At 35.4% G+C, this 144,179-nt stretch overlaps 1 protein-coding gene and 3 non-coding genes across 4 annotated transcripts; 3 read left to right on the top strand and 1 right to left on the bottom strand.

Annotated features, from left to right (window-relative positions):
- Nucleotides 1-963: 963 nt before the first annotated feature.
- GRXCR1 (glutaredoxin and cysteine rich domain containing 1) lies at nt 964-93,944 on the top strand. The gene is made up of 3 exons (XM_049789826.1): nt 964-1,359; nt 65,089-65,331; nt 93,915-93,944. Exons 1-3 carry the CDS (start codon nt 976-978, stop codon nt 93,942-93,944), a joined length of 657 nt encoding a protein of 218 aa, XP_049645783.1. The 5' UTR covers nt 964-975.
- Nucleotides 27,745-27,851, top strand: LOC126033057 (U6 spliceosomal RNA). The gene has a single exon (XR_007504214.1). It is a non-coding gene; the product is annotated as a U6 spliceosomal RNA (small nuclear RNA).
- On the bottom strand, nt 61,152-61,259 carry LOC126033038 (U6 spliceosomal RNA). The gene has a single exon (XR_007504195.1). It is a non-coding gene; the product is annotated as a U6 spliceosomal RNA (small nuclear RNA).
- A 15,197-nt stretch (nt 93,945-109,141) lies between the features above and the next one.
- LOC126032949 (U6 spliceosomal RNA) lies at nt 109,142-109,248 on the top strand. The gene has a single exon (XR_007504108.1). It is a non-coding gene; the product is annotated as a U6 spliceosomal RNA (small nuclear RNA).
- The last annotated feature ends 34,931 nt before the right edge of the window (nt 109,249-144,179 follow it).

Below are 144,179 nucleotides of genomic sequence, written 5' to 3' on the forward strand. Positions count from 1 at the left end.
CTTTTCAAAATCTTGCCCTCTATCAAAGAGAAATGGTTCATCTTGCTGTTTTTTTTTTTACTAGCAAGAAGTTGAAAATAAGCAAAGCTTTCTCTGTTTTAAGTTTGTTAAAAAGTTATTCTTGAGAAATAAGGTGATTTTACTATGAAGATGTAGATGAAAATTTACCTTTGACATTGTAGCTTAGAGATTCTCAAACTCATACAACCCACTACTTCTCTCTTCAAGCAAAGATTCATCAGTACCTCTCTAGAAATCTACCTTCTTTAAGGAAACAGAAAGTGCCCCCCTTAACTTTGCATTTGAGGCTACTATTGCCCCCTACAATAGTCTAGAGCTCTCAGGTGACAGTGTCATTCATTTTGAAAAACATTTAAGATACCTTTTAAGTGATGACTCTATTAAATTAATATTAATAACTATGCTAGCACACTGCATGTTCACTAAACATTTAACGGATTGCCTATTGAGGTGAAGAGAGGCAATAAACATCGTGAAAATATATAACACCTCTTTATTCTCCACAATTGAATCACTTTACTTTCTCTGACCTTCACTCTGGTCATGAAATGTGCAGATAATTGTGTAAGATCCTTTCAACACTCACTACATGCTTCAAAATTCGAGAAGTATTTTTATTCCTTGTCCTATACTCATTATTTTGTTTCATTACATGCCACTTTTTTTTTTTGCACTTGTCCTGTTAAAGATTCCACCATGGCTATTTAATATTTAAAGAATGGGATCATTTTGCAGGTTTTAGTTTAAGGGTAACCATAGCACGCACACACACATTCATTATTAATGTCAAGATGCACTTTAAGTCCTTGGGAATCTTCTTTCCTTTCAATGTTAGTTGCATATGTGTGTGTGTGCTGTCACTAGAATTAAGCTCTGATATTTATATGTGGCAAGTAGACGAAAGCATTAATGAACACAGAACTATGTAAACAGTTAATATAGGTGGATGCGACCATGCTCAAAAGGGAGACGAAACCAGAAAGTGACAGGCCAAGGAAAGTCCGGTTTCGAATTGCTTCATCTCACAGCGGGAGAGTCCTGAAGGAAGTGTATGAAGATGGACAACCTGCAGGCTCTCTGGATTCTGAATGTGCCAGTGTCTGCGGCATAGATGGACTAAGTGAGTCTGATGGACAGCAGAATGGTCACCTTGGCTCAGAAAGTGATGAATATGAGAATGAACAGGATAATTTGCTGGTCTTAGCAAGGGCTGCAAGTGAGAAGGCCTTTGGTACAAGACGCGTCAACATTTTAAGCAAAAACGGAACAGTGAGAGGTGTCAAATATAAAGTGAGTGCCGGCCAAGCTCTTTTTAACAATTTGACCCAAGTGTTACAGGTAAGTCATTGCATTTTGCTTCTCCCGAGTTGCAATGCTAACTCACCATCTCAATCTCTATCTATTCTTCAGTTTAAAGCAAGTCTTCTAATTTATGACTCCTACATAATTCATGAATTACTCACTCTTCCATCTAAGACATTGCCTAAGAACTCATGGATTAAAAATAGGGTACCAAACTAGTCTACCTTCTAAACTAGACTGGATTCTTGAAGACATTACTTCTAATATTTTAGTAGCCTTTAGTGGTTTAGAAAGACCAGTGCAGTAAGTCTATCTGTAGGTTAATAAAAAAGACACATTATAAGTATTAAAAACACTTGAACTGGCTTGCAATGAATTTTTAGTTTAAAATATTTAAGATATTAAATTAGCACTTACAGAGATATAAGTGCTACATTTATATATACATGTGTAAAGATACAACCAGAAAAAAAAATGGAGTGCTGCATTCAATAGGGTTGGGTTAACTGAAAGGTTAGGAAGAAAGAAATGTTACTTTTGATTTCTTCCTATTTCAGAGGAGGTTATGGGTTTCATTTTAGATTTAATACATTAATTTATCCTGAAGCACCCTAGAGAAATACTTGAAAAAGTTATTCCTCAGTGTACAGGCTGAGATCCAAATTTTATGGCAAAAATACCACTTAAAAAGTAATAGATTCCACACAATTATATAAGAATGTATTTTTGTGATCTGCAAGCCCTGAGCAATTTTCTAATGGTAAGATATGTTTTTACAAGGTTGAAGTGATAACACAGCAGTAGGGCATTTGCTTTGCATGTGGCCAACCCAGGTCCAATCCTCAGTATCCTATATGGACCTTTAGCTTACCAGAGCCAGGAATAACCCCTGAGTGCTACTGGGTGTGGCCCAACCCCTCTCAAAAATGTTTTTGCCTGGAAACAGTAAATGATATTTTTTTTTTTTTTTTTTGGTTTAATAATTTTTTTTTATTTTTTTTTTTATTTTTTTTTTATTTAAACACCTTGATTACATACATGATTGTGTTTGGGTTTCAGTCATAAAAGGAACACCACCCATCACCAGTGCAACATTCCCATCACCCAAGTCCCAAATCACCCTCCTCCCCACCCAACCCCCGCCTGTACCCTAAACAGGCTCTACATTTCCCTCATACATTCTCAATATTAGGACAGTTCAAAATGTAGTTATTTCTCTAACTAAACTCATCACTCTTTGTGGTGAGCTTCCTGAGGTGAGCTGGAACTTCCAGCTCTTTTCTCTTTTGTGTCTGAAAATTATTATTACAAGGGTGTCTTTCATTTTTCTTAAAACCCATAGATGAGTGAGACCATTCTGCGTTTTTCTCTCTCTCTCTGACTTATTTCACTCAGCATAATAGATTCCATGTACATCCATGTATAGGAAAATTTCATGACTTCATCTCTCCTGACAGCTGCATAATATTCCATTGTGTATATGTACCACAGTTTCTTTAGCCATTCATCTGTTGAAGGGCATCTTGGTTGTTTCCAGAGTCTTGCTATGGTAAATAGAGCTGCAATGAATATAGGTGTAAGGAAGGGGTTTTTGTATTGTATTTTTGTGTTCCTAGGGTATATTCCTAGGAGTGGTATAGCTGGATCGTATGGGAGCTCGATTTCCAGTTTTTGGAGGAATCTCCATATCGCTTTCCATAAAGGTTGAACTAGACAGCATTCCCACCAGCAGTGGATAAGAGTTCCTTTCTCTCCACATCCCCGCCAACACTGTTTATTCTCATTCTTTGTGATGTGTGCCATTCTCTGGGGTGTGAGGTGGTATCTCATCGTTGTTTTGATTTGCATCTCCCTGATGATTAGTGATGTGGAACATTTTTTCATGTGTCTTTTGGCCATGCGTATTTCTTCTTTGTCAAAGTGTCTGTTCATTTCTTCTCCCCATTTTTTGATGGGGTTAGATGTTTTTTTCTTGTAAAGTTCTGTCAGTGCCTTGTATATTTTGGAGATTAGCCCCTTATCTGATGGGTATTGGGTGAATAGTTTCTCCCACTCAGTGGGTGGCTCTTGTATCCTGGGCACTATTTCCTTTGAGGTGCAGAAGCTTCTCAGCTTAATATATTCCCATCTGTTAATCTCTGCTTTCACTTGCTTGGAGAGTGCAGTTTCCTCCTTGAAGATGCCTGTAATGTCCTGTAGTGTTTTGCCTATGTGCTGTTCTATATATCTTATGGTTTTGGGGCTGATATCGAGGTCTTTAATCCATTTGGATTTTACCTTTGTACATGATGTTAGCTGGGGGTCTAAGTTTAATTTTTTGCAAGTGGCTATCCAATTGTGCCAACACCACTTGTTGAAGAGGCTTTCCCTGCTCCATTTAGGATTTCCTGCTCCTTTATCAAAAATTAGATGGTTGTACGTCTGGGGAACATTTTCTGAGTATTCAAGCCTATTCCACTGATCTGAGGACCTATCCTTATTCCAATACCATGCTGTTTTGATAACTGTTGCTTTGTAGTACAGTTTAAAGTTGGGAAAAGTAATTCCTCCCATATTCTTTTTCCCAATGATTGCTTTAGCTATTCGAGGGTGTTTATTGTTCCAAATGAATTTCAAAAGTGTCTGATCCACTTCTTTGAAGAATGTCATGGGTATCTTTAGAGGGATGGCATTAAATCTGTATAATGCCTTGGGGAGTATTGACATTTTGATGATGTTAATCCTGCCAATCCATGAGCAGGGTATGTGTTTCCATTTCCGTGTGTCCTCTCTTATTTCTTGGAGCAGAGTTTTATAGTTTTCTTTGTATAGGTCCTTCACATATTTAGTCAAGTTGATTCCAAGATATTTGAGTTTGTGTGGTACTATTGTGAATGGGGTTGTTTTCTTAATGTCCATTTCTTCTTTATTACTGTTGGTGTATAGAAAGGCCATTGATTTTTGTGTGTTAATTTTGTAGCCTGCCACCTTGCTATATGAGTCTATTGTTTCTAGAAGCTTTTTGATAGAGTCTTTAGGGTTTTCTAAGTAGAGTATCATGTCATCTGCAAAAAGTGAGAGCTTGACTTCTTCCTTTCCTATCTGGATTCCCTTGATATCCTTTTCTTGCCTAATCGCTATAGCAAGTACTTCCAGTGCTATGTTGAATAGGAGTGGTGAGAGAGGACAGCCTTGTCTTGTGCCAGAATTTAGAGGGAAGGCTTTCAGTTTTTCTCCATTGAGGATAATATTTGCCACTGGCTTGTGGTAGATGGCCTTCACTATATTGAGAAAGGTTCCCTCCATTCCCATCTTGCTGAGAGTTTTGATCAAGAATGGGTGTTGGACCTTATCAAATGCTTTCTCTGCATCTATTGATATGATCATGTGGTTTTTATTTTTCTTGTTATTGATGTTGTGTATTATGTTGATAGATTTACGGATGTTAAACCAGCCTTGCATTCCTGGGATGAAACCTACTTGATCGTAGTGGATGATCTTCTTAATGAGGCATTGAATCCTATTTGCCAGGATTTTGTTGAGGATCTTTGCATCTGCATTCATCAGTGATATTGGTCTGTAATTTTCTTTTTTGGTAGCGTCTCTGTCTGGTTTAGGTATCAAGGTGATGTTGGCTTCATAAAAGCTATTTGGAAGTGTTTCTGTTTGTTCAATTTCATGAAAGAGTCTTGCCAAGATTGGCAGTAGTTCCTCTTGGAAAGTTTGATAGAATTCATTAGTGAATCCATCTGGACCTGGGCTTTTGTTTTTCGGCAGACATTTGATTACTGTTTTAATTTCATCAATGGTGATGGGGGTGTTTAGATATGCTACATCCTCTTCCTTCAACCGTGGAAGATTATAAGAGTCCAAGAATTTATCCATTTCTTCCAGGTTCTCATTTTTAGTGGCGTAGAGTTTTTCAAAGTAGTTTCTGATTACCCTTTGAATCTCTGTCATATCAGTAGTGATCTCTCCTTTTTCATTCCTGATACGAGTTATCAAGTTTCTCTCTCTCTCTTTCTTTGTTAGGTTTGCCAGTGGTCTATCAATCTTGTTTATTTTTTCAAAGAACCAACTTCTGCTTTCGTTGATCTTTCGGATTGTTTTTTGAGTTTCCACTTCGTTGATTTCTGCTCTCAGCTTTGTTATTTCCTTCTGTCTTCCTGTTCTTGGGTCCTTTTGTTGAGCATTTTCTAGTTCTATTAGCTGTGTCATTAAGCTACTCAGGTAAGCTCCTTCTTCCTTCCTGATGTGTGCTTGCAAAGCTATAAATTTTCCTCTCAGTACTGCTTTTGCTGTGTCCCATAAGTTCTGAGAGTTTGTGTCTTTATTGTCATTTGTTTCCAGGAACCTTTTTATTTCCTCCTTGATTTCATCTCGGACCCACTGGTTATTGAGCATGAGGCTGTTTAACTTCCAGGTGTTAAAGTGTTTCTTCTGAGTCCCTTTGGAGTTCACAAATAATTTCAGAGCCTTGTGGTCAGCGAAGGTAGTCTGCAAAATTTCTATCCTCTTGATCTTATGGAGGTATGTTTTATGTGCCAGCATGTAGTCTATCCTGGAGAATGTCCCATGTACATTGGAGAAGAATGTGTATCCAGGTTTCTGGGGATGGAGTGTCCTATATATATCCACTAGGCCTCTTTCTTCCATTTCTCTCCTCAGGTCTAGTATATTCTTGTTGGGTTTCAGTCTGGTTGACCTGTCCAGTGTTGACAAAGCCGTGTTTAGGTCCCCCACAATTATTGTGTTGTTGTTGATATTATTTTTCAGATTTGTCAGCAGTTGTATTAAATATTTTGCTGGCCCCTCATTCGGTGCATATATGTTTAGGAGAGTGAATTCTTCCTGCTCTACGTACCCCTTGATTAATATAAAATGTCCGTCTTTGTCCCTTACAACCTTCCTGAGTATAAAGTTTGCATTATCTGATATTAGTATGGCCACTCCAGCTTTTTTATGGGTGTTGTTTGCTTGGATAACTTTTCTCCAGCCTTTTATTTTGAGTCTATGTTTGTTCTGACTATTCAGGTGCGTTTCTTGTAGGCAGCAGAAGGTTGGATTGAGTTTTTTGATCCATTTAGCCACTCTGTGTCTCTTAACTGGTGCATTTAGTCCATTGACGTTGAGAGAAAGAATTGTCCTGGGATTTAACGCCATCTTTATTTCAAAATTTGGTGTGTCTTTTGGGTAGTCTTGTCTTAGATTAGGTCTTTCAGTTTTTCTCTTAAGACTGGTTTTGTGTCTGTGAAGTTTCTGAGCTGTTTTTTGTCTGTGAAACCATGTATTCTTCCATCAAACCGGAAAGTGAGTTTTGCTGGGTATAGTATTCTGGGTGAAGCATTCATTTCATTCAGTCTTGTCACAATATCCCACCACTGCTTTCTGGCATTGAGCGTTTCTGGTGACAGGTCTGCTGTAAATCTCAGGGAAGCTTGCTTGAACATGATTTCCCCTTTTGATCTTGCTGTTTTCAGAATTCTGTCTCTATCTGTGGGATTTGTCATTGTGACTAGGATGTGTCTTGGGGTGGTTTTTCTGGGGTCTCTTTTGGTTGGTACTCTTCGGGCATGCAGGATTTGATCACATATATTCTTTAGCTCTGGGAGTTTCTCTTTAATGATGTTCTTGACCATTGATTCTTCCTGGAAATTTTCTTCCTGGGTCTCTGGGACTCCAATGATTCTTAAGTTGTTTCTGTTGATCTTATCATAGACTTCTATTTTCGTCTGTTCCCATTCTTTGACTAATTTTTCCATTGTCTGCTCATTTGCTTTAAGTTTTTTGTCCAATCTCTCCTGCTGTATGGAATTGTTATGTATCTCATCTTCCACAGCACCAAGTCTATTCTCAGCTTCTGATACCCTGTCCCAGAGCTTATCCATTTTGTCATTCACTTCGTTTACTGAGTTTTTCAGGCCTGTTAGTTGACATGTTATTTCAGTTTGGAGTTTTGTCATTTCTGCCTTCATATTTTCTTGGTTCTTATTAGTGTTCTGTTCAACTCGATCCATGGTTTCTTGGAGTCTGTTGAGCACCTTCCATATTGCTAGTCTAAAGTCCTTATCTGAGAGGTTGATTAGTTGTTCAGTCATTATCTGGTCCTCAGAATTGTCATCTTCATTCTCTATGTCTGATGCTGGCCTGCGCTGTTTCCCCATTGTCACATTTGTATTGTGGGTTTTTCTACGTGTTGTAGTGGTATTCATTGTCTATATGATGTAGGCAGCACACTCCTCTGGCTCCTCCCTTTCTGGATGGGCTGACTTGCCTCTAAGGGAGGGGAGTCCTCCGTGGATGAAGCCTCACACTGGGTCAAATCTTAGGCCCGAGCATGTAACAGAGAAGACAGTCCAGAGAGAAATGTTTGCTTCTGTGATATAGCGCCGTTCTTAGTGTGATTTTTCCTTCTTGTTGCAATGGAGTTCTTTCCTTAGAAAGAGTGCACGGCCGCGTAGCGAAGCGGAGCGGCCGTGCTCCTCTGAGCCTCTTTTTGCCCCACTCGCAAGAGTTTCACGCAAGAGGACAGTAGACAGACATAGACAGGTCACACTCACAGTCTTTCACAGCTGAGCCCCACTGGGCCGGTGTACTTTCGCGGATTTTCCCCGCCTGGTGTCACACACAGGGAGCCAGCTTTTGCAAAGGATAGCCGGTTTTTATGCTCTGAAGTCCCTCCCTGAAAATGGCGTCTGGGCGAGCGAGGTTTCTGGAGGCTCTTTTTGCCCCACTCGCAAGAGTTTCACGCAAGAGGACAGTAGACAGACATAGACAGGTCACACTCACAGTCTTTCACAGCTGAGCCCCACTGGGCCGGTGTACTTTCGCGGATTTTCCCCGCCTGGTGTCACACACAGGGAGCCAGCTTTTGCAAAGGATAGCCGGTTTTTATGCTCTGAAGTCCCTCCCTGAAAATGGCGTCTGGGCGAGCGAGGTTTCTGGAGGCTCTTTTTGCCCCACTCGCAAGAGTTTCACGCAAGAGGACAGTAGACAGACATAGACAGGTCACACTCACAGTCTTTCACAGCTGAGCCCCACTGGGCCGGTGTACTTTCGCGGATTTTCCCCGCCTGGTGTCACACACAGGGAGCCAGCTTTTGCAAAGGATAGCCGGTTTTTATGCTCTGAAGTCCCCAGTAAATGATATTTTGTTGAAAACAGACACCATTTTGGGATATAGTTCATGATCATATCATTAAGACAGCAAACCATAATATATGGTAATAATGCCCAGAGACAATAGAGATGAGGGACAGAAGGACAGATCCACTATATGAAGCTTACCACAGAGTGGTAAATTCGGTTAGAGAAATAACTAAACTAACAACTATCATGACAATGATAATGAGTGAGAGAAATAGAATGTCTATCTCGAAGACAGGTAGGGGCAAAGGAGAAGGGAGATGGAGGGTATTGGTGATCAGAAAGTTGTTCTGGTGAAGGGGGTGTACTTTTTATGACTAAAAACATGTTTGTAATCATGGTGCTTAACTAAAGATATTAAAAATGAAAAATAAATAAGAAAAAATCCAATATTTTTCATTGCAATACTACTTTATCTTAGTCTCAATATTTTAATAAAATGGTCTTTTGTTTTGAATTATTAAATGATTCTATATTGTATAAAGATGTAAGAATGTACAGAGAACAGATCTTAACTAACGGGGCCAGGATATTGTTTGTTTCGTGGAAAATATGTAAAAAAATCTCATCATGACACTTTTAAAAATTCATTTGAATTAAAGGTAACAACTATTAAGACCAAAGACTCATTTGATATACAGAATTTACCTGTGAAGATGAAAAGAATAATGAACCACACATCAGAAATAGATATCTATGTTATCAAGTATTAGATGAGATTGGAACGGTCTTGTAGAGATATTTAGAAATGTAAATATTAATTAGTTCAAACTTATCTTTGTGGTTACTGATATCTAAGCAGTGCACAACTGTTTTTGCTAAGATGTTTTAGGGGTGAGCTAGCAGGATTATGTGGATTCAGTACAATGTAAAAAGTTCTTTGTAACAACTAAATTGAAAGCTGTTTTATTCAGTTTAAAATATTTAAGTTTGCCACAATTTGGATTGTTTGAAGGGTTTGCGGGTTGCTTCAAAACTCCTATACCAATGCTAACACTTTATTGACTTGAAGTTTTCAGATAATCTGCCAAATAATCACTTATAAATAAATTCCTAACTTGTTAGAGAAAAGTGTACTCCATAATATTATACTAATAGTGATTTAAGTTTTGAAATAGAAAATAGACATTTTAGTAATGCATTAAATTATAATATTTACTTATATATCAAGTGAAAAGATTTTTTCCCATTCTGTTAGCTGTCTTCTTGCATTAAGTAGGGTTTCTTTTGCCATGCAGAAGCTTTTTAGTTTGATATAGTCCCATTTGTTTATAGTTGATGCTAACGTTTTTGCCATTGGTGATCCATTCTCAAAGACCCTTTTAATATAAAGGTCTTCGAGTGTTCTGCCTATTTTATTCTCGATAAACTTTATAGATTCAGGTCTGATTTCCAGATCTTTGATCCATTTTGAGTTGACTTTTGTATAAGGAGTGAGATATTTTATACTTATATATTTTAATGCATAATTCTATTACTCTTTTGAGAAAAATTACAATGAAACCATTGTTTCTAACATCTTAGTCCCATTTTATTTCTCTTTTGTTTTAAGAAGACAATGATGTTTACTAGCAGAAACCTCTAAATGTGAAATGAGGTCAGTATTTAGTAGATACAAATCTGGACCATTTTTAAAAATCAGTTTAGTATTAATTATCATAGGAACATCCTCTCATCTGAATGTTTGAGAATAAAGCATGACTTATAGGAACTTTTAAAAATATTTTTTATTTAAACACCTTGGTTACAAACATGATTGTGGTTGGGTTTCAGTCATATAAGAGGGCACCCCCCATCACCAGTGCACAGTGCAACATTCCCACCACCAATGTCCCAAATATCCCTCCTCCCAGCCCCCACCTGTACTCTTCTAGATAGGCTTTCTATTTCCCTCATGTAGTCTCATTGTTAGGATAGTTTGCAATGTAGTTATTTCTCTAATTAAACTCATCACTCTTATGGTGAGGTTCATGAGGTGGGCTGTAACGTCCAGCCCTTCTCTCTTTTGTCTCTGAAAATTGTTGAGAAATGTCTTTCATATTTCTTAAAACCCATAGATGAGTGAGACCATTCTGTGCTTCTCTCTCTCTCTCTCTCTCTCTCTCTGACTTATTTCACTCAGCATAATAGATTCCATGTACATCCATGTACAGGAAAATTTCATCATTTCATCTCTCCTGATGGCTGCATAATATTCCATTGTGTATATGTACCACAGTTTCTTTAGCCATTCATCTGTTGAAGGGCATCTTGGTTGTTTCCAGAGTCTTGCTATGGTAAATAGTGCTGTAATAAATATAGGTGCAAGGAAGGGGTTTTTGTATTGTATTTTTGTGTTCCTAGGGTATATTCCTAGGAGTGGTATAGCTAGATCATATGGGAGCTCAATTCCCAGTTTTTGGAGGAATCTCACCACCACTAAACAGATACAAGCTATTTAACTACAGAAAAACTTTCTATAGGTAAAAAATAATTGCTCAAAAACATTTTAAAAATTATCTAATAAAATAGTTATGCTGCAATAGACTATTTAATCTGACAAATGTTCTTATTTGGTTTTGGTGAGTTTTATTGTGTTTTGCTTTGAGGTTTTTGACCACTCCTAGCAGTGCTCAGGACTTACTCTTGGCTCATTGCTCAGTGATCACTCCTGCAGGTGCTTGGGGGGACTATATATGGAGCTGGGGTTCTGCTTGCAATTCAAATTAACTTTATTCTCTCCTTCTGGCCACAATATGTTGTTTTATAAAATTTCAAGAGGTATTTAGGGAGCCTTTGCATGAAAATTTTTTTTTTAAACTTACAAAGCCAAGGCAATAATAGTGTTCTTTGAGCCAGAATTTTTTTCTCTAACACTTATTTAAAAATGGGCACTATAATAATTATTTTTGTGTTTATTTTACAAAACTAGAGGAACAGTTTACTAAAATATCAGTAAAAGCCTTTATAGTGCCAGTTGTTCAATAAATGTATTATTGCTATTTCTTTTAATTGAAATATTATAATTCTTATAAATGCCATGACACTAACCATGATATGCACATCCAAATATATTGATATTCAACCTGAATAAAAGAAAGAGACACTGAGAAGCCAGAGCAATGGTGCAACAGTATGGCATTTGCCTTGCACACGGCTGACCTAGGACAGACCGTGGTTCAATCTCCCACGGTCCATATGGCCCCCCTAGCCAGGAGCTATTTCTGAGCACATAGAGCACATAGCCAGGAGTAACCCCTTAGAGTAACCGGGTGTGGCCCCTAAAAAATAGAAAAGAAAAGAAAAGAAAGAAAAAAGAAAGAGGCACTGATCATTTACATATATATATCACAATTATTTTCTTTCTTTGCATTAATTTTCTTCAGTAATTTTTCTTAGTAAAATTAGATTTGTAGAAAAATAAGAAATAAAATAATAGAAATACAGGGATAACAATAGGAGTTAAAGATTACTTAGAAGTTAGAGTATATGGTCAATAAAAATTGCTCAATTTTAATCTAATTAGAGAACATCAGAAAAAAGTTGATATTAATCATCTGTATCATTGATCTATCCTGAGACTTTAAAAACATTGCTGTCAATACAAACTTAATGATGAGAACTTTGACCTATGTGTGGTTTTAGAATCTGTCTTGCATGAGGTAACAGTGAGGTAATTTTAAAATAATTTATTTGACTAAATATAAGCAATTTACCAAGAAACAAATTTTCTTACAGACAACAAATTTTAAGTCAAGTAAAATTGAGCACCTTCAGAGGATGCTGGTATTCTCTGAGAACATTCTTATACCAACCAAGAGATAAATTGGGATAACAATAGTAATTATGTTTATCAGGATTTTTATTTTTCTTTAACTGAGGAGAGACACTACTGGTGATCTAGCAAGATCAGCAAAACAAATCAGGGAACAGTTTGTGGCTTAAGAGGTGTTGCATATGTCTAAATATGTAAAATCCTGGATTTCATTCCCCAGAATCACACATCCAACCTCCATCCAAGTATCACCAAGTATAACCATTATAACACCTTTAGGTCCAAGTACCACCAGAATGTCCCCCTAAAACAATAATTTAAAAAAATTAAATATAATCAATTTATAGATCAATCCATATTTACTTTCACTTTAACTATTAAAAAGCACTAATGTTTTACTTTTATACTTTATATATATATAATAAACTGGATGGCATTCCCTTTTTCTCATCTAGACCAACAATACTCCCAGTTTATTGTATGTAAAAATACTAGTAGAGATTTTCTAACATATTTAGAGCCATGACTAGATTATAATTTTTCATATTCCAAAATTAGTTTCTCTTGAGTCTTTTATATCTCTGGCATAAATGGACAAGTAAACACTGGATTCAAAGAAATACATATGTCCAGTTGAATGATTCACAAATGCACCAATGAATCAGACCCTAAATACACCACCTGGGTGTTCAGATGACCTTTGTCTCCATCATTACCCTTAACAAATGTGCCAAAATAGTTTACCTCCTCAGTTATTCTAATATTCTAAAGTAAATTAACTGGCAAATGAAATTAAAAATGGTTATAATAACCTTTTATATACAACTTTCCAAATAAGCAGTGCTAACCAAATATGTTTTTAAATAGGTCCAAGGACTATTCTCTCCACATTAAAGATTTTGCAAGGGTATGCCAAGTATTTTATGAGACAAGAACTTCAGTGAGAGAGTAATAGAAAGGAAGCAATGATTTAAAGGGTCTTCAAAATATTTTATTTATATTAAAGCCTTTTGCTCCTGTTTCAAATTGAGTGCTTTAAGATTTTGTAATATAGATCAAGAAGAAATGTCAACTTTCAGTAATTGCAGTTCCTTGCAAGTGAATAATATTGTTTGTATATTGGAGACATCCAAGGATATAGATCCAACTCTTCACTTTTTATTGTCTAAGATGAATTTATACAGTTACATCTAATTAAGTGTGCAATTCACTTTCCATAGGATGGCAAGTCTCATTTAGACCCATAGCCATATATGAGAGTAAATTCAACAATAATTGTCTTTGGCCTCTGTAGCTTCACTGTTACTGCATTGCACAAAATCCACACAATCCTGCTAACTTACCACTAAAACATTTGCCATTCCTTCACACACATAAACACACAAATGCACACAAATATACTTATATGTATATCTTGGCAAGTAGCAAGCATCCAATTCAACTCTCTACACAAGGTGATCTAGGTTGTAGTGTAGGTTGTACTGGTTCCAAAAGGGTACTATTAACACACAGTAAAGTCAATGAAGTTTGGAATAGCACAACTGGGAGATCTAATCCAAGGTAAAAGTTCCTATAAGTCCATCACAAAGAATGAGAACAAGCAGTGTTGGCGGGGATGTGGAGAAAAAGGAACTCTTTCCACTGCTGGTGGGAATGCCGACCAGTTTAACCTTTCTGGAGAACGTTATAGAGATTCCTCCAAAAACTGGGAATTGAGCTCCTATATGATCCAGCTATACCACTCCTATAAATATACCCTAGGAACACAAAAATACAATACAAAAACCCCTTCCTTGCACCTATATTTATTACAGCACTATTTACCATAGCAAGACTCTGGAAACAACCAAGATGCCCTTCAACAGCTGAATGGCTAAAGAAACTGTGGTACATAAACACAATGGAATATTATGCAGCCATCAGGAGAGATGAAATGATGAAATTTTCCTGTACATGGATGTACATGGAATCTAATATGCTGAGTGAAATAAGTAAGAGAGAGAGAGATAGAGAGAGAGAAAGAGAGAGAAAGAGAGAGAGAGAAGTGCAGAATGGTCGTACTCATCTATGGGTTTTAAGAAATATAAAAGACATTTCTCAACAATTTTCAGAGACAAAAGAGAGAAGGGCTGGACAATAAACAATAGTAATAAGGAAGAAATGGACATTAAGAAAACAACCCCATTCACAATAGTGCCACACAAACTCAAATATCTTGGAATCAACTTGACTAAAAATGTGAAGGACCTATACAAAGAAAACTATAAAACTCTGCTCCAAGAAATAAGAGAGGACACACGGAAATGGAAGCACATACCCTGCTCATGGATTGGCAGGATTAACATAATTAAAATGGCAATACTCCCCAAAGCATTGTACAGATTTAATGCGATCCCTCTAAAGATACCCATGGCATTTTTAAAGAAGTGGATCAGGCACTTTTGAAATTCATTTGGAAAATAAACACCCTAGAATAGCTAAAGCAATCATTGGGAAAAAGAATATGGGAGGAATTACTTTCCCCAACTTTGAACTTTACTACAAAGCAATAGTTATCAAAACAGCATGGTATTGAAATAAAGACAGGCCCTCAGATCAGTGAATAGGCTTGAGTACTCAGAGAATGTTCCCCAGACATACAATCACCTAATTTTTGATAAAGGAGCAAGAAATCCTAAATGGAGCAAAGAAAGCCTCTTCAACAAGTGGTGTTGGCACAACTGGATAGCCACTTGCAAAAAATTGAACTTAGACCCCCAGCTAACATCATGTACGAAGGTTAAATCCAAATGGATGAAAGACCTCGATATCAGACCTGAAACCATACAATAAATAGAACAACACGAAGGTAAAACACTCCAGGACATTGAGACTACAGGCATATTCAAGGAGGAAACTTCACTCTCCAAGCAAATGAAAGCAGAGATTAACAGATGGGAATATATTAAACTGAGAAGCTTTTGCACCTCAAAAGAAATAGCACCCAGGATACAAGAGCCCCTCACTGAGTTGCAGAAACTATTCACCCAATACCCATCAGACAAGGAGCTAATCTCCAAAATATACAAGGCACTGACAGAAATTTACAAGAAATAAAAACATCCAATCCCATCAAAAATTTGGAAAGAAGAAATGGACAGACACTTTTAGAAAGAAGAAATATAAATGGCCAAAAGACACATGAAAAAATGCTCCACATCACTAATCATCAGGGAGATGCAAATCAAAACAACTATGAGGTACCACCTCACACTCCAGAGAATGGCACACATTACAAAGGATGAGAACAAGCAGCATTGGCAAGGATGTGGAGAGAAAGGAACTCTTATCCACTGCTGGTGGGAATGCCATCTAGTTCAACCTTTATGGAAAGCAATATGGAGATTCCTCGAAAAACTGGAAATCGAGCTCCCACATGACCCAGCTATACCACTCCTAGGAATATACCCTAGGAACACAAAAATACAATACAAAAATTCCTCCCTTACACCTATATTCATTGCAGCACTATTTACCATAGCAAGACTCTGGAAACAGCCAAGATACCCTTCAACAGATGAATGGCTAAAGAAACTGTGGTACATATACACAATGGAATATTTTGCAGCTGTCAGGAGAGATGAAGTCATGAATTTCTCCTATACATGGATGTACATGGAATCTATTATGCTGAGTGAAATAAGTTAGAGGGAGAAAGACGCAGAATGGTCTCACTCATCTATGGGTTTTAAGAAAAATGAAAGACATTCTTGCAATAATAATTTTCAGACACAAAAGAGAAAAGAGCTGGAAGTTCCAGATCACCTCATGAAGCTCACCACAAACAGGGATGAGTTTAGTTAGAGAAATAACTACGTTTTGAACTATCCTAATTATGAGAATGTACGAGGGAAATAGAAAGCCTGTCTAGAGTACAGACGGGGTTGGGTGGGGAGGAGGAAAATTTGAGACATTGGTGATGGGAACATTGCACTGGTGATGGGTGGTGTTCTTTACATGACTGAAACCCAAACACAATCATGTATGTAATAAAGTTGTTTAAATAAAAAAAGAATAAGTAGGCTTGGTTAAAATATTATTCATGATATAAAGGTATTTTATATCTTGACATATTTATATGACATATTCAGTATTATTTTTATTTAAATAGTGGCAAATGATCGACTCTATAGTCCTTTGACTGCCTTGCATGTTACATCCTTTTGGTATTAATGATCAAAGAGTATAATACTAATACTAATTAGGACTTCCATAGAAGCATTATCTTTGAATATGTGAATGAAGTGAAATTATCTTAGTAAATATTTTTATCCTTTTTATCTCTTTTGGCATAAAAATATTCTATATAGTTTTAGAAGAGTTTGCATGTCATGCATAATAATAGTAGTTTGCTCCATTAAATTCTTCTGTTATGTTATTTTTCAGGGGTTATGTTATATAGTATCATAAAGAAAACCTAATTGTTTTCATGAAATTAATATTTAGCATTAGTTCTTTGCATAAACTACTTTTTGAAATAATACGATATAAAATATGACTGCTTCTTATATCTAGAGAATATTCTCTTTTTGTTAGTCAAACATAACTTGTGCTATTATTGTTTCTTCAATGATTATATTTTTCTAATTTTATATGTTCTATCACATTAGACTTTAATTTTATTATAATTTCTATATTCAAATAGTCTTGGCTTTTCTATACATTCTATTTCAAGGTCCAAGGATTGAAGGGCAATACACACATTTTCATGATTCTTTTTTTGATACTAGAAGTCTCTAAGAATCATTAATGGCTACATTAAGCATATTTTACTTTTCCAAGTTTTACAACTCACTGAAAAGCTTTTCTCTTCAGAAAATGAATATCATACTTATTCAGCAACATTCATTAAACTCAATAAATATCTAAACTATGATATTTCTTCTTTATCAGAATCCTTGCATCATTATGACATTTTAATTTGTATAACTAGGTTTTAATTCCTTGAATTTTAACCCTATTTTGACTTACAGCAACATATAGAGAAAAACTGCAGAATATACAAGGTAATTTTAAGATGCTTAAAAAATTTTTACTGTTAGTACATACTAACCACAGAATTAATGAATTAATACTTGATGTTTTTCAAAACTTATAAAATCAATTTAATGGCAACAATAGGCAAACACCTATTTGGTAGGGGCTGCTGAAACTTACAGTTTCTGACATTTTCCTTATAATCTAGTTTTTGTTTTAATAAATCAATATTAATAATATTTTATACATTTACACACTGTACAAATAGATGATTTTTTTTTTTTTTTTGGTTTTTGGGCCACACCTGGTGGTGCTCAGGGGTTACTCCTGGCTGTCTGCTCAGAAATAGCTCCTGGCAGGCACGGGGGACCATATGGGACACCGGGATTTGAACCAACCACTTTAGGTCCTGGATAGGCTGCTTGCAAGGCAAACATCACTGTGCTATCTCTCCGGGCCCAGATAAATTTCTTAATCACAATCACCTGAAATAAAAATTTAGACAAAATCTAAAAATATAAGATTGACATTTTGGATGAAATTTTATTCTTGTTCATAAAACTATACAACTGGCACTTCTGACTTTTCTAAGGAAAAGTTATATTTTATCTAGTTCCTGTCAGATATTTTTGTTAGAATATTCAATTAATAGATGAAAGAAATAGTTGCAGATTGTGCTTGTATAACTCTCCTACACTATTAGTAAAACAAATTGTAAGGGTATCATTATTTATTGACTCAAACAATGAAGTTAGAAAATAAAAAAAATTGAGTTTTTTCTTTTTTAGTCCTTTCCATCACTTTCATGAAACTACCTTAGACCCCTATTCTGACTGGCTCACTTTACCTTCCTTTGACAGCTATTTGCTTTTCATGAGCACGTGGAAGAAATTATGTCATTCCACATCCCAATATTCTACTGTCTCCTTTCAAAATGTCCCTAGTAAAATAATCCCCAGATACGATAACTCATGATTTTTCTCAGAAATAAAGATCAGGCTTTTGGCAACCAGATTAATTATACTGATAATGTGAAAATTAAAGTCAGCCATATCTATATTTAGGAGATACTTAATAATGATAATTAAGTGTATCAGTTTCTTCTTCTTGTTGGAACATTGCTCCAACTTAGTGACTTAAAAAAACACAACCTTATTAAAGTTTTGAAAGCCAGGAATTGTAAATGAGTCATTTGGGGTTAAAATCAAGTTTCAACAACAATATGTTCTTTTGGATACTTCAGAGGCAAGTTTATTCTTGGTCCTACATCACGCTGGCCTCTGCTTCCATGATTAAATCTCTCTTCTGATTAAGTCTCCTGCCTCTCTGTTACCCTATGAAGACCTTTGTGATTATATTCAACCCACTTGGATAGGAATTAGGAGGTATATTGCAAAACAACATTAATAAACTACCAATCATTTGCTATGGATTCACATCTCTTACATACACAGAAAAATAAATAATAAACATTTGAGCCACAGATTCATGATTCTTTTAATCACAACTGCCAAGGCACCTTCTCTAATGCTCTAACTGTCAGATTTCTCTAATATATAATAGTCACATAGATATTTATATGTCTATATCACACATACTGTGTATATGTGTGTATGTTTGTATTTTCTTTGTATTTATCCTCAGTTTAGATTTGCTCCAGCATTCCCCCAGGACCACAGTGCCTGCTTCATATACAAGTTGACTTTCTTAGAGAATAATTTTTGTTTCTAGAAAGAATTTCTGAAGGTCAACTTATGTCCACAAAGGGAATTAATGGTAGGAGTTTTGGGTCCACACATGGCAGCACTCAGGGGTTACTCCTGGTTCTGAGTTCAGAAATTACTCCAGGCATCTCTGAGGACAATATGGGATACCAGGGATTGAACCCTTGACAGCTGCATGCAAGGCAAACACCTTATCCTCTATGCTATCACTCAGTCTGCCCAGTCAAGAGAATTTCTAAGAAGAGAAGCAGACCTAAAGCTCATTTTGGAATTTAGGTGCATGCCCACACAGCCTACACAACTGCCCTGCATCCCTCTCTCCTCGCCTGCTTTCTATTTTTTTTCCAGATAAAAACATGAGCCACAACTAGCCACTACAGAGAAATCGTTGGAAGTGCTTTCTCCTTGTCAAGTGTAAAGTTACTCTTGGCTTTTACTTATAAGAGTGATCAGAAAGTTCTATATATATCATCCTGAGAATGACTTTCCCCAATCTGAGATGAGCAGGAGATACAGATTTAAAGGGGACCAGAAAATATATGAATGATCTTGGTGCATACATCCTGGTGAATCTTCCTTTACTGAAGCTCCTTCACTGCCATAAAATTCTGGTGATTCAGAAAGCTTACAAGACCCTGTGTAAGATTCTTCTAGAGTGCCTAACATTGACTTCTTTCAACTTATGGAGTCCCTAATTTTATCATCTTTCTTCCTCATCTCTACTATTATTCTTCAAACACAGGAGGCTTAAGTTTCTAGGACTCAAAGCCAAACTTCGTGAGAGAAGAGACAAGTACCGGTTTTCTCTCTTAGGTATATCTCAACATATTTTTGTGTTCACTTTCCCTGTACTACTGGGCAAAAGAACTAGATTCTGGAGAGAGATGGCCTAATTTTAGAGGCAGGACCTGACATTTCCAAGCTGGAGAAATTTTACATAACTTCTCTATATTCCCATTTTTGAATTAGTAAGGTGAGAATAATGATAATGATTATTCCTCATGAAATAAATGGGCGGTTTTATATAAAATGTGTGTACCAGGTACTGGCACATAAAAAGTATTTAATAAATACTGATATAATTTTTATTGCCTATTCCTCAAGTTGTGTACTTATGAAGACCAAATACTGTGGCAGTGAAAGTAGAAATTAAAAAAAAAACCAAAAACAAAAGCATGACTACTGTGCCTAGTATTTAATTCCACGTCCTAAGAAAGACTGACACATGTTTGCTGATATAGTACAGCAAGTACTCAGAGTTCTAATCAGGGAAAGAGGCAGGACAGCTTACCTTACTTCTGTTCTCCTTTTTTTAGTCTCTTTTAAAACAAAGACTCCGGGGGCTGGAGCTATAGCACAGCATTAGGGCTTTTGCCTCTGAAGCGGCCCACCCCAGACGGACCGGGGTTCAATCCCTGACTTCTCATATGGTCCCCCGTGCCTGTCAGGAGTGATTTCTGAGGGCAGAGCCGGGCGTAACCCCTGAGCACCGCCAGGTGTGGCCCCAAAACCAAAAATAAAATAAGATAAAACAATGACTCCATTCAGAAGTTCTGAATTAGTCCTTAAAAGACATGTTGGTGTTTTAAGTGCTGTTGGTAGCGATCACTTCCCTTCTAGAAGGCTCTGTGGTCTAATTTAAACTTGGCTTAGCCTTTGCCATACAAGTTTGTTTTCCTAAGGCCAATTACTCTCTTCAAGATCCTGTCTTGGCTCCATTTTTGGAGACATTGTTTCAGATTCTCTATATTTAACTTCCTAGTCATGCTTTGTACATATTTGCCAGCCTGGTTCTGCAAAACTCAGCTCCAGACCTGTAAGTAGAGTCAGTCACCCACACACCTTGTACCTGAGCATTGTCTACAGTACCTGTCATCCACCTGATCCTTCTGGGTTGAAAAAGAGTTGTCTCTTTTTTAATGGTAGTCTGAATGGACTTATAATGCCTTTTAATACAAATACAAAATTCAGTTTTCTATTTATGTAGGATGTTCTTGTTCACAAGCCAAAAACAATAGAATACTTGACATAGCTTAAAATGCATAGAGGCTTATGAGTGTGAAGTGATGGCACAAAGGATAGGTCAATTGCCTTGCAGTCAGCTGGGTTCAATGCCTAGGTTTGATTTCAGGCATACTATTTTGCCAGACCCCAAGCACCACCAAGGGTGATTCCTAAATGTACAGCCAGTAGTAACCCCTAAGTACTACCTATTGTGACCCCAAATCAAAAAATAAACCAAAAATCATAGACATTTATTATATTCATTAAGTTTGGAAGAAGCTATTGTTGAGTTGTTGATAATTTGATACTGAAATAACCCAGTTATTATTTCTGAGCTCTTATTTCATCTTGCCTGGATTTTCCCACCTGGGTCCAAGAGACTAATCATATTTTTACTGGAACAGACTTTAAAACAGAAAGAGAGCAGAGACTAAAGGGAAGATCATTCTTTTAGATGTTTCTATCAGAAAGAAGTCATAAAATTCCAAGAAACATTATTATGTATTTACTTGGTGGTAATAGGGCCTTATAGCAATTTCTTATTATGGAAGAATTCTGGGATTGTGAATAAGAGAATATTAACTCTATGTTATGGAAAATATCGAATATAGAGATGAAAACAATTGTTTGATCAGCAAACAATGTTGCCCGATCCAGAATTTCTTAACAACTTCCGTAGGACATAATTCTTATTTTATATAATTTAAGTCAAATTAGAACTTGGTTCTGGAATCACAAAATATATTAACAGTGATATAATTCTATAACATTCACACTTTGAACTTGTCCATCATTATATTTTTCTATCCAGACTTATTTCTTATTATTTTTCCTTCCACTATATATTATTTGAATTTTAGTAAATTGTTTGCTACTAAATATTAGAATTACAAAGGTAAATAATGCAATTTAATTATAGCTGTATGGAAATTCTGTCTTTTACAAAAGTTGCATGAGATTCTTGACTTAAACTGAGCAATCTAAAAAAAATTTCTTCATTCGAACAGTGCATATTGTCTGGTTTTCTCTATTGCTTGCTGGCATTCATTTAAAGACAGAAATAACACAATGACAAACACAATGACTTTCAGAGCCACAGTAATCATTTCCATAAAGTACCAGTCACAAGGGGCTTCACAATATTCTTACATTTGAAGGGAACAGAAGCTGGTGTGATAGTACAGTGGGTAGGGTGTTGCATAGCCAAATAGGGTTCAATTCCCAGCACTCCATATGGTCCATAAGCATTTCCAGGAATATTCTTGAGTGTAGAGCCAGAAATCACTATAAATTTGAACTTAATCTCTGTCCACCTGGAAAGTAGTATACCAGCACAATAATACTATCAAGAAATTTATGAAAAAATATCAAAACAGGGACCTGAGCAATAATAGTACAGCGGATAGGGCATTTGCCTTACACGCAGCTAACCAGATGGACCCCAGAGCCTGCCAGGAGTAATTTCTAAATGCAGAGCCAGAAGTTACCCCTGAGTACCACCAGATGTGGCTCAAAAGTAGGCAAACAAACAAAGATATATTAGAGCAGGGAAAGATAAAAAATAAGAAAGGTACCACCACCACCAACATCACACCAAGCAAACAAAACACAGCTCCAGCTCTACTAAATAGTTTATTCTGCAAACAGTTCTAGTCCATGTATATTTCCCTTTTACTAAAACACAATTAGCAAAAGCCATCTGGTTAGTCATTTTTAAGGTCATTACTGTTATTTTCTAATTAGAAATTTCCATTTGCTTCTAAGAATTGCTTAGTAAATTTATGTTGCAATAGACATGAAAAACTCTTCCTATTTTGTTTTCCAGCTTTCAGTCTTGCCTTAGGATAATACTTTCTTAATGCAACTAAAAATTGAATCACATCCCTCCCTAAAGAAAACCCATTGTGTCCTGCAGCATTTGCCTAGAAACTCAAGCTTCTTAGTTTGATGTTTGAGTTGGAGTTCTTTCCAAAACAGTGTGACATAAGAACTTATATGCAAGTGGTTTTAGAGCAAAGCATTTATTAACTTTCTCTTTCATCAGAATCTCCATAAGATATTTACCCCTTAGATTTCTCAGCTACCTTTGTCTAAGAGATATGTGGTCTTTCAGTTCCCCATACAGAGTAGCCAAAAATACATGTGCTGATTTTCTTTCAGTGCAAAATGACTCAAAGTTCATATGACAATGCTTCTCACAACACTAGTAATGAAGTGGAACAAGAGAGCTGCTGAGACATGAGATATGAAACTCCCCCTGATTGTCCATTTGTCTTTTCTTGACTCATCTCTGGTTTGTTCTTTCCCTTACAGCCTATACAAATCAAAACATGTATTTTAACCATTAGTTGAACCAAAAAAGACTGTTTATATGACAGTAAAAATATTGCACCCTTTATATGTACATAAGTAAACTTTTTTTCTTGTTTTTTTTTTTTAATTTTATTTTTAATTATGAGAACAAAGATGCCAAGAAAGAGGACAAGGTAAAGTTACAGTGGAAGGACAATCACTCATAAACAGAATTCTCAGAAGAAGTCCCCTTACTTATATCTTAACTTTGAACTTTCAGCCAAAGAACATTAAGATAAATAAAACAGAACCCATGTACAATTACTTTGTCCCTCAAGTCCCCAGATCATAATACAGTATAATATTTCTTAGCAGCACACAAAGCAATCTAAAGCCAAAAAACTTATGTAACTCCTTAAACATTAAAGGCATAGTATTTTTTTACATTTTCATGCACATGCATATTAGTTTAAGTTAACCTCAAAAGTTTAAGTGTTTTTTATTTAATGATTAGAGTCAAAGGAGCACAGTAATAACGGTGTTAGAGTGGCAATTATTGTTTGCATAGGCCCACCAAAATATGAGGGACACAGACAGGAAAAGTCTTGGCCTAAGTACAAGGAGACCTTACCCCTGAAGTTTCCTGGCATAAGACCAACTCTAGGCTCCAGGCAAACTAATTTGTCCAATCCAAGTCATTGTCTGTAGTGCCAACACACTTTTATTTCCACACAGTCTCTGTTTTTGGTATCATTTCTGTATTAAAGATCCTGGAATATGAATATTCTACATTAAAGTCAGGATGTGGAGCATCCTCTAGTTTCACCTCACAATTAAAGGGCAATGCAGAGAGCCCTGTCCTGTAAGCAGGTCGCTGTTGTTGTTAAGTCTTCTCAGTGTTAATGGAAGTCTCTTTTGAGCAGGTCGATGTCAGAGCAGCGGTAAGGTAGAGGATTGCTTCCAGGTGATAGTATAGACAAACTTGAATGTTTCGTAGATGGCTTCCTGGTTCAGGGGTGATGGAGAATGCCCATTCTTCTGAGGTCTGTGCCAGGTCATTATGTCAATATTCAGGGTGTGTCCCATTGCACTACAAGATTTGTGTGTTCCAATATCTATTAGATAAGATCTTAATTGTATGTATAGTATTTTCCCATTTTAATGTGCCTATGCAAACAAGGAACAATGCCACGTAGCGTTACCGTTGTATATGGGGGCCATAAGGACAAATCCAACAATCCCCATGACATGGTTCAATCATAAGCATTAAACTGAGGGACTCTTTCACCAAAATTCCTTATTGAACAGCTCACAAAGACAAGAAAAGATAAAAAGTGGGCAGAATATTTAGTAAGAGTTATAGCTGTCAGAGAAAAAACACATAAAATATTCAAAAGACATCCCTGTCATTTTATGTTTTTTGAAATAGTTGGGGTTGTTAGATCCAATGAACAGCTTTGGTCTGTGATTAGGATTGTGCAGTACTGAAGTTAAAGAGTGTAATGTGGGGTACTGATGGTTGGGGGGGTGAGAGAGTTAAGGAGTAAAAATGAGCTTTGTAGGAGTGTGTGAAAGGGCAGAATACAAAATGGACATTCTGCATACACAAAACATAACTTAAGGATAGGGAATACTCTTAATATATACTGTGTGCACGGGGGTTCTAGCCCCCGTGTGGTCTTGAACATGTAGACTGGTAAGAAACTGCCAGTAACTATCTTAGTGAAACCAAGCAAGTCTCAGCACACCCCAAGTTAGGACCCACCATTTCTGGCTGCCTGGGCTGGCACCCAGGGAAGGCCTGGAGGCCAGGGGCAGAAGAGGGGACGGCTGGGGGCCTATCAAGGCTCCCAGCACCCCTAAGCTAGAGAGAAGGCCTTTAACATGGAATCTCCCCAAACCCCATGCTGGCTAGAGCAAGAAAAGATTCTGTAGAGAACAGGAAGCCAGGATCTGCCCACCCTCCACCCTATGCCCTTCCCAAGTAAACTTCTTATTGCTATATGCTATCTCTTTTCTTGAGATATTGATATTTTCTTCTCTCGGTTAACCAAATGCTTTACTGTATTATTTGAAAAATGTGTTTTTTAGACACCATGATTTATCTAGCTGTGCATAATTGTTTTCAGGCATGTAATGTTCTTATATCCAATTCTATATATCCAATTCTATCACCATAAGTCCCCTTCTCTCTATTATATACCTCAGATTATCACCCACCTCTAACACGACTCCATGACAGTTAACATTTTAAGTTTAATAGTTGAAGTTTTTGTCCCATATTTAAGGCAGTATTGGATATAGTGATTCAGATAAATACAAATAGTTTAACTGTACACTGTAGAGGGGTCCAATGACCATTGTCCATGTGTTACCCCCAGATCTCTTCTTGGTTCTCCTCCATTTCTTTCTTGTCTTCTTTGGCATTACTGTTTCTGTAATCTAGAGCTAGACTTTTACTCAACTAGGGAATATCTACCATTCTCCAGACAAATTATTTTATATATCATGGACTAGTTTCTCAGTAATAATTATTTTAATTTAATAGTGTGTAGGTAGTTATAATCATATTAAAGTTTATGGTCATTAATACTCAAAATTACTATATCCTATCCTCACTAATATGCCCACAATCTTTTTCTCTCTCTTTTTTTGAAATCATAGCAGTGATTCTCAGAAGATTCCATTTGTGCTTTAAATTTGGGTTAAATACCTTGATAGCTCTTGAAACATTCTAATTACAGATCACTAAAGTCATTATTACTATCTCTCTCACATAGAAATCTACCCACTACCTAGCTTTTAACATAGATCTGTGTGGGACTATATTTTCACTTTCACTTTCCATGTTCTGAAAATTATTTTACTAGGTGGCAAATATTTAATGAATACAGGTCAACTATACGAATGAATATCTTTAATTTTGCAATGAAGAAATTTTTCACAAAATTCAAATCAAATTTAAGCCCAAATTTAAGCAAGTGAAACATATATTTTAGATAAAATATACTAGTTATGTAGGTATTCAAACATACCCATCTAATAATTTGAATGCATAGGGCATATATAGCTTTGTTTTTGTTCCTTGTTTATCTTATATCCATGGGAAGGATGTGTGGAATGTTTTGAGTTTAGAAAGTCACTGTGATCTTAAGGTTGACCTGATCCTCAGAGACTTAAGGTATTCTGATGCCTTCCTTATCCAAGCACTCCCAGGTCAATCAACATTTAAGTGAATATTTTCAGTGACTTATTATGTGTACTGATGACAACTCTAAGAACATAAGTCTTTTCACCTGCAATATTTCATCTCAAGAAGAAACTAATCCAAGAATTATTTCCTCAATATGAAAGATAAGATGACACCTGAAATTTGCTTTTATACATTGCCCTTAGGAGCTGTTGATACAGTTGGCATTTTTCTTATATATCACACATATTGTCTATTTTAAGTATGTATATATACACACATAATGTATAAATGAATGTATATTCCTTGGAATTTATAAAAGTCTAATCTGATTTATGACTGAATGAATAAATACACAAAGAATAAAAACAAGTGCCTATTTCCTACAGTACTGATAGTGCAAATGAGAGCTGAGTATTTTATTCCAAGGAGACTGTGGCTTTCATTAGTCTCACATACATCTGATGAATGAAAATTGGTTTGTCGTATGAGGCAGACTGTTCCTGCAGAGTAATTAATCCCAAATGAAGGGTTGGAACAACTGCCAATGAAAATACTGTTTATCTGCAGCTCAGCTGAGACTCAACAGTAAGGCTTTTGCTGGCAGCAACACAGGCCTTTAAGATCGCTCTCACTTATACAGGGAAAGTGACAAATGGAACCTTGAAAATGCATTTTAATTAGTATCTGACACAGGTTACCAGTCAGAGGGTGATATAAGAGCTTAGATAAGAGCTTCTTTAAATAAATTAATTTTGCTACAAAGGAAGCTGCCCTGGGCATAAAGGTTACTTTCTTTCTTTTTTTTGGGGGGGGGGAGGGATAGAACAGATTTTCTGCATGGAAACACAGACCATATTTCTGTAACAGGAAATCAAGATAGGAATTAAACCTAATGATTGGAATCTTTGGAATGAAATACTAAGCTCTCATTTGCACTATCAATACTGGAGAAAACAAGCCATTTGTTTTTCTTTTTTATATATTTATTAATTCAGTAATAAATCAAATTAGACTTTTAAATGTCAAGGATTACACTTTCAGTTGTATGTATGTATGTATGTAAGAAAGTCCATGAAATATTCACCTTACTATTTAGTTCTTCAATATTATTATATCTAATAGAGAACTTATCTGGTAAATAGACATTTTAGTTGTCAGCACATAAATTATAAAGATAAAATCCTCTCATTTGCAACAGTATGTATGTAGCCTTGAACATAAAAAATCAGTGAAGTGGGGAAAGATAAATAACACATGATTTTACTTATATGTCAAAAAAAGCAGTCACAAGACTAATGAAAAATATAAAAAATGTGCTCACTTCGGCAGCACATATACTAAAATTGGAATGATACAGAGAAGATTAGCATGGCCCCTGTGCAAGGATGACCCGCAAATTCGTGAAGCTTTCCAAAAAAGAATAAATTAAAAAAAAAGAAAAATATAAAAAATGCTGAAATTTTAAATATCAGGACCTTAGGGATAAGGCAGTATGTCAGATTAAAAGGATCAATTGTGCAGTGAGGGATGGAAGCTAGATATTTATTTGGTGGTAAACATATATATACACACACACAGATATATACAAACATATATACACAAATGTGCAGCATGTATTGATATTAATTTATAATGTTACTCAATTAAAACCAGTGTTATAAACTAATGTTACATAAACAACAACACAAAACCTTTATTTTAATACATGGTCTGGAGAGTACAGCAGGAAAGGTGTTCGCTTTGCATGTAGCTGATCCTGGCATCCCATATGATCCCTAAAGCCCTTCCAGATGTGATCCCTGAACATAGAGGTAGAAGTAAGCTAAGCACCTCCGGGTGTGGGCTCCAAACAAATATAAATAATAACAAAAGCAATTCTGATAACTCAACCTTCTTATTTGAAGCTTAATATATTCATTTATAGAGACATAACATTTCATAATAATTTTTCTCCATATATATTACTTGGGAATATATCTGCTAACTTTTGTATCTCTTAAGATGTTGCTCTCTACCACCATCAACTTTGCCATTAAAGGTCTGGTGTAGTTATCATGTTTGTTTCCATCTCTAACATGCCTGTGGAGTATCTGCTTTGTGAAAAGTAGGATAGCCTCCATGGCAAACAAATGAACCCCAGACCTCAGAAAGGATGGAATCCTGATTAGTGAGTGAGGACTTGGCTGTCAGTACAGCACTGCTGAGAATCCATTAGCAGATCTTTCCGTAGGATGTCTCTTCTGCATTTCTTGGACGGAGATTATTATGAGCAATGGACACAGTGACAAATGATGAGTATGAATACTGAATAATGTGAATGTCGGCCTTAGCAATCATGTCAATGAAAGAGAATTCTTTAATGTTCCTAATCATATGCTTGCTGATTCAGCCAAGAAGGCTTTTTATTTCATAGCTTAGGATAAATCTGCATCAGAATTAATTTACCACCCTGTCATCTGCACTTAATGTACACATCAGAAAGAATTACTTTCAAAGCTAATTATGAAATTCTGATATATGTTAGGCCTGGGAGTAATGTAGAAATAGCTAATAGCAGAGTGGTGTGCTAAGTATTGCAGCTCATACCTAGTAGAGCAGGAAGCTTAGAGAATGTCTCCATCCAGACAGCCCATTGAGAGGTATCAGACATAATACTTCCCAGGCTTCTACAGTGCCTAAAAAATGAACGAGTCACTCTCTATTAAAATGGTTTAACCATTTTATTTATTTATTGTTAAATTTATTTAGCATTTAACAATATATATACTTTTTCCTTCCTACCTCCCTGTCTCTTTTCTTTTTTAACCTCTTTATATTCTATCTTTGTAAATCAACTGTAGCAGAAGCCTCATGACCCAATCCCAGAGGATTGGGCAGAAGCAGGTCTGGAAGGAAACACCTACACAGACAATAATATACACATGATTAAGGGGATAAAACAGGTCCAGGAACTTGCACTGGAAGTCTTACTGTCCTAGCACAAGACCACCAAGCAGAAAGTTCAATAGGGGAAAATCAAAACTGCAAGTAGTTTCTCCCTGAGACCCTGGGACTTTATTGGGAAGCAAAAGACCATACCCTGGGTTAGCTAACAGGTAAGGTAAGAGATCAGTGCAAAAGATGCTTCAATTCATTGGTGCTTCCATCCAATGAGTGACAGCACCATCAAAAAGAATTATTCTGAATAGGGTGAATACCAGTTATTACAACATATTCTCCTTTATAAAAAATGTAGAAATATAAGGTAAAACAAAGTAATTTGTGTCCTAAGGTTCTAAGAAAAGGCTGATGCCTCCATTTAAAATAAAAGGGGTGGCAGTTTTTTGCATAGTCACAGCAAAAGTTGAGGAAAATAAAAAGAAAAAAAAACATTTGGCCTAAAACAGGGTGTCCTTACCCATGAAGTATCCTGACATAAGACCAACTACAGGCTCCAGGCATACTAACTTGTCTGCCCCCAGAGTCTTTCTTCATGGTCCCAGAAAATGTTTTCCTCAATCACGGTTGTTGCTGTCAGTCTTCAGTAATTAGACATCTTGGTGTCTGCACAAATCCTATGTCAAAGTCAAGGTATCATGAAGCATCTCCTGGTATCATCTCACTGTTAGATGACAAGGCAGGGAAATCCACTTTGAAAGCAAGTTGTTGCTGATGTCCAGGCTGCCATCAGGGTGGCATATGAGCCCACAATTCTAGAAAGTTTGAAGGCCTTTCCTGGTAAAGGTCTGAACAACTGAAGCCTAAGTCAATTTACTATGACAAAAATTCAGGGTAATATTCCCCTTGTAACAAAACTTTTCTGAGTTCCCATCCCTAATGAATAGTAGTAACTCCTCTCTGTATCTAAGATTTCCCCATTTTAATGCACCCTGTAAAAAAGAACACTGCCACAGGATACTATTGGAGTGTATGGGGGAAATAAAAAAAAAACAATCCCTATAACTTAGTTATAATCAAAAGCACAAAACTCAAAGGATGCTTACTATTCAGTATAAGTTCCTACTAACAAATCCAAAGAGGAGAGAGAAACTACATCTAGGTAAGAAAACACTTTTTTTTAAAGGTTTTTGGGCCACACCAGGTGGCACTCAGGGGCTCAGAAGCTTACTTCTGATTCTGCTCAGAAATTGCCCCTGGCAGGTTTGAGGGCCATCTAAGATGACGGGAATCTAACCCTGGTTCTTTCTGAGACTGCTGTGTGCAAGCTAAACACCTTAGCAGTGTGCTATCACTCAGTCTCCTACATAAGGAAATACTTAATAAAGAATTGTACATATTGAGAAAATATACCTAAAGAAATATACAAAGGAGGTATACATATCCCCCTTAAGTCTGTGGAAATAGTCTGAGGAGAGAATAAATTCTGGATCACACCTTCAGCCAGCAATGTGGTCTTGAGAAGTCTGAAAAAATGGCTCTCAGCAGTCAAGAGTCAGGAAATGTCCTTGAGTTGAGGGTCTTTCAAAGGCTGAAATCAATTTCTGGCAACAGTTCATGGTGAAGGGAGGTGGGAGAAAGGGGGCCACAAAGAACAAGTCAGTTACATCTTCTTCTAGGGCATAGTCAGGAGTCAGAACTGAGGGTAAAAAGGTTAATGAAGGAGAAATAAATCAGGGTGAGAGAGTGAAAATATACAATAGAAAAGGATTTTAAAAGTGGTATACAGCATAAACAGACATTATATACAAGCTGGATGGACACTAAGCAGACAGAGAGGTGGCCACACACACACACACACACACACACACACACACACACACACACAGACACACACACACACACACACACGATCGATCTATAGGTTGCAGTTGAAAAACTGACCCAGGTGGAATGGGTCAAAGCGCTTCAAAATATAAAACCACATATCAGATGGAAATATTCGAATTCCTAAGAGATATCATCGTTGATGAAGAAGAACTTCACTGAGAAAGACTTCATGGGTTAGAATGTGCATAGAACATTCTTAAAATAATCATAATATTCAAGTTTAGAATACTAAGTAATATGGCAATGAGTACTATAAAAAGAGTCTATTTTACATCATGGAGCATAGTATTACAGGTCTCAAACATCCAGGTTTATTTTCAGAAAACAAACTGAGAACAAAGGTGTATTATATAGTAGAAATCTACCCTGAATGAAAAATAAATTGCAAAAAAATAATCAATGACAGCATTATAGCAAGAGTCTATGACATGTGGATACCTTAGCCGAGGATATCTGTGAAAAGAAGCATTAGATCATACAAGCAGGTATAATTAAATGTAAAATAAATAATTAAAAATATTTTTAAGACAATATCATAATTAGCACTGCATTAGGAGTCCAATAGAATATATCACTGTAATTCAAAACTAGGGCATCCAACATATTTCTCCAAGAGTCACTGTGAACAAAACATTAAAAGTTTATTATAAACACAATAGAATTGAAATTAAGATATTAAAATCTTTTTTTTTTTGTTTTGTTTTTTGGGCCACACCCAGTAACGCTCAGGGGTTACTCCTGGCTATGCGCTCAGAAGTCGCTCCTGGCTTGGGGGGCCATATGGGACGCCGGGGGATCGAACCGTGGTCCGTCTCCTAGGCTAGCGCAGGTAAGGCAGGCACCTTACCTCCAGCGCCACCGCCCGGCCCCAAGATATTAAAATCTTTTAATAGTGAGCAATATAATGGGAGTCCATGGGTTTAAAATTTATTCTATATCTGTTCTGTGGGTAAAAACATTAGTACATTACTATGGACATCTATAAAGTGAAGTTAGTTGAAAACCTGCTTAATATAAACAGCTGTATCTCTACCTGTTGTTCAAAGGTCTCTTTGAAGTATAAAAAAGAAAACAAGCTGCTTAAGATTTTACAGATGAGTTAGAGATTTCTGAAACTTCTTGATCATCAGTTTTAAATTGACATTGTCTTGCTGCAATTTTACAATATTGCTGTGCAATGACACTTTCCCATTTCACCATAATGGTTTGAAATAGAGAATAATAATAATTCTTCAGGGTTGTCCTTATAATCTATAGTGTACTGTGACAAGTTTTCTAAAGGAGAGTCCACTTAGTTCAGTAGTTTTTTCACCTACTTGCTATGGTAGGAAAAGCATTTCACATAGATTAAAAAGCACAGGTGGTAATTTCCAAATTTCTGCCTTTTTTTTTACTAGAAAATCCTGCTGTGTGTTGCACTGGCTACAATAAAGCATATTATTGTTTCTCAGTTGTTCTTGAAAAATAAGTTAAGGCAATCCTGCAATGTGCATTTATCTGTATATGTCAAAGGCAAGAATAAATTAGTAAAGATCTCAGATGTCCTACATTCTTGGTAGTAGATGAGGCACTGAACTGTAGATTTGAACTGTTAGAGCAGGGGTCTCAAACTCAATTTACCTGGGGGCCACAGGCGGCAAAGTCAGGGTGAGGCAGGGCGCATAAGGGATTTCACAAAAAAAAAAAGTCCTCAAACGTCATTATTAACAGTTTTAATTATTTCTTCTGAACATGAATAGAACATTGAGTGAAGATCATGAACAGTTCTGACATGGCATCTTTTTCCTATTCCTTGCTGCCAGAGACTTGACAGCATTTCTTCTCACAAATCTGAACCACATTTGGCTTTAGAAGGAAGCAGTTGAGACCCTCAGTATGGCTTGAAGATGATCATTATTAAGTCTAGACCTGTACTTTGAGTTATTGAAGTTCAATGTGGAGAATAACTTTTCACACAAATATGTGCTCCCAAAAAGGCACATGGTGCGCTTGAATATTCGGGAAAGCTCAGGGAAGCTGGGGGGCAATTCTCTCAAAATTTGCCCATGCATTGTCTGCTTTTGCACTAATCTCCCTGAACTTGGCTTTGAGATCAGAGTTGCATTGCAGGTCAATAAGCTCCATTTGAAGCACAGGAGGGGCATCTTTCACATCAAAGGAAAAGGGGTCCACAAAAAATTGGAAAGTGGCTCTGTGCTTTTTGAAGTCTGCAAATCTGTGATCAAATTCCTTCTCTAGCTTAAAAATAGCAACAACATATTTCTCACCACTGAATGGTATGCCTACATCCACAAGTTCCTTGCATGCTGGGAAATGGCAAAGGTTTGTCTGAGAGAGCTGGGATTTCCATAACACAAGTTTTGTGGAGAATGCTCTCACCTTGTCATAGGCAGCACTGATAAGCTACCCTGAGCCTTGTAACATCTTGTTTAGTACATTCAGCTTATGTGTGATGTCAACAAGAAAAGTAAGTTCATGAGCCATTTGTGATCACTCAACTCAGAAACAGTATTTCCGTCCTTCTCCATGAAGACTTTCACTTCTTCTCTCAACTCAAAAAATCTTTTTAGGACATTTCCCCTGCTGAGCCAACGTACCTCGGTGAAATAGAGCACATCTTCATATTCTGACTCCATTTCCATTAAAAAAAAAAGCACGGAACCTCCTGTGCTTTAAGCCCCTGGATCTAATTTGGTTGATGCATTTCACAACAATAGACAACACATTGTCACACGGAAGGCAGTTACTGCAAAGGACCTGCTGATGGATATTGCAGTGAAGAGCAATGGCCTTCTTTACACACTCCTCTTCAAGTTTTTTTTTTTTTTTGAACAAGTGCCACTAGACCATTTTTTCTCCCTGCCATCAATGGCGCTCCATTGGTTATTATTCCAACAAACCTCTTCCATGGCTATCCTGCATTCTCAATGGCATCACACAGATGCCGAAATATCTCATTAGCGGTGGTCTGGCCATGCATTAGAATTATTGTGAGCAGCTTCTCTGTCAATTCAAAATTGCAATCAACATCACAAACATAAATTGTGAGCTGCGCAGTGTCTGTTATATCTGTGCCCTCATCAAGAGCAACTGAGTATGCACCAAAACATTTGGCTTTCTCACACAGTTGATGATAAATGTCACTTGACATGTCAGAAATTCGCTCTGCCACAGTGTTGACAGAAAGGCTGGTTTTGCTAAAATGACCTTTCTTTTCCGGACAGATAATACTTGCAGCTTGTAACATGCATTTTTTTTTTTAACAAACTCTCCTGTGAATGGTTTCCCTGCCTTATCAATCCTCTCACTAACCATGTAACTAGCTTCGACTGATGGCAACATTCTCTTTGGTTGCTTTCTTGAAGAAATCTTGTTGCCTCATTAGACACGCTTTAAGATTGGCAACCTGCTTGGATCGCTCATTTCCTTGATATTTTGCACATTCTTCAGCATGTTTAGTTGAATAATGGCGCTTCAAGTTGTATTCCTTGTGCTCTGAGACTTTCTCTGAGCAAATAAGACATGTGGGGATGCCTCTGTGCTCAACAAAGAAATACTGCGTCTCCCACTTTTCCTGAAATTGTCTGTGCTCATCATCAATCTTTCTCTTCACTGCAGGCTTTGATGAAGTCTTGATGAAGGTATTACAAAATCTAATTCTGTAATAAACTTCTCTCCGTTCTCTCCCTTAGGCTTCCGATAATGCAAGGGACAGCGGGCAGGAGCAGCGGAAATGATGTCTGCGCTAGGCGCAAAGTATTCACGATTATTTGCTTACCGAATATTCGCAATAAAAAATCGCATTAGTAAGAAAAAATCACTAAAATTGTATTAAATATTTGCATAGCCCGAACGAAACAGCTCGAGGTATGCGAAGGTTTAATGCGATTTTTTCTTACTAATGCAATTTTTATTGCAATTATTCGGTAAGTGAATAATCGCGAATACTGAAATATTTGAAGGCCAGCTGCGGGCCCCAAAATGTTGTATGGAGGGCTGCAAACGGCCCACAGGCCGCGAGTTTGAGACCCCTGTGTTAGAGTGTACCAATAATAGACTCATCTAACTGCTTTGTCCCTGCTAAGCTTGTTTTACCACTTTGAGTCAACAAGATGATCACTGTCATCTTCTTATATCTTTTCTGACTACCAGCTTTGTTCAAGTCTTGATGAAGACTTTTCATCAGGAATAGTAGTTCATGTGGATCTTGTTGACTGTGCTCTGCAAATTAGCCATTTAGCTTTTCAAGGGTCATTGTAAAGTCTTTTGTGTTGAAATACCTGTGCTGTCCTGCTCACAAGGCTTTTATAATTTAACCCTCAGAAGTGACGACTCTTCTGTCACTTTTCCTTTATGTCCCAATTGATTTGACCAGTTAATGTCTTCCTTGTAATGGTTATAGTAAAAGTAATCAGTCAACCTTAGAATATTAAAGAGGCGTTGTAATATTGAGTTCATGTGACAAGTGTTCCTAAATTATGAAGTTTGTTGAGAGTAGGACCAGTTCCCTCATCTACAAAACCGAGGCTCTGGAACTGTTCATTTCCACTTCTGATAGTCTCTGCCTCATTGTGAAGTGAGGTGTCAGTTTTCCGATCTCCTTTTCTATCTCAATATATTAGGCAGATTCTATAGCATGTCCAAAAATTTGTTCTAAAGTATTCTTGTCTTACTCAAATCTTCTTTTTTGGTTACTCTTGACTTGACTTGTAATGGAAATACTTGAATTGATAAGTAGAAAACATCTTCATGCATTAATTCACATCTTTGACTAGGTCTCCTAGAAATGCTGAAGAATAGAGAAAATCGATCAAAAGTGACAAGTGCTTCTCATTTATCTTTGGTCTGGCACTAATTGGTTGACCTCAGTGTCTTTTAATTTCTGGCCCCAAAGTCTGTGTCTGGACTCAGATGCCATATGTCTAAATATGAATATGAACTTTTTATAAAGCAAACAAAATACTAAATATTTATCTTTCCCTGGCTAAAATTGGAGCACATATACAACGACATTAAAGATCAGGTCTAAACATTTCTTGAGTTCTTAGTAATTTTGTAAGTTGACATAGATGAATCATGAATGGGCTGTCCTTTCCATCTTTCATATATACGACAGAAACAACTACACTCCTTTTCTAGATCTATTTTACACTGGCACTGGTCTTGTACAACCACTATAAATGACAGGACAACGTCCATCTATTACAAATAGTAACTTGTAATCAAGATTTGGGGTAATGTTTGTGATCTTTAAGAGATGAATTTATGGAGGAATAATGAGAAGATTATGGACTTTGGCTTAGGATTGGTTAGAGAAAAATTACAAAACATACAGCAGTGAGTTCAAGCTTTATAACCTTTTGTTCCTAACCTGAAATAGGCATTTCAGTAAAAGAAAAAAATGTTTTTTTCTTTATAGAGAGCATGTTAACAACTTATTATAATAACTCTTTGACCCCTGAACTGATAGAAAATAAAAAGTAGTAGATGTGGCTGGAGAATAGTGGAACTCATTTACTTGTTTCTTAATAAACCCATCTTTTATTTCTTAATAAGCCTAATAACCAAAAAGAGAAAACAACCTAATAATAGATCAACAGTTTATTCCCAATTATTAGTTCTTTTGCTTCCAATTGAGTTTCATAGGCCTAATGTAATCTAGGAGCAATAAGAATATCTTTCAATATTTTTGTATATAGGTAAGCAGGTGATATCCCCATTTGAATAAGTAACTTGTCAACTTCTATGGTATTGCCATACTTTCACTTTTATTCTTGCTTTTTTGTATATAGAGCTTTTAATTTACCTCACAGTTATATGAATAAAAGAATTACAATTTGGCTTAAATATATGTTCTGGCAAACATGCAAACTACCAATTGTTTTTAGCCTTATCCCATATTTCTGTATCTTCATCTGTCACCTGCCTAAATGATGCTATGCCCAGAGTACCCACAAACAAACACTGATTCCTGAAAAAATTCCAACATTTTGTTTTATTTTCAGAGACAAATAGTAAATACTATTTTCCTATCAAGTATCATTTTAAATGGTAATACTGAAGATATAGATAATAACTTTATCTATAGGTTTGCTAAGCTGTATATTGTTAACTGAACATTCTGTTGGTGGTGGTGTGTTTTTTAATTTTTTTAACTTATGTGGTTTCTATGAAAACTCCACTTCTAATTTGGTATATTTCTTTTTTTCTTTTTATTTTTTTATTTTCTAGAGGCAGAGAGATGGAGAGAGAGAAGGAGGGAGGGAGGGAGAGAAAGAGAGAGGGAGAGGAAAAAGTGGAGGGAGGGAGAGTGGGAGAGGGATAAAGAGAGAAGAGAGAGAGATCCCTTTCTCCTGAACTACAGCAACCAAATCTAATTTGGTATATTTCTACTGCGAAGTCAGTATTAAAATTATGAAAGTCTCACATGACTGCTTATGTGGCTGGGCCATTCATTTAAGGATTTGTGGATGATGAGTTCATATGGTGACAGTGGTGGTTCATAGGTGTGACTTATAGGATTTATGGAAGTATAGTGGGGAGAGTTAGGGGAGATGCCTGTCCTGGCTTCAAACCATCCCTGAAGTAGTCAGCCACAAACTGGCATATCTGGAGGTTTTGGCAGCTAGGAGAGATTAGTTTATGAGCATTAAATGGGCCATTGGTGTAGTGGTAGTTATAGGGTAGTCTCTGTGTGCAGCCACCAGTCAGCAGGGTGAGAGACTTGCCCTGCCCTTCAACTTAAGGGCTAAACAGTTATGCATGTGTCCATCACTAAATTAACTTTTAAAGCATATGATGGGTAGGCATGTAAAAACATATAGATTTCTTTTGACTTTAAAAATATATTTTGCCTTTTTTCTGCTCCAAGCTAGTTGTGCTCAAGGCTTAATCCTAGCTCTGTGCTCAGGGATTACTCCTGACACCATATGGAGTGCTAGGGGTTGAAATAGAGACACAATTCCATAGAACATTAGTTATATGTCAAATCCCAAAACCAAATCAAATAAAAGAAGTTTCACATAAACAGAGTTGAATAACAGAGGTAGTAAACATATTAGCTTTCAGATGAAGGTCTGATGTGCTAATTTATAGCATGGTGACTACAGTTGCAAAACATCCAGTGTGTAATTAAAATTTGCTAGGACAATAAAATTTAATTGTCCTCACCTCAAAGAACAAGGTAAAATAGGTGAGGTTAAAGTATATGCTAATTAACTTGAAGAAGTTAATTAACATATACATATGAGATAATACAGAATGTAAGAACTTGCATTTGTTAGACCCTGGTTCTATCCCTAGTAACCCGTATAGTTCCCTGATCAACACTAGGAGTGATCTGAGTACAGAGCCAGGAGTAAGCCCTGAACATTACTGGATGTGGTCCCAACCAAAACTTTAATGTATATATTCATTAGATATAAATGATATAAAACCATCATTTTATACCTTAAAATGTTATAATTAGTCATTTTATTTTTACCATAGCAAACCTTGAGGGAAAGACTACTAAACAATAAAAATTTATTGACTCACACACAATTCAGGACATTTTAATTCTCAAATTAATTGTTTTTATTTGTTTGTTTGGGGGCCATAACCAGCTGTGCACAGGGATTATTTCTGGTTCTCTGCTTAGGTGCCATTCCTGGAAGGGACCTGGGGGGTCATATGTGGTGTTGAGGATCCAGCCCTTGTTGGCTGTGTGCAGGGCAAGGGCCATACGTGCTTTTTCCCTTGAGATCTCCAAACTAATTTTTAAACTACTAAATTTTCTCTTCGTGTTTTGTTGCCTTTTTCTTTAACTTAACAAAAATATGAAGCATCTAGTTTGTGCAAGATATGTTTCTAGGTTCATTGAATACAATTGGAACAATGTAAAAACACCTGCCTTTTACAAGCTCAGCAACTCTTTGAAAGGATGAAACATATGACTAAACAGATACCTAATGTACATGCAGGAGATAAAAATATATGTAGGAAATCTCTGAAATTAAAGGAGATTCAGAATGAGGATTAGTGTTAAAGTCTAGGGTAGAATAAGATGCTTTTTCAAATATGGAAGTCAGAGAACTCTAAAATCTGCTGTTTCACGAAGAATAGACTTCTATGTTAAAGTACTTAAGTTTCACTATGCACATTGTAACAACTGTGCATTTGTTAGCTGAAACTCTTAGGGACTGCAATTTATAACTTATGCTTTTGTTTTGTAGCAATGTATGTTTCTTTCCTGAGTATCCCCAAGGGGAATAAAAGCCTGTGAACTCTTTCTCAATATGGAGAAAATATCTCAGTATCCTTTAGAATCTTTTTCATTCTTACACTAAGTGGGAAATATTTTATATTTAGGTTAGATGTTCATTTTACTAGGACTAAAACTGTTTTCTAAGAAGGAAAATACTTTTTGGAACAGAGAGTCAGTGTAAATTTTGGAGAAGATAAGGTAACATTAATAATGGAAAAAAATATAGAAACTATTGACCCTGAAACAGGCCCTAACTTTGTTTTGCCCAAGGCACGTTGAAATAATTCAATTCCAGAAATAAAATAAAAAGAAGTCATAGTAGATAAATCTTTCCCTTTTCCTCTTTTGTTTTTGGGCCACATCTGGTGGTGCTCAAAGCTCGAACTATTCCTCTAGTTCTTTATTCAGAGAGCATTCCTAGAGGGGCTTGAAGGACCACATGTAGTACTGGGAATCAAATATGGTTGGCTGCATGCAAGGTAAGTAATTTACCTGCAGCACAATATCTCTGGCTCTCATATTCAGAGTTATGAAGTAAAGAGAAATATTAGGTCAAGCATTCTGACGTGATATTTATTCTATTCAACTCCAAGTAATAAATTACTTCAAAATGAGCAATATGCCAAGCCTATGAAAACTGACAAAAAAAAAACACCCTTGAGTACCTCATAAAAGTTAGTTCTGGATAGGCTTTTATTTCTGGAGAGCAAACATATAATCAATAAAACTCATTGATTCAGCTGACATTCTGCATTCTATGATAGAAACAAGACCAACTCGAACAGAAAATTACAGGAAGAAGACTTTATAGACCCAGGGAAATAAGCCATGACCATAACAGAAATATAGATAAAAATAAAAGTATAAATATTATTTAGATTCCAAGTCTGCCTTATTCCTCTTTTCTTTCTTTAATACATGTAGGGGTGATGGGAATACTAATCATACTCAACAATGCCTGTCATCTTCAACATTAAGAATCTCATAGTTTGGGGGCTGGAAAGATAGCACAGTGATAAGGTGTTTGCCTTGCATGCGGCTGACCCAGGATGGCTGGGTTCGATTCCCATATAGTTCCCTGACCCTGCCAGAAGCGATTTCTGAGCACATAGAAACAAACAAACAAAAACAAAAAGAATCTCATAGCTTCAAGAACAAGTAAAAGAAGTCTTTTTTGTGATTGATTTGAAAGTACCATGTTGGAAGAGCTGAAATATTCAAACCTGCAACTTTGGGCCTTGCAGCATATTTTATTAGACATTATTTGATAAAATATAAGTAGAAACTTATTTGGCGGCACAATTTAGCCAACAAAATAATATAGTAAAAACATTACTCTAATTTTTCTTTATTTCTGATTTCCTACCTGTATCTAGGCAAATGGTAATATTAGATAATAGTGGAAAGTGTAGAAACTATAGGTAGGAACAGCCTTTGTTTTCAATTTGGTTTAATTCTCATTATAACAAATGCTTAGAGGCTCTGATAATGCTGAACATTCAATTAAGTGTACAGGAGATAAAATTAAATTACACCAGCTCTTTAATTTCAGGGAGTTCCTAGTCATATAGTAGAGGAGAAAGAACGGGGGCAGAATATGCTCTGAGGTTACATAAGTTCTGGGGTATCGCACTTCCCTTTGTGGGAAGGACCCTTGAGAGGTATTACTTAACCTATATTTTCAGAAAAAAAGTGTGCCTGATCATTAAAAACTACACAAGAGATGCTCAAAGCAATAAAGGACAACATTTTTTGAAATATAATTTGCTATGGTGACAAAATAGGCACATAGTTGGAAATCACACATGTTGCTAATGACTGGCAAGCAGTACTATGGGAAATCCTGGGACACAGACTATGGAACAATATGAATGAGTGTTGTAGAAATGAGAAAAAAAGAAAAGAAAATAGTCTTGGAACTAAAAAAAATGGTAGCAATACTTGATTTTTTTTAAATGGAGATAGTGAAGGAAAATTATAAAGAAGCACAGAGATTACCAGTTTTCAGGCAGTGGAGGTTTGATGGCAAGGATGAGGTTAGATTCACACATTCTGATTTCAAAATAGAAATGATATATCCAACTAAAGATGTTAAATAATAGCTGGATAGCCTATCTGGATTTATGGATTGAAGTCTAACATCAATATATACATTTAAGGATTTACCAATCTTCAATTGCTTATTGAAAAATTTTAACAACAAAGATATAGGCAGCCAATGGACCAAACTATGAGTTTATGTAAATGAAAAGCTTTGGGGGAAGAGGACCCATAGCTGAACTTGTAAATGGAACAATCAGATGTATAAGAGAACTATGAGAAAATGGGAATATTAACTATGAAAAGAGAAAAGACTTAAGATTTTGTGACCTTGATCGAGTTTGCAATATATATCCCTATGACATATTTATATGGTCAGTTATAATAAAATACTAATACCTATTGTATTCTACCCTTCTCACAGCTACATGATATTCAGTGTTAATGAAGATTGATGTATTTATAAAACTTGATTATTTGCAGTGTATCTTCAGTATCATTTACATAAGATTAAAATATTTTTCTCCATTAAAGACACTCCTGGGGCCGGTGAGGTGGCACTAGAGGTAAGGTGTCTGCCTTGCAAGCGCTAGCCAAGGAAAGACCACGGTTTGATCCCCCGGCACCCCATATGGTCCCCCCAAGCCAGGGGCAATTTCTGAGCACTTAGCCAGGAGTAACCCCTGAGCATCAAATGGGTGTGGCCCGAAAAACCAAAAAAAAAAAAAAAAAAGACACTCCTATTTTACAGAAGAGAGAACCTTATCTCTGAGAATTAAGTGGCATGTCCAAGCTTATGCTGTTACTGAGTGCCAAAGTTACTTTCTTTTATTAAGGCTATGTAACTTGAAATTCGTTTTTTCCTTTAAAAAATGATTTTGCTTATGACTGAAACCCAACTACAATCATGCTTGTAATCGTGGTGCTTAGATAAAGATTTTATATAAAAAGATTAAATGTCTTAAAAATCAATCTATATTCTTGTAGGCTGTGATGAAATTCATACCCACTTCCTTAATTGATGGTATGAACTTGCTAATTCTCAGTACCAGTGAATAGACTACCTTGTAGCAAATGTGTTTTGCTGGTATAACTAAATTAGGAGTTTTGAGAAAGAAATATCCTGAATTATTGATGGTCTTAAGTAAGGGTTTTTTTTTTTTAATAAGAGGCTAGATAACTGGAATTAGAGAATTGAGATAAAGTAAGCAGAAGTTGTTACAATAGGGCTGACAAGCAAAGGCAATGATTTTCTTCATAGCTTTTTAAGAAAATCTAGTTCAACCAATACCTTGACTGACACCCATTTAGATCTTCTAACCTCAAGGATTACAAAATATTCAGTGTTGTTTTAAGTTCCTAAATTTGTGGCAATTTATTTCTATAGGTCTTATAAACACATACAGTCTTTATAAAATACCTATATACTTATGAAACTTTAGGATTCATAATTTTGTATTTGTCTCTGTATAGCTTCTTGTTATCTTGCAAATCAGATAATGTATAAACTCAAAGGGTTTATAAATAAATACTTTTACAAATAAATACCCAAATTTTATGATTTGAGCAGATTAAATACCAACAAGTCATGGTCTTTTCCTAAACTCTCATCTAAAAATGTTGAGGTAATGATTGCTCCTACATTCTATGTAGAATTAAATGACTCAATGCTCATAAAAGACACCTGACAATTCCCTGTGTCAGCATTTCATCAAAGCTTCCTAAAAGTGTCTTGCCCTGAATAGTGTTAATAATCTGGAGAAGGGCCCAGGAACGCTGGGAGCAACCCCCTGCTTGGTCTCTCCACCTGCCTCAGGTAGGGAAGCCCTGCCCACTCGCGTCGAGCCCTTGAAGGCTGCAAGCAACCCCCCGCCTGGTCTCTCCCACCTGCCTTAGGTAGGGAAGCCCCGCCTTCCTGCCCCGAGCCCAGAACAATGCAAGGAAACCGCCCCCCCCCCCCCGCTGGGTCTCTCCCACCTGCATCAGGTAGGGAAGCTCCGCACACCTGCGCCGAGCCCGGGAAGATAGCCTACAACATATAGGTTGAGCCAGCTCAGACCCAGCACCCAAATTTCTTTAATAATTCATAGCTCATAAAATTGGAAGCAAAACACCAAACAAGACAGAAACACCTATATCAAATTAGACAGGTGACAAAAGCAAGCTATAATTGAAAGGTCCTGCAATCCAGGCAGCAACAAGAATTGCAAAGAAATATGGGTAAACCAAAGAAGACCCTAACATCTGGAGATATAGAAAGAAACCCAAACAAGTTTCCAAGTCCACCAAAATGAACAGATCCAAGAGATGACGATCTAAAAACAGCTATGAGAAAAGAAATGCAAATCATGGTAAAAAAAATGAAAGAAACACTAGCCAGCAAGTACAAGAAAACCATGAATGAAAAAATCAACCAACTTAGAGAAGAAATGATACAGAATATGAGAGATTTCATACAAATGGAATTTAAAGAAATAATAAACAATGTAAAAAGTCACAAGAGTAGAATCTCACAGTTGGAGAAGCGCATAGAGCAACTTGAAGAACAACTGCAATCAAAAAATGACCAGGAAACCAACAAGGAAATAAAAGGCAGAGCACTGGAAGAAAAAGTCAAGTACTTAATGAAGAAAGACAAAAGAAATAATCTAAGAATTGTAGGTATACCATTAAGGGGAGGAGAAAGAGAAATGAGAAGAACAAATGGTCAGGGAAATAATAGCAGAAAACTTTCCAACCCTCTGGAAAGAGGCTGAGGTGCAAATACAGGAAGTGAAAAGAGTTCCCAATTAAATATACCCTAATAAACCAACACCAAGACATATAGTAATCCAAATGGCAAAAAACAAACAGAAAGATGAACTATTTAAAGCAATAAGGGAGGAAAAAACCCTCAAGTACAAAGGAAGGGACATAAGAATCAAACCAGATCTCTCATTTGAAACAATTCAAGCAAGAAGACAGTGGAATGACATATTTAAATGACTGAATGAAAGAAATTTCCAACCTAGGGTCCAATATCTAGCAAAACTCTCATTCATATGGGAAGGAAGATTAAAAACATTCTCAAATAAAAACGATCTTGCAGTATTTGCACAAACAAAACTAATCTTAAATGACCTACTCAGAGATGAACTATACAATCCAAATCCCAGATTGTAACAACAAAAAACCTACACAACACAACTATACAACAGCTGTCTCTGTCAATAATCTCCCTTAATGTTAATGGACTGAACTCTCCTATTAAAAGGAATATACTAGAAAACTGGATTAGAAAACACAAACCGGACTTCTGCTGCTTGCAAGAAACACACCTACTAATGCAGGACAGGCGCAGGCTTAGAATAAAAGGATGTAAATCAATTATTCAGGACAATGGAAAACAAAAAAGAGCAGGGACAGCCATCCTAATATCAGACCAAATTGCATTCAACATCAAGAAAGTGATCAGAGACAAGGAGGGTCACTACATACTGATCAGGGAAACAATAGATCAAGAAGTACTAACCCTGGTCAATATTTATGCACCTAATGTAGACTCAGAAAATATGTGAGGCAATTACTCACAAACCTGGAGAAACACATGAAGGGAAATGTTATAGCAGTAGAAGATCTCAGTACTCCACTATCACCACTGGATAGATCCAGCAGGCAGAAAAATAGCAAAGCATTAAGAGCCCTAAATGAAAAATTAGAAGATCTAGGGCTAGTAGACTTATATAAGACCCTCTACCCCCAAAAAGCAGATTACACATTCTTCTCAAGCCCACATGGAACCTTCTCCAGAATAGACCATGCCTTAGGATATAAATCTAACTTGTATAAAACCCACAAGTGTAAGGATCATCAGAAGCACCCTATCAGACCACTATGCAACAGAGGTCAAAATTGACTGTAAGAAGAAGCAATGGAGAAAATCAAACACCTAGAGATTAAACAATATGCTGCTCAACAACAGCTGGATCAAAGAGCAATTCAAGGAAGAAATAAAAAGATTCCTTGAGACAAACGATAATGAAGAGACAACTTGTCAAAATCTGTGTGACACAGCAAAAGCAGTAGTTAGGGGGAAACTCATAGCAATACAGGCTTATGTCAGAAAAGAGGAAAATGACAAATGACAAAATCAACAATTTAAAGGATCACCTTAAGGAACTGGAACAACTGCAGCAAAGAAATCCAACCACAACCAGATGTTAAGAAATAATATAAATCCAGAGCAAAAATAAACAATATAGAAACTAAGAAAACAATAGAAAAAAATCAATGAGTCGAGGAGTTGGTTTTTTTGAAAAAATAAACAAGATAGACAAACCACTGGCAAGACTTACCAAAAAAAGAGGGAAATTAATAGGATCACAAATGAAAGGGGAGAGATTACAACAGAACCCCAAGAAATACAACATATTATGAGGTCATATTATGAACAACTATACTCAGTTAAGCTAGAGAACCCAGTAAAAATTGACAGATTCTTGGAAAAATACCAGCTTCTGAGACTGGAAAATGAAGATCTAGAAAACCTAAACAGGCCGATCACTTCAGAGGAAATCGAAGATGTAATTAAGAAACTCCCTAAGAACAAAAGTCCAGGTCCAGATGATTTTACAGGTGAATTCTATCAAACATTCAGAGAAGACTTACTACCATTGATCCACAGGCTCTTCCAATCCATTGAAGACAGGAATCCTTCCCAACTCCTTTTATGAGGCTAATATCACACTCATTCCCAAAGATGGCAAAGACACCACCAAGAAAGAAAACTACAGACCAATCTCACTAATGAACATAGATGCAAAAATTTTCAGCAAAATCTTAGCAAACCGAATCCAGCACTACATCAGAAAGATTATACACCATGACCAAGTGGGTTTCATCCCAGGGATGCAAGGCTGGTTTAACATATGTAAATCAATCAAAATCATACACCACATCAACAACAAGAAAAACAAAAACCACATGATTATATTAATTGATGCAGAGAAGGCATTTGACAAAATTCAACACCCATTCATGTTGAAAACACTCAGAAAAATAGGGTTAGAAGGAACCTTCCTCAAGATAGTTACAGCTATTTATGAAAAGCCCACAGCCAACATTATCCTCAATGGCGAAAAATTGAAAGCATTTCCACTAAGTTCAGGAACTAGGCAAGGCTGCCCACTCTCTCCACTCTTATTCAGTATAATCTTAGAAGTCCTAGCAATAGCAATCTTAGGAAAGAGAAAATCAAACTATCCCTTTTTGCAGATGATATGATGATATACATCGAAACCCTAAAGAGTCCATGGTAAAACTCCTAGAAACAATTAACCAATACATCAAAGTGGCTGGCTACAAAGTTATTACACAAAAGGCAGTAGCATTTCTCTATACAAATAATTAAGTAGAGGAGAGAGATTAAGAATTCAACTTCATTTATAATTGTAACAAAAACATTAAGTACCTAGGAATCAACCTTACAAGGGAAGTGAAAGACTTATACCAGGGAAATTTTAAAACACTTCAGAAAGAAATTGAAGAGGACCTAAGGAAAGGGAAGAACATCCCATGCTCATGGATAGGTAGAATCAACATAGTCAAAATGACTATCCTACCCAAACTCCTATATAGATTTAATGCAATCCTCATCCAAATTCAGACATCATTCTTTAAAGACTTAGAACAATCAATTGTAAAATTCATCTGGAACAACAAAAGACCCAGGATAGCCAAACACATACTAAAAAACAAGAACCTGGGTGGTATCTCGCTACCTAACCTGAAGTTACACTATAAAGCTATACTGATCAAAACAGCATGGTACTGGTACAAGGACAGAGCCTCAGACCAGTGGGTTAGAACAGAATTTTCAGACATAAGCCCCAAATATACAGTCAACTAATATTTGACAAAAGAGCCAAGAACTTGAAATGGAACAAAGAAAAGTCTCTTCAACAAATGGTGTTGGTACAACTGGAAAACCACCTGGAAGAAATAAAAAATTGACCCATACCTCATCCCATATACAAAAGTCAACTCAAAATGGATTAAAAATCTTGAAATCAGACTCGAATCTATAAAGTTTATTGAGGAAAAATAGGCAGAACACTCGAAGATCTATATATCAAAAAAGTATTTGATGATAGATTGCCAATGGCAAGAACTTTAGCATCAAACATAAACAAATGGGACTACACCAAACTAAAAAGCTTTTGCATGGCAAAAGAAATCATACTTAACACAAGAAGACAGTTAACTGAATGAGAAAAAATCTTTGCACTCAACATGTCAGATAAAGGGTTGATATCCAGAATATACAAAGCACTCAGAAATATGAGCTCCACAAAACCAAATAAATACATAAAAATATTGGGAGAGGAAATGAATAGACACTTCTCTGAAGAAGATCAAAAGATGGCCAACAAACACATGAAAACATGTTCACCTTTGCTCATCATTAGGAAATCCAAATCAAGTCAACAATGAGGTACACCTTACACCAGTGAGGATGGCTCACATCAAAAATAATGGGAACAATCTATGTTGGCGGGGATGCAGTATGAAAGGCACTCTGATCCACTGCTGGTGGGAATACCCTCTAGTCCAACCCATATAAAGAACAGTCTGGAGAGTGCTCAAGGAATTCAGAATCGAGCTGCCATTTGATCCAGCAATTTCTCTCCTAGGTATCTACCCCCAAGTCGAAAGGACATTCATCTCAAAATATGTGTGCATCCCAATATTTATCACAGCACTCAGCATAATAGTCAAGTCTTGGAACCAACCTCGATGCTCAACAACAGATGAGTGGATCATTAAGATGTGGTATCTGGGGGCCGGAGAGATAGCATGGAGGTAAGGCGTTTGCCTTTCATGCAGAAGGTCATCGGTTCAAATCCCGGCGTCCCATATGGTCCCCCGTGCCTGCCAGGTGCAATTTCTGAGCATGGAGCCAGGAGTAACCCCTGAGCACTGCCGGGTGTGACCCAAAATAAACACAAAAAAAAAAAAAAAAAGATGTGGTATCTATACACAATGGAATACTACATGGCAGTCAGAAATGATGCAATCACAGACTTTGCAGCAACTAGAAATATTATGTTAAACGAAGTAAGCCAGAGGATAAAAGATAAACACAGAATGGTATCACTATTCTGAAGCACCTAGAAACTACACCATATATAAAACTAATATTAAAAGATCAAATAACAGGATTAAACAGGGTAGAAACTCCAAACACTGTAACATTACACATATTCTGGGTAGTAGTGCCCAAAACACATGAAAGAGGAACAACATATACTCTTGACCACACATTATACCATAAAGAAATCAGGAACAGCAGAAACAGCAGCGTAGAGAGAATAGGTATGTAATCAGCCCGTTACTACTAAGGCCCAAAATAATCTCTTAGGGATCTTATACAAGATTACAGTTAAAGAATACCATGGGAATTCACTGAATCCAATGGAAGCACTTCAAAATAATATGTGTTAATGCCTTAAGCTTACTATATTTAAAGTAACCTCTCAGCTTTTCTGTCTACAGGCTTTCTTGGATATAAAGGGTGGACAACCTAAGGTGGCACCTCGGAGCTAAGCTAAAAGAGATACCATACCCAGGTTGCGGTATGAAATCGCCTTGATAAAACACTTTAACATACCCTTTTTCTCTAGGCTATACCTTCTTTTAGGACCTGAAGCATGTGACCAGCCAGACCGCCAAAGCAGCAACTGTGACCTACAGACTTATATTATGGGGCCTACTCATCGAACATATTCAAGCAAAATAACATGCCCACGCTCTTCTCTCCTCTATTCTGACTACTTCTTTTTTTTTCTTTCTCTTTTTCTAGTTAATCTTATTTTCTCTTTTCTTCTTTTCTGCCCCTTCCATATACTTTCCCCTTTCCACCTTCTAGGAATCCGGCTATCTGTTCATCCCTCAATTCCATCCAGATTTTCCATTTTATTAAAACTCTTCACCCTCAGTTCTTAATCTATTAGGCATCAAGACTGACCTCCTACCCCAACGAACCAGTAGCCAGCACCCAAACGAAGGGACACCCACTCAAACCCACACCTCGTCCCCAGCTGGAAAAGACAACCAACACCCCTGCTGACTCATGCTGTGTGGCCCTCCCTACCAACCCTTCCTAATGTGGACTATTGCTGGATACTGGACTTAATCCTAAAAGGACTCCCAATGCAAGAACTCTACCCAAGACTCCCTTTTCACAGATCTTTTACCAATCTCAAGAAGGGCAGGGTATGCGATGAAAAGGTGCCTGGGAACCCACACCCCACAAGAAAATCTCAAAAGACAATGGGGAAGCCTATACTTCCATCATAAGTATAGGACCAGGATAATACTACCTCTTTATTTATTTTTTATTTCAGTTTTCTAAATCACTCTTCTTTATCTATATGTGAGCAAATATATTTTTATTTCTGTTCTTATCTTTTTTGGGTGTGTGACTTGTTTCTCTGCTCTTCTTTTTTTCTCCCCCAAATACATCAGCAATATAATGAAGCACCATTTCTTCCTGCAAAGGCACACTAAAAAAGGGGAAATCTCATATATATATAAACAAGCTCTTATCTACTAGGGATAAGAACTCATACTAATTTCCAATACAGGGGAATCTCCCACCTTGAAAATATGTCATGTGGACCCATCTTAGACTCCAGGAGATTAGACACTGACTGTCCAGCCTTGAACCCTGAATCCCAGACATAGAAATGACACAATTCTGCACAACAGCTACAGGAACCAAATCCCATCCGTGACATCCTGAATACTGCTCAAACAACAACATGTGCCAGCTCTAATATGACATCCTGATAATGAGGAAATTAGAAACAAATGGACATAAGAACAGGGTATCCTACCTCATCAACTAACGACAAGACAAAATCAGAAAACTTGTCACACTTTGGGCTGTGCAAAAGCTAAGAACGTGATCTACAGATGACTGGCGGATAGAACCATGACCGGGCAGTATGTAATCTGGGACCAGCAAGAAAGCCCTAGTCTAGGGTTTGTTCTACGACCTGCACAACATCCATGATCTCTAATTCCAGAGACCTGACTGAGACAATTGCAACTGAATGGTTGCAACTGAATGATGATATCTCAGGCTTCACCCAAGGTTCAACGCAAGGGCCAAGACCACCAACCGCAGAAGACAGATTAAAATGACATTGAGGAAACAGAACTTCTAAAATCACGAAGAAAGACTTCATAGTGAGTTCTACTCCTTACCTGTGCAGAGACTGAGATCTCTAGATATAGAGGTCTGATTTTATCATCCAGATCAGAGCAGAAGTCTTCCATACAACACAAAAACACCAAGGGGAGAGTGAATGAACTTGAAAGGAGTCTATAGATAATCTCATGATAATATATTCCAAGGGTGGAGAAACCCTGTATCTCTTAGGCCAAGGGGATTCCCTTTTCGAATGACCCCAATTTTTTAAAATATATTTTTTATTTAAGTAACTTGATCATAGTTGGGTTACAGTCATAACCAAAACAACCCCCTTCACCAGTGTAACATTAACCCCCCCTTCCCATCTCCTACCTGTATTCGAGACAGGCATTTTACTACAGTTATTTGTTTTTAAGTTCAGTTAGTTGTATTTTTTTTTCCTTAAAGGATAAGAGGATAAGAGTAAAAAATTATAGTAAAAGTGTGGTAGTGGCAATCACCATTGTTTGCATAGGTCCAGAAAAATGGGAAAATGGAAAAAAAATCCTTGACCTGACTACAAAAAGGCCTTATCCCAGAAATTTATTGGCATAAGACCGACTCTGGGTTCCAGGCATACCAGTCCGTCTAACTCAAGTCATTCTCAAAGTCCCGGTGAAACTTTTTCACACTTTAGCTATTGTTGGTATCAGATTCTTATATTTAAAGACTCTGTATTCTGTGCATTTCTTTCATCGATGTCAGGCTGATGTGGAGCATCCTCTAGTTTCAGCATACCATTAAATGCGGAGCGATCTGCCCTGCATGCAGACTGTTGCTGAGTTTCTGGGTGTTGGGAGCACTCTTTGGAGTAAGTCAATGCCAAAGCAGTGGTAGGTCTTCCCTGGTAGAGGCTTGGATCCTGGTAATGTTATAGACAATTGTGGTTGTTTTCATAGATGGTATCCATTGTTCAGGTGTGTGTGGGCGATGCCCATTCTTCTGAGGCCTAAGTCAAATCATTATGCCAATGTTCAGGGTAAAAGACCACTGGATATTTTATTTGATACTTCTTTTTGAACTTTTGTGGTGTTTCACCTTCTTTTTTCCCCCTTTGTCTCTCAAACCGAGGATGAGAGCCTCTAGAAGGACTCTGCCCATTGTTGGCATAGTTGATTTTTACCCCATTTTATTACTATTCTCTTTCTCAAACAAAACCACATAACTTGAACTATCTAGTCCCGCCTCCCAATTAGAGGGAGAAGTAATGGAGGTATCATGACCAAACAGTTATAAGATCACTAAGTAATAAACTAGACATAGAGGGGCCACTCAATCTAGAAGCCCCTGGGGTGAGGGTGGAGGATAGGGGAGGCAGGATGGGAACGGAGGTGGAAGGAGGACAATTCGGTTCTGGGAATTCCCTGATTCAATGTTAACATGTACCTGGGATATTACTGTGAACGATATGTAAGCCACTATGATTAAAATAAAAATTATATTTAAAAAATAATGAATTAAGAATAAAACATGGAAGCTTAAAAAATGAATCTGGAGAAGAATTTCTTTTCTTAAAAAAAAGTTTTGGGGCCATGTCCAGTGATATTCAAGGGTTACTCTGGCTCTGAACTTTGGAATGGCTCCTGGCAGTGCTTGGGGGACCTTATGATATGCTAGGGATCAAACTCAGGTTGGCCACATGTATGGCAAGTGCTCTGCCTTCTATACTCTTGGTTCAGCCCCAGGAGAAGAGTTTCTTAGAAGTGATTGAACCAAGAAAAATTTTAAAGTGAGAGGACGTAAGAATTAATTCTGAAAAATGTGAGTGAAGGGCAAAAATGAGGCACTTGCCCGAGGTTGGGTCAGATTTTCTCAATTTCTACTTTTCACTGGCTTTATTGCTTTCAGTTTTTAATCTATTCTGGGAATTCCACAGAGATTGAGATCATTTCTCTTCATTACAATGAAATCCATAAAGCATTTCAAGCTGAGTTGTGATGTAGGAATTTAAACCTCTAAGATATATTCTTATCACATCTAAACCTTCTAAAAGGGATTGACTATACTTAGTTTACTATTCAAAATTTGTCTTTGGTGTAGAAAATTGAATAAACTTGAATCTTTTACTCTATGATATTTGCTAATCTTATGTATTTGAATGTTTTTGAATGCTCAGGATGTATTCCTGGCTCTGTGCTAAGGAATCACCATTGGCAGACTGCTGGATCAATAGGATGCAAGGATCAAAACCTGGTCAGATGTACCAAAGCAAGCACCTTCTATACTATCATTCCAGTCCTTTAGAGAAAATATTGCTGATGGTTCTACTTGCAGAATGTTTCTGATTGATTTTTCTCGGCGTCCTTTTACTACTGTGAACACATTCCTTTGGGATTGGCTGCTCCTACATATAATAATTTTGGCATTATCTCAGCATCAATTTTGTCTTCAGAGATTAAAAAGGAACTGAAATGCCAAACATAAGGTTTGTGGTGAATTTTTAAATTTTATTTTTGGGGCCACATCCTGTGGTGCTCAGTGCTCGCTCCTGGCTCTGTATTGAGGGATTACACTTGGCAGGAAGGTTCAAGAATTGTATCAGCGACAAACTCCGGTCATCTGCATGTAAGGCAAGCACTCTACCCGCTGTACTTTTGCTCTGACCCCTGTGACAAATTCTTAAAACTATTGGGACAGAGATACTTTGGTTAAATAAGAAGGGTATTTCCTTTAAGATCCCTTCTACCTTTCTCACAGCTTCATGATATTCAGTGTTAATGAAGATTGAAGTATTTATAAAACTTGATCATTTGCAGTGTATCTTCAGTATCATTTACATAAGATTAAAATATTTTTCTCCATTAAAGACACTCCTATTTTACAGAAGAGAGAACCTTATCTCTGAGAATTAAGTGACATGTCCAAGCTTATGTTTTTACTGAGTGCCAAAGTTACTTTCTTCTATTTTTTTTTTAATTTTTATTTTTACCAAAGTGGATTACAAATCTTTCACAGTAAGTTTTTAGGTACATAGTGATATTGAATCAGGGGCACTCCCACCACCAATGTTGCCCTCCCTCCACCCTTGTTTCCAGCATGCATCCAACATCCCCCTCCTTTACTGCCCGGGTTGCTAGTATAATTGGTCCCCGCTGTATCTAGCATGTCTGATCATTTTTTTTTATTCCTACTTAATGTTCATACGACTGTCTGGTTTCGGTACACTCCATTATTTCCCCCTCAATTTGCAAGGCAAGATAAGATGGTTCAATTAAGTGGTTCTGTTTGAAGAAAAGAAAAAAAATTAATAAAAGGAGCAAAAATCAAACAAGCAAAAAGCTTGGGAGGAAAAAGCTACTTTCTATAAATAATTTGATTTAGGGCCAAAGCAATAGTATAGCAGGTAGGGTGATTACCTTGTATACGGCAGACCTGTATTTAATCTCCTGCACTCATATAGTCTCCTGACAGTGCCAGGAAATATCCCTGAATACAGAGTCTGGAGTAATAAGCCCTGAACACTGCAGGATGTGGACTCTAAATAAGAAACATTTGATTTTTAATAATTTAAGTACTTAAATTGTAAGTTTGAGTTTCTTCCCATAAAAAGTGTATATACAGACACATTAAACTAGACACATCACACAACATCAGAAAAGGTGATGAAGATAATGTTAATAAAAAGGCTGAAATTTCAGGTAATGTTAATTGATGTGGCATCAATATATCTGTGTTCTATCAAGAGCAGAGCTACTGCCAGATTCCAATGCATAAATGTAAAATGAGCATTGCCATACTTTCTGCCATTTTTCAGAGAAAAACTCTAGATTTTCAGATGACTGCCTTAATTAATGTGAATGATGATTTCTTTCTAAAGTTTCGATGGTGTGGGAGGAGAACATCTTTATTTTCATTAACTGGATATATGGCAAAAATCAACATGACTTGGGTTGAACTTTCTTGAAAATTCTCTATCTTTTGGATATAAAGGATTTATTGGACTCATTTATTTTGTAATTATTGTCTAGGCCCATTCAGTAGTTGCAATGGACAAATATAAAATTCTGGAGAAAAAAAGTAATGAAATTTACTCTATTTGTTTATTTACATGTTCTTAGAGCATTTGTGATAAGAGACAGCAGTCATTATAAGAAATCATTTCATGAAAAGATTATTATTATGAATTTCTTTCATGTTACTGAAAATATATCTGAAGGAAGATATTTTTTTAAACCACAATGATATTATTGTAAGATCTGTAAGACCTCCTTTATTGCTTTTATTTTCAAGCAACTGTCTATTGTTTAAAATTATGGTTCTAGGAATCTGGTTGGCCCATTATCTGATAATCAAACAATCTGGTTCTAGCCCCAGTTTTCCTTCTGACATGCTACATGGCTTTGAGCTAATCACTTTGCCTCTTTGATTTTTAACAGAAGAGGAACTCCTCCCCTAAACAAACACCAAAAAGCAAACGAATCTCTAATCCCTACTTATATCAAAATAATCATTATAGATGAACAGACTGTTTTAAACACTCCCCTTTTCCCCATTTTGAGGCCTTGTCATATAGTAGCATAATGTATAACAGAGGAAAGCTTCCTTAAATCAGACGCATTATCTTATATCTTATCTAGTCCAATAGTCTGGTTTGACAATGACTTCATTCCAAGAGCAAGGAGTAAACTAACAGTATTAGCTGTACAGCAGGTCAGCTTGGCTCAGCAGAAAGCATATGTATGTTAGGATGAAAATTGGCATCTTGATTCCAATTTTCAACTTGACTTATTTTTTTTGGGGGGGGGTCACATCTAGAGATGCTCAGGTATTTTTCCTGGTTCTATACTTAGTATCACTCCTGGTGGCCACAGGGGACCATATTATATACCAGGGTTTCATTTAACTGCAAGGCAAGCACTCTACCTGTTGTAGTATCTTTTGAGCCCCAACCTTACTGAATTTTAACTTTTTATTTTGTCTATGACATTTGTCATCTTTAAATCTAGGTTTGTGACATACAAATGAAGTTATGGTTAAATAATGTTAGCACTTTGTCTGCTAATGCCATTCAAAATTATTACGTTTTTGGTGGGGGAGTTGGGCACACATGTTGGTGCTTACTTCTTTCTCTGCACTCTGGTGAGCTCAGGGACCATATAGGATGCTAGAGATTGAACCCACATCAGCTGAGTGCATGGCAAATGCCTTACCCTCTGTACTGTTGTTCAGGCCCCCAATATTGTTACTTTTATTTTTGCTTAAAATGAATTTATGGCATTGTGTGGAGATCCATAGTTTTTTGGTGATCAAGGAACAAGAGTAGGAGGCCTCTATCAGGCTCTCTTTGAAACTAATGGCAGATTTTTTAAGAAAAGGAACAAGTGGAAAATTATCCAGTATAGATTTGCTCCATCCTCAGAAACCGGGTATGGTTTTTTTTTTTTTTTTTTTTTTTTTGGTCCTCTGGTTTTGGGTGATTTTAAGGATGATTTCAGTGGATGTGGGGATTCTAAAGTCATTACAAAATAATGAAGTGACTAATGTAATCACAGATTCACAGTGGCTTTTACAAGACAAGGTGCATAGGACCCCTGAGTTTCATTCAAAGAAAATTCTATTCATTCACAAAAATTGCTGACACATATGTTTGCTGCAGGTTGCTGTCAGGTCCATCCCTAAGATTCATTTTCTCAATCAATAGAAAAAATGAAATGGACTGCCTTTATTAACATCTAGGTCAGTTCTGCCAGAACAAGCCAGCTGTACATTCCTATGGTGGCTGAGTGCTTTTTCTGACATTCCCATCATTCTCTGAGAGATTCCCATGGTAACCCTTATAAAGGGAGAAGAGGGACAGCTAATCATTGAGAGGTTATTTTTAGATTTCTGACCAGATGCTTTGACAAATCTGTTACAAAAAGAAAATGAAGCAAATGCTGAAGAGGATTTTCTTTCTTTTTTTGTTCCTCCAGCCAAAGACATTATTTAAAATTTCTATTATGAATGTGAAAAAGACCTTGAGAAATATTTCCTCTAGGAAGTTTCTAATTCCAAATCATTTCCTTAAATGAGGGAAGAAGATAATTTTCAGTGGCTTATCATATGAGATGACCAGACTTTTAATTTTAACTTTATTCTATTTTCAATCTAAGAATAAAGGATGTTGGGAATGATACAAAAAATGGGGCTTTCACCAGGGTTTTCTGGTTTTGGTTTTTGTTTTGGGTGGGTCACAGCTCTCATGTTCCATGGCTATTTCTAATCCTGTGCTAAAGTATTATCTCTAGAATTGCTCAAGGGATTATATATAATGCCAGGAATCAAACCAGGCCATATGCAAAGCATGATCTTACTTCAGGTCTTGTCACAGACTTTATATTATTTATTTTGGTGGCCTACCCCTAGCTCTGTGCTGAGTGATCCTCTTAGTAGTGTTTTGGAAACAATTTGTATTGCCAGATAATTTAACCAGATAAATAATATGAGAAAATTCCCAGTTTCTCTAAATCCAATATTCTTCAAGATTCATTAATTTCAAGCAAAACATTGTCAACGATAGATACAGAGAGATTTTGGTTGTCCTTTTTTTTAGTATTAAACACAATCATATGATAGGAACTCCTTTTATTAGTGGTATTTAAAATTCTTGTTTTTCAGAGACACATAGAGGAGTGATATTTCAGTTTTTGCTGTGTGAACAGAGATAATTCTGAGTGGCTAATGTGTCAGCAGAATGGTCAGCTCTTAAAATCCCCCCCTTTTACAGATGGTTAGAATCAAGTGTATCACACCCAGCAGCACTCAGGTGTTACTCCTGGCTCTATGCGCAGAAATCGCTCCTGGCAGGCTCAGGGGACCATATGGGATGCCGGAATTCGAACCGCAGTCCTTCTGCATGTAAGGCAAATGCTTTACCTCCATACTATCTTTCCGGCTCTATATGATTTTTATTTTTTAGTAATTTTTATTGTGACAAAAAAGTGAATAACAAATCTTTCACAGCAATATTGAAGGTACATAATAACAATGGATCAGGGCCATTTCTACCACCAGGGTTGTCCTCCCACCATCCCTTTTCCCAATATGTGTCCCATATCTCCCTCCTTAGCCCCCCTCACCCCAGAGTGCTTGTGTAACTGTTTCCCTCTGTGTATAGCTTGTTGTAGATAGGGTATCGATTCTGTTGTCATTGACTTTGGGTTGGTGTTTAAGTCTGATCATTTTTGATATCCACTCAATGTTCATATGGCTGTTTGGTACTGTTACTGTTCATTTTTATTTTCTGCCTTGCTTCATGAGGCAGAACAAGATGATTCAACTTGTGTGGTTCTGCTGGAAGAAAACAAAAAACAAAAACTTAACAAAAAACCAATGAACAACAGTAAAAAAAAAAAAAAAAAGACTACCAAAAACGTAAAATGCACCCAGCAACAACAACAAGAACAACAACAATCACCAAATAATAGCCACAAAAATGTTTTTTCTTTTACTGATGTGATGTACAATGTTAATTTAGTCACATATATTTGAACCATTCTTGCATCCCCAGGAAGAAAACCCACTTGATAATGATGTATGGGGTTTTTTTTTTTGTTGTTGTTGTTTTTTTTATGTGCTGTTGGATTCGGTTTGCTAAGATCTTGTTGGGATTTTTCATTAATGTTCATCAGTGAGATTGGTCTATAATTTTCTCTTTAGGCATTACTTTTGTCATCTTTGATTATCAGATTGTTAGCTTTCATAGAAAGGTATTAAGGTCATTTCCCACTTCTGATATTTTAGAATCAATGGTAGTAAAATCTTCTCTGAATGTTTGATAAAACTCACTCATAAACAAGTCTAGGTATGAACTTATTTTTTGGGAAGAATCTTTACTGCAATTTTCTTGCTTGTTTAGTTTGTTTAGTTTATTTTGTTTTATTTTGGCCTGTTTAGTTTACCTATATTATCCTCATTTAGTTTTGAGAGGTTTTTAGAAATCTCCTATTCTTCTAGGTTCTCTAGCTTAACAGAATAAAGTTGCTCATAATACTCTCATGATGTCTTGGATTTGTCATTGTAATTTCTCCTCTTTAATTTCTGATATGACTATTTATGGGACTTTCTCCACTTTTTCCTTGTGAGTCTTACAACTATTTGTCTATATTTTTTATGTTTTTTTAAAAACCCATCTCCTGGTTTGGTTGATTCCTTGTTTTTTTCTTGGTTTTATTGCATTGATTTCTGCTTCCAGTTCTTATTTTGTTTCTTCTACTAGTCTTGGGTTCCTTGCTGTTGGTTTTCTAGATAGTTTAAGTTTGCATGATACCTTTTATTTGTTTCCTTATATATGGCTGTATTGCTGAGATTTCCTCTTATTACTGCTTTTGCTGTACCTCAAAGATTTTTGTAACTTATTTCTCCATTCTCATTTGTTTCAAGGAAAATTTTAATTTCTTCCTTGATTTCCTCTTATTTTTATTACTATATTTAAGCATCATGGTTACAAACATGTTTGAAGTTGGGTTTAGTCATAAAAATTACACAACCTCTTCACCAGTGTAATCTTCCTGCCATCAATGCCCCCCCCATTCCTTTTCTCTCCCCTTTTGAATTTGCACTGTTGCCTTCCTTTAGAAAAATAAGGAAATTTTCTGCAATCTCTTCACCACTTTTTACCTTTGCCTTTATCCTCACCTTCTGGCATTCCTATAATTCAATGATTCTTCTGTTGTTCTTGTCTTTGTTCATTAAGGACCTTACACTTTCTTCTATCCTCTAGTATCTATTTTCTTTTTTGTCTTTCATTTAAATGCTGGATTGTTACTTGGTTTTAGGTTTATCTCTATGGTTCTTTCTCTGATATTCTGCACTATGGCTTGCTGGTTTATTATTTAGATCTTCAATTTGCATTGTGTGGATTCTCTCATCTCTAAAAAAGTTCTTGACACTATTGAATTTCTTGTCATTAATTTCTTTCTTTTTTTTTTTTTTTGCACACCCATTTGATGCTCAGGGGTTACTCCTGGCTAAGTGCTCAGAAATTGCCCTTGGCTTGGGGGACCATCGGGGATGCTGGGGGATCGAACCGCAGTCCTTCTTGGCTAGCCGCTTGCAAGGCAGCATCTTACTTCTAGCGCCACCACTCACCGGCCCCATATTAATTTCTTAATTTCACTAGTTAGTGCTCAAATTTCTGTTGCTAGCACAGAAAGGGAGTAAAAACAGTGTTTCTTTATGGCTATGTATCTAGGGAGTTAGAACTTACATCACAGAAGTAAGAGGGTAAATTTGATAGGTCATAAGAATTAGAATATTGACATCATAATGGTTGGTGGTCTTAAATAATGCAAAATATTTAACTTCAAGATTTTGTTTATGGTGAATTTCTGAGAGCTGGAGAAAGCTAAATTTTCCTGTCAATAAGGGTAGAAAAATGGATTTCTTTATCAGCCCCAAAGTTCTTCAAGCTTTCCTTGCATAAGGTAGGCTATTTACGATAGTTTTGTCATCTGCACAGATTGTTGGACACAGAAAATGAGTTTTATTTCTTCTAAAAATAACAAAAAAATTCTTTAGCTTTGGTTTCATGAAAAACAACTGTTGATGACAAAATAGCAAGCTTTGTGTTCACTGGGATATAATGTCTTAGAACAATGGGATTATTATTTTATCTAGGAAATTTTTAACCAGGAAATTATCTGATCTCTTAATGAAAATTTTTATACTATGTTAAATTTAGTTGTTTTATTATTATGACAAGTTTGTTTTTACAGTTTAGTAATAGCTCAGATAATTAGGTAAGTTATTTCTTCATGTGTAGAGACCTACTGATAGTTATTAATACTTGATTTAAAGAATTCTTTCAGTTCAATACATTTATATTGGTATCACTATTTCTGTAATCTTATTACCTAGTTTTTATAAAACCAAATTTTAATTGCTTCATCATAAATATATTTATTTGATTTAATTAATATTACATTTTTAAAATTATAATTTTAAAAACATACATTTTACCATCCAATTCTTAGTTTTTTCTGTAACACTATTATGAGAAGCTTCTTGATTTTTCTTTCTTCCCCTCTGCGAGTCCTATAGAGACCAATTGGTCATACTATTATCTACATCAGTTCCCAAAGTGAACTAATGCCTTTATCATATATACTATGAATTGGTCCTGAACTTGAATGCTGGAGGACTATTCTGGATATTCTTTTCTTTTTCTTTTTTTCCTTTGTGGGCCACACATGGTGACATTCAGGGTTCCTGCTTAGGGGACCACATGGGATGCCGGGGGATTGAACCATGGTCTGTCCTAGGTTAGCTCATAGTAAGGCAAACACCCTACTGCTTGTGCCACCACTCCAGCCCCACACATGAAAACTTTTGGAGTATTGAGACCCTATGCGGCTTAATGGGTGAGCTCAGAGCTGGTGCATGGAGATATTTTTGTCCAGGTTCCTGATGTACATCTAGAGATGGGCATAAAATGTCTTTTTTAAAATAATATCAAAAATATGAAACACTTCATGAATCTGCATGTCATCCTTGTGCAGGGGCCATGCCAATCTTCTCTGTACTGTTCCAATTTTAGTATAAAGTGCTGCCGAAGTGAGCACAAAAAATTGTCTTGTGGATTCTAGGGTGTAGGGAAGACTTACTGTGGTAACTGAGACTCTGGTCATTGTGCCGGGAATGGACATGTGATGCTTTTTATGCTGGATTTGCAATGTACACTTGGAGATGAGCAAAAGCTGATTATTAGTACTCCATGCTTTAATTTAAATTTAGGCCAGAAATATAATTGTCACATAATATATATTTTCTACATATATTCAAAAATATAATTTGGCCTTGTATACTGAGGCCTTTTGTTGGATTCAAATTTGTTGAATGTGTTTCTACAAACAAAAAAACTAAAAATGGAAAAATTGTTTTACCTTCTTATACTTATGATCCTACTGGTCAATACATAACTCCATTGTGAAATTCAAGTGGTCCTTGATATACATATTCTCTTTCAGATTTGAGATGTATTCCTGTAAGCAGCAAGTGGATGCTTTGGTTTTCTGATTTATCCCACCACTCTGTAACTTTTGATGGGAGATTTTAGTCCCACTGATATTCAAGGATATATTGACATAAAGGGCCATTGTACCATTTTACTGTGTAGGGTTGTTGATTCTACAATTTATTATTTGTTTATATTAGTGGCCTTTCAGTAGTCAGTTTAGAGGTCAGTCCTGGTTATCCAGAATGTCACCAGTTCTTCTTATCTGAGAATGTTTTTTGTTTTTTTTTTGGGCCACACCCGGCATTGCTCAGGGGTTACTCCTGGCTGTCTGCTCAGAAATAGCTCCTGGCAGGCACGGGGGACCATGTGTGACACCAGGATTCGAACCAACCACCTTTGGTCCTGGATTGGCTACTTGCAAGGCAAACGCTGCTGTGCTCTCTCTCCGGGCCCGAGAATGTTTTTTTTTTTTTTTTTTTTTTTATCCATCTCTCCCATCTAAATGAAAGATTTGCCGAGTAGTGGACTCTACCAGGTTAAAAGCTTCTTTCATTTAATAATGTGAATATATCATCCCATGTACCTAGATGTACCTAGATAATTTCATGTGGGACATTTGGTCTGATTTTTTTCTTCTTTCCATTATATTTTGATCTATAATGTGTACATGTGTTTTTAAATTATTTTTAGTTTTTTATATTTACTTTATTTTAAGAATATGCTTCACATATTTGGCATATTTATTTCCAGATAAATGAGAGAAAGCTATTAGAAATAGAAATAAAACAATAACAAAAAGAAGCAAGAAAATTATATTAAAAATTCAGTGACAAAAAATTTGTGAAAATTACTCCATTGAGGTATGATGGCATTGACAGGGGTTTAGTAAACTCTTGTTGTAGCTGACCACTTGTTATTTTATTTATTTTCAAACATTAAGTGACCTCAGCCATTGGCATCTAAATTGGTATGTTCCTATGGGAATGACATCATCATACAAATGAAGTTGTCCAAGAATTCAAAGCCTTTTACTGATACTGAAACTTTTGTGAGGCTTGTACTCAGGAATTCTAAGCAATATTACTGATACTGTGGCTTTTGTGAGGTGTGTTCTTAGTTTCCAGGTTTCACAGATGTAGTAGTATGCATGTAGTAGTAGTAGTATGCATGCTGGGTTGGTGTGGTAGAGAGGCAGGAGAAGGTGCCTGTACTCACTAAATAAAACCCCATATACCAGCATACTTGAAATTGGGTTAGATTGGTGTCTCAGAAAATCTTAGAGGAGTGGTGAAGCTGGGCCATAGACAAAGTGGTGATTATGGGTGATGGATGCAGCAGGGTTGGCTTCAGCAGGGTGGGGGCTTGTACTGCACTCTCCTCCTGAGATTACCAGCTTTCTGCTGTGTGCCTGGTGTATCCTTGATTTTTCACAGGTAGGCTTATATCTCTTTTGAGATGAGATTAGTCTATGGAGCTGACTTGGTGCGAACATGAAGACTGTTTTTGTGGGCATGGTTACTGCTGTCAATCATCTCGGAAGTGGAATGAGGTGGGAGGGTACTCCCATTTGCTATAAAAAAAGCCCTGGAACTGTCAGCAAAGATATCAGCATACCTGGAGTTTGGTAAGATTGTCATCTCTGCAGAGAACTGTAGGGGAGAGGTGAAGCTGAGCAATAGGCAAAGCAGTGAATATGAATTATGGATGCAGCAGGTATAAATTCAGCTGGGTAGGGGCATGGCTTGCTATTTATTTTAAAGATTGTCATCTTTCTGCTGTGTCAATGTACCCACAATATTTCAGAGCTTTCAAGAAAAGATTGAGTCTATAAACATGGCCCATTACGAACTTATCATCTACATGTGTTTTTATAATAAAACATGTTATTAAATAGAAATCAAACCTTTTACTATAATAATAATAATAATACTTGAAGTCTATGCCTGACAACACTGAGTGACATACCTGTAATTATTTCTTGATACCAAATAACTTTCTTTTTTTAGGTGGCACATTCCCTGTCTCTCACTCCTTAAAATCAAGTAGCCCCAGTATTTATGTCATTTCTATGCTATCTAAATTATATCAAAATTAAATATTTCTTGTAAGTTTCAAATATTATCAGGAGAAAAATTCTCAAGGAGATGTGGACTAATATTGCTAAGCTATCTTCATGACTTCTAAAATTTTCAGGACTGTCGGTATTATTTCTACTTCTTGCCAAAATATCTGATTCCTTTGAATAAAAAGTGTTGGTATGTAACAAAGGAAAAAAAAGAAACAAAAAGTGGTATGTAGTAGTAAATTTTGTGATTTTAGAATTTAGCTCTTTCCAATCATAGTTTAATTTCATATGGATTTGCAAGCAGTAAAATGTTTAACAATTATTGTTCCTTAAAGATTGATATATTCCTTTATTAACATGGTATAGTTGCATTGCATTCAATTTTCTCCAAGGGAAACTGATGGGGTAGATCTTTTCTGGCTAACTCATGAGCTAAAAAAGAATTAAGAAATGTGGAATTTTCACTTTGGTTTTGAAAATTAGTTTGCCTTTGTTGCAGTGTGCTATTTTCTCATTTTATTTTTATGTGTGGCTTTGACCACTGCACATTTTAGTGTTATTTCTCTGCATATTTTTGAATCACTCAATCTTTTATTACATTTTTGAAAAATATTTAAATTTTATTATTAAAATTAATTACTTTATTTAAACACTGTAGTTCAATCTTTATTCCTTGTGGAATACTTTCTCCCTAACACTCATTAAAACATACATTCTTACACTAATCTAATTAAACCTCAGAATATAATCCTATAATCAATCTTGATATTCTCAGAAAATATTAGTTCAAAGTTTATAAAATGTAATGAGTTGGTAAGTAAAAGAATCCTCAAATGATTTTAAATATTCTGCTTCCTTTTTTAATGCACCAAATATTTTATGCACATAAAATATTTGAATAATTGACACATATCTTAAGAAAAATATCGATTGTTTCCCTACATTGCATGTCATTTGAGACTTTTTAAGACATTTAAAGACATTTAAACTATGTTTTCCTAAAATATAAAAATATACTGCCAATCACATGTCATGTTTATAAGTTATTACCCTATTTTGGTTACTAATATTCTGATGAAAAAGAAATATATCATTGAACTTTTATTACAAGTTTTTAATATACAGAAGGAACACCAGCAATTTCTTTGTTTTTGCTTTTGTTGTTTTTGTTGTTGTTGCTTTGGTTTAAAGGCACATCTGGCAGTGCTCAGGGTAACATATGGTGCTAAAAATTGAACTAGATTCAGCCAGGCACGAGGCCATGTGCTATTCCCCATGTACTATCTCCCTGATTCCTCCTAACTTAACTGCATTAAATAAGATGATGAAAAAGTGCAAACATTTTATGTTGCAATATTTTTCCTTCCAGCAACCATCAACTGAACTAGAATTTGACCGCGTAGTGATTTATACCACTTGTCTTCGTGTGGTCCGGACAACCTTTGAAAGATGTGAACTGGTTAGAAAGATTTTCCAAAATCATCGAGTAAAATTTGAAGAGAAAAATATTGCATTGAATGGTGACTATGGAAAAGAACTAGATGAACGCTGTCGACGAGTTTCAGAAGCTCCTTCCCTCCCCGTTGTGTTCATTGATGGCCATTATCTTGGGGTAAGTATTCTGCTAAAGAAAAAAATCACTTTTATGGACCCCAAAAATTGATGACAGAAATCTATAAGACTAATATATTGTAGCATGCAGTATAACTAACAAAGCACTTGTTTTGGAGTTTAAACTGAAGAAAGATACTGAAGCATTTCTTTTATACCAAATGATGTGTTGCAAGTATTCATCCCTGGAGAAGCATGGAGAGATGAAATCAGCATGAAATTGCCTTGTTGAATTGGATATATTTTCGAGATGTTCAGTTGAGTTGAAATTTGCATTGTGCAGCTTGGCATGTGCAATAAAATTGATGCTTAGTACAGGCAAAGAGAAATGGAATATTTGCAGATACACATTAATAACTTATCAGGCACTTCATCATCAGTACCCAGTTTCCTATTGAATGAATGAACCTACAATAATAGTCTTGAAACGAAATCAACAAAATTGATGTCTGGAGTTATACTTTTATCTGCTTGCTGTTTAAAATTATTCTTGAACTTGGTATTTTAGCAGTGTGAGATACCAATTCTGAATTAAAGCATTCAGAGAAAACTCTCTGAGGGGGGAAAACATGCCTGTGTCATTTCTTTTTGAATCATACGGTTAACTTAACTCCCATTGTTTAATGAACATACCAATCAGCAAGGAATTTAAGAAGGAGGCTCTGGAACCTGCACTTTGGAAAGAGTGAAAGGTTGAGTTGGTAGAATATCTACATGATCACTTCTTAGAGAGCAAAGAGGGATTCTCAGGTCTCAATGGATACCTACATCTTGGCTTTCTTTTGAACTTGGTCTTAACTGTCAGATTTCGGGAATGCCAGGAAAGTCCAGAACAGATATTCCTTTTTGTTCTCTGGGAATCAATGTTTTGCTCACCTGTCTAGTCTTAAAGCTGTTAAAGATAACCTGCCATATTAAGGAAAGATAAATGTGGAGAAACTGATTCAATAGTTAAGACATTATGCAATGTTACCTTTAATCAGAGCTGGACACATTGTGAAACAGAGGAATTTTGATTTGAAGCACCAAACTATTTCTCTTTCAATATATACCAGTACATTTGTTTACAGTATATACAAGTGTATATATAAATTTTAATCTACTATTCTGCACTCTGTAATAAATATTTCATTTTATCTAATCTCAGATTAGTCTTAGAAATGAACCCTTCTTTATTGCTTGCAGATTAAGAGGCATGACAGAATCAGTCTTGTTCATGTTCCCATTCTGAACATGTTCTATATGATTCTAGGCAGGTCATAAGTTGATGTTTTTGTTTATGCCTTTGTGAAATGAGACTGATAGTAAAAATCATATAGACTAATATAAAGATTTTATTTTATTTATGTATGTATTATGTATGTTTAGTTTCTGTACCCAGAACAATATTTTAATTAGTGTTGATATTATTCATGTTTTATAATAGAATACATTAACTCCTTTGAGTCATATATAGAGTCAGAGACAAATTCAGAAGTTAGGATCTGGCTGGTTGTAAAAATGCTGTTCTTTGATATATCATCTTCAGTGGGGGTCTCTGGTCTCTGGTGGCTTATTTGCTCATTTATTCTTGACACTAAGAAAAGGACTTGGTACATAGCATTCAATAAACATCTGCTAAGTGTTGTCTGAATTATGCTACATTTTGCATATTATTCCATATCTCTAACACATTTTTATAGGAAAAGAATCTGAAAAACTTATCCACAGAAAAAAATGTCATTGATAAAAATTAGGACATTTCACTATTCACAATAGCCAGAATCAGGAAACAACCAAAGTGACCAAGAGATGAGTGGATAAAGAAACAATGGCATACCTACACAATGGAATACTACCCAGATCCTAGGAAAAATAAAGTCATGAAATTTACTTATGGATGGATGGATATGGAAAGTATTATGTCAAATGAAGTGAGTCTGAAGGTGAGGGAAAGACATAGAATGATCATACTCATTTGTGATATATTAAAGAAAAGACAATAGAGACATAGGCTAGGAGAACTAGTCCAAGGTAGGAAGTTTGCGACAGAGGGCATAGTGCAGTTAGGGCAGATAAGGGACTATTATGACAATGATAGTTGAAAATTATCACTCTGGACAAGAACTGGATGCTGAAAGGATAAACATGATACCATTTTAGTAACAATATTGTGAACCACAGTGCCTAAAAGAAAAAGAGAGAGAGAGCTTGTAAGAGTGTGAATGGCTAAAGAAACTGTAGTACATATACACAATGGAATATTATGCAGCTGTCAGGAGAGATGAAGTCATGCAATTTTCCTATACATGGATGTACATGGAATCTATCATGCTGAGTGAAATAAGTCAGAGGGAGAGAGAGAAAGAGATGCAGAATAGTCTCACTCATTTATGGGTTTTAAGAAAAATAAAAGTCATTTTTGCAACATTCCTCAGAGACAAAGAGAGGAGGGCTAGAACTTCCAGCTCACTCCATGAAGCTCACCACAAAGAGTGAGCTATAACTGCACTGAGAACTACCATAATCATGTGAATGAATGAGGGATCTGGAAAGCCTGTCTAGAGTACAGATGGGGATGGAGTGGGATGGAGGGAGATTTGGGATATTGGTGGTGGGAATGTTGCACTGGTGAAGGGGGGTGTTCTTTACATGACTGAAACCTAATCACAATCATATTTGTAATCAAGATGTTTAATAAATAAAAAAGAGTTAAAAAAACAAATACAAAAAAAAAGAGTGTGAGAACCTACTTGACAGGTTGCAATGTCTTTCTGTATTTTTTCATTTGAGAAATAATGCAGGAGACAAAGGTTGTAGGTGGAGATGTCTCTTTTTTTCTTTTCTTTTCTTTTCTTTTTTTGTGAGAGTGTGGTCCCAGAATGGAATGGAAGCTGCTTGCTTTTGCAAAGTTGATTTTCTAGATTCTTCCCCCAAACTACCTCATCTTAGAGACATTTTGTTTTATTATTGCTTGGATTTGGAGGTAGTTTGGCATTTTTTTGCACAGTTTCACACATGTATGTGTTTGCGTAAAATTTTTTTAAACACCTTGATTACATACCTGATATGTTTGGGTTTCAGTCATGTAAAGAACACCACCCATCACCAGTGCAACATTCCCATCACCAATGTCCCAAATCTCCCTCCTCCCACCAAACCCCCGCCTGTACTCTAGACAGGTTTTCCATTTCCCTCGTACATACTCATTATTAGGACAGTTCAAAATGTAGTTATTTTTCTAATTAAACTCATCCCTGTTTGTGATGATCTTCATGAGTTGAGCTGGAACTTCCATCTCCTTTCACTTTTGTGTCTGAAAATTATAATTGCAAGAATATCTTTCATTTTTCTTAAAACTCATAGATGAGTGAGACCATTCTGTGTTTTTTTCTCTCTCTCTCTCTGACTTATTTCACTCAGCATAATAGATTCCGTGTACATCCATGTATAGCAAAATTTCATGACTTCATTTCTCCTGACAGCTGCATAATATTCCATTGTGTATATGTACCACAGTTTCTTTAGCCATTCGTCTGTTGAAGGGCATCTTGGTTGTTTCCAGAGTCTTGCTATGGTAAATAGTGCTGCAATGAATATAGGTGTAAGGAAGGGGTTTTTGTATTGAATTTTTGTGTTCTTAGGGTATATTCCTAGGAGTGGTATAGCTGGATCATATGGGAGCTCAATTTCCAGTTTTTGGAGGAATCTCCATATTGCTTTCCATAAAGGTTGAACTAGACGGCATTCCCACCAGCAGTGGATAAGAGTTTCTTTCTCTCCACATCCCCGCCAATACTGTTTATTCTCATTCTTTGTGATGTGTGCCATTCTCTGGGGTGTGAGGTGGTATCTCATCGTTGTTTTGATTTGCATTTCCCTGATGATTAGTGATGTCGAGCATTTTTTTCATGTGTCTTTTGGCCATTTGTATTTCTTCTTTGTCAAAGTGTCTGTCCATTTCTTCTCCCCATTTTTTGATGGGATTAGATTTTTTTTTCTTGTAAATTTCTGTCAGTGCCTTGTATATTTTGGAGATTAGCCCCTTATCTGATGGGTATTGGGTGAATAGTTTCTCCCACTCAGTGGGTGGCTCTTGTATCCTGGTCAATATTTCCTTTGAGGTGCAGAAGCTTCTCAGCTTAATACATTCTCATCTGTTAATCTCTGCTTTCACTTGCTTGGAGAGTGCAGTTTCCTCCTTGAAGATGCCTGTAATGTCCTGGAGTGTTTTTGCCTATGTGCTGTTCTATATATCTTATGGTTTTGGGGCTGATATCGAGGTCTTTAATCCATTTGGATTTTACCTTCGTACATGATGTTAGCTGGGGGTCTAAGTTCAATTTTTTGCAAGTGGCTATCCAATTGTGCCAACACCACTTGTTGAAGAGGCTTTCCCTGCTCCATTTAGGATTTCCTGCTCCTTTATCAAAAATTAGGTGATTGTATGTCTGGGGAACATTTTCTGAGTATTCAAGCCTATTCCACTGATCTGAGGGTCTGTCCTTATTCCAATACCATGCTGTTTTGATAACTATTGCTTTGTAGTACAGTTTAAAGTTGGGGAAAGTAATTCCTCCCATATTCTTTTTCTCAATGATTGCCTTAGCTATTCGAGGGTGTTTATTGTTCCAAATGAATTTCAAAAGTGTGTGATCCACTTCTTTGAAGAATGTCATGGGTATCTTTAGAGGGATGGCATTAAATCTGTATAATGCCTTGGGGAGTATTGCCATTTTGATGATGTTAATCCTGCCAATATATGAGCAGAGAATGTGTTTCCATTTCCACGTGTCCTCTCTTATTCTTGGAGCAGAGTTTTATAGTTTTCTTTGTATAGGTCCTTCACATTTTTAGTCAAGTTGATTCCAAGATATTTGAGTTTGTGTGGCAGTATTGTGAATGGGGTTGTTTTCTTTATGTCCATTTCTTCCTTATTACTATTAGTGTATAGAAAGGCCATTGATTTTTGTGTGTTAATTTTGTAGCCTGCCACCTTGCTATATGAGTCTATTGTTTCTAGAAGCTTTTTGGTAGAGTCTTTAGGGTTTTCTAAGTAGAGTATCATGTCATCTGCAAACAGTGAGAGCTTGACTTTTTCCTTTCCTCCCTGGATTCCCTTGATATCTTTTTCTTGCCTAATCGCTATAGCAAGTACTTACAGTCTATGTTGAATAGGAGTGGTGAGAGAGGACAGCCTTGTCTTGTGCCAGAATTTAGAGGGAAGGCTTTTACTTTTTCTCCATTGAGGATAATATTTGCCACTGGCTTGTGGTAGATAGCCTTAACTATATTGAGAAAGGTTCCTTCCATTCCCATCTTGCTGAGAGTTTTGATGAAGAATGGGTGTTGGAGCTTATCAAATGCTTTCTTTGCATCTATTGATATGGTCATGTGATTTTTATTTTTCTTGTTTTTGATGTTGTGTATTATGTTAATAGATTTACTGATATTAAACCGTCCTTGCATTTCTGGGATGAAACCTACTTGGTCATAGTGTATGATCTTCTTGATGATGCATTGGATCCTATTTGCCAGGATTTTGTTGAAGATCTTTACATCAGCATTCATCAGAGATATTGGTCTGTAATTTTCTTTTTTAGTAGTGTCTCTGTCTGGTTTTGGTATCAAGGTGATGTTGGCTTCATAAAAGCTCTTTGGGAGTGTTTTCGTTTTTTCAATTTCATGGAAGAGCTTGGCTAGGATTGGTAGTAGCTCCTCTTGAAAGATTTGAAAAAATTCATTAGGAAAACCATCTGGCCTGGGCTTTTTTTGGAGGGCAGATGTTTGATTACAGTTTCAATTTCCTCAGTAGTGATGGGGGTGTTTAGATATGCTACATCCTCCTTACTTAGATGTGGAAGGTTATAAGTGTCCAAGAATTTTTCCATTTCTTCTTCTAGGTTCTCATGTTTTGTAGCATAAAGTTTCTCAAAGTAGTCTCTGATTACCTTTTGGATCTCTGCAATATCTGTCGTGATCTCCCCCTTTTTATTTCTAATACGGGTTATCAGATTTCTCTCTCTCTTTCTTTGTGAGTTTTGCCAATGGTCTGTCAATCTTGTTTATTTTTTCAAAAAACCAGCTTCTGCTATGTTGATCTTTAGGATTGCTTTTTGATTTTCCACTTCATTGAGTTCTGCTTTCAGCTTTGTTATTTCCTTCTCTCTCCCTTTTTTTCGTTCATTTTGTTGGTCATTTTCTAATTTTTTTGAGCTGCGCCATTAAGTTATTCAGGTATGCTCCTTCTTTCTTCCTGATGTGTGCTTGTAGAGCTATAAATTTTCCTCTCAGGACTGCTTTTGCTGTGTCCCATAGATTCTGGCAGTTTGTATCTTCATTGTCATTTGTTTACAGGAAAGTTTTGCTTTCCTTTTTTATTTCATCTCGGACCCACTGGTTTTTCAGTAGCAGGGTGTTTAATTTCCAATTGTTAGTTTTTCTTCTGTGTGGCTTTGTAGTTCACATCTAATTTCAGATCAGCAAAAGTAGCCTGCAAAATTTCTATCCTCTTGATTTTATGCAGGTATGTTTTATGCGTCAGTATGTAGTCTATTCTGGAGAATGACCCATGTACATTGGAAAAGAATGTGTATCCAGGTTTTTTGGGATGGAGTGTCCTGTATATATCTACTAGTCCTCTTTCTTCCATAACTCTTTACAGGGCTAGTATGTTTTTGTTGGGTTTCAGTCCGGTTGACCTATCAAGTGTTGATAGGGCCATGTTGAAGTCTCCCACAATGATTGTTTTATTATTGATTTCTTCTTTCAGATTTGTCAGTAATTGTATTAGATAATTTTCTGGTCTCATTGGGTGCATATATGTTTAATAGTCTTAATTCTTCCTGTTGCACATATCCCTTGATTAGTATATAGTGTCCATCTTTGTCCTTTACCACTTTTCTGAGTATAAAGTTGGTGTCACCAGATATTAATATGGCCACCCCAGCATTTTTGAGGGTGTTGTTTGTTTGGATGATTTTCTTCCAGCCTTTGATTTTGAGTCTATGTTTGTTCTGACTATTGAGATGTGTTTCTTGTAGGCAACAGAAGGTTGGATTCATCTTTTTGACCCATTTTGCCACTCTGTGTCTTTTAATTGGTGAATTTAGTCCATTGACATTGAGGGAGATGATTGTCATAGGATTTAATGTCATCTTTGTAGATAAGTTTGCTGTGTTTGTTGGTCTCTCTTGTCTTAGAGTAGACCTGTCAGTTTTTCCTTTAAGGCTGGTTTATCATCTGTGAAATTTCTTAGCTGTTGTTTATCCATGAAGCTGTGTATTCTTCCTCCAAACCTGAATGTGAGTTGGGCTGGGTGCAGTATTCTCAGTGAGGCATTCATTTCATTCAGTCTTGTCACAATATCCCACCACTGTCTTCTGGCCTTGAGAGTTTCTTGTGACATGTCTGTTGTAAGTCTTAGGGATGCTCCTTTGAATGTAATTTCCCTTTTTGATCTTGCTGCTTTCAGTATTCTATCTCTATCTATGGGATTTGTCGTTGTAATGAGGATATGTCTTGGGGTGTTTTTCATTGGGTCTCTTTTAGCTGGTATTCTTCGGGCATGCAGGATTTGATTGCATGTAGTCTTTAACTCTGGGAGTATCTCTTTGATGATGTCTTTGACAGTTGATTCTTCTTGGAGATCTCCTCCCTGGGTTTCTGGTACTACAATGATTCTTATGTTGTTTCTGTTGAGTTTATCAAAGACTTCTATTTTCATCTGTTCGCATGCCTTGAGTACTTTTTCCATTGCCTGTTCGTTTGTCTTAAGTTTCTTTTCCAATTTCTTCTGTTGTGTTGAGTTTTTCTGCATCACATCTTCCAGTACTCCGATTCTCTCCTCAGCTTCTGATATCCTGTTGGCGAGGCTATCCATTGAGTTTTTCAGTTGAGCAACTGTGTTTTTCAGATCTATTATTTCAGTTTGGAGTTTTCTGTTTTCTGTCTTTGTGTTCTCTTCAGATCGATCTATGCTCTTTTTGAGTTCTATGAACATATTCCATATTTCTATTCTAAACTCGTTATCTGAAAGGTTAATCAGGTGGTTGGAATTTATTAGGTCATCCAAGCTTTTGTCTTCATTCTCTGTGGATGGTGTTTGCCTGTGAGGTTTCCCCATTGTCACACTTGTAGTGTGGTTTTTCCTGCGAGTTGTGGTGGGGTTCATTGATTAAGTGAAGCGAAGTGGCCATGTTCTTCTGCTGCCTCTAATTGACAGTCCTCAGAGTGAACAAAGGCACAGCAGAGCAGAGCGATCCTGCAGCCCCAGAATGTACTCACTCAGCAGCTTCAAAATGCAGTCTTTTGGGGGTGCACTCCCTAGGCCTCTGAGGAAAACTTCGAGGATTCAGAAGCACAGTTTCAGGCAGACAGAGCACTTCCTTCCTTCCTTCCTTCCTTCCTTCCTTCCTTCCTTCCTTCCTTCCTTCCTTCCTTCCTTCCTTCCTTTCTTTCTCCTTTCTTTCTTTCTTTCTTTCTTTCCTTCTTTCTTTCTTTCTTTCTTTCTTCCTTCTTTCTTTTCTTTCTTTCTTTCTTTTTCTTCCTTTCTTTCTTTCTTTTTTTTCTTTCTTTCTTTCTTTCTTCTTTCTTTCTTTCTTTCTTTTTTCTTTCTTTCTTTCTTTCTTTCTTTCTTTCTTTCTTTCTTTTTCTTTCTTTCTTTCTTTCTTTCTTTCTTTCTTTCTTCTTCTTTCTTCTTTTTTTTTTTTTTTCTTTTTTTTTTTTCTTCTTCTTCTTTCCTTCTTCCTTCCTTCTTTCTTCTTCTTCTTCTTTCTTTCTTTCTTTTCTTTCTTTTTTCTTTCTTTCTTCTTTCTTTCTTTCTTTCTTTCTTTTTCTTTCTTTCTTTCTTTCTTTTTTCTTTCTTTATTTCTTTCTTTCTTTCTTTCTTTCTTTCTTTCTTTCTTTCTTTCTTTCTTTCTTTCTTTCTTCTCTTCTCTCTTTCTTTCTTTCTTTCTTTCTTTCTTTCTTTTCTTTCTTTCTTTCTTTCTTTCTTTCTTTTTCTTTCTTTCTTTCTTTCTTTCTTTCTTTCTTCTTTCTTTCTTTCTTTTTCTTTCTTTCTTCTTTCTTTCTTTCTTTCTTTCTTTCTTTCTTTCTTTCTTTCTTTCTTTCTTTCTTTCTTTCTTTCTTTCTTTCTTTCTTTCTTTCTTTCTTTCTTTATTTCTTTCTTTCTTTCTTTCTTCTTCCTTCCTTCCTTCCTTCCTTCTTCCTTCTTCTTCTTCTTCCTTTCCTTTCCTTTTCCTTCCTTCCTCCTTCCTTCCTTCCTTCCTTCCTTCCTTCCTTCCTTCCTTCCTTCCTTCCTTCCTTCCTTCCTTCCTTCCTTCCTTCCTTCCTTCCTTCCTTCCTTCTTTTCTTTCTTCTTTCTTTCCTTTAATTTTTTCTTCCTTATTTCCTGCTCTTCTCTTTTTTTTTTAACTTTTTTTTTTTTTTTTTGGTTTTTGGGCCACACCCGGCGGTGCTCCGGGGTTACTCCTGGCTGTCTGCTCAGAAATAGCTCCTGGCAGGCACGGGGGACCATATGGGACACTGGGATTCGAACCAACCACCTTTGGTCCTGGATCGGCTGATTGCAAGGCAAACACCGCTGTGCTATCTCTCCAGGCCCTTCTCTCTCTCTCTCTTTTTTTTAATAAAATAACTACTATAAGTTTATAATTCAAAAAGCAGTTAACCATTCCAGAACCACTTAAAGTCACTCCCCACAAAGAATCTCTCTCTGTCTCTGTCTCTGTCTCTGTCTCTCTCTCTCTCTCTCTCTCTCTCTCTCTTTCTCTCTCTCTAACAGTCTTTATTTAAATTCCACTGCAGTTGTCAGGAAGGGCAGAATTTTTTTCTGCAATATTAATACATCTGAAATGGAAGGATGCCCTCTGCTGGGTTTAGGCAAATGGTGAAACATAATTTTTTTTTATCATTTAAAAAATTTAAAGCAACATGCTCTACATACAGTGTTACTCATATTTGAGTTTTAGTTATAAAAGTCCACCACCCATGTCAAACTCCCTCCAGCAAAGTCCAGAGTTTATCCCATTCACCCCCTCTCCATCTTAGCAGGCACCTTTTAAGTTTTGTTGTTAAAATTTGGGTTTTCTGATTTCAGTACTGACTTTGTGGTTTGGATATTTAGTTCTGACTTTCCATAACACTACCAATATATCTGAATTCCCTTGACCTCTGTCCCCATAAAACATAATTTTTAGAGAGAAAAAGAAGCCATTGTTAGTTATTTTTTTAACTTATCATGTTTGTGCAGTCTCTTGCACTATTTGATTTTGTTTACAGTAGGATAAAGGACAAAAAAAATCAAGATGTGTGTATCATTTGCATAATGTAGGTTGGAGCAAATGTGAAACAAAAATAGAGGCCAGAGAATGAAGAAGAAAAGCAGAAACATGTGGAGACAGAATTCTGGACAAAACGAGATGTGATTGGAAAAGCTTGAGAACATTCTGCAGTTCCCTTATTTTAATGTTATTATAGCAACTCTACCAAAGATTTCTGATGTCAAAATATATGCACAGAGTTCAATGAGCAGATTGGCAAGGATGCTGAGTTATTTTATCCTCCTAACATTTTATAGCAGACAAATTAAAAACTGAAGATTGGGGAAAACAGGAAACAAGCAAGGGGAAAATTTTTCCTCATGAGACTGAGAGTCACTCTCATGCTACTTGTGTCAGATAATTCAGTATTAGGGCCTAGCAATCAGTGTTGCTGTTCAGGCCTAAAGGTCTTAGGGATTGTAAGGACCACTCAGGACTGATATGCTTGAGGGTTTCCATGGTAATATCATGATGTATTATGTGGAGAGTGGACATGTGATATTATCCTTTGGGTTCTTTGTGCATGAGAGGCATGCATTCCTGACATCTGATCCTGGTCCTATTTTCAAAATTTTATTTGATAGTAGATTTATGGATGTTTGCTCTCCAAGCTTCTCTGTTTAAAATTTGAAGTGTTTTTTCATTTGTTCTTTTTGTTTACCTTAATTCAAATATACAGGCAAAAACAAGTAAGAAATTTAGCCATACATCTCTTGTCATTTAAACTAATAATGCTTTCTTATATAATTGTTTATTTGTCATTTCTTTTAACCATCTTTAAGTAGTTTAGCAACAATAGCAATAGTAAAACAATCGCCAGGGCAGTAGAAAATTAACTAACTTGAAAGAATATTCTTGTAATTTTTTTTTTTAATGTGAGTGCTAAATCATACTTGGAAATGCTATAGGATTTCCCCTGGAGGTGCTTTGGGGTATCAGGGATTGAATCATGGTCAGAAGTGTGCAAGCAAGATCCTTAACTCTTGTATTTTTCTCTAGACTTCATTTTGGTAATGTTTCACATGTATTATCTCTTTTAAATTTAATTGTATTGACAATAATACATTCCATTTCAACTTTTGTTTTTGAAAATAATTAAAACTTTAGAAGTCTAAAAGGATTTAGATACCTCAGATCGCAAAACCAAAATTCAAATTTAGGTGTATCTCTGGAGATTCAATTCTAAAATGGGGACAGAGTTTCTTCAAACTTTTATCTCTATGAAAAAGATCATTTATTAGATTTAAAAAAAGACTTTTATGGCAGAAAGATATTTCTAAGGTCAATATTGTGAAATTGTGGGGCCAGAGTGATAAACTATGGCAGGTAAAGTGGTAAAGTGCTTTGCACATGACCAACCTGGACTCAATCCCCAGTAGCCCATTTGCTACTCTGAGACATCTAGGATCTATCTTGAATGCAGAGCCAGGATTATTCATTGTTAGGTGTAGTTTAAGAAATAAACAAATGAAAATAAAAAAACTCTAATGTAAAATATCTTGAAAGTGGAGTAATTTCAGGTGCTAAAAATTATTTATGTTGTGACTATTCTAAAGAGTAAATTAAAACAGGATTGTTTTAGGGATTAAATCTGATTGAGCTTGATTGGTTTTTATTATTTGCTGGTAATTTTGTTGCAGCTGGGTGGTCTAGGCTGACTTCCCCTGTCCAGCAGACTTCTTGGAACCAAACAATGGCAAAGAGACTCCTACTAATCAAAGAGGGTATAGCTTAATTATCAAGTATATTTAAAAATCTCTGCTTGAATTCTTTATTTGTGCTCTATTGACTAGTGGTCACATAGTCTAGAGGCCCTTTTCAAGACAGAGAGAATATAATCTGCTTATATATATATATATATATATATATATATATATATATATATATATATATATATATATATACAGCATTTGGTCATCCTGTAGAGTGATGTGTGTACATAAAACACAAACACACTAGTAGCAATAACTGTAACCAAGTACTAATTGCAGAACTTTGACATAGAATTTTGGTTTTATGCTTGAGTTGAGGCTACTCATTGACATTTTCATAACGAAAGTTGCCATATTTTTTCTTAGTTGAAGTCAGTTATTATGTTTTAACACTCCAGTTGCCCATAATTTTGCAATATTTGTTTTATGAGCATTTTGTCATCCAAATTATCTGGGATTAAATTAAAGCATAAAATATTTTTTATATGTTATTGATTCTTTAGTAATCCGGAACATCACCAATAATGTGTTAGTAAGTAATATGCTTAGTCTACTACTCTTATCTATACCTTCAGCTTTGTTAATAGAAGTAAGTGTTCCTTCTTACAGAAGAAATGTGGTGCTATTATGATTATAATTTCATCACCTTATATTTTGATTGCTTCAGGAATTCAATGAAATTAAAAGTCATATAATAGTAATTACTTGAGTACTATTTATATAGAATCCAACCAGACATGAATTATTAAAAAAGAGGACTTTCTTTAAGTCATGCAGATATTAAATATTGGCCAAAGACATATTTAATCACCTGTTTTTTCCTAATATATATTCTAGCTTTATCTCCTTAAATTTAAAACCCATTGATCAATCTGCCCAAAACTTGGCCGCATCTAGTTTTGTCTGTTTTAATTCTCTATAAAGTGTTCAAAAGGTCCATGAAGTAATGAAGATTTATTTAATAAGTAAGAATCAGAGTCTTAAATTTGGTGCCTTGGACTTGGAGATTACAAATTTTTAAGTTATTGAATATATACATTTAAAGAGGATATAAAATTAAAAAATTTAAATTGGAAAAAATTAACAAATTGAAGATATTGATAACTATTTTGAATCTTTTTATAAAGAAAATACATTTGTTCATAATTGAAGTGATTTAAAAAATTGTACTAGAAGATTTAAGATTTTTCTTTGTTCATATAAAATGCTTAAAATAAATTAGTATATCATTCTATGTGCAGCTAAAAGATAATAAGAAATTTTAATTTTTAGTAACCATATCTAGTGAAACCTGAAATCTACTCATATAAAAGGTTTTGTTGTTTTTGAACTATTACATGAGCAGAGGTTTACACATTTTCAACCACTAGAGGGCTCTCACAATATAAGAAATAACATTAACACTGATGTGAAAAAGAAGAAATCATTTGTGATACTCCCTTCTTTATAGCTGACCTAAAGTTAAGTTTAAAAAAATTGAAAAATTATTAGTTAATCTTTAAGCCCATACTTACTCTTCTGATAAGAAGTTGGGTGGATCAATTAAAAATTAACTCAAAAATTAAAATGGTCAGGGCCAGAGAGATAGTATGGGGGTAAGGCATTTGCCTTGCATGCAGAAGGTTGGTGGTTAGAATCCCAGCATCTTATATGGTTCCCCGAGCCTGCCAGGAGAAATTTCTGAGCATCAAACCAGGAGTAACCCCTGAGCGCTGCCAGGTGAGATCCCCCAAAAAACAAAAAAATAAAATAAAAATTAAAACGATCATAATTATATTTTACTATTTAGGTTCTAATCCTGAACAAAAATTTAAACCATTTTTTAATATCATTTATGTTTTAACTGAAAAAGGATAAAAGGAAAATGCATGTATTTTTTTAAATTTTTTAATCTTTAGAACATAGTTTTCTATAAACATCTAGTTTGTTTTATGATATTATATTGCATATGATTTATATATGATTATGATCTATATTGCACAGGATTTAGCACTGAGCAATCATTTCACATAGGAATTAAAAATGTAAATAGCTACTTTGCCAAGAGACAGACTTCCATATGCATAGGTAAGATGGTGATGCATTTTGTTGTGGTTTGCTTTTATTTTAATTACTTTTAGACTCCCACTTTATTGAGCTCAGCCCAAGATGCCTTTCTCTTCAAAAACAAAAATTGAGCTAAAGACCTGACCATATGTTTGGTCCTGATGGTGTTTATTTTCTGGATTAGACTAAAAGAATGAACTGAATGAGTAAAATGAAACACCTGTTCAGCAATAAGCCCTGAAATGAGAGTTGAGAAACCAGTTGTGGATTTGCTCTGAATAACCTGAGTCTGCTCAGCAGAAAATTAACAAAATTGAGTAGGAGGATGGGTGCAAGTGTCCTTCCATTTGTGCTTCCCTCTGATTCTTGGAGTCATGAGATGTGACTGAGGAATTAGAATTAGAGGTTTTCAAGTGATTCTCTATTGGAGCCTACAGATGTATTGTACCTTTATTGAAGGGTCATGCAATGAATAGGGTAGACGGGAGTAATTTTAGGCTCTTTTCTGAGTAATATTATTACACTCCCATTCATACACATTATAACATCCAAGATATAATTATTCTTGACAATTTAAAATAAGGAAAAATTAATTGAAGGTCTTCTCAGATCAAAAAATATCTAAATCTTTCTCCCAGTAATTTTGTTTATTTGGAGTTCTCTGAAACTTGGGTTGGAATGTTAAATACAAGACTTATGATCTTCAGTCATACTGGAAAACTTGGGTTGCCTTCGTAGTGTCCAGAAGCAATCCTAAAAGTGGTTACTCTGTACAGCCTAGAAGGAATGGAATGAGGCAAACAATTCTTGACCAACCAACCACTGGACACCATCTCTGTGTATAAAGCACTGAACAATATTCTAGGCATTCAATTATTTGAAATATCTAATCCCCATCATGCAGTCTCAGAACTTAAGGGCTGGAAGAGAATACATACATTTACATATCATCACTCTACCAGTGGTCCTCAAACTATGGCCCGCGGGCCACATATTGTATTTGTATCTGTTTTGTTTCTTCATTGCAAAATAAGATATATGCAGTGTGCATAAGAATTCGTTCATAAGTTTTGTTTTTACTATAGTCAGACCCTCCAATGGTCTGAGGGACAGTGAACTGGCCCCCTGTTTAAAAAGTTTGAGGACCCCTGCAAGATAATTGTGACATATTCTAATTGCTGTTCTGATAAAATGTTTTCAGGAGAAGAGAGGCTATAACCAAGATGTTGAAGGTTATATTGATACAGAAAGTGTAGTTTATCCTTGCAGCATATGCGCTTTATAGCACAATGTTTTCTCAGAAATATTACAGCTAACATGTTGCTGATTTTATTTGGTTTTCATAACTTTAGAACTCCATTCCAGACACAAACCCAAGAAATTCAGCCTGTGTTTAGGTTTTCAGGCTCAGGTAGAAGGATGTATGTGGACTAAACAGGCAAAAATTAATCTCACTTAGCTCCACTTTTGAAAATTAATATTTCAGACAGTGCAGTTTGGTTGGTAAAGAGTTATCAGGGGATAACAGATCACTTTGCAATCTTGAGTAGTCTTGCTTTGCCATTGTGATTTCACTTTTTTTGTTGGAAATCCCTGGGCATAGTGAACATGATGATTCTGTTGGCCATGTCTCAGACCCTCAACAGCATCCAAGCTCTGCTTTTAAGCTGGACTGAAGATAGCTGGAAGTTTGTTTTTTCTTTTTTAGTAAGTATTATCAATTCTAAGAAGCAGCCAGTATTTAGCTCAAACTTGCAAAATGAGAAAAAAATAATTCTATAAAAATGGAGGAAAGGAGCTTTTAATTATATGTCTCACTTTTTTTGCATAAAGATTTCTAGAAAAAATTAATGCTATGCCTAAGGTGTGAAAATTTTTGATTCTTTATAATGAGGTGTCATTCAGTTCAGTTTTGAGAAAGATCTAGAGGATCAAATACAGGATAAAAGAACTCAAGAGACCCAAGATGTGTTTTCTCAAGTGAATTGCCTATCAGTAGAGATATCTCTAAATCATTAATAAGTAAGTAAAACACAGTGGAACTTCTTTGACATTTAGTTTAATCCCATGTGGATTTCATGAAGTTTCCTTGCCATTAGCTTTTATTGAGAACCCTCCCCCTTCCCCGCCAAAAGAACTCCAAGGCATCAGAGTTTATTGAGGATAGGAAGTATTTTCTTAGTTGTCTCATTAGGATTCCTATAAATCACACAGTTATTTTTAGTGTCCTAGTTTTGGACACTAAAATGATCTGAGTTTGAACCACAAAATATTTTTCTCCATAAGCCAAAAGATCTGCTAAAGATGGGTGGGAGAAGATGGTTTTAAGGACTCTGGGTCTGCTTAGAATCCTGGCTCATTTTGGTCAACTGTGTCTTTTCAGATTTTTTACAAGTAAAAATGGGAAATAAATCAATTCTATAATGTCCTTGACTGAGAGAATTAATACAGAAAGACACCAATGCTGTCATTTCTTAAAGAATGCAATAAAAATCTTTTTCTTAAAGGCCACTTTTCCACTTTCAAGTACAAATCTTAGGTTAAAGGTCAATAATTCACACTAAATATTCTTTAAAATTATTATATTTTTCTCAATAATTTTAATATTTATGGATACCGTCCTCCTTCCACAGCATCAATGTGCCCCTGAAAATCTATCGGTGTCTCTATATCACCTCTAGAGTAATCTTCTTTCTTAACCCTTCACCTCCACACCTTCATTCAAGGTTAAATTTTCTTCAAGTTGTCAAAACAGGTTTTTAATTTCATTTCAATGTATGTTATAGTAAAATATTAGAAAATTGAAATTGATAATACAATTTGATATTCATTCATTTATTTAGTAGTGAAAGTTAAGGGTCCTAATTGTTGAATTCTAACCATGTACAAAACATTCTTGAGGGCCGGAAAGATAGAATTCTGGCATCCCATATGGTCCCCTGAACCTTCCAGGAGCAATTTCTGACCGTATACCCAGGAGTAACCCGAGTGCTGCCTGGGTGTGACCCAAAAACCAAAACCAAAACCAAAACCAAAAAACATTCTTGAATTGTCTCTTCCTACTTATTAAAAACATTTTAAATTGAAATGTTGAGTTTCAACTTTATATAGGTTTTAAAGTATAAATTCATATCGCTACAAATATGTTACCTACCATACTGAGCCAAAAGTATCAATGTTCCTCTATCCTACTCCATTGTATCCTTGGACCATTTTCTCCCATTCTTTCTACCCCTCTGTGAACCCAGGATTTTATTTGATTTGGATCTGCCTCTTTCTTTGTCTTGTTTCTGTATATTTTATATCTGACTGAAATAATCTGGTTTTTTGTTTCTTTTTCGAGCTTACATCACTCCAGCTACATTTTTATTTTTAGGATAAGACTTGGTACATTTACCTGAATTTTTCCTCATGATGATTTTGTACATGACATATTTGTACCAACAAATAACCTCTTTTAACAATGCAGCTAGTAGGTACATTAAGATATGTAAATTGTAATAAATGACACTGTTGGAAAAGTCATTTCTTTAGTTGATACTATATACAATAGTGCTTGTTAATTGTTTTTCGGTGGAGGCACACCCGGTGATGATCGGAGTTACTCCTGACTATGTGCTCAGAAATCAACCCTGGCTTGGGGGACCATATGGGATGCTGGGGAATCAAACTGCCGACCATCCTAGGCTAGCGCCAGCAAGACAGATGTCTTACTGCTCCATGCCACTGCTCTGGCCCTGTGTTTGTCAATCTTATTCTTTAATATTAACCCTTCACTACTAAAGTACTATAGATTTCAGTAATTTACATAAACAGATTAAGGATTTTTTAATACATTACTGTATATAGATTACATGCTCCCTAGAGAAGACTTCTGAGTGTTGGTAACATGATTGAAGGTATTTTCATTTTTATTTTATGCAGTAAGCTTCCTTATATGACAGATTTTTTGGAACTTTTTATTTATTTATTTATTTATTTTGGTTTTTTGGTCACACCTGGCAGTGCTTAGGGGTTATGAGATGCTGAGATTTGAACCACCATCCTTCCGCATGCAAGGCAAATGCCCTACCTCCATGCTATCTCTCTGGCCCTGGAACTTGTGTTTTTATCTAATTTTCCATTTATAATATTTTCATTAATCATCTAATATTTGGAATTTTCCCTGTCTTAATTTTTTCCACTGAATCAAAAATTTCCAAGTTCTTCCCTTTTATTTCTATAGGTAATCGAGAAATAAGAAATAAAAGAATTAGTCAAAAAACTTTGTCACCATTTTATCAGAAATCTATATAGCTGTTTTCTGAAGCATTCTAGACTACAACAATATGTGTAGCATTGAAATTGAATGGAGAAAGTATCCTTCATTAGAGAACAATGACTGAATATGATTGAAAAGAAATTGAGGAAGAGAAGTGCTATGTGTCAAATTGAGATAATAATTTTATTAAAATGTTTATTTCTCCACATACCAAATACCATTATTCAAATTAGAACATAGAAAAATAACCTAATGTTATTTTTTTTTGCTTTATATGCATAATGAAAAATGCTATATATGTTGGCTGTTTTATTTTGTAACATTGAAACTACATTTTAATATCCAGATTTTTTGGGGGTTTTTTTGGGCCACATACCTGGTGGCCCACAGGGGTTACTCCTGGTGCTGGGCTCAGAAATCACTACTTGTACGCTCGGGGGGGACCATAGGAGATGCAGGGGATTTAACGTAGGTCAGCCCCATGTAAGGCAAATGCCTTTATTATTCTTTTATTTTTCATTTTTTCCTCTTGTCACAATTTCATAATTAGAGTTCTAGTGCTAGTGTGAAAAATAGTTGACAATTAGATTTGTCTTAATTATATTTATTTATATTATAATTTATAATACAAATTATAATTTATAACATAATTTTATTCAATTACCTCAGCAGCCTCAAAACTCTTGATCTCAGAGGTTAGATCGATAACACGATTAGTAGGTTGCTTGCACTACAAGTAGCCAACCTGGATTGGATCTTTGTTGCAAATCAAACAAAAAAAAATCCACATTCAGAAGGGGATCCAGTTGTGCACAGTAGCTTCATGTAGGTAAATAATGTAATGATAAAATGACTATAAATTGTTTATGATTGCCAGTATATTCAGAATATTAGTGAAGTAAATAGTGAGGAAGATAAAATAGATAAAATAGAAAATAATACTTAAATATCTTTTAATATTAAAATACGCCTATAAAATGTTATTTTTAATATATTTTGGTTTATTTAGTTTTTAAAATTACTTAAGTATTTTATTACATTATCCTCAGTTTGGGAAGAAAAATCAGACAAATGTAGTTTTCTTAAAAGCTCCTTTTTTACTTCCTTTCTTAGAAAACATTAACATACTAAAATTTAAAGTTGACAATAGAAAATACTGATTTAATTACAGATGAAGTTTACTCTTCATCCAGATTTCTAACAAAAATGTGTTTTACTTTCACATGAAACACATGATATTAAATGAATTTAATATGATATTAATATCAATAATTAACAATACATTAGAGCTGGAGTGATAGTCCACCAGATAGGGTGTTTGCCTTGCATGATGTTCTTCTGGGATTCAATCCTTGGCTTCCCATATAAATACTCCTTTATTCCTTTCTTTATGTTTTCATTTTCCTGGATTCTGGGTAGTTAGTTCCTTGTTAATCTCTAGCTGAGCTGAAACAATGAGAAAATAAAGTGAGGATATGGACTTTTCCTTGTATTTATTTATTATGTATTTATCAATTTAGTAACATAATAACATTACACTTTAATTTAATTTAATTAATTTATTTTTTTGTTTTTTCAGGCCACACCCGTTTGATGCTCAGGGGTTACTCCTGCCTAAGCACTCAGAAATTGCCCCTGGCTTGGGGGGACCATATGGGATGCCAGGGGATCAAATCGCGGTCCTTCCTTGGCTAGCGCTTACAGGGCAAACACCTTACCTCTAGCGCCACCTCGCCGGCCCCTACACTTTAATTTTAATGACTTAAAATTATATAAGAAAGACATTTAAGTCTCTGCTAGACATCAAAGCCAGACATATTATACTGAATGGTATATATGTTCTAAGGAGTGGAATAGATGTTACTCCTGTCTATGACTTTTATCAATAATTTAGTGGAAGAAATTCAACCAGAGTGTATTCAATGAGTTTAAGCCATTCTTGGATAATACTGATCCTTAGAAGACTTGGAGGAGGTTTTATCTTTGGGAAAGGAGTATGAAATATTTTACTGGACTTTAGTAAGAGTAGAGCAGTGAAAGTTTCAATGTCTACGGAAGAATTGGCCCAAGATAGCTCTTGAATGATTAATATGTCTTGATTAGAAGTTGCATGTCAACTAGAGTTGACTATCGTATTTTCCAGCGTATAAGATGATGTTTGAAACTAAAAAAAGTCGACTGAAAATCGGGGGTCGTCTTATACGCCGAGTATATCCCGAAAAATGTTTCAATATGCCGCTAAACGAAAATTGTGTGAATATTGCCACAAAATGAATTTTCCAACTCGATCCTGCACCAATCACTGCCAGGCTGCTCGGACCGCCTTTCTAACTCAGCCAATCCAAGCAGGCTTTTTATGCATGCAAATTAGACAATGTTCTGGACCCGAATCTACACTGTCAAAAGCCTGCTCAGATTGGCCAGAGTCAGAGAGGAAGTCTATTCCAGTATAACCTTTGAACCTTTGCTTGCTGTGATTGGCTCACTGTGGTACATAAAGTTGCAGCACAGGAACGTTCTGTCTGATACAGTGAATATAGGCCTAAACCTATGTTTTAGCTGCAAAATTAGGGGGTCATTTTATACGCCGGCAAATACGGTACTTAGGCAGAAATCATATGTAAGAGAAGATAAAGAAAAACAAATCGATAAGAAACAAAGAAGAGCTAAGTAAAAAAATTACTGAACTTAAGTTTCTATTATTTAAGACTATATAGCATCATGTTTATATGCCATCATTTATCAGTCCAAATTATTATTCAAATTCATATATTAAAAATAAATAATCATGTAAACAATGGGCTTTGGGTGATAACAATGTGTCAGTGTAAATTTATCAGTCGCTATAAGTTACCATTTTGTGGAATATGTCAATGAGGTAGGGTATGTATATGTAAGGATAGTCAATAAGAACCATAGTATTTTTTCAATGAGTATAATATTTCTCTAGATGAATGGTATGTAAGAAAAATAATAAAAAATAAAATTAAAAATAAAAGAAATAAAGTAAAAAATAAAAAATAAAATTGGGCTGGAGAGATAGCACAGTGGTAGGGCATTTGCCTTGCATGTAGCCAACCCAGAACTGACAGTGGTTCGATTCCTGGCATCCCATATGGTCCCCTGAGCCTGCAAGGGGCAATTTTTTATTGCAGAGCCAGGAGTAACCCCTGAGCACTGCTTGTTTTACTGTAATAACTTTTATTTTTGTATTTTTTCAGCATATATACATATATAGTTTACATACATTTTTATGATATAGTAAATGGAATAGCTTTGCTTTTTGTATATTTTTGTTAAGTCTTTTTTACTTTACTATGGGCCTAGAGCTAGTACAGTGGATAAGGTGTTTGCCTTGCATGTGACCCACTGAGTTTAATTCCAGTATTGTGTTTTTGTTTCGGTTTGTTTTGGTTTGGTTTTTGGGCCACACCTAGTGATGCTCAGGGGTTACTCCTAGCTATGTGCTCAGAAATCTCTCCTGGCTTGGGGGACCTTATGGGAAGCTGAGGGATTGAACCATTATCTGTCTAAGGTTAGCATGTGCAAGGTAGTCACCCTACCGCTTGTGCCACTGCTCCGGCCCCAAATTCCAGCATTGTTAAGGTCTCCCAAGCCACACCAGGAGTAATTCCTCAGTGCAATATCAGGAGTAACCCTGAGTATTGCCAGTTATGTCCCAAACCCCAAAATATTGAAAAAATAAAATAAAGTACTCTAATATTTTTAACTATATATGAGAGTAATTTTGTTATTTATATTCATGAAAATATATTGTATTTATTAAAAGGAGATATTTGGAAATTAATATTCCTAGTTTTCAGGGTTATTTTGTTTTTGTTTTTGGTCCACACAAAAACCAGTGGCACTTAGTGGTTACTTCTGGCTCTGTGCTCAGGAATGGCTCCTGGCAGGCTTGGGGTACCATATGAAATGCTGGAGATCAAACCTGGGTCCTTTGTCCTTCCTGGGTTGGCTGTGTGCAAGGCAAATGCCCTACTGCTATGCAATAGCTTTGGCTACCAGTTTTTATGGATAATGTCATATGTGTTGATATCTTTCTTGATTTTTTACATACACATATAAAATGTATATTTACATTATAAAATTCTGTCTTCTTTCTATATTATTGAATTTTTGGGCCTCACTTGGTGCTCAGGGAACCATATAAGTGGAACTGAGGTTGTCCACATTTAAAGAAAGTGTCTCAAACTCTGTACTATGTCACCAGCCATTAATTTATGTTTACAAAAAAATTCTAGATATGGAGTATTAAATTTTGTGTCTTATCAATATATATTAATTAATTTTAGTTTTCTTACTTTGAGATAGTTACCATTATTTTATATCAAAATTTAAAAAATAATAATTTATACATGCATTTTATTTTTATGAGTATAAATGAGAAACTAAAATTATTTCTGGTCACAATAATTTTCTTTGGAAGGGAATAAAGCCATACATATATAATTTTCCATTCTTATTCACTGAAAAATAATATTTGAACAATTAAGTATAAACCACTAGGAGTCACTAGTTTGCCACATCCTAGCCCACTCTGTAACACATCTGCATTAAAAATAAAAGCACATATAATACTAAGCTTGTATAAATGCTAAAATATTTGTTGCATTGAAAAAGAACATAAGTATATATGTATGACACCATTTATATCAATAAATTAAATTGCTAAGTTAGCAATTGCTAAGTTAATCTTTTAAAAACTACTTTTTTCTGTATAATAATAAGCAGTGTAAATAGAATATTATGTTTGAAGAACTAGAGGAAAAGTTCTTAATGACATGGTTTTCTTCACTCTGATGTTTTGGGAGCTACCCTCAGCAAAACATGGTTTCCAGGTTTGATGTCAGCCTTATCTACCATCATTGAGTTCAACCAGATAGAACATGCCAAAGCTTTTAGATTTCTTCATCATACTATTTTGTCACAGACAGCATTTAATCAATACAAAGTAAATAAATTTTTTCAAACTATTAATACTTTAAAATAACAGAAGAATTTATATATATTTTCAGCTTGTTAGAAAAGATAAATTTAAAATCAAAATTATTTCACTAGAAGCAAAATATTTGAGGAAGTGAAGTGGAAATATAATTCTATTTGTAAATCCTGCTTTGTATGCAATGTCACAGAAATCTATCTCTTACATAAATAGAGTTACAGTCATCTGTCCTTGTGACTTGTGGTTTGTACTGCTGTGGCTAATACTGTCTGATTAAAAATACACATTATGGCAGGGTAGAAATAGCTTTGGTTACAAAATGTCAGGGAGAAAAGCAAAGACATAAATTTACTACATTCAGGGCTATTTTATGACCCTAATAAGTTATCTTTAACTTTGACTTAAAGTTGCTTGGAGAATATATCATCTTGTTTTTCCATCTTTTGCTTTTTTATGTGAGTACCTAGGTTTACAATATGAACAAATCTTGACTAATAAGCTATGCTTTTGTAAATGTGTTTTGTAACTCTAATAACATTCACTTGAAATCACTTAAATTTCTTGCTTAAAAATGCTCAGGTTCTCATTTTGTTAATTTATATAGCAAAATATTAAAACCTATATCTTTAGATTTAGTATAGAGATCTGTCACTCTTAATTAAATAGTATTTTGTAGACTCAGTAATACACTTCCACTGAAATACTGGTAAATTATTATTTAAAAAAATTACTGGTGAATTTGGGGCTGGAGCAATGGCACAGAGGAAGGGCATTTGCCTTGCTCACGCTGACCCAGGACAGACCATGGTTCAATCCCCCTGCGTCCCTTATGGTCCCCAAGTCAGGAGTGATTTCTGAGCACATAGCCAGGAGTAATCCCTGAGTGTCACTGGGTGTGGCCCCCCACAAAAATATCAGTAAATATGTTGATTAAACTTTCATTTTTCTTTATTTTAAATATTGTATTTGTTTCCATTTTGTTCTTTTACTTTAAAATAAAATAGTGAAGTGTGCTTAGGAATTTGTTCAGTTTTTTAACTATAATAGTCTGGCCCTGAGTCTCAGGGACAACGAACTGGTCCCCTGTTTAAAACCAATCCTGTTAGACCTTGTGGGGAAGTATATTTCTGAGAAGGCATTTTGTGTCATGAGGCAGCAAGTGCCTTAAAAGACCACACACCACACCAGGTGGGACTCATGAGATTCACAGCAGGAAGCTCCCCATTGATTAGGTAATTTTGCTTGCTTCCTTGCCAGTCCCTTCTAATGATAAAACCAGGGACTGAACCCCAGTCAACTTCCTGTAAGGCAAGCCCCCTACCTGTTGGACTTTCACACCAGTGCACTCATTATTTAGTGAAACATAGACTTTTAGTTTCAAACACAAAATATCTTCTTTTCGCTTAAGAAAAAAAAGCCTGAGGATTTGGAAGACACATAGAAGTGTTCTGTGAAGTTTAGATATCAAGCTGAAAAATTTAGTATAGAATATAGGTTATGTTCAGAAGCCAGAGTTCAAACTAGCACTCAGATCTACTCTGGAAGCCCAGGTTTGACGCAGACATAGGACATTTGGCCAAAATGTTGTTCTCATGATATAGCAGTAGGGTAGGAGGTCCTGTTGAAGAATTTCAAATAATAAAATATAAAAAAACTGAGAGATCCTATTCTTTGCCCTAAAATTCAGACTAAGAAAAACCAGTTTAGTTTAAGGTCAAGTGCATTAAGCAACTCATCAAAGGATAAAAGGCCTAAGAAAAATGAATAGCACCAACTGTTCCTCTTCTCTTCACGGAAAGCCCCAGAGAGCTTGGAAAGGGTGCATTATCAGCTTTGCAAATGAAAATTTTTGTGCACTCAATTTTGAAGTTGCCAGAATCCCAAATTAGATAGGTACTCAGAAAAGTCAGATGTCTGAGCACACAACTGAAGTGTGACACTAAGGAAACACCATCATTCAAAATACATGTGAGCACTGTTGACAGGAATATGACCCACCAGAGAGCAAGCAAAAGGGACTACCAGGATGGAAATAAAAAACACAACTAGAGTGTGACCAAGGACAACATAAAAACGAAGGAGTTCAACTCCCAGTGAGCAGTATGGAGCACCATGACAAACAATGCCATAAACAATGATGTCAGGAGTTGCACATATATGTGTTGAGTGTGTATGTATGTGTGTTTCTCTCCCAGTCATTGTATCAATAGAGGGAAGTTAAGCTGGAAAGTTTTTTTCACCGTTCGTTTGTGTTTTTCAACATGTTGCCTAGATGAACTGTTTTATTCATTTATAAAATATTTTAATTCCAAAATATTCAATATATTCAACCTATAAAGTAATAGGAATTCTTAATAATAATACATTTAGTGGGATTATTAGTCTACTTCTTTGCTGTTATGGTTAATTTGGTCACATGTAAATAATAAAATATAACATGTATATTATTGGTGTCCCAATTAAAATGCATTTTAATTTTTCCATTTAGATTAAACAATAGATATGAAATTTTGTAGAGGCTGTATGTTCAATATTAGAGTGCAAACAGGGTTCTGAGAACTCTCTCCTGCAGGTTTCCTTGCTGAGCCTTTATATCACCTTTATTCTGTGGACAGGTCCAATTTCTGGGGTCTCCTACTCTTTTTATTGGGACATCAATAATATTGTATCTGTTTCTTTCCCAGAAGAACTAATTTAACAACATTGCAGACTAAACACAGAAATTTGGGTTAAGCTATTAGTTTATAGTAGTGTACATTTTTTTTTTATCTTTATCTAGTTACTACTATACTATTTACATTTACTGCATAATGTTTTTCAGAAATTTCTTATATTCATTATGTATTTATTCAATGGTTGATAGATAATCTGGTTGTATCTAGTATTTTGAGAAAGTATACTCATGTTAAAATTTTTCCAACACATGTACCCAATGCATCATGTGCAAGTTCTCCCTATGTAATATATTAACTTTACTACAACCAGAACCATGAGACTTCTATTTCATTTGTGTTATTTTACTAATTTCATAATAGACATATTTTAAGCTGTATTATAATGCTACTTTTATTTTTTATTGCTTCTCTGAATTGTGTTATCACTATCTTTATTGTTAAGATTTCCCCTGGATTCTGTGCAGCTGCTACATTCAGGGATATGAGAGGAGAGTTTTCTCATAACTTGAACAGCTGAAATATGAAACAATTAAAAATAATACTCAAAGGCATTCAAAGAGTCAAAAATGGTTATAACACAAAAAGTGGATGCTAGCTATTTATCCAACTTCACCATTTTCCCTTCACTCTCTTTTATCCATTTTTGAACACATGACTGAAATTCTGCTAATCTGATAAAGGCAATGCCCTTCAAATTTCATTTTCTCTTTGCCTTCAGCCTCTAAGGGTAACATTGCTTTCTGTATTTATGTCCTTTTTTGTTGAGTGAATCTAAAATACTTACCTATACTCATAATTTTTACTTTGATTTAGAATTCTTCAAATAGTTTATTTGATATTGATTATTCCTTTTTCACATTTATCACTTCACTTCAGACTTTAATTTTGTGGGGGTGATCATACTAATCTCAGCTCGGGATCATTTTTGTAGGCCTTTGTGTGCCTTTACAATTTTTTTTGTTTTATTCATTTAGCTAATTTTTATTAAGTCATGTGAATTAAAGTTATTCATGATTGAGTTTCAGGCATACTAGTTTTAATACCAGTCCTTTACCAGTGCCCTCTTCCCTCTACTATATCCTAGTTTCCTTCTCACATGTTGATTTGGGGATTGGTCAGCTGCTTTCAAGGCAACTTATCTGCTGTATTCTCTCAGGCCCAACATTTTTTAAACAATTTGTTTTCCTAAACAGACAGCCTGTTAATGTAAAAATTGATACTATTTAAGCACTAATTTAGGTGCACATTTATTTAATTTTCATATTGTACATAAGCTACAGCAATCCAGCTATAAAGATAACTATCAGTTACATTTCCTTACACTTTCTGCATTCAGTCCATTAATATTTCTGTGTGCATATGTCTCTCGTTGAATTTTTTATATTAATGAAATCATGTAACTTGTGATCTTTAACAATTTTGTTTCATTTATTGCTATACTGTAATTGAAACTGAGACATAAATGACCTCTATTTTTTCTAAAGAATGAATTGCTATGCTTAGGAACTAATATAGAGCTGCACTTTCTTGATTCAAACATAATTTGTGTAGTGTTTAAAATAGCTTAAATTAATATTTTATTAATAAAAGAATGAGGGTATGGGAAGTGACAAATTAGCCACAATTTGATATGTGGTATAAATGGACAAATTATGAATGTGGATCCAAGTCATCTTGAGAACAACCTTTTTATTTTCCATTAAAAATTTAAGGCCATAACACATTTGATCTTTCATGACACTAGAAATTCTAAAGGCTGCAGCTAAAGAGTATTTTCTTAACTATAAATATGTACAAATCCTATTAGCTGTGCTATTGACTATTGTCCCTAGATAAGCACATCTCTATAATGAGGCAATCAAAGCCATATAGCTATTTTTCTTTTCATGTCACCAAAGGTATAACTTCATACTTAGAAATTTAGAAATTATTTTATAACTGGGGTATAGAGCTATCTAACTCTCCCTTTTACTCTGGCATTAAATTAAATAATGATTGGTAAAAAATATTTTATGTACTCGAATATAATCAATTTATAGGGCCTAAACTAAGAAGGAACAAGTCAAAACACAAGATAAACATGTTTGTTTTGGGGTGTCTACATACGATGTTGGCATGGACAATGAGTGGAAGACTGCTGGGAGTCAGCTTCCTCCTTATGAGGTTCTGATGCTCTGGAGTCCCTGGGGGTATTTAGGGAGAGGCAGGAACTCAATAACCCCATGGGAAAGACAGACCCTGGTCTCTATATCATCCAGCATCCACCTGTGGATGTTAATGTCCTTTTGATTCTCTTGAGCCCTCTCCTAGACGAAAGAGCCATCATCCAGGCCTTCTGGTTTCTTGGTTCCTAGGGGGTTTCCAGGCCATTGTGTTGACTTCTTCGCTCAGCTCTTCTTCCCATTTTTGGCAGAGGTCGCAGACGTGGAAGGTGTGGACTTGACCTTCAATTTTATCATGAGAAGTTTGGAACATCTTTTCTTCTCTGCCCTCAGTTTTTCCTGTAGAGAAAAGTGTTGGTCCTGGAAGTGTTGGTTCTGGGCTTGCTCTTGACAGTACAACTTGGCCATCAGCTCATTTTCGTAGTGTATCTTTTCTAATTTAAAGATCTTTCCTTTTTCATTAGAGCTCTGATTTGTTCATCAAGCTGGCTTAGCTTTCCGATTCTTTAGTGATTTCTTCCTCTACTTTATTTTTAGTTTTGTATTTTTGCTGTATTACCTTTTCCTTTCCAAGTTCCTGCCTCCCAAACCCAAGTTCCAGGTGGCTCTAAGGTTCTTCTTCCAGGTTGTTCTCGGTGTCTAGAAGATAAAAGCTGCTCAGAGGTTCTGATTCAACTCCTGGTTCAGGTGATGGATGGACATTGACAGCTTCTGCCCGCAGTTTGAACTGCTGTTTCAGTGGTCGATTTCTGCATCTTGAAACCATTTGCTAAGCGTGAGCCATGTCATGACCATATAAACCACCACCATAAAGTTAATTAAAAAAATAAAAAATAAAACAAACAAACAAACAAACAAACTCCATCACCGCTGCTCAAATGCAAACGATGCAGCTAAACACACAAAGATCTGAGACCTCTCTCAGATTTGTGTAAAATCACCATCAGAGCCTCCCATAAGTGTCCTTGAAAGGCACTCCATGGTTGAGCAAAGCTCCCAGCGCTGGAGTACAGAACAAAGAGATTGAGTAGAACCCTGGGGTTGGTTCCTTGACCCAACAATGTGTCCTGGCAACCAATAACTCAGTTGATGGGTGAGGGGAGGCTGGCCGAATTCTGAGAGTAGATGCTCCTTTGCAGTTGAATGGAAATGAGCATGACCAAACTGGGTTCGATTCCCTCAAAGTGATACCTGAGAATGAACAAAACCAGATGTAATCCCTGAAAACTTCCGCTGTGGTCCCCAAACCTAAATATAAAATCAAATTCTTGAAATTAGTGCCCAAAGGGGAGATAGAGCAGCCTGATTGCAACCCAAGTCTTCAGACCTGGACTGTCCTTTCAGTAAATTAAGAGGCTAAGGGCCACAGAATATTATAAAGAGTCCCCCAAGTCTGCCAGGAACCACTACTGCGCACAGAACCAGAAGTAACCCCTGAGCACCACTTTGGTGTGGCCCCAAAATTAAAAAAAGTCTAAAAGAAGCTTAGGGTGTACATGCAACACAACCCACATCAAGATATGTAAGACAAATTTCAAAGAAAAAAAAATCTTGAAATGAAGAGGAGAAAAATATTAAAATATAAAGAAATTTCAACATTTAACAACAGAAAATATTCATAAATAAGGAAACTCCAACACATTTTAACAATTGAAGCCAGAGGACTTAATGGCAAACTAAAATACAAAATAAAATCTAAAGCATGAGAAAAGCAGAATGTAATAGAAGACAGCAGAAAAAATAGAAAAGAAAAATCAACAAAACCAATTGCTAATTTTTTTAAATAATTTTTATTGTGACCAAAGTAAATTATAAATCTTTCACAGTAACAGTAATATATTAGGGTACATGATGACAATAAATCAGGGCCAATTGCTAATTTTTTAGGAATGAAAATTACACAAAAACTTGCTGAGCCTAGAGCTAGATTGATGAAGAGGAGGCAAATATCAAAGAACTACTAGGTGAAATGAAAGAAGCAAAACTTCTGATGTTACAGAAATAGAAATGATTTTGAAGTAATACTATGAACAATAAAAACAGTAAGATAACAAATTAGAAATAGAAAAGATGGAAGCAAAAAAGGTGGGTTCCAAATAATTAAGATCTGATTGGACCTAAAACATATAAATTTACTTGTTCATTAAAACTTACCCATAATAAAACCAGACCCAAATGGAAAAAAAATTCAAAATATGGGGTCAGCAATAGGATTAAGGTTGTGTCTTGAATTCAGCTGATCCTGGTTTGATCCCACTACTGCTTCAGAACCCCTGAGCATGATCAGGCATGATTCCTACGTACAAAGCCAGGAGCAAGCCGTGGATATCATTGAATATTCCCCAGAGCTCTGCATTTCTGAAATATTGTAATATTTTCAAAAATAAAAATAACTCTGTTTAAATATTAAAAAAAAAACTGAGTCTATTTTGGGTCGGCAGCATGCTAGGCAAACACTCTACAGCTGTGCTATCACTCCAGCCCGAGGAGCTTGATTTTTGATTTGGTGATGGCTGCTGTATAATCTCCAGGAGTGGATCCTCATTGCTGGGATAGGGGTTTGTGGCTTTCATTCTCAGGGGCTCCAGGGGATAGCTGCTCTTGTGATTCTAGATTCTTCTGTGCTGCTGCTGTGGTCTTTCCACCATTTTTTTGGAAATCATTATTATCAATAAGATAATAGGAGTCTAATAGAAATGTATTAATTATGAATTAAATTAAATTATGAATTAAAAAGTTCACTGAGATACATCAAGTTTACACTGAAGCAAAAAAATAGCTAATAAAACAATAAAGAAAATGTAATAAAAGTGACTGGGGAATAATACTTTCTTTTAGGGAAGTTATCTACTTTCCAGAAATACCCAATGATTGGAACATCTAATATTTAAAGTTCCTGGTTTCTTTTTTGTTTGTTTGTTTTTTAGTTTTTTGGGCCACACCTAGCGGCACTCAGGAGTTACTCCTGGCTATCTGCTCAGAAATAGCTCCTGGCAGGCATGGAGGACCATATGGGACGCCGGGATTTGAACCAACCACCTTAGGTCCTGGATCAGCTGCTTGCAAGGCAAAAGCGGCTGTGATATCTCTCCGGCTCCAAATTCCTGGTTTCTTACTTTAAATTCTTTACTTTAAATTTCTTACTTTAAATTTATTTAAAGTCAGTTTGTTTCTAATATAAACATTATGACTGAGAACTGAAATTTAAGAACAACTTCCAATCTAACATAATTTCTAAATTTAAAAATTTAGACACCACAAAATTATAAAGTTATGTATGATTGAGTTTTAGGCAGTTTTTCTTAACACCAATAATCCCTTTACTACTGTCTACTTCCCTCCACCAAGAGTTCCCATCCTAACCCTTATTTGCCTCCCACTCAACTGTGTGCTTAGATGTTCATTTTTAAAAAATAAATCTTTAAAAATATGGTTTACAGTAATGTCACTGGTAAGGTTTCATATATAACACTTTACCAGCTTTCAGTGGTACCGGTACCTTCCTCTTAGTTAAATGCTTCTCTCCATTATAGTCATTGCCCCCTTCCTGTCCTGGACTGCAGCCTCCTCAAGTGGCATGTTTCCTACTCAATATCTATTTTCATGTTCTTTGTTACTATTGTCTTTATATGATATTTATATTTATTTTATTGTTCAGTGATTTATTAGAAATGAGATTAACACCCATAGAGCATCTCTTATAAACTTATCTACCTAGAGTCCTCTTTATGATGATATACACATCAAGTTTATACATTTATATCACTGCAAATCAAAATATCAAGTATAGTTATTTACAATGAAGGAATATTACAAATGTAAAACTGTTGTACTAATAACATCTAACACTTTAGCTAGATTGTGTATACTTAAAATAGTCATATATAGCCAGGTTTATAGGATCATAGAAACCATTTCACTGATCAGTTTTAAATTTATAGACTCAAGGTAAATTAATTTGTATTTTAACACATTGGGGACAAAGTTAAATATAAATAGATATTTCTTCTTATTTCAGTGTATACTTTTTATTTAATCCATGTATAAAATATGACATTTACTTTTATATTTACTGCTCATAACATTTTTTTTCAGAGACCAGCAAAGCAGGCAGTCCCTATAGGACCAACGTGACTAATAATGATGGAGATCACAAGGATAATTGTGTATATTAAAATGTATTTCATTGTTTGGATTGTTCTACAAGGCTCAGATAAATTTACTTCAATTATTAATATTATTAAAAAATAGAATTGTTAATATTTGCTATGAAGAAAGAATGTGACTAGACACATATTTACATATTCATATAATGATCACTCAGAATTATTTATTAGCTAATTGGATAATGACGAACATGCTAGTAACCAGTGACTTCACTGAATACCCAGGTTGGAAATTGAAACTGAACTAAATATCTCCATTGAGACAGTGTTTTCCTTATATGATGACTTCAATTTCAATAATATGCAGACACAATTTCTAAAAATTGGAGAGTTATAATACTTTTTTGTGTTTTTTTTTTTTGTATTTCAAAATAGCAATACTTTTAAACAATGCCTTCTAAAATATACTTTGGTTTAAAATTTTTCACTTGATGTGCATTTCCTCAATTAGAGTTAATACTTTTTTTTATTTGATATAAACAGTTGTGTGTGTGTGTGTGTGTTTTTAGTTCCTATTCTCTCAACTGACGCTCAAAGCAGAAATTTAAGTTATAATCCATGTAAAATTAACTATTGATGTGTTCAAGATCTGATTTTTTTTTAGGGGTTTCTAATAAGGTAACATAGTTTTTCATATTTAATAAAAATTGCTTTGCATTTAGAGGTTCAAAGAAGCATTTCTAAAATTAATGGTTGTTTTATGTATCTAGAACATAGTATAATTTATTAATTATTATCATTATCAATTATTTTATTTGAAACTTTAAGATGTCTAGTATATGTCAGAGTTGCAGTAGCTGTCAGCATCACTTGGCTAAATAGCAGAAATGAGACCTGCTAATTTGCATTTTATCTGGCAAAACAGATTATAAAAATACAAAATTAATAATGATATAATCTCAGCTGATGAAACATTTATGAAGGTGACTAATATGAATAATATGCAAGAGAATAATTGGGTCTTGTGTTCTCTTTCTGTTTCTTTTCAGAAAATTTAAAATAATTTTATTATTATTTTTATAAATAATGAAATAATTACAATAGGATAAATTAGTAAGAATTCATCAAAATTACTGCAAGTGAATTTGCTGTTACTAGCAATATTTTAATGAGTTGAACCTCAAATAGCTCTTTGCATATATAATTTTGTCATGTACATTGAGTATTATATCTATTAATAAATAGTTCATATTAGCAATATACTTTTTCAAAATAAGATAGTGCGGTTTTTGGAATATAGTTCACTAATCTTAGATGAATCAAATTAGCAATGTTAGTGCATTTACCAAAGTCTCTTATATTTTCTATGTACTTCTTTCCAGTCATACCATTCATTAAAATAGTTGAAACATAAATGCATAATTTCTATAGCCTTAGTTCAAAACTAGCTAATAGTATGCAATATAATTCTGTTTGAAAAATGACTGAGGGGGGCAAAAAGGTAGAAAACTATAAGGTGCTTGCATTGCACAGACAAGGGTCCAATACTCATCACCCATATGGTCCTGAGTCCTCCAGGAGTGATCCATGAGGCAAAACCAATAGTAGGCCCCGAGTAGAGCTGGTCAAAGCTCCAAAACGAAAAAACAAAAACAAAGAAAAATATGGCCCAAACATTATTTTTATAAGATTGCGCAAGTTTTTATCTATTTTCAAGTTTTTCTCAATTTAAAAAAAGCAATAGTTATTTGTAAGGGAAATTAAAAATACATAGATTTTTCCATGTTTCCCATTTTAAGAAGTAATATACGATAAGTTTCTAGAGAATTTAGCATATCTTTTACATGGATATTCTAGTGCTGATCAATCAAAATAGTAATAAGATTTAAGTCAGGCTTTATTCTAAAGTTTTCGTAAAGAAATTACATTAAGAAAAAACATTTTCCAAATCATTGGTGGTGGGAATGTTGCACCAGTGAAGAGGGGTGCTCTTTACTTGACTGAAACCCAACTACAATCATATTTGTAATCACGGTGTTTAAATAAAGAATGGGACCACATGGGATGACAGGAATTGAATCACTGTCTGTCTGTCCTGAATTGGCCCTGTGCAAGGCAAACTTCCTACAGCAGTGCTATCTCTCTGGCCTGTTTGCATATTTTGTTTCATATTTGGATCACACTCAGCTGCACTGAAAGGACTTATTTCCATGACTGGTGCTGTCACAGGCTGACAGAGCTGGACACTAAGGGATTCACAGGATCCTTTAGAAAGGCGGGTGCAGGAATCAGTGATGGAAACAAAGATCAGACGTTCAGAAGGGAGCTTGAATCTCTGTTTATTTATTGAGTGTTACAGTGGGATATTTAAGCAGGACTTTTTTAAACAAATCATTATGATTTTTTTCCCTAATGTGACAGCTTACACATGTCTTTTTCTGCAGGTTTAAAGATTATACCTCCTTTTAGCAAAAGCTTATCAGTACATTCTGTTTGATATAAATTTATTTACAATGAGCAATTCACAGACCTTTTATTGAGGGTTACAACATTTATATATATCTTCTTAAAAGATAAGCTTTAATTAAGGAGACAGAAGGGAGTTTCTACTTGAAACAGATGCTTTCCTGGGATCAAAAGGACAAGCTTTCTTCCATTAAAGGCTCAAAATTCTACTCCCAGGCCATACCCTGGATGTCAATTCCAATGTAAATTAAAAGATTAGCAAGTTACCAGGTGTCCCTATCAACATTTCTTTATTCTGAGAGAACAGGGTGGTTTAAAGGCACAGGACCTACTTTCAATAACTAACTCCACTGTAAATTATTTTAAAGTTTCATTACGTTTCTCTGATGCTGTGTTTTCCAGGTAAAAATATATTTAATCAAGGCCGCATTTTCTAGTACTAATTCTTTCATCTGGAGGTAAATGCTCAAATATAAACATACTTAGCAACAACAGAAGGTAGATTCATATTTAGGCCAATAAATGCACTCAACTATCAGTAGGCTATGTTATGAATTATAATACAGCCTTTTGTGAAGAGAAGAGGATCTTCCTTGAAACCCTATCTCAGCCATGCAGCGATCACTGTCTCTTTCAGAGTGGCTACCTTGTGCCTTCTCCTCAGTAGGCTTTGCTGATTTTTAGCTTCCTCTAAACCAGGGCTGTGGCATGCTGCTCTAGATATTACATATTCTGGGATTGAACCTGTATCTGTTGAATGCAAGGCAAACACTCTATTCACTGTACCAATCTTTCTAAATCACTGATACCATGTCATACATATTGTGAAGAACAATTCCTGAAAGAACAAGTATAAACTAAGATGTTCTGATTATGGAGTATCACCTTAATTTTCTTCCTTTAATATCTTCATAGTTTGGACCGCACCTGCCAGCATTTAGGGTTTCCTCCTAGTTTGGTGCACAGGGGTTTAGTGTGTGGGGTATCACGTTGTACTGGGGATTGAACTCCAGTCTCTTGTATGCAGACTGTATATTCCAGTGATGGCTAACCTGTTCCTGAGTGCCCAAACTGCCGCACAAAACCAAAGAATTTCCTCAAAGTGCCAGCACATCCCCCCAATGGCCAGTCTGGCCCTGTTGCCAGGTGAGCTGCAAAGCAGACACTGGCACACTCGCCTCCCGCCTTGCCGCATATCTTAATTGCAGACCTGCCAGCTGCAGGCACTGGTGATGGGAAGAAGGTTGCACTGGTGAAAGGGGGTGTTCATTTTTTTTATAACTGAACGCAACTACAAACATGTTTGTAACCACAGTGTTTAAATAAATATATTATTTAAAAGTATTAAAAAATCATTCCCCAATACATTTTATATACTTAATTTTGAAAGAAAACCCATTATATCAGACAAGGTGAATCATTTGTAATAGTAACCAAAATGCTTTTAAGTCATTCAGTGATCAAGGCAGTAGAGTCCACATTCCACTCTGTGTATTTCAGAAAGGGTGGATTTAAATAAAAGACAACAAAAACTGAAGAATCCAAAACACTTGTTCTGATGATGATTTTGCTTAATACTGTGGGTGTTTCATGTATCTAAACTTGTTTGTCATTATCTAACTAGATTTCTTAATTCTATGTCCATACAGCTTGTCTAAATAAAAATATCATGTTTAAACATTTCTATATTTTCCAAATAAAGGAGACCAATTTCTATCAGACAAACCCATGCTGGAAATAATAGGTTTATCCTAAATCCACTTGATAGTCAAAAAAGGCAAACAGAGAAGTCATTATGCAAATAATCTCCATGTGGAGGTGGCTCTCAGAGCCATTCTGTTTAGAGAAGATAATATGCAATATGGAGGGAAGGAGGAAGCTAAAATAGATTTGGTTCATTTGGTGTCAAGTCCATTACTCAGTTAATGTTTGCTTCTGCAGGAATACTGACCTATCATCCTTTCAGTCACCTGTTTAAAATATTGATAATGAGTCCTCTACCTAGTCATTATTTTTCATATTTTTAGGCAAATAATTTCTTTCAGATTACAAGGATGCAAATTTAACTAGTGCTGAGATGTATTATGAAGTTTTGCTTGCTACTGTATCTCATAATATAAAACATGGTCAGGCACATAGGTTATGAATAACATTTTTTTTCTTACTGTTTTGTCTCTTTCAGTTATAAATAATGAAAATAGTATCCCTAATGAATCTTGGGAAATGCAACAGAAGAAGGAAAATGAGTTTGTAATAAATTCTAAAATGTTTTGAGAATAAGATATATGCATGATATTCATTTATATATTCATAATCTATAACCTTCCAGAAGTTAATATAAAGCTATTAAACATTAAAAATAATTGGTAAATATGCTTTATAAAATCTCTTCTAGAAGTTCATTCCAAAAGAAAAAATGGTAAAATACTTAAGTACTTTCAATTTTATACACTCCAAAATCCATTTCAACGCATAGTTTCTTCATATCATTTCTTCTTCAAATATTCCTGGATAATGAAAGCAATTATTGTATGAATATAGCTTTGCTCCCCTTTTCAAGAGGTTCATGATACTTATGAGAACCTCATTTCATTTAGAAAATAGAGAAAAGGTTTAATTATAATTTTCCTCTGGAATTCTCTTCTTTGCATTGTCACACACACGAAATGCACTTCCACTTGGCTCTTATCACAAGGGCCATGTCAAAGTACAAAAATGAGGAGATTTGGGGCTGGAGTGATAGCACAATGGTAGTGCATTTGCCTTGCATGTGGCTGACCCAGGATCGACCTTCGTTTGATCCCTGGAGTCCCATATGGTCCCCCAAGCCAGGAGCGATTTCTGAGCTCATAGCCAGGAATAACCCCTGAGTGTCACCTGGTGTGGCCCAAAAATAAAAAACAAAACAAAACAAAAAGGATATTCACATAAATGTGGCCATAAGGTGAACAATCAATAAATACATTTGAACTAAAGCACTAAAATCATGGTTATCTATTCTTTTCTAGCATAAAATTTTTTGCCTATACTAATTTTTCTTCCCTATTTGTGTAAACTAAGCTAAGGGACTCTTTTACTCAGGGGACTGTCTGACCTTTGTTTTTTGTTTTTTTGTTTTTTTTTGGGTGGGGGTGTGATTCCCACTAACTCTTTATTTTATTTCAGCTGTCAATATGATAGGTGAAAATATACTTAATAGTTTCAATTTTTTTAATTTTATAAATTTAATCACCATATTTACAAAAATTTTTATTTTGGGGTTTCGGTCATAGAATGTACAGCACCCTTCACCAGTATGGATATTCCATCACCAATGTTCCACCATTTTTCTCCTCAATCCAACCCCCTGCCTGTTTCTCATACAAGCATTCTACCTGTCTCCCTCACTATCATTGTCATGGTAGTTGTCATTGTGGTTAGTGCGCTAGCTGTGTTAGTGCTCTTTATGGCAAGCTTCATATCATGAGCTGGTCCTTCTGGCATTTAGCTCTATTGTCTCTGTATATTTTTGTCATATTGTCTTATTTTTTTAAATATCCCTCAGATGAGTGAGAATATTCTATGTCTTCCCTCTCCTTCTCTCTCATTTCACTCAGCATAATAGTCTGAATGTCCATCCATGTCCGTCCATGTATAGGCAACATCTATGACTTCATTTTTCCTAATAACAATACAATTCCATTGTATAAATGTGCCACAGTTTCTTTAGCCGTTCATCTGTTGTTGGGCACCTGGGTTGTTTCCGAAGTCTGGCTGTTGTATATAGTGTTGCAATAAACATAGAGGTCCAGAGGGCTTTTTTTGTGAGGGGGGTTTGGGTCACACCCGGCAGCGCTCAGGGTTCACTCCTGTTTCTACGCTCAGAACTGGCTTCTGGCAGGGCAGGCTCGGGGACCATATGGGATGCCGGGATTGGAACCATCATCCCTCTGCAGGCAAGGCAAATGCCCTATCTCCATGCTATCTCTCTGCTCCCAAGAGGGCATTTTTGTATTGTGGTTTTTATTTGTCTTCTTTCATCAAGGATAAAATAACCGTAAAGTACATAAAGTACTAAAATTCTCAACAAAATCTTAGTGAATCAAGTTTAACAAGGCTAATGAGCCAGAGAGATAAGATAGTACAGTTGGTAGGGCATTTGTCTTATAATTAGCAGACCAAGGTTCAATCCTTGCCACCACATAGGGCTCTGCAAGAACAGAGTACAAAGCCAAGAGTAAGCCCTGAGTTATACAAGATTTGGCCCCAAAACAAAACAAAACAAATTATCAACGATTATGTATCTAGTGATACATAATTAATATCATTTTATTTTATTTAGTTGATGCATTACATCAATATATTAAGTTATAAATAGTTCAATGGCAAAAAACTAACTCATTCCAAACTTTATTAGACAAAAAATGTATTAGGCCAAAGGCCTGCTAAAATATTAAATCTGGTTTGGAAAATAAATAATTTTTATGACCTTAATAATTATCACCTTATAGAAAACAAAAACATATCTCTTAACATAATATAGAAATGATTTCTAAGCAATAAATATAAACAAATATTTTTATTATTTTGTTTTTTTATGGGACATTAATGAGTCTCCTTAGTGATTTATCAATAAGATTGGTGCAAGTTTTAAATTTAAAATGAAGAAAATAAAAGGTTAATTAACACCACTGTGATTTTGTCCTTAGAATATTCCCAAATCTTGTCTCTTCTCATATTTGAGATATCATACCTTCTTTTTTGAAGTAATACTATATGAGAAATTGTATGTTTCAGTTTCATATCACTTAAAATCTGCATTTTTTATATACTACATTTATTACTAAAAACTGAATCCTACACTTCACCATAAAGTTGCCACCTTTGTCACATAGTTCCGTTCTCTTTCCCTTCCTGTGAACCATCATTAAGATCTCAACTCGTAAGTGAAAGCAAAATTATGATGGTGAGCAATCTATTCCTTTTATGTGGACTCAGAAGCACAACTCTACATCACTTTTTAGCTATGACTAGAGCATTGTCAAAACATTGTCCATAATAATCTTTTTTTGTATTTTTAACTCGGCACAAGCACTATCTGTGACCTCTATATTCCTGATGATGAATGATTGTCCTAAGATTGACATTTGATAAAAACTAAGTCCATTCTATGGATTCCATAAAATATTACAGTGAAGTGTTATGTGAACTTTCAAATTTATTCAACAGAAGTACATTTTATAGGTTCTTAATAAGCTTAGAAGTGCAAAAGTAAAACCCTGAAAAGAATTAAGCTGCATACTTTGCTTCTGTAGGTAGCTCTTTATACAAAATAGTTGATATGATTTTTTATACACTAATGCAGAAATACAAAGTGAAAGCTAAGAAGAGAGACCAGATGTTCTTCCATTTATTTAAAGTCTTCTAATATTCTCAAGACCTTATCTGACTCATTAACCCATATTCCTGGGATCTAGTACAGGCCAGAGTGAGTGAGAGAGAAAAATGTCTATGCAGAGTATTGTGAGGAATATTTGTTTTGGAGATAGAAAAATACTTCATTAAAGTAAGGTAAGCATCATTACTATTACCGTATTTGCCGGTGTGTAAGACAACCCTTCAACCCATGAAAAACTTTCTAAAAGTCGGGAGTCATATTATATGCTGGTATACCGCATGCTGAAACTTGTTCCAGCTTCAGGGATGAGTGATCCATACCCCTCTTACTTTTAAGAAGTAACTTTTAAGACTTTTTGGAAGTTTTTCATGGGTTGAAGGGTTGTCTTATATGCTGGCAAATATAGTATTATTATTAATATTATTTATGGTATATTCATGCTAATGAAAAACATACAATTAAGTTTTCTGAAAATTATCACTGTAATCTTAAAACACATCAAGAAATTTAACAATTTTTTAGGAACATTTTTTTGAGAACTGGAAGACATTAGAAAACTCCAGTCACTCGAAATGCCCTGAATCAAATAATTAAATATGCTTGCTTGAACACTTACCTACTCAGCTATTTTAGAAATTATACTTCTTTGATAATTAAGAAAATAAAATATTGGACATCATTAACCTTGAATGCATTAGAGCATATATTACTTATGCTTACTATAAAATAATGGAATCTAAATTTGGACACTCAGAAACAAATAAAGCAAGCTGTTTCTTTTCTACACTCTTTACCACTTTTTTGGAAAATGAGTTCATTTAACAACAAAACAAACTCTTTTCTACATATTTTTTAACCTCATTTAGCCCTTTTTTCCTTGTTCTTTCTTTGCTTCTTTTATATATTTACTATCATACTAGTTACTTAAAACTAGGCAGTTACTTGAGACAAAATTTCTCTGAAGTATTTGTTACAGCCATTTTCTCCTGATTTCTAAAAAATAATCTCTTAGTTTTCAGAGGTTACGTTTCAAACCTTAAAACATTCCATATTTAATTATATTTTAGAGAACAATAATATGTACTAAGCAATGTACAATCTGTTGAGAATATTTACAATTGATAAACATATTTCTCAAAAAGTCAGCTCTATAAAAAAATGTCAATTGGCAGTGTAAAAGCAAGCAAGAGTTATGATTCACCACAATGAATAGATGAGAAGAGGTTTGTCACCTGTGTTCTTTAAGATATGTGAGTTAGTCTTATGTGACAAAAATGATCATTATTACTAGTTGTTTTATTATGTTACAGTATTATATCTGAAATTGTAGTTTCCCAGAGACACTAAACTTTAGTTCTTTGGAGAGAAATGACATATGACTTAAACTTTGTTCAATAAAGGATGTTCATAAGTCATGTCTGTCACTTGCAGGAATAGCCCATGTCACTTGGGCTTTTCATCCTTTGTAGTAGATTTGCAAATTGTCAAACTATGTATCAATGCAGAGCCACCATAACTCTTAAACTTGGGTAATTACAATAAATAGATTTATCTCTTTGTGCTGAAAAATTCACTCTTTATTATAAATGAAGAAGAAAACCTTAATTGGTTTTCCCTGGTCACAAGCCTCTGGAATTACATACAGTGGATTTGCCTTTTCATTCAGATTTACCCCTGATTTGTTAAATAGAACCAAATTTACTAACACCCTTAAAAACTTCTAAATAAAATGAATAGGGGTATGTATGTTCTGGTAAGATAAGACAAAATAAATATATAAGACTAAAGTGGTGTTCTAGGCCAGCCATTCAAAGTTAAGAAGAAAATTTGGGGCAGTGCCTGAGAACAAATGAGGAGTAAATGAAACTATGGTACATCTAACACGTGAAGTCATGAGATTTGCTTACACATGGATATACATAGAAAGTATCATGCTGAATAAAATGGTTGAACTCAGGAGAAAGATAGATGAGAGAGAGAGAGAGAGAGAGAGAGAGAGAGAGAGAGAGAGGAGAGAGAGAGGAGAGAGAGAGAGAGAGAGAGAGAGAGAGAGAGAGAGAGAGAAAGAGAGAGAGAGAGAGAGAGAGTTTGCGGGGCAGGATAGAGGGAAACTGGGGAAATTGGTGGTGGTGGGAAATAAAGGTTGGTGAAGGGCAGGAAGGATGTTGGAACATTGTATGACTGAAACTCAGCTATCAACAGCTTTTTATCTTTGTAACTCGTGATGATTCAATAACAATTTCAAAAAAAATTACTTGGGGTCATGTCATAATATTTTTTTATAAATAAAACTTATAAAGAACAAAGTTTTTTTTTAAAGAATATAACTGAAAACAGTAATTACATCCCAAAGAACTGAATTAAATAAAGCATTTTCAGTGATGTTAAGCAAAACAAAAATTACATGATAAAATTGAAAATAAGATTATCCCCATAAAGCAAAGAATTTCTATGGAATACTTATATGAAAAATTTTCAATGCCACCAATTAACCATCAGAAGGACTAAGCAGCTGTACAGAACAGGCATGCTGATTCTATTGTTCAAGGAACGCCATTTTCGGTACCTGGTTTCAAAAGTTTAGTTGTCACATTTCCTGTAACTAGTTCCAAACTTACAAACAATGCTTGTGATTTTTTTCTATAAAGATAAGCAATCTTAATTAAATGGTATAGTATAATTCAAAAGAGATCATAATTTCTACCTTCATTTTCTAATGACAAATTTGGGAATGGTGTTTATGGTGTTTATGGTGCACCTATTGTTAATATTTACCCGTTAACAAGAGAACATAGTAAATGTTATAACCATTTGTCAATTCCATTGGCAGGTTTCACAGATATGTGCTTAAGACAATGAAGAAATTATTTAGAACATATTCAAAAGATTTTCTGTCAGTAGGATCAATTGTACCAAGACTTCTTTTTGTAAAATGCAGTGTGGAAACCCTGTTGCCAGAAGCATATGGAGTTAGACATTAGATCAAATAAATTAAATTGTAAAGAATGATCCTGCTGGCCCTCTGGGATATGCCCTAGATAAAGTGATAATTTTCATTTTTAATTGAGGTATCTCCAAGACAGGCTGAAATTCATTATTAATATGTTCATTGGCACTACATCTATTTTAAGCTATTGACTTAACGAAACTAGTTAGTCTAAATGTGAAAATCTATTCTTTCTATTGTTATGAATGCCTTTTAGAATGTCTTTTAATTGTTCTAATATTTTGGAAAAATAATTCATCAAATTTTGCCATTATATAATTACTTCAAATCATAAGTTAAAAGGCAAAGAGCTACATCATTGATAAATGACCTACTTTTCATCATCTTTGAGTTCCTTAATTTGTTACATGTAGGGATCTAGTAAATCTATTATTACATTGAATTAATTAAACACTAGCTTATAAGTTTTTCTGAGGACATTGGAGTCCAAGAGCAAATCAAAGAGGAGTCAAATAAAATACTTATTTTTAGTTGTGATGATTATAAAAATTAATAATTAAACATATATAATTTCTCTTTACAAATAAAACTTTCATAGTTCTTTGAACCTGCTTTCAAATATAATAAAATTAAAATACATGTTTCATTTTATACTTTTGGGGAAAAAGCCATATTGATGGCAATAATGAACTACATTTTTTGACATTGACTTTGACTTCTGTACTATTGAAAACTTGACTTTTTCAGAGGGAAGAATTGAGTAAAAAGTATATTAATTTAAAAAATTGAGAAATGGTGCTCACTTCGGCAGCACATATACTAAAACTGGAACGATACAGAGAAGATTAGCATGGCCCCTGCGCAAGGATGGCATGCATATTCGTGAAACTGTCCATATTTTTAAAAAAGAAAAAGAAAAAAAGAAGAAACAAAAAATTAAAAAATGTACACTCTGATACTTATTTTATCATGCTGCTATGGTAGCCATGTCAGTCTTCTTTCTGAAAATTAACTTCTCAGCCTAGAAAAATAACAATAATCTATATTTATGTGACTGAAATGTTAGAGCATATATATTTTCATTCTTATCATATACATCATTTTTATGTAAATTTCTATAATACTTGCTAATTTAATATTTTAGCACAGATGTGTAGCAGTCACAATAAAATAGATATTCTGAATATAAATCACCTGTAAATCCCCCTGGCCTATATACAAACAAGGTTTACTCTTTGTTCATACCATTATAATCACCAGGACAATGTCATCAGGATAATACCCTCTAAGATGGAGGTTGATGCAAAACACCCCCTAATGAAACACTCATATTCCTGGAAAACTGATGTAGTATATTGTATAGGAAAGAATGTATATGTATGAGCAACTATATGCAGTATATTATATAAAGCTTTGAGCAAAAATATGCAGCATTTCTCCTCTTTATAATAAAAGTGCTAACATTTGGCCTGTTTCGGTTTTTCTCTTTCTTTTTTTTGTGGTTGCAAAGAATTTAATATATAAGTACAAATCTAAATTTACAAAGAATAATACATCATAATGGATAAAAGACAAAAGAGAGGATTAATGGGGCAAAAGAGATTTTCTAAAAATTCCCATCACAAGGTTACTAAATTCCTCACTTAGTCAGTTTCATTTTTCTTCTTTTTTCAAGAAACCTTTATTTAATTTTCTTAAGAAAAGTAGAAGAGGGCTGGAGAGATAACATGGAGACAGGAATTTTGCCTTGCATGCAGAAGGATGGTGGTTTGAATCCTGGCATCTGAGCGTAGAGCCAGGAGTAACTCCTGAGAGCTGCCAGATGCGACCCCAACACCAAAAAATAGAAAGAAAAAGAAGGAAAAAGAAAGAAAGAGAAAGAAGAAGGAAAGAAAGAAAAGTAGAAGTGATGATGGTGAATAGTTGCAACTTAAGAACATATATGTGTTCAATGGCTCGGAACCTGGGTTAAATGTATCTCAGTGTGGTAAAGGATTGTTCTGGGGACTATGGGAACAGTGGAGTTGAAAATAAGGAATCTCTGCGAGCCAGGGCAAAAAAAATTTGTTTCTTCTTAATTGAAAATAAGCCTTTATCTCAGCCATAAAATACTCTTGATGACAATTCAAAACAAAAGGTTCACTTCATTATACAACAATGTTCTCTTCCAAACTCACTGTTAGTTCTTTATTGGAGAGCCATTCAACAAATGTCAGAGATCATTGTAGAAGTCTTGATTTTATTTGTACATTTTAATTTATTTTTAGCTTCTAGACAGTAGTGTTGATTTTAGAGTTCACTATTCCTGAATACCTCCTTCCATCCTTTCACCCCCTCAATCCTGTTCTCTTCCTGTTTAACCCTCTTTACCTTCAGTTATTAACTCCTTAGGAACTGAGACCATCCCCCTCCCCCAGTAAGCAACCACCCAACTCCCAAAGCAAAAGGAAAACCCTCTCAGCCCCACAACTCTAGCCCAGGCAAGAAGCTGCAATCAACACTCTTGTTGACTCATTCTATGTGGCCCATTTTCTCTTATCTTCTCAGTGTGGACTGTTGCATTGCAAATGGTTCAGCTCCAGAAGGACCCGCAGCTTTAGGACAATAACTCATCCCTTACTACTGCAAACCATTTAATGATGTGAGACATAATGTGTGGGACATAAATGTACCATGGATCGCATCATCCCCCAAGACTATCTCAAAAGACTTAATGGGGATATCTATATTTTCTTTGTATGCTTAAGTCCTTAATACTTTTATCTCTTAATGTGTTTATTTCCAAATATAATGGTAGCCTTCTCCATTCTTTTTTTCTTTCTTGTTTTGGTTCTGCTTAGTATGAAATTCTAGTAGAAAAATCTTACATGGGATAAAGCAGAACTCCTGGAACCATAAAGACTATCCTAGACTAAAATCTATCCTAAAACCTAGGATCTGTGCAAAAACCACGATCTTTAATTACAGAGGACTGACTTTGACAATGACAACTGAGCAGAATGTTTCCTGGTACCATAAAGAAAGAAATTGGGGTTTGACACTGAACATGTCTGAAGCCTGTAGTCATTTTATGAAAGTATGCTTCAAGGGTGGAGACACCCTGTATCTCTTAGGCCAAGGGAATTTACTTTCTAATTTTTCCCAATAGTATGCCTATACAAAACAAAAAACAAGAAACCCCTCTCAAAACAAACAAACAAACAAACAAACAAAAAACCCCACAAAAACAACAAACCTTGTCACACTAGTCTCCCACATTTTTTTAAAAACAGAACCATAGAACATGATTCATCTTTTTCTTCCTCATATTTATATGTCTTCCTAAAAATTGAGAAAAAAGAGTACTTGGGCATGCTACTATGGTACCAGGGCAAAGTGGTCTCATGAGCATTGAATGCAAATAAAAATCAGACCTAAATACCCAACCCATGGTTAGTGACGGTGGAATCAAGTGACCCAGACTACAACAAGCTATAACCAAAAGGGGCCTGTTACACTGGTAATCTAGTTGGCTAGGGATGAAGGTATGGGATGTATGCTGGGAACAGTGGCCAGAGAGAGGTCAACACTAGTGGTGAAAATTGCCCTAATTCACTGTCACTATGTACTTTAAATAAACTGTGAAAGACTTGTAATTCACATTGGTTTCAATACAAATTAAAAAAAAAAAGAGTTCAGGTTTTTGAGAGATTAGCTCCTTAAAGCTCCAGCAGAATGTCCTAGATCCAGATATTTTCTACATAGTTTGATAATTCCTCATCTTAATCCAGGAAGTAGGACAACAATTTCTCTTAGATACTTTTGCAATATTAAGAGATTCCAGATTAGATTTTGATATAGGGATGGGAATTCAGGTAAATTTCTTATGACTGATTTTACAATTTTCCTCATTTCTCTCAGACTCTTACCAATATAAGAAAGGGGGTCGGTGAAGAAAAATCTTGTAAAATCATGCATCTTTCGTGTTTTGTCTTGGTGTAAATGGAAAGAAACTTTTGAATATTAATACAAAAGATGAGAAATCATTTACTTTGCATTGTTCTTTGGAAAAAATTCTGAATAAATGAATAGAGGATGAGAAGAGAGCCTCTAGTAACAAAGATTCAAAAGCAAAACCTCAGGGCTTAGGGCTTTGCCTTCAGGGATTGCTCCTGGTAGGTTCAGGGTACCATATGTAGTGCTGGGGATTGAATCCAGGTCTTCGAAATGCAAGCATTTTCCTATCTATTACACTGTTTCTCTGGCTTCTAGATTGCATGAATATTTATTTACTTTCATATTATGCCTAATTGATTAAATATTTACATAATCATTGGGTAAATGGTCTCTAATTAGCATCAGAGACAGTTGTTAAAGTATTTTTCTTTTTTCTTATTAAGTTATAAATGTATGTGTTTATAATTTTAAATTTTCATTACGAATGCCTGAATGTTACTATTATCTATATATTTTTGTTTTATTTTTGAACCACATCTGGCTGACCTCAGAGTTTACTCCTGTCTTTGTGCTCAGAGATCAATCTTGCAGGTATCAGAAGTCCATTGCAGAGTCTGGAATCAAACCCTGGTAGGCTATACCTCCCTCATTATAGTATTTCTCTGGCCAAGTTTTTCTACTATAAAGTTGACATTTTGTTGTTTACTTTTGTTTTTAGGTCACATGGTCCAGTACTCTTAGCTTACTCTTGACTCTATCCTCCAGGATCACTTCTGGTGTGTGTTAAGGGGAATGTATTCGATGCCTATTGTCTTTCTAGCTCCTAAAAAGTCTTCTTTTCTCAATATTTACAGATCAGACAGAATTAAGGTAGATAGATGTCTTGAAACACAGTTTCTTTTACATTACTTTTTTGCTTGTCTTGCTTCATTTTTTTTCTGTTATGCTTTTAAGGTCTAGAAAAATTAATGAGATCAAGAGCCTAATTTTCTTTTGTTCAATGTGGTAAATATTTGAATTCTTATAGAAATGCTTTTTTGTGTTGCTATTCTTTCTATTTTGCTTGATGTGAAACACTTTAGACAATTGTCATTACATGTAACATGAAAACAATAATTTCTCTTCCTTAAATCTTATCAAGTAGAAGAAAAAACTGAACTAAAATAAAGTGATATAGAAACTTGTCTCTACTATTTTTAATTTATTGTGGCACATAATATTTCAAATAATCACATTTCTAAAAGCTCTAATAACCTTATCTATTAAGTAATTAAACTGTATTATTTCTTACTTTTCAGATCCTGATTCTGTTCATTTTTAGTGTATAATTAAATTAATAATATATACTATGTCTATATAGGTATTTTATTTTTGATTGGTATCTTATTGTCAATATAAGATCTTTATTACCAGCGTTTTACTTATCAGGCAACTAAAACCAGAAAAATTAAGTAAATTACATAGGTGTTTATATAGAAGTTATTTACTATTACCATAATACATTCAAGAAAGTTAATTACATAAAGAAGGTCAAGTTTCACATTAAGCCATGGAAATCACAGAACTATCTTTTTCTAAAAATAACTATTCTTGTTATTAATTGAACTATTGTTGCTCTTTAATATGCTAAAATTTGAGTAAGGGTTAAGTTTTATATTCTATAATAGGATGCCATAGAAAAATCCAGTTTTACTTATTATTAAATTATGCATAAAGGAGTTTGAATACAATGAAGAACAAATTCTACAAAGTTGCTTAAAAGTAAATTATTTTTTTGGAGGCGAAGTTGTAAGTTGGTGATTGGAAGGATAAAGAAGCAAAATAATATAAAAGATGACCCAATACCTCAAATCTTAGTTTGAGAAGGAGTTTGAGTCACACCCAGCAGCGCTTATGGGTTCCTCCTGGCTCTGCATTCAGAAGTCGCTTTTGGCAGGTTCAGAAACCATATAGAATGCTGGGATTCAAACCAAAGTCCATCAGGGTTGGCTGTGTGCAAGGCAAACGCCCTACTGCTTTTCTATCTCTTCAGCCCCTCAAATCTTAAATAAAACTTGAATGTGGACTTTGTTAAAAGTTCTCTTGCTCAGATTAAAATTGTCTTGTCTATGAAATTCTAATATCTTGTTCATAATGAAAAATATTGAGTTTGAGTTTGAGTAAATATGTTTTTATTCCTTAAGAGTGTAAGTGGTGGATTGGATCGATAGCTCAGCAGTAGGGCATTTGCCTTGCACACGGCTGACCCAGGATGGACGTGGGTTTGATCTGTGGTGTCCCTTATAGTCCCTCAAGCCAGGAGCAATTTCTGAAAGCATACATAGCCAGGAGTAACCCCTGAACATCATGGGTGTGGCCCCAAAACAAAAACAAAGTTAAACAAATAAAAAAAGAAGATAGTGGAATTTCTCTTGCTAAACCTTCTTAATATACAAAGAAAATAGAAAAAGTGTCATATGAAACCATTCTACTTCACCCTATGCAAAATGAGAGAACAACAAATAAATTATAAATGTATCCAAAAGATCATAACTTAAATTGAATTATTTGTTATTCAGTAAATGAGCAAAATATTTACATGATAAAACGTAGACTCTTCATCTACTAGTTGACTTTTTTTTCTATATTTAAGAATCACCATTTACTAACTTGGAGTGGTCAGAAATGTTATTCAATCTTCTGGTCATATAGCTTGTTCTATAGTAGTATTTATAGATGAAGTGAGAACTAAGTGAAGTAGTTTATTTATAGCAATTCATATAGTGCTCTGCTTATAATTATCATTTATAAGTTTTAATGGTTAAAGCTATTATATTCGTAGAAGAATACTAAAGCACACATGTTATATTTAGAACTAAAAGAGTAACAAATGAGAAAAAATTTGGGCCGGTGTGGTGGTGCTAGAGGTAAGGTGTCTGCCTTGCATGCGTTAGCCAAAAAAGGACCGCGGGTCGATCCCCCCCCCCCCCCGCGTCCCATATGGTCCTCCCAAGCTAGGGGCAATTTCTGAGCGCTTAGCCAGGAGTAACCTCTGAGCATAGAACAGGAGTGGCCCCAAAAACCAAAAAAAAAAAAAAATGAGAGAAAATTTGGGAAACAGTACAACTTTCAGTTGGTCCTTCCCCCCCACATAAAAGAACTCAAGGTCAGAGGGAACATACTGAAACCTAATGGGGGACATTGAAACCAGTGATAACTAAAAAGCTTAAGGATCAGGATCTCTATGAGAATCACCTTCTCTCTTTGCAATACTTAGGGCCTCTTCATCTTTTATTTGAGTTGACTCATATACAAACATTCAATTTTGGCTCAAATATTCCAATTAAGCTCTAGATACTCACCAAAAGTCCAACTCTCCAAATTGGACTCTATCACTCTCTTTAATGGCCTTCATTCCATAGGATACATTTAGATTGCTATTTATAATTTTACCAAATTGTGCCTTACTAAATTGCCAGTCAAATGTCCCTAAAGGCCAGCTTTGTCAGTTGTTCATTGTGTACTGTGACTTTAAAGACGTTTCTTTCTTTTACTTTTCTTTTTTATTTACTTTTTATAAACTAAACTCACATTATAATTTGATCCACCATGCTTCTCCTTTTTGCCTTTTTTAAAGACTACCCTAGGCCTTGTGGTAGGACCTGCGTAAATACCAAGATTGCTTTCTACAGTGGCCTTATTTTCTCATCCACAACAGAGAGAAAAGGTTCCTGACACCACACACACACAAAAACAAAACAAAACAAAACAAAACAAAACAAAACAAAAAAAAACCCTGAGACATGGCAATGAGAAGGTATGGAGCCAGTGGTTGTTCCCATGACAATATGCTTCAAGAGTGGAGAAACCCTGAATCTCTTAGGCCACGGGAATTTCCTTCCTTCCCCAATACTTACTGTGTCTATACAAAAAAAAAAAAATGGTGGGGTAACACCAAGCCCTGCCACTGCACCACTTTTTCTGGTTTTGTTTTGCTTTATTTTTTTGTTTGTTATTTGATATTATTTTACTTCTCTTTTTTTCTTCCACTTTTTTCTTTCTTTTTCACTTTTGTGGATATTATTCGGTGATTTTTTTCTTTCATTTTTAGTAGTTGATACCAAGTTTTTTTCTGCTCTTTTCCTTAACCTTTTTATCTCCAACAGAATAGCATAACTCGAATCATTCAGCCTCATAAAATGAGGGGAGAAAAGAATGATACCAGGACCAGTCATATTAACACGTAGTGTAAATAAGAAATGACCAGACTGGAACACCAAACAGAATAGATACCCAACCTATAACAAGCTGTAAGGTGGAGACCAGTTACACTAGGATTCTGTGGGGGTAAAGGAGGGATATATGGGAGACAAGCTAGGAACAGGAACGGAGGGAGGTCAACATTGGTGGTGGGAAAGCCCTTCATTCATTGTCACTATGTACTGTAAATAATTCTGTGTAATGAACTTCAGTCACAATAAAAAAAAGTAAAATAAATATTACATTGCCTTTAAAATTCAGTTTAAATATTATCTGAAGGCTTTACACATATCAGTTATAGTTAATCTAATCTCAGTCTTCTCTGGGTCAACCTGTAATTACCTTATGAAACTGAATATATTAAGTTGTTTAAATATCTACCTCCTTCACAATATTTTAACTTCCTCAGGACAAAGATTTATGTCCTATTTTTTTTATTGAAAAAGTAATATCTGATGTGCTATCTGGGGCTCTTTATTTATGTCTATTGTCTAAATACTTAAACCAATGAATGTGTTAAATTTTAGTATATTTCTGCAACATTTTAAGCAGTACAGAAAATTCAAATTTATGTAGCAGTAGGGATTCACTAAAAAAAGTCTATAAAAGTAAATTTATTTTATATGTATAGTGTTCATAGCAAAGATTTAGTGTTTCTCCAAATCAATTTTCTAAATACTAGAGAACAAGAATACCATTTTTTTAACTGAAGCACATAAGTGCACTTATTTAAATCACTCTCTAGTTTGCTTATCAGAAGTCTGATCATATGACCATGAAATGTCTGAGGAAGTGGTTACAGCAGTTGTCAGAATTCTATCCTAAAGCAATGTCAATTTTTATTCACTTTGCCTTTCTTCATTTATGATGCTTGGATTGTGATTATAGCTAATTAAATATAAACAAAAATTGATCTTTAAATAATACACTATGCAAGATAAAGAAATACCTAAGAAAAAACTTGGGGTTCAGAGCCAGATCCATAGTACTTTGGGTAATGCATTTTACCTTGCCTGTGAAGTAAACCCTGAACACTGCTGGTTGTGTACTCCAAATAAAATAAACAAAACAAAGAAAAGAAATGGAGGTTCTTGAGACCTGTGTACAACTGTGCAACTGTATTACTCCGGCTGCCTATCAGAAACTTTTAAGTGACAGATAAATATCTATCATATTTAAGCATCTCATATATTTATATGAATTAGGCCACATAATTCAGGGCATACTGAATTACTCAGAAGAATACTTAAGTGGGTGTATGTGTCTGCACGTGTTGTGTTATAAGGCTTGCCTAATGCCACATGGTAAAATATGAAATATACTTCAACCTCTTGGCTTCTAGTTTTGTGACATCATGTACCTAGATAATTTCCCTAAACCTCTGTGTCCTTGTATGTGTGGGATAAAAAAGTCCATCTCAGAAACTGGTCATAACTAAAATGAGGCATTTTGAAGGCTAATGTTTCAATAAATATCCACTATTTCCCACATAACAGCAATCTCTGCTAGATCTGTGAAAGAAGAGAAATACTATGGTCAAGGTTTATTAGAATTCCAGTAAATTACATGGTAAATTCTTTTGGATATGACATGCTTGTAGATAAGATAAAGAAATGCGTTTTTTAAGGGAGAGTGATTCAGTACAAACAGAGCACTGTCTACCTCCTTCCCAATCTATTGCTTGGTAAATGACTGTCACCTTGGAGAGAAGTATCTTTTGGCATGTCATAAGATTCTCTATTTAGTCTTATACATTTTCAGTGAAGGGACATTTATCAAATTTGCAGGTGATGCAGTGCTGGCAAGGGAAGCAAATATGTTAGGTGATAGAATCAAGCTCAATGGTTATACTGAATAAACATATTTGTTGTAAAAATAAAATAAAAATATAAGGCAAGACCTTGAATTCAAACAGCTTAATGACATAAAGAGGTGGGTTTAGGACACACAACACATGAAGGGCATCAAATAGACCCTGGTGGAAAATATTTGTACAAGGGCAGAGGGCAAGATTTGGCAGCTGACTTATTTTTTTTCGACCACACCCAGTGGCTTAATCCTGGCTATGTGCTCAGAAATTGCTCCTGGCTTGGGGGACCATATGGGACGCAGGGGATCGAACAGTGGTCCATCCTAGGCTAGCGCTTGCAAGGCAGATGCCTTATGCTCTATGCCACTTCTCCGGCCCTGGCAGCTGACTTTTGACAGTGTGAGAAGCACTCCTTCAACATATTCAGTGGTTATTTTTAATTCAATTAAAATAGTCTTACCCAATCACCTTAGCAAGTAGAACAAATTAAGCAGTTAACAAAATTATAAATTTAAATTTATGATTTATAAATCAATTGTGGACCAGAGAGGGAGAGTACAGTGATTAAGACATTTGCCTTGCACACAGTTGAATATCTGGCACAGCACAAAGTGCTCCAGACTCTGCCAGGATTAACTCCTGGACACAGCAGGGTGAGCATATGCTCTGCTTACAAAAGCTGGAGTTTCAATCAAGCACTTCTTAGTATCCTAAGCATAGTGTGAAGCCCTGAGCACTAAACTGAGGGTAAACCCCTGGCACCATGCATGAGAATCTAAAACAAACAAACAAAAAAAGCAGACTCTGAACCGGAAATAATGGAAACTCAGAATGAGTTTCTCTTAACTTTAATGGGTACCAAAGGTAATTAAGTTAATATTATTATTTGTTATTAACCAAGTCTATATTAGGACTTTTCTATGATCTATAAACAATTCAAAAAAAGAATTCTGTTTCTTAAATATTTGTTTCCAATCCAATATTACATTTTTTTAGGAACTAAAATTAAAATATATGTCCCAGAATTTCTTGGCAGTGATGACCTTCAAATTTTGAAATTATTATTATTTTTTAACATTTTTTTATTGTGACTGAAGTTCATTACACAGAATTATTTACAGTACATAGTGACAATGAATGAAGGGCTTTCCCACCACCAATGTTGTCCTCCCTTCACTCCTGTTCCCAACTTTGTCTCCCACATATCCCTCCTTTACCCCCCAGAATCCTAGTGTAACTGGTCTCCACCTTACAGCTTGTTATAGGTTGGGTATCTATTCTGTTTGGTGTTCCAGTCTGGTCATTTTTTATTTAAACTACGTGTTCATATGACTGGTCCTGGTGTCATTCTTTCCCCCCCTCAATTTATGAGGCTGAATGATTCAAGTTATGCTATTCTGTTGGAGATAAAAAGGTTAAGGAAAAGAGCAGAAAAAAACTTGGTATCAACTACTAAAAATGAAAGAAAAAAATCACCGAATAATATCCACAAAAGTGAAAAAGAAAGAAAAAGTGGAAGAAAAAAAGAGAAGTGAAATAATATCAAAAATCAAACAAAAAATAAAGCAAAACAAAACCAGAAAAAGTGGTGCAGTGGCAGGGCTTGGTGTTACCCCACCATTTTTTTTTTTGTATAGACACAGTAAGTATTGGGGAAGGAAGGAAATTCCCATGGCCTAAGAGACCAGGGTTTCTCCACTCTTGAAGCATATTGTCATGGGAACAGCCACTGGCTCCATACCTTCTCATTGCCATGTCCCAGGGTTCTTTTTTTTTTTTTGTGTGTGTGTGTGTGTGTGTGGTGTCAGGAACTTTTCTCTTTGTTGTGGATGAGAAAATAAGGCCACTGTAGAAAGCAATCTTGGTATTTGTGCAGGTCCTAGGACAAGGCCTAGGATAGAGTCTTTAAGGTTCTAGAGGTACTGTTCCAGCATTGTTGGTGTGTTTCGTTTTTTGTATCATGTGCTCCATGTTTTTGCTCGTTCCCTAAGCCGAAGTCTAGGAAATTATGGTTCCAAAGGTTCTGCTCAGTCTCTGTTGTCAGAATTGGGCCTCTCCACTAAGAAATCTTGATTTTTGTAGGAGACATGTGCTGTAGCCTAGGGTAGGGTTTTCCTTAATGGTCTCAAGGTATGTTCTGCCCAGTCACTGTTGTCAAAGTCAGTTTTCTGTAGTTAGCGCTCTTAATTTTCATAGTTCAAAAGACAATACATCTTCTGATTTCCACTTAGTGTTAGGTGATGTGATAGGACCTCCTCGTCTTAGGTCAAGTTGTCATTTCCTTGTCATTTCGTTGTCATATTAACACTGGCACAAGTATATCTCCCAACCAAGCTTAGTACCTGGTGTTGTTGCAGGGGGTTGTTTTAGTTCTACGTCTGGGATCTGGGATTTGAGAATGAACTAACACTGTCCAATCTCGTGGAGACTGAGTTGTATCCACATGACATATGTCCAGGATGGGAGGCACCCTTGTATAAAGAGTGTGAGTTCTTATCCTTAGAAGATAAGATCTTGTGTCTGAGTCCATGATTTCCCCTTATTTACTGTGCCTATACAAAAACATATGATGTCCTTTTGTATTGCTGGTGCTATTCCGGGTAAGGATGACAGGCTACACACAGTATCTGTGGTGTGGTCTGAGCTTTTGTCCCAGGCAAGACATTTTCTTAGATTTTGTTCAACGCAGCACCAAAACTGGTGAGGGTAGAGAAAATATGTATAAATATATATATATATATATATATATAATATAGATGAAATTGAGATTAAAAAAAAGGAAATTGAGAAAAAGAAGGAAAAAAGGTATTTGAAGAAAGAAAGTAATGGGGGAGGTTATCTGTATGTTTAGGAATACATATCTTAATATACATTATTATAAAGGTATTAAGCTTATGTAGGCAATATAGGCCTCCCAATAGGTCGTCTGAGATATTCTTGTGGGGAGTGAAAGCCATGGTACTTTTTCGTATCACAGACTTTGGTCTAGAGTTTAATATATGATTTGCCACATTTCAGAGTCCTGTAGTGTCCTTGAATTGGGGGTTTTGCTGCAGCTGAATCCGGTATCATGATTTGATAGGGGTGAGAGGGGTCACGAGCTTGAGTCAGGAGGCTTATTTGTTGTGGTTTCTTGCTGAGACACAAGATGAGGGATCGAGAGGGTGTCTTTCGTTGAGAAGCTGGATGGTGGTCTGTTGGGAAGGAGGTCGGTCTTGGTGCCTAACAGGTTAAAAGATGAGGGTAAAGAGGATTAAATAAGAGGGAGATAACAAATCCAGGTTGGGATATTGGGGGAGTAGAAAGGTCTCTGGTTGTGGAAAGGCAATATAGAAGAGGGGCTGTATACATAGATGAAATATTTAAGGATAAGGCTCTGCAGTCAGAGAGGACAACAGTATAGAAAGTAACGTTCACTTAGACACTGACTTCAGAGATCAATTTGAGTGCTATCCTCCATATATAGGATATTCCATTTCCTTTCCTATAAATAGCCAAGAATTAGAATATTTTTGAACGATGTTAAAGAGGGTATATGTTGTGCGGGCCCATATGCTTTTGAAAATCGTTATCAAAAAAAAAAGGACACCCTTGCAGAAGGGCTGCTATGGTCGAGATAAATTTGCTTTGGCTAGCTGTCCTATCCTATCCCCCAAGGCCCAGGTTACCAGATGTGGCCAATAAGACCGGACTAACTAACTGGCATCCCGGGGGGTTCTTTGGCTAGCTGTCCAGCCCAGTGCCCACCACATACCAGTGCAAGGGGCAAACTCCTGGCATGTGTGGTTTCCAAGCCCAGCTCTTGTCTCTGTAGCTTGCAAATGAATGGAGAGGGGAGGAGTTTTCCTCCACCCCATCCCATCCCCCAAGGCCCAGGTTACCAGATGTGGCCATGAAGACCATTCTGGCGTGGGGGAATCGAGCCCCCCGGACTAACTGGCAGCCCGGGGGGTTAAATTATTGTTTTGAACAAGGATAGCAAACTTATAGGATGTACTTTTTCAATGCTGAAGTGGAATGAAGAGAGACATTATTGGCCCAGTGTATATCTAGAATCAGATATTCAGATAGAAGAGAAGTAAGAAGTAACTTTTTATAAGGAAACATGAGAAATGGGAAAATTTTACACTGTAAAGAATTAGACTACCAAGAATCATAAGTCTTTAAACATGGAAATGGTTTTTCTTTTTTAATTTTTTAAATTTGGGGGGGGGGGGCACACCTAGTGGTGCTCAGGCGTTACTCCTGGCTCTGTGCTCAGAAATCACTCCTGGCAGTCTCAGGGGCAGGGGGAATCATATGGATTGAACCGTGGTCTATCCCAGATCAGCTGTGTGCAAAGCAAACACCCTATCTCTGTGCTATCGCTCCTATCTTATAAACATGGGACATTTTTAAATTTATTAATATCAAGAAATAATGATTTATAAAAGCTTTGATTCAATCAGATCAAGTATATACAAAATTTGCACTATTATTTTAGGCAAAAACTAGAAAACCTGTTTTAGGACTAGATCTTTTTTTGATGAATTTTACTAGATGATTTTTTGCTTCACTTTTAATAATAACATCATGTATTTTTTCAGCTATTTGTTTGCTTCAATTACTCACTGGTATAGATAATTTAGGAATTCTCTTCTGCCAATGCTTACAAGCAAAAACACTAATCTAGTGACTAGATAACCTGGTAATGTTTGACAAATTAAGATCTCTGCAATTCACCCTGGTAGATATTGTTTAAATATTTAAACATTTAAATATTTAACATATAAATTTAAATATTTAAACATATAAATATTTTAATGTATAAAATAAAAGATTTAATATGCCACATTTTCATGTGGATTAATTAATATTAAAATTATCTTTATAGTCCAGTGAACATACTTCTTGCATAGCTTTAGTACTTTCCTAAAATCTTAGTAAAAATTAATACTTATATATAGGGAGAAATGTCTTGCTGTGTCTCTCATAATGCCTGTGTGTGAGAGAACCACTGCGACTAGTGTTTGCCAGAATTTGTCAAGGAGTTCTAAGACCAGGATCATTAGTGTTGAAAAGAGATATGGACTATCCATTTCCATTAGGGGTGAACTCATTTAATTATATAAGCTTTTTTCTTGTTGCACCTTTAGAGCAGATAAAAAATACAGATCCTATCTTACTATATGTCCATTTATTGTGTAAATGTTCTTGGAAAAAGTTAAAAGTAATTGAGATTGAAGGCAAAAATTTTATCAGTCTGATTAAAATAATTTAATTTGTTTTTTAAGAACACAGTGACTAATCTACTAAGCTTTTATACTTCTCATGATTTTTAGAAAATAATATTTGTAGATGATCTATCCCTAAGTTATTTAATATTATTTTCTACTAGTAAACTATATTAAGCTCTCAGTGGGTAAGTAAAGTATTTAAAATTGTCAATTTCAACCCTGAACAGAGCATATGTATTGAAAGTATTCTAAACATACAAAGTAAGTCAACGTATTTACTTTTCTTTGCATTGAAAAAATATTAAAATTAAAATATTACATATTTTTCTGGAAAATCTATGAGAATTTATATAAGCATTCATTTATGAATCTGTAAGCATTTATATGTTAAATACTTTGTTGTGAATTAAGTAATAATATAAGTAAAAATAATACATTTGAACCAGTTTTCACAACTATTTTTTATCAAAGGGAGGAGAGGAAAACAAGCTTCTTAATGTGATATCAAATAAGAAATACTTTAAGTTTAAGCATGGTGATCATTGCAGAGATTAGAGTGAGACAGGCCAAGTATCAATATTAGACAAAGATAATTATGATTGCATTATAAGGATAAGGATAGCTTGTCCTCAGTTTACCCATCCTTCAAAAGCCTCATCCTTACTTTAGATTTGTAGATTATATAGTATTCTCAGAAACTATGTCACAAAGGAATTTTATTATTCATACTGACACCTTCTATTCTACAGATCACCCTTTTATTCCTGTTCTCTTTTTTTTCTTCAGTTTTTGGGTCACACCCAGCAGTGCTCAGGGGCTACTAAATTATCTTATTTCAAAGGCAGCAAAATGAACTCTATCTCCTTCCAAGTTATAAATAATTTTCCCTTTTCTTCTTTTGTTTCTGATTTGGGTTGTCAGGCAGTACTTGCACACTTCATTGCTGAGTGCAGAGGTCACACCAAGATTGTGCTCCAACTCGTGGAAATAGAGATCATGCTTAGAATTAGTTTAAGGGATCAAACTCAAAGCCTCATAGTAAGAGGCATATACTTTCCCACTGAACCTTTCCCTGGCCCACAAATTAGTAAAAATAGCATGTTCGATTTCTGAGATTATGAATACATTGACACTGATATATAATGGTATGTATGGGATTGATTTATATCTATTCAAGATGATTTGATAAAATCAAATAATATCTGGTGATGTAATTCACTGTTCAAAGAGTGATTGGGCTTGAGATTAATAAAGGGGTGGAGGTGAGAGAAAGGAAGCTCAATGACTAAAGTGTTTTCCTTGCAAGTGTGAGAACACAGGTTGGTCTAAGTATCAACGAAGGAGCAGAGTGTGATCCTGTCTGCTCTGTTGTTCGTGCCTGGGAGTTCTGTTCTCTGACTTTACTGGGGCTGTAAATGATTTCCAGCTACAATGCAGCCAGGTAATTTGTATTATTGCAACATCTATCAAGCACCACAAATAAAGAAATGTATGAGGATTGTGGGAAGCGGTACAATCCCCAGCAAACACATGTGGCTCCCTACAAGCACTAGAGCTAAAATATGCTTGAGCAACAAAATAAAAAGAGTGTAATCTACAAATAGATAATCTACAAATAGATATGTGAGCAACATAACTGAACTTCCAGACATCATAGCAACATTAACATAGGGAAGAAAAGGGGAAGATGGAATCGTTTTTTTCCCCTTAATACTCTCATGTGAAAAAGAAACACAATCAAGCTGAACATAGAGGTACCTTGTTTTGAATTTCCACAAAATTCTGAAATAGACAAGGCTTTGCTCAAGGACACAAATTTCAGAATTATCATCACTGTAAATTAAGTGTTCAGGTTTGGTAGCTCATTCTCATAAGCTTTGAGACACTCTTCTGAGCTGAAAAATCAAATTTTGAAATTAAAGTATTAAAAAACACTCTAGATTATATAAAGGTAAATGTGGTGCTGAGTCCTCTAGGATCTTCTCTAGGGGGCCTCAGAAAACTAAAGTCAGAGTCCAGAACTTAGCAAATAGGATGCTTGCCTTGCACAATGGTCACCCAGGGTTTGGCCTCCAAACCTTTCAGCACTGCCAGAAGTAATTCCTGACTGCAGAGCTAGAAATAACCCTTGAGCATAATTTAGTGTGGACCAAAAACAAAAACTCAAATCATAGTATTTCCATATATTTTTCTGCTGATGAGTATCAATTATAAAGTTATCATTAGCCATTATTTTTGGAAGAACAACTAGGTGCTAAGAGCTCTGTTTAATTAAGTATGTATGATGTTTTAATCTCTCAAATCTGAAAGTTTTATGTACTATGAATTAAATTCAGTCTATTATTATCTTGTATTCAAAGTAATGTGTCTGATTCTAATCCAAATTTATTTTACTTGTCATAATTATTTATCATAATATTTATTAAGAACATAAAATAATTACTTATAGTGATTTACATCTCAGTATTACTGAGTGTAAGTAAAGTATATTCAACTAGAACTTAAAATAATATTATGTTTAAAGGCTTAGTAGATTTGGATTTTCATTTTATCTACTTGTAAGTCACATATTATTTCTGATTTTTAACAAAATATGCCATGTAGATACCTTAAATTTTCTGAAATTGTTTCAGGAACTGTACTAACAACCTCTATAAGGATTGGAAACAATTCCATTCCCAAGGGAAAATTCTTAAGCATGCTCAAAGCTGTGATTTCAGCCTTAGAAACCACACAGTTGTTGGTTATTTTTTCTGTTGTCTTGCTCCTTCATCATCTCTATGAATAACTTTGCTTCTATATACCAAACTCATTTCCTCAGACATCAACTAAAGAGATGTAGTATTGGTTTTATGGGTAATCAGTCTGTAAACTCACCATGACTCCTTTGGTTTTCTTCAATCCAATAATATATTTTTCATATATATAATTCTTTCTCTAGAACCATATGTCTAAGGGCTGAGGAGATAATATAGGGATAAGGCACTTGCTTCATTCAGCACAAGTTCTGATTCTATCCTAGCACCCCTTATGATGTCACAAGAACCTGTAGTGTCTCTCCTAAGCCTGGAATAGTTTCTGAGCACTGCAAGGTATGGCAACACCTTCCAAACTGAACAAACAACAACAAAAGGGCAAAAAGAAAAATAAAAAAACAACTTGATCATCAGGGGTGGGAAATGTTTAACTTCAGGATATCTAAGACCTACAAAATCATATGGTCTGATCATGGTACAAGGTAAGACAGATACACATTCCCTGTAGCCATTTGCCTAAATTGAATGACTTATGAGTAATGTTATAAACATTCAAATGGCTCTTATCAGAAAAGGGTTTCATATTACTGGCTAAGGAATTTTTTATTTCTTTTTCAAATGGAACTAGATATTAAAAAGTAAAATATTGAAATAAATTTTGAGGAGAGATTAAGAAATTAAGTTGAATAAATTGATAACCCCTTAGATTACCAAAGACTCTGTGTCCAGGGATCACTTCTACTGGTTGTCAGTGGGGACTATACAATGTCAGGGGTTGAAATTATGCTGTCCATAAGCTAGGCAAACATGTTATCTGATGTACTATATTTCAAGATCCTAGCTTAACATTTATAGTATTTTCATTCTATCAGGGAGCAAAAATATTAGTACTTTACCTCTTTTAGATTCTGATTATTTAAAATATTAAGTTATTTACATAATATAAGAAAATAATGTTACCCTAAAATAGCACCAATGACAACAAAAATGCCTTTATTCCACAAGAGCACCGATTTTCAAGTTTATTTTCTGTGCTAAATACAAAACTACCATAGTTTTATAAAAGATAGGAGATGAATTAGCCTCTTTTCTTCATACTTGTTGATATGTCTTATTATAGAAAAGTTATCAGGCAGAATTTTAGGTATAAAAAAACTGCTATAATTTTGTCAGTTTATTAAATACTTACTTCTTTTTACTGGTTAGCCTTATGTTGAAAGACTTTCATTTAAGGTCACCACAGATAACAGAATGTTCAACATTTCATAATGTGGCCTCTAAAAAAATTCTTTACTTCAAAAAAAAAGGAAGAGGGAGAGAAAAATGAGAGAAAGACAGAGAAAGACAGAGGGAGAGACATAGGGAGATATGTCTGTCATAGAGGCAGTCAAGCATTAGGGCAGGGAAGACAAGAGCAGGGAAGAGGACAGGAGGGAAGAGGGACAGAACAGGAGTGCAGGAGGAGGGAGGGAATCTGGGAACACTGGAAGAGTACATTTGTGAAAGGATGGGTGTTGGACATCATATGATTGAACTTAATCATGGACAACTCTAACTGCCTCATAGAGATTGAATTACAAATTTATTAAAATTTTTTCCCTCGCTATGTGGATTTTCATTACCTCAATGTCATGCCACTAAGTAGGGCACATCATTATGACCATATTTTCTTAGCTTTCCCAACAGTTTGTTTGAGATGAGCTTAATGGTTAAGTTCAATAGGAAGCATAAACTGAGATGGAGTTATAAGCAAAAGAACATGCAAGTGGCTCTGAAAATGCCTGGCTCTTGAAAAGCTGAAACATAAAATGTGGGCACAGATAATATCTATGGGTAAAACTCATGGGGTAATGAAAGTTAGGATCTATCATTCTTTCTATGTTTAGTCATTGTCAATGTCTCAGCAAAAGAGAGGCCATATTAATGTGCTACATGGATCTCAGCTAGATATTCACCTTGTAACATATTGAAAAACATTTTGTCCCAGAAGAGAGATCTTAATAGGATTCAAAGATGACTGCCATAAAGCAATTCCTAGACAGTATTCTTGATCATTCAATGTTCTGAATTAAAAAAAAAAATCAGAAAAGGACTCTAGGTGTCTTTGATTACTAGGTCATCATAGAACTGATGAAAAGTTGGAGATAAAGTTAAAAAAATGCTTTAAATAGAAGGAAGTTGGGAAGTCAATATTTTAAATGTGATGACTTAGAAACAATTAAAATTGAAGCTGAAACTTGCACCTACTTCCATTGAGACTACTAGAAACTAGGTGATTTATTAGGAATCATACAGAAAAATGAAGATTTCATACAAAAGGAGTCCTAATATATATTTTTACAGAGGTAACAATTTTTTTTGGTTGAATCAAAAATGACTGTTTCAATGCAATACCTTGGTGTTAGTTAGCTATCTCTTGGGCATATGGAGGAGGAGTTGTACTCCAACTGTAAAAGCTTCTTAATAGGAAAAGAAACTACAAAGGAGTTGAATCTATTAGACACCATTGTGATTTGGGAGAGAAAAAATTTAATACTCCACCACTTATGCCTATTCCTTAGAGTCCCACCAATGGTTCCATTTAGTGCCCTTAATTGGAAATCAATTATGAGAAGTTTTAAGAAAATATAGTTTTCAGGGTAGGAAAGATAATACAGCGTGTAGGGTACTTGACTTGCTTTCAGTCTATCCAGGTTTAATTCCAGACACACTATATGGTTTTGTGAAGTCATATCAGGAGTTAGCTCCAAGCAAAAAAGCTAGGAATAAACCCTGAGTACATCTGGGTGTTGGATGTGGCTTCAAAACAAGGAGGAGGAGGAAGAGGAAGAGGAGGTGGAGAAGGCAAGCAAAATCAGGCACTCAGTGTATGATTTTTATTTCTCATCACCAAGTAAATAAGCAATGGGTAGCTATATACATTAACATCTAATTTTTTATTATTTTAAAATAACTCAATATTAATAACTTCATTTGAAATTATTAGAAATTACTAATTTGGGGCAAAATTATTCCCACACTTTAGACCCATTTCTATACAATACTTTTTATATCTTCCTTAAGAAGTACTTTGAAATTTTATCTTTCCTTTAGAATTCCAATTTTGGTCTTGCCAATTTCAAGAAAATTAAAGTAGCCTATGAACAATTGAACAGAAATTAGTACATATTGTAACTTCAGGATATAACTGCATCATAAGAGATCTAGATATACTAATGAAACTTTGTCTCAGTGGGAAAATAACTTTTATCTTTTTCTTTCTAAGCTACTGATTACCTCATCCCACATCTGGAATTGCAGCTGGTATCAGATTATTCTACCTAATTAAGTTTGTCATAATTCAGTCATTCTCAAAGACCCATCTGTCTTTAAAACTAGTTGAATTTGAGAGGCAAATGTGCTTTCATATAAATCATTATATTATCCTTAGGGTCTTTGATGGTGGCATTTAGCTTTATATTTTTTCAACCACAAACTGCTGCTTTTTAACTTTCTCAGGATTATGCTAACTGATTATATAATTTCTAGAAATCTAAATAGAGGGAGAATAAAATACAGGTGTCCTACGTATTTTAAGCTTTGACCAAAGTATATCTTAATTTGATCCTCAGCAAAACTGTTTTCCCAAAGCACTATCAATTCAAAATCAGACCCAAGGGAAAAAAACATAGCAGAATTTATTGGAAAGAGTCTGGAGGTTTATTGTAGGTATTTATTTGTGGTGTCATCATAAGAGCATCATAATTCATAAATATGGTAGCTTAAGAAATTTTGTTCTGGGAATTCAAGAAGTTCTGACTTTTCACTTAAATGATTCATTTGGAGATATGTTTTTCAACTCTGAACATCAAGGAAGATTCATGTTCAATATTAATGCCAGGTCAAAGTTATGAATGAGGGAGTTTATTAGAAAGGTCATCGCAATTTTTCTTCTGGTAATTATGTATCTCTTTGACTCCCAACTTGTCAATTTTCTATCCTCCAAAATCAGGAAGTCCAATTCAATTGTATCATTGTGAGAATCCTAATTCAACAAATCATAATTTTTCCTATATACTACTACAAATGTTAATGTTCTCAAACTTTTGTATGATCAAAATATGAGGTATCTATTATAAGAAATGAGTTATTTAGTGGGCCATAAGTAACAAATCAATGTTAACATTCTTTAGCAAAGTATTTATTTTCCTGTCTTACATAAAATGATGTTATTTCTCTGTCATCTCAACTCTGTTTAGCACTTTTCTTTTTCTTTCTTTTGGTTTTTCGGGCCATACCCATTTGGTGCTCAGGGGTTACTCCTGGCTAAGCACTCAGAAACTGCCCCTGGCTTGGGGGGATCATATGGGACACCGGGGAATCGAACCGCGGTCCTTCCTTGGCTAGCACTTGCAAGGCAGACATCTAACCTTTAGCGCCACCTTGCCAGCCCCATGTTTAGCACTTTTTATTAAATATTTCACTCACCCAATTGAGAAAGCCATTAGACCCATATTTAGATGTTCAGAGTAAACTGTGATCTATAATAAGTTCATCTACATTAAAATCATAACCCAGATAACAACATTCCTAGTTTTGGTATCCTTATATTATTTTCCTTCTAATAATAGAACATTTTAATTATAATAATATGGTAAAATGGAAGGTTCAAGGGCAAGTTGGACTAGTCAGTTTAGTTTATTGGATTTTTGTTGTTGTTTCTCAAGGGTTATTCACACTCAGGAATCACTCCTGGCTAGCTCAGTGGACCATATAGGATACTGGGGGTAGATCCTGGGTCATTGCACACAAGGCAAACAACCTAACCACTGTACTAATGCTCTGACCTCTAGTTGGTTCTTTTAAATCTTGGATATTGAATAGATATTTAGTCTAAGCAGAAAGTGGGAGACATATAGGAACCTCCCAGCCAGGCTATACCCTTTGCCACCACCATCTAAGTTCAGATAGGCAGTAAAACAGAGGGATCTCACACATGCATATGTGGCCATGGCCAGAGTCTAAGAAAAGCTAAGGAGACCACTGGGGTACAGTCCTAGAGAGACCCAGCAACAGGGTACAGAACAGCAAGCCCCAAACAGGAGAACTGGTAAAAAATAATTTTAGCTGGAGATTTCAGATTGCCTTGGATAGAGAATAGTGTAGGGACAACAGTGTCGGGTCACTGTATACTGGAGGTAAGCAAGAGTCTGAAGATGTATTCTGGACCAAACATCAAAAGGACAGGAGACATGACATTACATATTGGTAAAAGAAGAGACCTGGATGTTGGAAAGGACCCAGACTAACCTACTTATATTACACAAAAAAGTATCTAAATTTTTAATGCAAATATTTATTCAATTTTTTAAAAAACGATGAACTTATAAATAAACTCACTTTCATAAAACAATATGAATCCTCAAGCTTAAAAAAATGGAGGAGGAGGACCGGAGATTTAGCATGGAGGTAAGCCGTTTGCCTTTCATGCAGAAGGATGGTGGTTCGAATCCTGGCATCCCATATGGTTCCCTGTGCCTGCCAGGGGCGATTTCTGAGCATAGAGCCAGGAGTAACCCCTGAGCGCTGCCAGGTGTGACCCAAAAACCAAAACAAACAAACAAACAAAAAACAAATAAAAAATGAAGGGGGGAATGAGAGGGTATTTACTATTTAGCTTTCTAAGATGAGATATTTCAATTTTCTCCGTATCAAGACGCTCCATCAGGAACACAGAACCAAGAACTCTGAACACTATCAGATATGAACCCCAAACTACAAGCCAAAAATTTTTTAAGTGGATTTTTAATTGGTTATGGACCTGGGTTATGAGAAGAACAAGTTTGGAACATGAAAATAACTATGTCCCCTTATTTGAGACAAGTTTTTGAAACAAAGGAATATGCTTAGACAACAGGACTTAGATAAAAGGCACAGGTGTACAGGATTCTCTGAATTCCCATAAATTTATCTCAATTCTGATTTCTTAATTTTCTCTCATTGCCATTGCTATGTGGTCCTGAAACAACAGTAGATTTACTTATGTCAGAATTTAACAATAAGATAATACTTAGAGTGATTTGAAATAATAATATTCTGCAGAATTGAATAGGATAGTCACAAAGGAGATCAGGTGCTAAGATTAGAGATAGAGTCCAAAGGTAAGAAGTTACTGGATGGAATGTCACAAGGGTCAGTCCAGGGTGTACCTGGTAACCTAAATAACAGATAACTGGATACCAGAAGATAATCATCACAACATCCTAGCTCTTGCTTTACTATCTCATCTGCTTTACCTCAATGAAAGAAATGTGCTCATCTAGTCCTCATTTATTATAAGAAGATATAAAGGGGGAAGATATAAAAGGTATAAAAATATAAAAGCCTTTATTTGGGAGGGGTTCCTGTTTATGGAGACTTAAGGAGCTTTCCAGCCCTTTTATCCCTTTTCTCCATTTATCAGATGAAATATTTTTGCAGTTTAGCTATTGGATCTCCTGCTCCCAGTTTTCAATTTTGGCTGCTTGAAGATAAGAACCAGATAACCCATACTTATGATATAAAGTTTGGAAATTCTAAAAGCCATACTTGCAAGATTTCTTATCTAAAACTTGGGTTAAATTGTAAATAGGTTGAAAAATTTACCTATTAACATTTTAACATATTCATTAGTGTAAAGTCAGCACATTTATTCACTTGTTTTTGACTTCCAATAAACTTTATGTTTGGAAGGTAAGTCCTTACAACTACACCTTATTTTTATTTAATTTTTATTATTTTAGTGTTACATCTACTGGTGCTCAAGAGACAGTCCTGAAGAGGAATTTTAGGTACTCCTGGGGTGCCAAACATAGTCAATCATATTTAAGACAAGTTCCTTAACCCCTCTCTATCTCTTCAACATTATGCCTTCTTTTTATAGAGATAACTTAATTAACTCTTCTATTATTATAGAACATGGGTCCTCAGGTTCCCATTTCTAGTGTTTCAAGATACATTAAGTAGAAATAAGGATAGTAAAGTAGTTTTTTTTTAGAAATTTATAGTCACCTGGAAATTTAAACTGTGACATAATTTTGAAAATAATATCATTTAAAGAAGATATACTTAAGGTAAAACATAATTGGTATATGTGCTGATCAAAATATCCATATAAGAAACAGAGGACAAGCAGGAATACAGTGGCCAAATGCTAGTGGAGGCAGATTTAGTCACACTTATATAAACCTGAAGTTGGAAGAGAAAATAAATGAGTGTCTCTAGGGTTTTAGGAGGGAACAAGAATTTGTTAAAAGAGGGAACAGGAATTTGTTAAAACTGGATTTCAGCCTTCTGCTATTTAGAATCCTAAGACAACATTTCTGCTGTTTTAGGACAAATTCATGGCAAACTAGTACAGAAGTTCTAGAAAATGAATACAATCACTAATTATGCTTCTATTTGCTAGAATTAATTGCATTACTCTGATGTTACTTAATTTTTGTTTGTTTGGGGGCCACATCCAACAGTGCTCAAGGTATATTCCTGACTAATCAGAGATCACTCTGAAAGGGCTTACAGAATCATATGAGGAGCCAAATTTATAATGTGGCTCAGCTGGGTTTAGGGCAACCCACTGTACTATTTCTCCAGCCTACTCATGTAATTTAGTATGGCAGGAGATTATTAGCAGTAGGCAAACAAACTAGCTAAAATCTTTCATTGGGAAAAAATTCTCAATAGTTTACTGAGGAAATGAATGACACACAGAAGTACTCTGTGAAGTCCAAGGAACAAGTTCAAAAACTGGGTATAAAATTGGAACCTAAAAGTCAAAAGTCCAAATCAGCACCAGGATCCATGATGGTAGCTCATCATTGACACAGACACGAGATATTAGATTGAAGAGATTTTCTTTACAATTATTTTAATACTTATATTAATTATTCACATGTAATTATTTTTACTTTGACGACATGCAACTTTTAAAATAGTTAAATATCAGCAAAGGTTCTCAAAATTATGACTATTTCAAAACAATGAATATCAAAGCAATCTGCTTCTATTTCCCATTTGAAAGTTTATATGTTATGTGATTAAGCATAGGATTTTCCTTCCCACTTCTTTTTTTTTGAGCTTTAATTCTTGTGGTTTTACATTGTCTTGCTTTACTTTGTGATTTTTTTGCTCAGTTATAAAATTATAATTCTTTTCAAATGATCTCATTTTGAATTGTCTGTTATGAATCCATTATGACCTACATCCATGTTTCTTCCTTGCACCTAAGCCATCAGTTTACTAGAACATAGTGCTAAATATGTGAGAGAATGTGATTTTTATTTTTTTTTATTATTTTTTTTGTTTGTTTTGGGGTCATACCAGTAGTACTCAGGGTTTACTCCTAGCTCTGCTCTCAGGGATTGTTCTCCTAGATCATCATTTGGGGTGTCAGGGATAATTCAGGGCATGGATCATACCCACTGTAGTATTGCTTCATCCCAAGAAAGTATATTTTTGGATTAGCATCTCTATTTCAATAGCTTTGATGAATACTGATATGATTAAGTTTATATTTAGGAAAATTATATAGGTATTTCTGAATACCAGTGATTGGACTGGATGACTCTTTTTATCATAATTCATCAGAGTCTGGTGACTGTACATGAGGTGACAGACTCGTTTAATATTTTCTTGTATAATTAAAACAATTATTTAAGTCTTGTAATTATTATTTTCAGCTATTCCGTATCATCCAATCTTTTAAGAAACTTTCACATGTGGGGCCAGAGTAGTAGTACAACTGATAGAGTATTTGTCTTGCATGTAACTAACTTGAGTTTAATGTCTCCTAAGCTCTGCCAGAAGTGCTATATTACCAGATATGCTCCCTCCCCAATAAAGGTCACTTGTTGGGGTCAGGAGATTTCTCAGTGACTAAAATACCTGCCTTCCAAGTTTGAGGTTGTGAGTTTAATTATTGGTGGAGTCCAATATGCCCTGAGTGATCTTTGCAACTTGGCTTTTTGCCACCACAATCGACTATACCTCTAAAGTGGCAGTAAAGAAAGTCTTATAACTACAAATTAATGTCAATACTGTTGCAGAAGCAAGTAAGCAGGACAACTAGAATGGAAATGGCGCCATGTCTGAAGAGTATGGCCTATGATAGAATTGGAACTAAGGAGTCCAACTCCCAGTGAGCCACAACAAAAAATGTGTGAGCAAGAGCCAGGAGAGGGGTGTGTGTGTGTGTGTGTGTGTGTGTGTGTGTGTGTGTGTGTGTGTGTGTGTATAAGTAACCCCCAGTGAATTCTTTGGTAGAGTGATAGGCAGCTGGATTTTCACACTTTATGGGTCAATTTTAATAAGCTGCCTAGATAAAATGTTTTACTTAACCTTTTAATTCTGTATAATATGAAATCTTCATTCTTATACTTTTAGTGGGATATTTAATATGGTTAATCTTATCATATCTGTGTTGCATCATCTTTATTCTATGGGCATGTTCTCTTTATTGGGTCTCTTTTTAATAGAACACTAATGCTGTTGAATGCTTTCTTACCTTCTTCATTTGACCTTACTTATTTCCTTAGAGGCCCCATCTACAAAAAACATTGCAGGTATTATAGATGTATAATAATGTATATTTTTATTTTAACTTTAGTTACTATTATACTTACTTTCTACATTTCCTGTGTAATGGTCCTGAAATTTTTGCTATTCTGCCATTTTGTTCCATGATTGATAGATGTTCAGGTTATGTCTAGTATTTTGTTACCATGTTCAATATTTTCAAAAAATATGTGCCCAATGTATACATGCAAAACTCTCCATGTATAGATGTGTAGCTGAAACTTCTAAATCTTGGTCAATGTCTATCTTCAATATTCCTATATATTTTTAAATTTTTCTACAACCACAATCTTTTAATTATTTTATATTTATTTTGTTAATTTAATAGTATACACATTTAAAGCTTTACTATTATGCTTATTGTTTCTCTGAATAAGATTACTGTATTCTTTATTGTCACTATTTTCTCTAGATTCTACACTCAGAGATATGAAAGTAGAAAGTGGTCAAAATTTGAGCAACTGTAATATAGATAATCCCCTTAAAACAGTATTTAAAAATAATACTGGAAGGTATTCTGATCAGTTATAATACAAAGTGGTTCATGCTTATCAACTTGATTCCATTATCTTTATTTCTCCCCTCTTTTTGACCCCCTTTGAACACACTAAAATTTGACTATCATGATTATGGCAAAGCCCTTCACATATCACACTTCCTTTTTTCTTTCTGTAACTGTATTTGCTCTACTGCCTTCTCTCTAGAGTGAATCTAAAATACTCAGCTGTTCTCATAATTCTAACCCAATTTAGTATTTTTCAACTAATTCATTTGATATTCTATTTTTAGTTCTGATTTACACTTATCATCTTATTTTAGACTTTATTTTAATGGGCAATCATCTTTAGTTTTGTGTTCAGGAGTCACTTCTGTGGGCTCTGAAACCATATGTGCTTCTATTTTAATTCTTATTTTATTCAGTTAGTACTTTTTTAAATCAATGCACTATTAATTACATTTATTCCTGACTGTTTCAAAGATACCATGTTCTAACACTAATCCCTGCACCAGTGCCCAATTCCCTGGAGGGAAATTGTGGAGTTTCATGCTTCTGGGAATTGAGCCAGGGTCAGCTACATTCAAAACAAACTCCTTTTTCACTGGCCCAATATGTTGTTAATCTATTTTAAAAAATATTTTTCCAAAACAGTTTATTCATATAAAATTTGCATCCCATAAAGCACTAATTTAGTGTTATATTTAATTTGCATACTGTGCAAAGATAACCAGCATGTGAATTATTTGTACTCGTGAGAATAAGTACTTGCTGCCTAGTCCCAAGTTCCAGATAGCGGCTCTTGGTTTCCTTTCCCAGGTTGTTCTATGTCTATAAGAGAAAAGCTGCTCAAAGGTCTTGCTTGATTCGACTCTGGTTCAGGTGGTTGGTTGATGAACATCGACAGCTTGCTCGGCTATTTTAGTGGACGGTTCTCTGTATCGTCAAATCATTTTGCCAATAAGGCACCAAGCCATGGACATAAAACCACCACCTTTGCCAAAGGCAAACAGTGCTGGAAAACACACAAAGATCTGAGACTTGTCTCAGACTGTGTAAAATCACCATCAAAGCTTCCCACAGTGTCTCTGAAAGCGCAGGAGAGTACCCCGCAGAGCTTCGATGGCCGAGCAAAGGTCCCAGCACTGACAGAGCACAGGGACTGCGCAGAACCTTGGGTCAGTCAGTTGCTTGACCCAACCATGTGGCCTGGCAACCAATAAGTCAGTTGATGGGGGAGGGGAGGCTGGCATCTAAGATGCTTTACTGTCACTATTTTTTCAAAGATGGTCCTTTGCAGTTGAACTGGAAGTAGATGGGGCCAGAGTGACAGTACAAGAGTAGGGCTTTTGCCTTGAGCATGACCAAACTGGGTTAGATTTCCTAGCACAGAGCCAGAAGTAAGACCTGAGAGCTCCTGCTGAAGTCCCCAAATCTAAATATTAAAAATTATCGAAATTAGTATTCATATCTAAATAATAGCTTTTTCCTAGATAACATATTTTATACTCTCTTTAGTCAGTCCATTGACCTTGTATGTATGTGTACATTTATTGATCTATCATCTATCTAACCTATATCTATCATCTATCTAATCCATATCTATTATCTATCTCTACTTCTCTACCTAATCTACTTATGCTTTTCTGAAGATTTTCGATGAGTATAAAATTTGCCACTTGTTTTTGAATTTCAGAGTTTTAAACGAGATACAATCCAAAGAGTCAAATCCAATGAAGAAAACCAGCTTACCCTTTGAAGTCAGATATAGTAGTACAAGAAGAAGGGCATTTCTCTTGCAAATAGTTGACCTAAAGTTATTTATTTATTTATTTATTTTGGCCCACATCTGGTGACACTCAGGGATTACTCATGGCTATGTACTCAGAAATTTCTCCTGGCATGGGGGACCATATAGAACATCAGGGGATTGAACTGTGGTCTTTACTAGGTTAGCATGTGCAAGGCAAATGCTCTACTGCTTGAGCCACCACTCTGGCCCAAAGCTGAACTAAATTTAATACCAAGCACCATATGGTCTCCTGAGTAGTGACTGAGAAAACCTGAGCGCAACTGGAAGTGTTCCCAAAACAAAATAAAACAAAAAATGCTTAACCCTTCACAAAGCCCAATACCAATTTATTACCTAATTTAGGGGAAAGCCAGGGAGGGTAAAAGGTAGGGAATCTTCCAGATTATGGTATTGGTCTCCTACAGCAGGATTCCAGAGAAATCCCCTTTTATAGCTTTTTAACAAAGGTGGATGGGACAGTATTTTCTTTTTATACTCTATGTCAGCCATTCAGAAACTAAAAGCTATGCTAAGATGATTATCTTCTGGTGTGTGGATCCAGCAGGACCTCATTATTAGACTATCCCACCTAAACCTGCATTGTGACACTCCATAAAAGTTAGTCTACTTAGAGCCATATCTATCCTTCATCTCTACCTGTTTTCTTTTGTTCCTATCACTGTATATATCTGAGAAAGTCTAGCCCAACCAACGAATTTAGGGACTGAAGAGATATTAAATGGGCTAAGCATTTGACTTACACACTGCTAAACATGGCTCAATTTCCACAGAATAAGACCGAGCACAGTTAATGTAGCCCTATGCCTCACAAAAGAAATAGATTTTGAAGATTGGTCCTTGGAGATTAATGAATTGTGCTCCAAAGAGAAGTTCTGCATTGGACATATTAGACTAAAATTGTCCAACTATATCCCAGCTTGATCCCAAGTTTGGTAGAAATATTTCCTTCCTGAAAAAAAAGTACCTTTGTGACATTCTGAGGCCCTTAGCTCTGATTTGCTAAAAGGACAGTCAGGGTCTAAAGTACCAATGATCTGGGCTTTTCCATCTTCTCCACTGGCATTAATTTCTAATATTTTGCTTTATATTTTGCTTTAGGTACCACACTTGGTAGTGCACAGGGAATAGTACTTCTGGCTCTGTATTCAGGTATCATTTCTAGGGCATTGAACCTAGTTTGGCCATGGTCAAAGCAAGCAAGAGCTTACCCCTGTATTGTCACTCTGGCCTCATTTACTCTAAGTTAAATAGCAAAGGAGTATCTACTCTCAGAATTCAGCCAACCTCCCCTTTCCCAACCAGCTGACTTATTGAGGGAGGGGAGGATGGCTCCATTGTTTGGTCAAGGAATTGACCTCAAGATTCTGTGCAGTCCCTGCGGTCTGCTTTTCCCACTAGAGCGGTGCTGGGACCCCTAGGAGCTCAGCCCTGGATGTTCTGCAGACTGCTCTCCTGCTCTTTCAGAGACACATGTGGGATGCTCTGATGGTGATTTTATCTGAGACAGGTCTCAGATAGTTTGTTTACCTGCATCATTTACCTTTGGGCAATGGTGATGGTGGTTTTCATAGTCATGGCTTGGCTCACTTTTGGCAAATGGTTAAACGATGTAGAGAACCGTCCACTAAAGCTCGGTGGAAGCTATCGATGTCCATCAACCACCTGAATCAGGAGTCAAACCAGGATCTATGAGCAGATTTTCTCTTCTGGACACTGAGAACAACCTGAGAAAGGAAACCAAGAGCCGTGGAACTTGGGACTAGGTGGAAGGTACTTATTTTCATGAATATAAATAACTCACCTGCTGGTTATCTTTGCTATCTTATATAAATAGTGTAACTTTCATTTTATGACCCTGACCAATAGCACATCACAGAAAAATATTTCTATGTGACAAGTAGGAGTGACATCTTCAATATTTTAGTCATTTTACTAAAATAGTCACCTGAAAATAAATTTTATTCAAAGAATAAGTTGCGGTGATGAATCCTTATCCTTAAAAATTTATTCATGTTGCTGGAGCCATACTGCAACTTAGCCAAAATTTGTGTAGATTGGAAAGTTCTAAAATTACACTGAAATTTCTCTTAGTAATATCTCATATAATAACCTTTCATTTGAATATTTTTCCAAAGCTTCTTTTTAATGACATTTTACTTTATGCTTATTCATTGGGAGTAGCTACATACCAGCTATTTAGAAAAGAACTGGGATAAAAAATAAGGCAATAAAGGTAAATAGAAATATACAATAGAAAATATAATCTTGAATGTTTATGAAAAATTATTGTAGTTAGGAGTCTTGAACAAAGAAGAAAACAGTAAGAGTTTGTGGATAAATAGGTAGGTAATTTTGATAATCTTTATATATTAATATGAAGCATTTGTATTTTGAGTTTAACCTCTTATATAACACAAGTTTATTAGTTAATGCTAATGGAACACTATATTTTACAAACTAATAAGCTATCTAAAGTTTTAAAGTGTGCAGAAAACAGGCTTATTTAAAGTTTATTAATACAAGATAAAGTGATACAGTGTGAGCTTATCATTTTATGGTTTCTGGGGGATTAAGCATCCAAAGTGACTTAACTCCAATTAAACATTTGGACTCCTGGGACTGGAGTGATAGCACAGTGAGGAGGGCATTTGCCTGGCATGCACCCATAGCCTCCTAGGAATGATTTCTGAGTGCAGAGCAAGGAGCAACTCCTGAGCACCACCAGATGTGTCCTAAAAACAATGAAAATATTTGAATTCTTCCTGGCCATCAAAAATCAGGTTAGAGTGCTTCAGTAATCTGAGAGTTGAAAAGCAAGGGTGGATAGTGTGATTATAACACATTTCGTAAAAAATTGGCTTAGACATCGATGAAAGAAATGCACAGAATCCAGAGTCTTTAAATATAAGAATCTGATACCAACAATAGCTAAAGTGTGAAAGGGACCTTGAGAATGACTTGAGTTGGACAAACTGGTATGCCTGGAACCCAGAGTCGGTCTTATGCCAATAAACTTCTGTGGTGAGGCCTTTTTGTAATCAGGTCAAGGATTTTTTTCCATTTTCCCCATTTTTCTGGACCTATGCAAACAATGGCAATTGCCACTATCACACCTTTACTATATTTCTTTACTCTTATCCTTTAAGGAAAAAAATACAACTTACTGAACTTAAAAACAAATAACTGTAGTAGAATGCCTGTCTCCAATACAGGCAGAGGATGGGAAGGGGGAGGGGTAATGTTACACTGGTGAAGGGGGGGTGTTCTGGTTATGACTGTAACCCAACTATGATCATGTTACTTAAATAAAAAATATATTAAAAAAAGAAAAGAAACTATTACCCCAAATTTTGTGATTTTCATTCTCTTGCTTTTAGAATAAAATATTTTTAATAAAAAAAACTGGCTTAGAAAGCCCCCATTAGAAAAATGCCTACTGGGGCCAGAGACATAGCATGGAGGTAAGGCTTTTGCCTCAAATGCAGAAGGACGGTGGTTCGAATACCGGCATCCCATGTGGACCTCTAGCCTGCGAGGAGCGATTTCTGAGTGTAGAACCAGGAGTAACCCCTGAGTGTTGTTGGGTGTGATCCAACCCCCCCCAAAATGCCTACTTTCTTATCTCAAATGTCTGATATTGCCTTGCTAGCACCATAAACTGTGCTGTCCTGCTAATATTATTTGCTATCTCCACAAGTCTCTAGAGTTAAACTATCACTCAATTGGCTATGTGGACCGCTGCTCAACTATCTCTCAGTTAAATGAATTTGTAGAAAGCAGAGACTTAAGCAGTCCAGAGATAGACATAGTAAAAGACTCTCCAAGACTCTGCTTAATGGAATTTACTCTGAAGATCTCCATTATGTTAGAGACCAGTGCACTCTTCTTCAATAAACTAACTTTGCTCCACCCAAACTATCTCACTCTCCTGATATATGTGATCTATCATCTATCTATCTACCTATCTATCTATCTATCTATCTATCTATCTATCTATCTATCTATCTATCTATCTATCTATCTATCTATCTATCTATCTATCTATCTATCATCTCTCATCTCTCTCTAGCTCTCTCTATCTATCTCTCTAGCTCTCTCCATCTCTCTCTCTATCTATCTCTATCTATCTATCTAACTCTAACTCTCTCTAGCTATCTCTCTATCTCTATCTCTATCTCTATCTCTCTACCTATCCCTCTATCTTTATCTATCATCATCTATTGTCTGTCTGTCTGTCTATCTATCTACCTATCATTTATATACTATTTCACAGTTTGGACTCAGTGGAGTCTGAGTTGGAACAATGCCTCTCTCTTCATAAATTATACATGAATTTCTTATTAGCCCCTGAGTGACTGAAACAAGGGTAAAATATCTCAATAAAGAATAAGAGAATTTGTAGAAAGCTTAACTTTTACTCCAGAGACAGATTGTGTTATGAGTACAAATTAGTTACAATCTAAAAGTAAAGGTAGAGCAACAGTTTTTCCCAAAGGAATAAAATGAAATACAGAAACTCAGAACAGAATATATAAAGCATTTGAGTTGCATTTTAAAATTAATCAATGAAGAAGTAGAAAGACAGACTCATTCTCAAAGGAGCAGTGTATCATATAGACCATCCCTTATTAGAGCCAAATTTTGAACAAAAACATGATCAGATATCTATCAATGGAATAAAAGTAATAATAAGAATGATTATATAAAATTTCAACAGATAAAAAGTTATGCTTGAAGAAAATTAAATGTAATTTTTATAATTTAAATGCAGTAACTTAAATTTTAAATTCATATATCTATGTTACCTAAACCACATTTTTTCTCCATATGTGGTCTATTAAGAAACATAGTAAAGGAACAACAAATGGCCAAAGTCATCAGAATTGGACATTTAATCTATAGCACTGAGCTCAATAAAAATGATAACATAAATTCTTGACACCCTATATGGTCTCCTGAGTCCACCTGAGCATTGCCAGAAACAACCTCCAAATGCATAAATGGAGCTCCCACCCTCACAAATGCAATATAGACTGGAGAGGCAGTACAGAAGTTAAGGCACTTTCCTTAACTGCAGTAATAAAACTGGTTTTAGTCCCTGGAATCACACTTTTCCCAGAGCACTGAGTCAAGAGTGGCCCCTGAGCACTTGCCCCAATTATACTATCTAAAATGAAAACTTTTCTAACATTAGTAGAGTAGATATAATAAATAATTATTAAACTTTAAAAAGGAAGAGCTCACTTTATTAACTTCTTTTTATCCTCTAGGTTCTGTGTTTTAATTGTCTTCCTAATTCCAGGGAAAGTGACTTTTTCTTGTTTTTAGAAATCTCTTAAGTATAGTTTGGGCAGACTTACTGGTGATGAAATCCTTTAACTGTTGCTTATTTGAAAATGTTCTCAGTTCTTCCTGAAATATGAAGGATTCCTTAACTGACTAGTGTATTCATGGCTGGAAGTCATTTGGTTGGGGTGGAGGAGCAGCCACATAGGGTAGGAGGGGTAGGGTCATGTTTTCCATTTTGCTGGATTTACTTCTTCACTGTGCTCAGGTGTCATTTTTAGTGGTGCTCAGGAGACCATATGCAGTGCCTGAGATGTCAGTTTTTGGGCAAGGAAAATACTTTAATACTTGTATTATTTCTTCAACCCCTGGAGGTCTTTTTAATTCAGCACTTTAAAGGTATCTTGTCACTCTTTTTTGACCTGTAGAGTTTCTGTAGAGTTTTTATTGTGGGTCTTATGAAAGTTTATAATATAATCTGGAGAAAAACTTTGAAAGCTAAATTTTTAATGCAATACATTGATTTTGTTTTATATATATAGTCTTCCAGTAAAATAGATAACTATAATAATAATATTAAAAATAACTATCAAATTTTATATGTCATGAAATGTTCTAAATTTACATATCATCTCAAGAAATTCAATATTGTAAATACTGTGCCATATTTACAATAAAAAATAGAATCTT

This window comes from Suncus etruscus, chromosome 16 (genome assembly GCF_024139225.1).
Source record: "Suncus etruscus isolate mSunEtr1 chromosome 16, mSunEtr1.pri.cur, whole genome shotgun sequence".
NCBI lineage: Eukaryota > Metazoa > Chordata > Mammalia > Eulipotyphla > Soricidae > Suncus > Suncus etruscus.

Coding starts and splice junctions, on each gene's coding strand:
- GRXCR1 (XM_049789826.1), top strand. CDS start 976: ATGCTCAAAAGGGAGACGAAACCAGAAAGTGACAGGCCAAGGAAAGTC. Junction 1,360..65,088: donor ATTTGACCCAAGTGTTACAG/GTAAGTCATTGC, acceptor TTTTCCTTCCAG/CAACCATCAACTGAACTAGA. Junction 65,332..93,914: donor TTGATGGCCATTATCTTGGG/GTAAGTATTCTG, acceptor CTTTTTCATTAG/AGCTCTGATTTGTTCATCAA.